General features: G+C 42.9%; 1 protein-coding gene across 1 annotated transcript; it reads left to right on the top strand.

Annotated features, from left to right (window-relative positions):
• The first annotated feature begins 1,621 nt into the window (after positions 1 to 1,621).
• Positions 1,622 to 88,103, top strand: HUNK (hormonally up-regulated Neu-associated kinase). The gene is made up of 10 exons (XM_037905217.2): positions 1,622 to 2,343; positions 33,450 to 33,742; positions 43,417 to 43,472; positions 49,105 to 49,240; positions 54,128 to 54,255; positions 67,760 to 67,895; positions 73,326 to 73,494; positions 75,749 to 75,832; positions 82,711 to 82,891; positions 85,177 to 88,103. Exons 1-10 carry the CDS (start codon positions 2,086 to 2,088, stop codon positions 85,842 to 85,844), a joined length of 2,109 nt encoding a protein of 702 aa, XP_037761145.1. The 5' UTR covers positions 1,622 to 2,085; the 3' UTR covers positions 85,845 to 88,103.
• The last annotated feature ends 33,793 nt before the right edge of the window (positions 88,104 to 121,896 follow it).

Here is a 121,896-nt window from a genome sequence, read left to right as displayed (position 1 = left end):
CACAGAGGGGGAAGGGTTTTCTCAGTATTCATTATTTCACAGTCTCTAATACTATGCTAAATTGGGGCAGTTTCTTGTTTGTACTCTGAGGCAAAGAGCTTACAAATCAGTTTCAGACACATAACACAAGGTAGGGGGCAGCAAACCAGCAGGGTGTAAATGGACTGGAGGAAGCACTGGGGTAACAACTAAAACATTATTCAGTTACTTAGCAAAGGTTAGTGTACATGGTGGAGCAAAACTATTTTGACTTTTTAAGTGTAAATAAAGAGAAACATCTTTGATTTCTTGTGGGTGTCATGGTACAGGGAAGGTTTAGGTAGGAATTTAAATGAGAAGAGGTCAGTGACCTTCTGGGCCAGCTCAGGAAGTCTTTTATGTGTACACAGGAATTCAGTCCCTGAGTGAGGTACTGAATGTCCTCAACTCCCAGGGACTTCAGTGTAAGTTGAGGGGTGCTTAGCTTTAGGATCAGGACCTCAGTGCATTGCTGATCCAATAGGTCTTTTAAATCTCTAGATTCTATTATCCTCCCTTGTATATGTCCCTGATTGCCTCTGTAAATACCTGCACATACTGTGTACAAAAGAGGGGAAGGGAGGAGAATGGAACAGTCTGATTTGTTTTCTCCTTTTGCCTGGAATGAGGAAGATCTGTACAGAAAGGATTGCCCTCTCTCCACGCTCCACTAAGGGGGCGGGGGATCAGAACCCATGCCTCCATGTCTGTCTGCCCTCTTGTTTTACCTAATACTGCAGGCAGGTGTATTATGAAGCACTGTAAAACATTTTAGGATACAGTTTATAGGAAAGAAACTATACCAAATAAAGTTATGTTGTAAAATGCAACTTTGAATTAATTGATAAAAACAAAAGCAGGGTAGAGAACTTAGAAATGTAGAACCCACCTGTAAATAAAGTAATAATTTGAACTGAAGCAAAAGGGTGGTACATCGAAAAGCTGCATAGGAACTACATTGGCACTCTCAGGATTTTTTAACAACGTCGTGGGGGGGGGGGGGGGGTATTCATGCACTCAATAGCAGAGCTGTCACGATCTCAGCTCTGGAGCACATTCCACCAACAAAGGAGTGAAAAACACACACACCCTGAAGTGTTCACAAGTAGAAAGGTGGGGAAAGCGGCGCAGGATACAAATATTCTCAAGCAAGAATAAAGCATAAGGAGAAAATAAAACCACACACATACATGTCCAGAAAAAGAAACCACGTCGAATGTCTGTATCCGGCTGGGAGCTGGGATTTGCAGTCTAATTATACAGAGAGAGGTGCACTGTCATGACTTTCAGGTGGCTTTTCTCTCTGGGAGAGGGGTTTGGGGGTGTTCTGTTTCGAGAGCCCTGCACTAGCAGAGGGGGAAGGAGGGGCGACCAGGGTTTGAAAATGTTCAGGCTGCTGTGCTGAGTTTAGATCACATCTGTTCCCGCCGCGTGCGATCGGATTAAATTACTGCACATTCAAACGGAATTAGGCTTCCCCCCCCTCCCCCATCCGAGAGGGCGCCTCAAGGAAAGAGAAAGCACCTCTCTCGGCACAGAGCGAGGGAGGGAGACACACACAGACAGAGGGGAGGGGTAAAGCGAGACGGACCCAATAGGGAAACCGGCTCGCACGGGGACTGGAGACAATTGATCTGCGGGAGCTGGCTCTCGCTTGCTCTTCAACGTGATGCGCTGTGTGCCAGCCTTGCACGCTCGCCTTCAGTAGTTGCTGGGCTGGCTGCACGTTGCATTGTTGCCGGCGCTCTCCGGAGAGGATCGTGCTGGAGCGGCCGCCCCACCTACCCCCCAATCCAGCCCGCGGCTGGTCGGAGGAACTTTTCTCTTTGCCTCAAGCAGGCGCCTGAGCAGCCCCCGCCCCAGCATCCCGCCAGCCCCACGTGCGCTCGGGAGGCGAGCGCCTGGCCGCAGCCTCTCCGCGGGGCTCGCAGAGCTGGGAGCGGGCGCCCGCCGCCGCCGGCCGCGGGGGGCTCTGCAGGGGCGGGACTGGCCCCGATGCCGAGGGAAGGTGCCCGGCGGCGGCGGCAGTAGCGGCGGGCAGGGCAGAGGCGCAGCCGGGGCGGGAGGATGCCGGCGGCGGCGGGCGACGGGCTGCTGAGCGAGCCGCCGGCGGCGGGGTTCGGCGAGGGCGGGGAGCCGAGGAAGCCGCCGCTGGGCTCGGAGGGAAGTTTCCTGCCCGCCTGGGTCAGCGCAGCCGGGGCGCGGGAGCGGCTCCGCGACTTCCAGCACACCAAGCGCGTCGGCAACTACCTCATCGGCAGGAAGCTGGGAGAGGGGTCCTTCGCCAAAGTGCGCGAGGGGCTGCATGTGGTGACCGGCGAGAAGGTACCGACCCCTCCGCTCCCCCGCCACTTCCCTCCAGCTACGCATCCTTCCCAGCCCCGGCCGCTCCCCCCGCCATGCACCCCGGCCCCCTCCCCGCGGGCAGCTCCCCTCGCCATGCACCCCGAACCCCTCTCCGCGGGGCAGCTCCCCCCGCCATGCACCCCGCTCCCCGGGGCGAGCTCCCCCACTATGCACCCCCGACCCCGCTCCCCCCGCCATGCACCCCGATCCGGGGGGAGCTCCCCCACTATGCACCCCCGACCCCGCTCCCCGGACGGCAGCTCCGTCCATGCACCCCGACCCCGCTCCCCGCGGGGCAGCTTCCCCCCCGTACACCCCCGACCCGCTCCCCGGCGGGCAGCTGCACCCCGACCCCGCTCCCCGGGGGGCAGTTCCCCCCATGCACCCCGACCCCGCTCCCCGGCGGGCAGCTCCCCCCGCCATGCACCCCGATCCCGGGGGGAGCTCCTCCGCTATGCACCCCCGACCCCGCTCCCCGGGGTGCAGCTCCCCCCCCGCCATGAACCCCGATCCCGGGGGGAGCTCCCCCACTATGCACCCACGACCCCGCTCCACGGGGGTAGTCCCCCCCCCCCGCCTTGCACCCCGATCCCGAGGGGAGCTACCCCACACTATGCACCCCCGGTCCCGGAGGCAGCTCCCACTATCCATCCACCACACTCACCCTAACCACTGGGTAGCTCCCCACTGTGCACCACCACCACGGGGCAACTCACCGCTGTACACCCCATCCCAACCACAGGGGCAGCTCCCCACTGTCCCTCCCCAGCCACACCCACCCTGGGCACAGGCACAGCTCCCTTCTGTGCACCCCCACCAACTAGACTCCCGAGGGCAACTCCCCACTCTCGTCTCATTCCAGTGTGCTCAAAGGGCTGGCGCCCCTCCATTCCCCGCAGACTTACTAGAAGGGGCAGCTCCCCCAGTTTACTCTCCCCCTCCCCCCCGGAGGAGATCCCTCTTAAACCAGCCCCTCTTCTGGCAAGGACTATTGCAGTCTCCCTATAGCTATGGCCCCAGAGGCTTCCATTTACAGCTGTGATACCGCAGTGTTACTGTATTTGTGTTTAAATTCTCCTCCCCTCACTCCCCCCTCCACCTCGCCCATGGGCAGCTTCTCTCTACACTTGGAGAGCAGCTCTCCTGCTAGCCGCTCACAAGGAGAATGCACTTTTCCATTTTGAGTTTTGGGTCAACTCCACTTATTTAATGGCGAACTGAGGCAACTTCCCCCTCTCCTTGTTGCTGGCATGTTGTGGACAGCTCTCTTGCAGATTGTATTTGTTCCTGGGATTTGGTTGCGGTATGTGAAATGAATTTGGTATTCCCAGTTCTGCAGGGAGCAGATAAGGGTCTGCCACGCCATTCCCTCCCGACATCCCAATTGGTATAATTGCTGGCAATCTCAGCAGAGAGATGCTCCCACTAGGACTGAAGTTACCTGTGATTGAAAGGACAGCAATTGATTAGATTGTCCTTTTTGCTAGAGGCAGTCCCTCTATCTGGATTGAGGCTCATTGGCTGGGCATTATGCTTGTGCGCTACTATTTAGATAGATGGGTACTTGTGTCTGCAGGAGGGCTATTAATACAGCACCCAGAGGTGCAAAATGAAAAATCATGGGGTCTCTGAGGGTCACTTCCATTGATAGATATCATTTTATGCCTAAGAAAAAATAAATGTGGTTCTATATGACAGTGAAAAGAAAATATCTGAATTTATAGTATACTGAACTTTGTGACTAGTTTGACTCTCTAAACATTCAACACAAAAATAGTATTTTCAGTTTGTCAATAAACGAAGATTTTTGATAATTATAGATTTTGGGTTTTTTTTAATGTCTTAATCACTATAATACAATATAGACTATTCAATTCTCTATCTTCCCCTTTTGCTTTTAGTTATAAATATGCTTTAAACATTGTGGTAAAGAACACAGCCTCTTAAACTGTCGCAGTATTGGCCGCTCTGTGTAATTTCGTGTGTCTGCAAGCAAGACAGATACTATTTGCTTATTGAAATGAGAGCTAGGGTTTTTTGGGTGGACTGTGTTTATGATTAGAAGTTGTTGACATTGTCACACACTGGAAGGTGTAGCAGTTTAGTTTTTAGAGGACATTAGTAAGAGATGAAGTCATCTCATGGAGACTCACTTTTGTTTGTTTATTACTATCTTATACAGAATCTTTTAGCATAAGAATATAAGAATGGCCTTGCTGGGTCTGACCAATCGTCCATGTAGCTCAGTATTCTGTCTTCTGACAGTGGCTGGTGTCATGCTTCAGAGGGAATGAATAGGGCAATTACTGAGCGATCCATTCCTGTCATCCAGTCCCAGCTTTTGGCAGTCCAAGGTTTAGGAATACCCAGAGCACGGCGGTTGGGTCCCTGGCTGTCTTAGCTAATAGCCATTGGTGGATCTATACTCTAGGAACTTATCTAATTATTTTTTGAACCCAGTTATACTTTTGGCCTTCGTAACATTCTCTGGCAATGAGTTCCACAGGTTGACTGTGTGTTGTGTGAAGAAGTACTTCCTTTTGTTTGTTTTTAAAGCTGTTGCCTACTAATTTCATTGCGTGAACGCTGGTTCTTATGTTATGGGAAGGGGTAAACTTCCTTATTCATTTTCTTCACACCATACATGATTTTATTGACCTTTATCATATCCCCCCTTATTCATCTCTTTTTCATGCTGAATGGTCCCAGTCTCTTGAATATTTCCTCATATGGAAGCACTTCCATACACTGAATAATTTTTGTTGCCTTTCTTTGTACTTTTTCCAATTCCAGATCCTACAGCAATCAAACATGAGGTCACTAATATTATTAAGAACGTAACTACTTGGTTTGTCAGTACTAGGAGCATTGGAGGAAAACCAGCTTGTTGACAAAGTGCAATACAATTAGTCTGCCCTTTTCTGAGCCCATAAATCTCTGCCTTTTTCTAGCCAGTTTGTCAATGGAGAACACCCAGACTTGTCTAATGCAGGACACTTTGTGATTACTAAAACCTTATTGGACTTATTGAGCTGAATTTATTCCTGACGTAACTCCATGAAGCCAAAGGAATTATCATCATGGGTGTATTGGGCTATTGCATAAAATGTGTCCTGATAAAATGGATATGGCGGCAAACACCCAAAAAAGGAGCACCTTCCAGCTAATGCAAAACTATTAATTTTGAGATAATCTGGCCTTTCTAGTTATGTGCAACAAGTGATGAAAAAATGACTGTTGGTGTCCCACACCGACCTGAAACGTCTTTCGAAGGAAGGTTTTTACATAAGCCTTTTAAAATCTTTTTAATTTTTACAAGCAGCCTATGGAAATATAGTTAAGTAACAAAAATGGAGGCTTACTTTGGAGACACATTGGTCTAATGCAGTGGTTCTCAACCCGTGGCCCAATCAGCACACAGCTGCGACCCATGTGACATCCTCAGGGCCGTACAGGTATAATATATATTGTGTGGATGTGGCCCCCATAATACACAGAGAGCTGCATATGCGGCCCATACTGGTAAATGGGTTGAGAACTAGTGGCTAAAATACTACATGGGGTTTCAGGAGACTTCGGTTTTAGTCCCAGCATTGCTACTGGGGGTTGTGGGCAAGTCACTTCATCTCAGTAAGCCTCTATTTCACTTCCTAGCCTTCCACTGTCTATTGAGACTGTATACTCTTTTGGGGCAATGGCTGTTTTACTGTGTATGGTGCTTCATGCAATGGGGCCCCAACCTGCATTGGTGCCTCTTAGTGCTACTGTAATGCAAACAAATACAAACAATAATAAAATGGATTAAAAAATCCTAAAAAGAGTTTTCTCTACAGTTGTTCAGAGTGGGTTTGACAGCTTATTTTAACCAGTTAGATCACGGTAAGCAAATGACAAGAGTATAATGTACTCTAATTTTAGTGGCACTGTAAATGCAGCTATCATTAAGATTGTCATAATTTCCATTATAAGTTCCTGTGCTCAAGTTTTTAACTCCAGTTGTAAAAGAAATTTGTTATGGGCTGAAATTTAACATGAGACTTGCCCTGAAACTCACCATGGGATCAATAATAGGGTTAGTGATTATGATATTATAGGAGTGCAAAAAAAATTCCTTCCCTGCTCTCTTCTGTTACCAACCTCATGCTTCTCCTCAGTAACAAATACATCTAATCCTCTGGTTGATAAAAGACACCTACACATGCATGCCCTTCCCGCCTCCCCTTTTCTGGATTGCTATATTTACTTTAGTGTGTTAACAAAAAAAAGAAAAAAAAAAAAAAGAAAAAAAAAAAAAAAGAAAAAAAAAAAAGAGAGAGAGACCCACCATTGGCCCCGCTGTCTCAGTTTCCAGACCCACAGTTTCTTTATTGTCTTGAATAACAGCAATTATAACAAAAGAAACAAACAGTGAAAAGTGTTGGAGAAACAGCTTTTTCAGTTATGTGGGCTAGTGTCCTTATTTGTGGACAGGCAAGTTGCTTTACACCTGTCAGGGCCCCCAACCTTGAGTCCCCAAGTTGTTTTCTGGGATCAGCATCTTTCATACAGTGGAGAACTAGATGTGACTTTCTTCTGAGCCTGTCAGTGTTGCCCTCAGATTGGACAGAAGCATTGACGTTGAGTGTTCAAGACATCCATCTTTCTTTAGAGGCTGAGTATTCCACCTCCCTGGCATTCTAAGCCCTGGCTGGCTTGTGTCAAGTAAGCCTCTAAAGTTATTATCCAAAACTCACGCGAACCTCTTTGCCTGAGTAATCAGAATGTTTTGGTGAGAATTGGAGTACAATTTGGAATACTGGAGTTGGAAGTACAGGGAAAATTCCTGTGATATTTGGCATTTCCACTTTTATTTCTGGCTGAAACTAAGGAAGAGCAGGAGTGTATGGAAATAATAAATAATAATGATAGTTACTTGAACTTCTCTGAACCCCCAAAAGGTTGAACTTTAGCCAGATCAGTTTTCTCATATCTACTGTTTGCCCTGGGAACAAAGAGCTGCAACACTGTTCCCTTTCAGGTGCACGCATGACCCCAGACCTGAACTTCAGCCCCTGTATGGAGCTGATGAACACGCAGCTCTCCTGTTCATACTCCTCTACTGAACTTCTGATGTAGCCTCCAGCCAGCTTACACAGAGCCCAGCCTGCAGCACGAGGTGGGAAAGACAAACATCTGCTTTCCTGGACTCCTTTGCTTGGTGTGTGGGGTTTTGGGGAGGAGATTAGAGCAAGCACCTCCATGAATGAAATTGGAAGAGAGTATCACTTGGGGAGGAGAAATAAAAGTGGGAAGGGAATGACACCAGTGCACAGGAGATGGGTTAGTAAAAAGGGAAGTTTTACTTAAGTAGTTTGTTGCTATGTCAATGTCCTTCCCCACGTGCCTGGTAATATATTAAGAGGCAGATTAATTTATTCATTCATCAAGCCTTAATTTTTTAGGGCTGGAATCTACCAGCCTTATATTGAGTAGTTCCTTGAGAATTCTCAATGACTGCAGTGGGGCAAATTGAGGAGCAATGTACTACTCAACATAAGGGTACCAGAATCTTGCCTTAAACGACTAAGGGTTCAATACTGCACTCCTTACACAGATCAGACAGCCAAAGCCACATTGAAGTTAATAGGAGCTCTATTTTAAGGCACATACGACCAGCCTCTATATGACAGTTACTTTATTGATTTCCCCTTGCCCCTCCAAATTGCATTTCTGATTGCTTAGCAAGAAATGTTCATTAGGTGTGACATCTTACTTGTCTCATTGTACAGTTAAGAGGGAATGTTGAGCTGGGTCTGGAGTCTGGACTAATATCCAGATATTCTACCTGGTAGTGCACAGCCCTCTCACTCGGCCAGAAGACCATTGTGTAAAACCTTTTAGCCCATGTAGATTTAAAAAAGAAATAATTTAGGGCTCAAAGCTGTAAGCTGATCTGTGTGGGCAGACACGTGTGCCTGTAGGTGGAGTCCCACTGACTTCAGAGAGGCTCCTGCTGGAATAAAGGTCTTCTCATGTGGAACAGTTTGCAGGATCAATGGTAGTTGCTGTATTTTTCTAAACTGACATTTTTCAGGCCTATGATTCCATGATGCTGATTAGTGCCCTTAATATATTTTAGAAAAAGGAAAAATAAATTGACAGTCGATGTTGTTTTTTAAAGCAGTTATTGAGCAAGGGCACTGACTTAATTTCAGTAAAAATGCCATAAAAATGTGAAGGCTTAGTGCTAATATTTGGTGGCTGCATTGGCACAACCTGAGCCTATTACAGTTTTTCAAATTCCAAGTAAATTAAGGTACCCAAAGAGGCACGATGCAGGAGACCCAATAGCTCTGGAGGAGTTAATACATATTATTGTTTCATAAATGTATGTACTTAGGCATTACATTTTTGAATTAATGAGGCCCCAACTAGGTTCAGATGCAATTGTGTTATAGCACAAGATCAAGGCAATACAAAGTAAATGCCAAAACTCTGCGGTTACCTCACCCCATCATCGGTAGGTGTTTCAGGGACCTTCAGACAGCCTGTGATATTTTATTACTTTGGGCCAAATCCTGGTTACCCTACTCCCTAGAGTAGTCTTGCTGAAACTAATGGGACTACACTTGTGAGTAAAATAACCTGGATTTGGTCCTGTACTTCTTGCAAATGCCTAGGCATAACCGGGTGAATTAAGGTTAGATTTTACAGCTTTAGCTATGAATGTCTTTACTTTTTGAGGGTTTTAGGTCAAACCTTTTACTGTTCTTTTTGTGGTTTAAGGTTTCCATAATAACAGGCATGTGATTACTTTCTGGTCTTGAAAAAGGACTGGTTATGCTTGATGCAAGTAAATGCATTTAAGCTGAGCACAGGAGAATACTGAACAGATTATTTTTTTCCATTGCTGTTTAGATGAAAATATCACAGCCTACAATCTGAAAATTTTGGGGGAAAGGATTGATTTGTAAGATTCCTCAGTTCCGACAATCTTTCTTGCTACTTCTAAGGAAGCAGTCTCTCTTTTGGTAGCATGCTAATTTAGATTTATTCTTAAATTGTGATGATGAAATCCTTGTTGAGTTAGCTCTATTGTCATTCAATGAATGATAGGAGGCTCACTCATGGTATTTTCTGAGGTAGTCTCAAACTCAGTGTCTTTAGACTCAGAATGGCCAGCCACTGAGCAATGAAAATTTGCCAGAAATAGATTTCACAAGATATTATTCCTTATGGCATTAATGCAGACAGAAAAGGCTATGTCCCTTTGAATATAATTGAGTGAGACTGTTTGTACTTTCAGTAGATTGAGGAGGCTGGATGATCTATTATGTACTCTAATAAAATATATGAAAGCCTCTGTGTCGTATCACAGAATGACAATATATTAGGGCTAGAGAATGTTTTAGTGCTGAAGGTTATATAAAGGAACTTGAGCTGAAATTACATTTAATTTCATTCTGGGATAGGTCTAGGCACTACAGAAGTAGTTGCAGAAATTGAGTTGCTTGATTCCTAACCCACTGAAAAACCTATTTATCGGTTTCTTTAGAGATATTGTTGATCTTAAAAAGGTGCATTTTTAGGTCCTGGTAATCAAGTGTTTTGCATGACAATGCTGACTACCCAGTGGGAAGTAGCTACTAAAAATATAGTTTTCTAGGTTCTGCCATAGAGGTAAAATGACTAATATTAGAGGTGGCCTTTTCACGGGAAGTTCTGTTTTCAGAATACATTTTTGTAGCAAACAAATGCTAACTTGTGTATTTTAGAATCCTAGAAATGCAGGGGTGGGATATGTGGGAAGAACAAGCACTCTGTAGAGAGCTGGAAACTCCTATTAACCCTCAGCAGGTACTCCGTGAATGAAGCAAGTATTTGTAAAAAGCACCTGCATAGCAGGTCCTGTAGAATCTGTCGTCTGTCAATGACAGACTGCTCTGCATACAGATTACAGAATTACATACTACTGTAGCAGGCACATTCTCTTTTGAACTTCATGGCCTGCTTTACCTTTTGAAGTGCTTATGAATGATTGAAATAGGCGTATAGGGAATAGTACGGCTTTAGATTTTCTCAGCAGGTGTTGAGTCATAGAAGTGCTATTTGGCTTCCATAGAGTCTAAATGAGGCTCACTCAGAGAGGCAGTTACAGTGTCTGTTCTAGACCAGCCAAGGCAATCATGTGCCAAGAATTTACTGTGACTGAAAAGACATAGGCTGCTATATTAACATCCATTTACATTTAAGTGTGTGTGGATACTAACACAGCTGCTACTCTGAAACCTAAGGATGTTGGGAGATTCAGTATATAAGAGGGTAAGTCTCTATCTCTCTCGTATGACCTACCTATCCCAACACCACCCTACTGTTCCATATGCAAACACTTGAAGAGGCTGTAGATTGCAGCCAGTCTTTTTCTGGGTGAGACAGACATAAGAATGACCATACTGGGTCTGATCAGTCGTACATCTAACCCAGTATCCTGTTGTCCGACAGTGACCAATGTCAGACGTGTCAGAGGGAATGAACAGGACAGGGCAATTATTGAGTGATCCATCTGCTGTTGTCCACTGCATGCTTCTAGTAGTCAGAGGTTTAGGGACATCCAGAGCATGGAGTTGCATCCCTGACCATCATGCCTAATAGCCATTGATGGACCTATCCTCCAGGAACTTATATTTTTTGAACCCACTTATAGTTTTGGCCTTCACAATATCCCCTGGCAATTATTTCCACAGGTTGACTGCATTGTGTGAAGAATTACTCCCTTATATTTAGTCTGTGCGTGAACAGTTCAGGAGTGGGGGTTCTCACAGCAGAGCAGGGTAAGGCTCGCTCCCAGAGTCAAGGATTGGAGTGACGTAGCAGATCAGCAGTCCAGATAACACCAGGAGAACGTCACAGTGGTGCAGCGAGCAGGGTAGGAACTCTTATCATCAAGGATTTCATGTATTATGCACTGCCTTTCGAAGGTAGTCAGATATTCAGCAATATCGTCCTCCTCACTGTATGCAGGACATAAGTGTTCTGATTTTTGGAGTGATGGCAGTTGTTGCGATTGGGGGGTTCTGGTTCTGCAACTCTAGCATGTCCAGTTGGTGTTTTCGCTCTCTCTCTTTTTTCTTCCCGCTCACTCTCTTTTTCTTCCATGGCCCTTCTGTATGTAGCCTCCTCTCTGGCTGCCTCCGCCTCCATAGTTTCCCTGGCCGCAGCTGCTTCTTTGAGCCTCATTTCTGCCTGCCACATTTGAAACTTGCTATCCTTTTCCTTCTCTGCAGCTTCCAGTCTGGCCAGCTCTAGTTTTGTAGCTGCCTCACTGGTAGTCGTTTTTCTGCTTTCTTGTGCTTATTTCCCTCACCCGAAATAAACAAACAGAAAATAACAAAACTTTGACCTCTTCCTGACTATTCTTAGCCATTGCACTTAAGACTCACTTAAAATCACAAATATCAGTGCTTAAAGTGTGAACTTCACTTGGAGTAACAAGCCACACATACACCCTGCTCACTATGCCACTGTGATGTTCCCCTGGTGTTATCTGGACTGGTGATCTGCTAGGTCACTCTAATCCTTGACTTTGGGAACCAGCCTTACCCTGCTCTTCTGTGAGAACACCTACTCCTGGACTTTTCACGCACAGCCTCTGGCGTGTAAGCTGCTCCTTGGATTGTGCAGCCGAATGACACTAGCCAATATCTCCTGCCTCAGACACAACCCTAGGAACCTCCGTCTTGCAGTGTCCAGCTATGCCCGCTGGACGCTGTAAGTTTATATGAGTTCATCAGTTTAACAAAGAAATCGATATGTACCAGGCTTGTTATCCCAAGGGGAGTCTGACATGCTTCAAACCAAACACAAACACACACATTTATTAACTACAAAAAGATAGATTTTAAGTGATTATAAGTCAAAGCACAACAAGTCGGATTTGGTGAAATGAAATAAAAGCAAAACGCATTCTAAGCTGATTTTAACACTTTCAGTGCCCTTACAAACCTAGATGCTTCTCACCACAGGCTGGCTGGTTACCCGTCAGCCAGGCTCTCCCCTTTGATCAGCGCTTCAGTTGCTTGGTGGTGATGTCTGTAGATGGAGGTGGAAGAGAAAGGAAGAGCATGGCAAACATCTCTCCCTTTTATCGTGTTCTTTCTTCCCTCTTGGCTTTGCCGCCCCGCTTCAGGGTCAGGTGAACATTATCTCATTGTAGTCCTTGACTGACCAAGGAAAGGGGGGTGAATCTCTCGAGAGTCCAACAGATCCTTTGTTGCTGCCTAGGCCAGCGTCCTTTGTTCCTGTAAGGCTGGGCTGGGTTTGTCCCATACATGCCCTGATGAGGCATGAACTGCCCCTCTGCTCTTGGAGAGTTTTTTCCTGGGCTTGTTTTAAGCCATGAGGACACATTTTCAGCCTCAGAACCTATAACATTACTATAACATTACTTCCCACAGCCCCCTTTGGCCTTTAACGGCGAACTGCAGCCAGTGGGAGCTGCGATCAGCTGAACCGGCGGATGCAGCAGGTAAACAAACTGTCCCAGCCTGACAGGGGGTTTACCCTGGTGGGCTGCGTGCCAAACATTGCCGATCCCTGATCTATCCCTTTCCTAATGGTTCCTAATGTTCTGTTAGCTTTTTTGATTGCCGCTGCATATTGAGCTGGTGATTTCAGAGAACAATACATGATGACCCCAAGATCTCTTTCTTGAGCGGTAACAGCTAATTTAGACCAACATTTTGTATCTAGATTTGGGATTATGTTTTCCAATGTGCATTACTTTGTACTTACCAATATTGAATTTTATCTGCATTTTCGTACCCAGTTTTGCGAGATCCCTTTGTAACTCTTGTCAGTCAGCTTTGGACTTAATTATCTTGAGTAATTTTGTATCATCTGCAGATTTTGCCAGTTCACTGTTCATCCCCTTTTTTATTTATGAATATGTTGTGCAGTACAGGTCCTGGTGCAGATCTTTGGGGTACCCTACTGTTTACACCTCTCTGCTCTGAAAACTGACCATTTATTCCTATCTTTGTTTCCTATCTTTTAACCAGTTACTGATCCAAGAGAACCTTCCCTCTTATTCCATGACAGCTTACTTTGCTTAAGGGCCTTTGGTGAGGGACCTTATCAAAAGTTTTCTGAAAGTCCAAGTACACTAACTGAACTGGATCATCCTTGTCCACATATTTGTTGACCTCCTCAAAGAATTCTAAGAGGTTGGTGAGGCATAATTTCCCATTACAAGAACCATGCTGGGTTTTTTCACACCCCTGACCAACATGACTATGCTGACAAAACATTGTAGCATAGACCTGTATTAAATGTCAGATCATCACCAGAGAAACAGATAACAAGAACCAATGGCTGGAAGTTCAAGCCAGAAAAATTCAAATTAGACATTTTAACAGTGAGGGTGATTAACCATTGTAACAAACTACTAAGGGATGTGGTGCATCCTTCATCTCTTGAAGTCTTTAAATCTTCAAGTCTCCACTGGATGCCTTTCTGGAAGAAATGCTTTAATCCAACACAAGTTATTGGGTTCAATACAGGGATAAAAGTGTGAAATTCTGTGCTCTGTGTTATATAGGAGGTCAGATTAAATGATCTAATGGTTCATTCTGGCCTTTAAAATCTTTAAATTGACAACACCCAGGTCTTGCTTAAAATATCAGTTTAAAAAAATCATCTTTGTAATGAGATTCCAAAGAACAGCAAGTTATGCTAAAAAAAAGTATGAACCAATTTTCTTTTTAAATGATCTAGGTAGTGTGCCAGTGGAGCGAATGGGCTTGGCCAAAACATCCTGGACCCCAGCTGTTGCAGGCTGGTGTAAAATTGCACTGGGGACTGATGTCAGAATATGGGAGATGCATGTTGCTGTCCTACGCACAAGAACAGGAAGCAATGGGAAATCTGGCCTGTGGTCTCTAGCTTTCTAAGGAAAGTGTGCACACTTATGTTCTGATACAGTAGTATCTCTGTCTTGGAGAATTTAAGATTATACTCAAAACCATTGCCTCTGTGTTGAAGACCATACATGTCAAAACCTGCAAATACAATGTGTCAGATTCTCTGCTACTGTGAGTTGGCACAACTCCATTGACATCAATGGAGCTGTACCAGTTTACACCAGCGAAAGATTGTGACTCTGTGTCAAATACTACAAATATTATACATTTAGATTGTTAACCTGCTTGTTCTGTACTACAAGTGTCCTTCAGAGATCAATACTTTTGGTTCAGTTTTAAACATGCTGGGTCAGACCCACTGGATGTGATCACTTGCACTGCAGGAGAAATTCAAAGAGGCAGGGGTGGTTGTGGAGTCACTCTTTGACTACTTGCAACGTCTTGGAATTCCGTCCAAAGGAGGGGAGCTTTCATTGATGGCCAAGACTCTAAGAGTATTGCCAGCAGAAGCTGTGCTGAGTCAGTGCATCTCCTAGTTGTACCGTCTCCCCAGTCATTGTTGCCATCTTTTAGAAATTTAGGGCTTGGTTCTTACAGGTGTTGAGTGCTTCAAGCAAGGGGCCGTGCACCCAAATGAGTCATTGCCAACCCCAAGTGTTCAAAAGTAAAGAGTCAGACTCCCCGCCCCCCAAGTCATGAGATTAGCTTAAAAACCATGAGCTTTTTAAAATATGGTTTGGGTTCTTTTTCTTTGCCTTCTGGTTTCTGAGCATTTAGGATGCACTCAGGTCACATTTTCAAGCTTTTCTCCTCAACCATTCAGGCTAGAAACTTACTTTTTAAAAATGAAACTGAGGAACACATATAATCACATGACTCCTGGAGGCAGGGCTTTAAGAAAACCCCCAGATATTGTGTGCCTGAAAATTGTGAGAGTTGGCAAGACTCATTGCTTTTAGTGACTCATGGCATTAGGGCACAGATCCTTAGTTAGAAATTTGGCCTGTTCTTTTGCCTTTTTCCCCACAGTGCTGCGTGCATAATGTTAGTTTTCTAGATGCATTCTGTTTCTCACCATGAACATTCAATTAGTGGCTTTATTTGTCATTGGGTTCTCACATTTTTAAAATTTTATAGATGTAGAAGAGCTTGTTTTTGAAAAATACTTACTGTAAAATTGGTACAGTGACCTTCTTCCAGGAACTCTTTTTTCCATTAAAAGCTACCACTTGTGAGAAATCTTTCCTTTTCGTTCATAAAAGCTTAAGTTAAAGCAGCAAAACTTAATTCCCCCATCTCATAAATGGAAATATACAGTGTTCAGTGTATATAGCCCCATAGGTGTACATGATGTTTTACATAGTAATTAAAGAAATTTCTTTATCCTGAGGACTTTACCATTTAATTAAAGCCTTGATTGTGTAAGAATTCATGTGCTCAACTTTATGTACCTTGTGGTCCCGTTAACTTATCACATGAGTAAAACTAAGCAATTGTGTGTTTGCAGGATCAGAACCTAAGTGGAGTATAACAAAGACAGAAGAAGTACCTAAAATAAGGTGTGGGGCTGCTAAGGTGGAACAGTTCATGACAGGTTAATTCTTTATTGTAGCTAGAGCTGGTAATGCTACCTAATATTACATTTCCCTAATGCTTTCCATTAATGAGATGCTGTTTTCAGTTGTGTAGAACTTTGCCAGACTTTAACCCAGAGGTCCCCAAAGTATGGGGTGCGCCCTCCCCTGGGGGGCATGGAGGAATGTCCAGGGGAGTGAGACCAGGGCCAGCATCTCCCCCCGCCCGGAGCCATGACCCTGCTCCTGGCTCTGGGGAGGGCAGGAGAGGGGCATGGACAGAGGTAAGGGGGAAAATGACCCTCAAAAGTTTGGGGATTGCTATTTTAACCATTCGGGGTGAAATTTTTCCATTCTGGGTGTCTGCCTGAGGATAATATTTTGAGAGGAAATTTCAGCCAAAATGATTCAGATGTTTCTGAGAACAGGGATAGGAAAAAATGTTATTTTCCCCATTGTGACCCTAAAAGCATCCGTGTATCAAGAGGCAACTGCCTCCCTAGTCTCTGGTAGTAAGTATCAGTTGGCCTGACTGGCTTCATGTACCCCAGCTCACCAGCGGGGGAGAACACAGCATGGAGTATACACCAGACAGCATGGCATCCACACTCATACAGGGAAAGGAACTTTATCTGGGGATACATTTCAGAAGAATGTATTTCAAAGGTTTATGGGACTATAAAAAGAGAGGGAGTGACCCTCCCCCTAAGTTATCCTTCACCTGAGGAGACATGGAAAACTAGTGCCTTGGGAATCCCTGTGGGGCTCCTGATCAAAAGCTAATCAGCCATTGCTGGAAAAGGAAGACTGCTGAGGAAACCAGCTTGAATAAAGAATGTAGCTTGTTAAGTTAGCTCTTAGCCATTAGAAAGTGTATTTTACTGTTTTTTTCTAACCCCTTCTATCTTTATCCTGTATATTTAAATTTCCTTAAAACCAATCTCTTTTTAATTAAATAACCTTTTTACTTTTTATCTAGACCAACCCAGTGCTTTGATTGTATGGAAGTGATTGTTAATTCCAGTCAAGGCAACAAGTCATTATTTATGTCTTTAAAGGAGCAGCAAACTTAATCGCTTTTGTTATTGCACCATGGTAAGGGCTGTGCACTGCTGAGAGACATCTCTGAGGAGCTCGGGGGCTGGAGTTCACTAATGGTTATATGCTGGGCAAGGTTTGGGCTGGGAGAGCCCTGAAGAGTTTCTTGGCAAGGCAGACAAGCTGGTGTGTCAGGCAGTTGTCACATAGCTTAGGTGCCACAAAGCTCCCACTTACTGAGGCTGAGCGGGGTAGCACAGAGTCTCACAGCTCTGGGTATTCCCAGCAGCTTGCCAGACCCATGTTAGTAAATTATGGTGACCTTTTCTTTGAAAAGCTCTAGTGCCCCCATTCTTTGGAGCAAGAACTTGGAATTTGGCAGGAGATGGGAAAAATCACATACCTAACATAAATGTTTGTTAAGCACTCAGATACTGCAGTGATGAGCACCACAGAAAAACCCATGAGGAAATTAATAATTCTGTTGTCAGAGCAAGATTTGTGGTGTTGGGCCACGTATACATTAAACTTTGAGGCTAAAACAAAATATTGAAGAGCTGCTCTTTAAGTGAGGACTGGCCATTCTGCGCATGGAATGAAGCAGAGGTCCTGTGGAACAAATTCTAGGTGATCGTATAATTTAAGATCGTATAATAACACAGATGTACAAGGGGGCCAAATTAATGTTCACCAACAATTTTAATTCTGCTTAGCTTTTGAGTGCTTGACTTTGCAGTTGTAATAATGTTCTTTTAATGTAGTTTTCTTGTATGTAATTTTTATTTAAATTATTGAACAAATGCCTATGTAAATGTGAAATACTTTATCAAATAATTTTATTTAGAATATAATTGGAAGGATTTTAAGTCAAGGTTACAGTAACTTCAATAGGAGTTTTGCTTGAATGAGGACTGCAGGATTTGGCACTTTATCAGCACAGTGTGGCGTAGTGCATGTTATGGAGCATTTAAGGATTTTAACATAAGGCAGGATAAACACCAGGCTGCTGATGTTCAATCACCTGTTCGTTATTTCTTATGTAATCAACTGCTTGCAATGGATTCATCTGGAAAATAACTAGTTTCAACAGGAGCCTATTACAAAGCTGAACTCTTCCTTCTAACCCCCTATTGTTCTATGTTTCATGTTTGGAGTAAGTAAAATGGCCTTTAATAGTCAGAGAGGCTGCTCACTATTCCAATCTGTCTTCCAGGAAGCTTGTTTTAATATTTTTCAGCTGTAGCTCTCACATGTTCTGTAATGATCTGAATTGATGCACATGTGGCAGTTGCTTATCCTCTTGAGATAATCTGCTTTCAAGTTTACATTCAGCAGTTTTAAAGGCATCGCTAACAGTGCATGTCAGTAGTGCTTGCTTTTCATATATACCATCATAATTTTAGTTATTGGTGGCAAATGGGGGTAATATCCAGTGTTGAGATTAAATTGACACCAGGTGTAAGTTTTTGTGTGATTCTCACATCTGGGTCCTTGTATTTGCTCTTGAAAGCTTTGTATTTAACATTTTTAATGAAGTGTAAAGCTGTGTGCCTGGTTTTGGTGGCATATGTTAAATATAAATGTCTTGTTAATTAAAATGTGTCCTGCTCTCTTTGTCTCAGAATGGGCCTTATTCATCCCTGATATATGCTCTTGAAGTTATACCAGGATTGCTTTTGCACTGGTGAATAATGGGATGCTACTATTTATCTTCATACATTTCAGAAGACATAAAGCAACTCACTTATATTCCCCCTTCCCTTTGCCATTTGCAAGTTGTGTGGTTATCCCAAACTCAGGAAAATGGAAGGTAATAGTGTATAGCATTTATCTTATTTAGGGGGATGATGTAAATTCCTAAGTCAAGCAGCCACTTAACTGTTGTGACAAACCATCCTGTAACAAGTGAATTGTAATAGACTATCTAAAACTGAGTAGTTACATGTTGTATAAACAGCAATATAAAAAATGAACTGTTAGTTATTATGTTGATTACACCCTTCTCCAAGTTTTTCAAGGGAATATCTACAATTATCTGAAGCGTGTCAGTGCCAAGGTGGAAGAGGAATTATGCAGGATAGTCTGGGGTGTTTCAGTAGGAATAAAGGGATACAACAGAGCAAAGGAAAACTTGCATTGGCCTTCAGAAAATACTTCTTAACAGTGCGATTTATTTGTCTGTCCAACTGTTTCCCATGGGAAGTGGTGGAAGATTCAGTACTAGGGTTATTTAAAGCTGCATTGGACAACCTCTGTCCACCTCCATTGAACACTTTTTGATATTTGAAATCAAATCACAAACAAGATCGAGATGCTGAAATCTAATGTTTTGAGGGTAAACATTTCAAATAGACAGTGTAAATAAATACATTGGCTTTCTTATCCCTCCCATCAGTAGCAACCTCAGGAACAGGCTGAGGGTTGTATGGTCATAAAGGTTAGAGTTGGAACCATCTCCTAACTACTGTAGTGTGTCTCAAACACTTTCCCTAATGCTTTCTGAAACAACATTGTCTGCTGGTGGGCAGTGGGTTACAGCCTATGACTCTTCTAGCTGGCTGGTTCAGGAAGTGCCAATAAAGTGAATGAAAATGCTTATTTTGGTATATTTCCTGGAATCACTGATCTCAGTATGAGCACCAGTAAAAATGTGTGTCCACACTAGGGGTTTGTACTAATTTAATCAGACCTGTTCTAAACTGATATAGCTAAAACAATACAAAAACTGTGTGGACCAGCCCTTAATGAAGGGAACTGAGTCTAGCCCTTCCTTCACTAGAGGGGAGGTTAATGCAGTAAAGATCCCATGAGAGGTTAACAGGGCCTGTGAAGAGGACTACCTGTTAAAAAATAAACAGAAAGCTGAAGTTGCACTTACTAAAGATTCCTCTTTTTATGAATGCTTCACTCCCTTACCCTGTCCTTAGAAATGATTTTTAGTTTTCGATCATGTAATGCTGTTCTTTCTTTTAGTATAGGATCAGAAGTGTTATTGCTTTGGAAAAGGTTTCCAAATGCAGAGACTAGAAAAGAGTAATACATAAATAAAAGTTTCATGGCTATCTGCCCCCCCCCCCCCCCTTTTTTTTTTTTTTTTTTTAATATAAATCTTCCATATTTGGTTTTCTATGTGTGATATCCAGGGAGCTATGAGAAACAGAATATGGAATCATTGTGCTGCCTTGAAACACTTCTCTTGGTTCTCAACATTTGTGACCTTACTGTCACTCAAGTTATAACGCCACACAAATAATGGTGCCGAGACTTAAACCTTCTGTGCATCAAAAGCAGAAGCATTTATTGCTCTGGTAAGTGTAAGTTTTCCTCTAGAAAAACTATAAAGCTACATCAGTATTAAAACCATTTATTATATGAGGGACCCTGACTTTTCTGCATACCTAGTTATGCATTTCATCACTGAAATGTGAAACTGGGACAGTTTAATGTGTAATGTATTACAAGTCCATGAATGTGGATATTAGAAGATTCATAAGCAGGGGCTCTCATGCGAGGGTTGCTGTTAACGCAACATTATTATCTGGTATCAGTTCTCCATTTTTGTTTCCCCACATGTAACTTGAGAGCCTCATCCATCTCACTATGACAGACAAAATTGTCAGCATTAAAAAGGCAAGTTTTACTTTATCAGAAACAGCTGTGTAGGATATGGTTCATTTGTGAGGGAGGCATAAACAATGCTTTGCTGTATTTTAGACATAGCTGTTTTATGTTGTTCTTACAACTTAAAAGGGCCAGGTTTAGCTCAAGAGTACCTCTGTTTTGTAACAGTTGTCACGCTGGCTTCCCCCATGACCAGTCATGTGTAGCAATCAGTTTGGTCAACACAGAATAGGGACCACACTTGCCTTAACAAGTTTTCCATCTGCCACGGTGATCACATATCACTCCTCATTCATTTGTGTAACAGCCCCTGAAAATTCCTTTCCTCTGACTTGATTATACTTTGTGCTCCAACTAGTTTTCTTGCTGAGTGACAGAGTATTATAGCAATGTGAGCTTTACCTTATGTATGGGGAGAAATCTTTCTTTGAAAAATATTCAATATTTGGAGAGTGATATTTGATGAACACTTTAAATTGCCAGGCAAATCATGTTGTTTCAGACATTCAAGTGTGTGTTTTCTCCTTGCTTTGCCTAATCCAGGCCTTAAGGCTGGTTTTGACAGGCTAGTAAGGATTTCCTGTCCAGTCTATACCATCATTATGGAGCCATCATTTATTTTTGTCTCTGGCCTTCTTCCTTCTTGACCTCCATCCATCTCTGCCTAATCCTAGTCTTCTTGTATATAGCCTTAGATACCTAATAGAGGTGAAAATTTGCTGATGTCACTGGGGACACCATTAGGGCCACCCCATTCATTGGTTGACTGGGAGAGACTGAGAAGTCAATGGAATGACCTTCTTTCTGTCTAAGACTGAGTAGATCTCTTCCATGATTCTTGAAATCCTACTTGTCCATGGAGAGTCACATCATCCCTCTCATACCCAGGTTTACAATGTAGCAGTGCGAAATACTGCTTTCCAGTCTACTGGGCCATACACTGGCTATGTGACACCAAAATATTGCAACTCATTGCTCCTGCATCAGATCCACATATTCATAGATATTTGTCAGTCCATCAGAGTGGAGGCAAAACAGACAGTGATTATACTTGTGGACAAGTCTGTTTTTGCAGATTGCTGTTGGCCTGGCTTATCTCTGTTTTCCTTGAAATGAACAGCTAACCTGTAAATAGGGTGAATAAAGAGTTGGTTAATTTTCTGTTGATACTTTTAAGGATTGTCTGCAATGTCCTCAGAAATCATAACTTGAAGGATGCATAAAAACATAAAGCACTAACATTTATTAAAGGAGACTTGTTGCTAGGAAAAATATGATGTTACACAGGATGGTCGAAAAATCCCTTAGAAAATTGTAGTAAAGGGATTCACAAAATATGCCACTTTAAAATTTACAGACACAAATAGTTAATAATGCTGTATGAATTGGGTGCTATAAACCTCAGGGTATTTAAGTACATGCCTGACTTCAAGCACATGAGTATTCTTGTTGATTTCAGTGGGCCTACTCACATGCTTAAAGTTAGGCATGTGTTTAAGTACCTTACTGAATTGGGGCCCTGAGGCAAGAAGTCTTACTATGATACAGCAAAACTCTGAATTCCATCTCTTGAGAACAGAGCAGTCACAGCTGGATGTACACTCTTCACATTTTGGCAGCTTACATGAAAGGATTTTCTTTTTTGTTCAAACAGTGGCAATGTCAGTCAATTTCAGTAATAGATTTGCTTGAAAAAAAAAATCCATGAATCTGCACACCTATCTTTTAAGACCTTGGAACCTGTCATCTGAAAGACAACATTTAGCAACAAGTAACTAAAGACACCACAGAGCCTGAACAGTCTAGTAGAACAAATGGTAAAGACCCAAAACTTAATGAATCTCACATTTTCTAATCCTTCAGTGCTTCTAATTCATTTGTTGAAAGCAGTAGCCATTTTACTGAAGAAAAATCCGAGTAACAGAGACCTACATTTTCAAAAGTGACAACTAGTCAATTTGGGTGCCTCAGTGTTTGGGTGCCCAACCTGAGATACCTTAAAAGGACCTGATTTTCAGAAAGCTCTGAGCATCCTACAGTCTAAAAATCTGGCCCTTTTAACATCTCAAGTTGGACACCCAAAAATCACTAGTCAATCCTGAAAATCTGTCAGATTTTTTTTAGTTAAAGTAGTGTTAAATATAAAGCAAAGCTACAGGTGATGTAAAATATGTAGCCCAAAGAAAATACACAGGGCAAAAAAGGGCATACATCACAAAGACATGCTTTATGTGTATCTTAAAAAATACAAATGGAGATGAACTTACAGAAATGTTTGTAATATAGTCTATGCTTACACGGTGGGCCTCTTTGTTTCCCTCTAAACTGACTCAAACCTCTAAGAAGTCCAGCCACTATAGAGCTGCGTATTTTACCTCAGTCAGTAAAGGTTCGTACTTTCAGATCTAGAGGACCTAGTTCTCTGCTTCTCATAAACCATCCGGGGGTGCCGTGCTACATCTACGTCAGCCCATAACTGCAGTCCACGAAGTTTCTTCTCTCAAGTTATATTTATTACTTAGGGCCAAATCCTACAATGCTTATTTGGCCCTTACTAAGGCATACCTCCTTTTAATTCTGTGGGAGTCCTGCCTCAGTAAAGGACTGCAAGATTTGACTCTTATTTGAACTTATAAGATAAAGTATGTGGGATAAAGGGGAGAGTCATTCAAAATTATCTTTACTTTGTTAGGCCCCTAGCCTGCAAATGCATGTGCGCGCTTTTACTCAAAAAGAAAAGGAGTACTATTTGAGCGTAAATTGGTTAGTCTCTAAGGTGCCACTAGTACTCCTTTTCTTTTTGCGAATAGAGACTAACACAGCTGCTACTCTGAAACCTGCTTTTACTCAAGTGTAAAGTTACACATATGCTTAAGTTTTTACAGGATCAGGGCTTAAGCGTGCCACTGTTTTTCTTTTGGTAGAGGGGAGACTCTTAAGCATCTCACCTCAGACCCTATCCACTACACCCTGACCCCAGCCTCAGGGCCAGTCCCTCCAGGGATTTCGTGTTCTGCAGCTAGTAGAATTTGCTTCCATTGATGTGCATTACACCTTCCTGTCTGACAACCAAACCTGGTTTTTCCATATACTAGTGCAGAGTGTTACTGACTAGCCACTGGAATGTTTTATAAGAGGTTCCACGTACTTATTCAGGTAGAATGAGAGTGTGTCTTAACTGAAGCAAGTCTTTGAGGCTTGTCATGGAAAGTTATGTAGAGGAATTGGCATTTTTAGTGTAAAAACATCTCAGATAAAGCTTTAGCTGCTAAAAATACTAATGCCTTCTAGCAATTTTGTATGTATTTGGAGATCAACTCTGCAGTGAGCTTGTCTTCCTTTGTGTTTTTTTAAAAAAAAAAAAAACAACACAAACTTTTTTTGTTAGCATCCTACTTTGTGATGGGGTCCAACATTTGGTTTCCCACCAGCAGGACATTTCAAAGATGCCATGACTTGAATTACTTATTGAAATAGGACTGAGGTTGAGGCATAAAGAATACAAATTTTTTGGCAGCAAGTTGCTAGCATCATGGGGTGTTTATATAGAACTGGCTTAAAGAAAAATCTGTCTCTAAATAAGACTGAGCCCCTTGTTTAACAGAGCTATATTGCTTTCATGCTAGCATAGAACAGTTAACAAACAGTTAGGAAAATACCTAATTAGCTCTGTGCATTTGTACTGTCCCAGAAAATATTTGTCTTCAAAAACAGAAGCACAACTTTTTGGCTCTCATTTTCCCCCAGTTCACTGTTTGATTCAAAAGGAAGGGAGCAAACAACAGCCAGATATGACAGTGGCTGCCGCACCCAGAAAGTGGGGGAGAGGGAATGGCTTTCTGGCATACATCCATTGAGCACGTGGAAGTTCCTCGTCTCCAGCACTATGTAATAGCTCAACTGTTGGGCTTTGGGTTGGTGTCAAAGGACAGTACCTGATCCAGGCAGCGTGCTTCTCTCACAACCTGGTAGATTCTGTGCTGGGATTTCAATCAGGAAACAGTGAGACTGGCCCAGGATAAGACTCTTTTGTTGGACTCTAGACTGGGCCAAGACAAGATGCTCTGATGTAGGGGCAAGGCATTTTGAGCAGCTGGGCACTGGATGTGGATGTGTGATTAGGTGAGATCAGAGGAAGCCTGACTGCTTTCAAATCTAAATGCAAGACCTATCTGTAGGATAAGACATTCCCCCAGAAGCATTCCACACTTTGGGAGATTGGGTGGGGAGGAAGGAGAAGGCAGGATGGAAAGAAAAGCCTCTCTTCTCCTCCCCAGACACATACACTGGAGACAAAGGAAGCTGTGAGAGCACTTCCATTTCAGGCATACTCAGTGCTATCCTTACAACAACTGTTGTATGGCGTTTAGATATGACCAAAGAGGAGCATTTCTGATGAAGAACTTTTGGGCCAAGTTTGTCCCTGATATAACTCCATTGACTTCAATAGGACCAGTTAAGCTAGGGATTAATTTGGCCCCTTCCTTTCCCACTACATGCCTCCTCAATACACACTCACCACAATATTTTATTGCCACAATCCCGATAAGCAGAATTTACTCATATGATGTGTCACAGCACAGAACAAACTTCAGGAAAGCGAGTGATTCTAACAATATAATTCTGAGAAACTGAAACCCAAATATGGCCTGTTACTCATCTGTGTATCTCAAAACACACAGTAACCCAAACCATTTGTTTATTTACATGGCAAAGATTTAACCAGAAGTAAAGTGTGGGATGTCAAGAACTTCTGTTTCTACCGATTCACTTTAATCTCTTGCTTTATTATTTATTATGATTTCTGCCATGATACACCTTAAGGACTTTGATCAGGGCTCCATTGTTCTAGGCAGTGTGCAAACATAAAGACAGTGTTTCAGAGAGCTCCCAGTCTAAGGTTTGCGAGAGCAAATAAATAAAATTAAATAAAATAAAATGAAATGAAAAGACCTTCCCTGAGTAGATTTTGAAACCTTAAATTTGTTTTGTTATTTAGCTAATATCTGTGGCACATGCCTTTTCCTTTATAGGTGGGTGAGGTTTGCAACACGGCGGGGGAGGGGGGAGGGAGGGAGGGAATGGTGTATAGTGAATATGTAGGGCCATATTCTACTTATCTATACTGTGGTAAATATGGAGTAACCCCATTGTAGTGAATAGGATAATTCCACATTCTCCCTAGTTTAACCGAGAGCAGAGATTGTACCATGTAAAAGAAAATTGAAGGACCAAAATGAGGATGCGGGGGGCGAGAGGAACATGTATGTTCTCTATATAAAATATCAAAACAAAAACAACCTACCTCATGGGAGGGGACCCTTGCTGACCCCTTGCACCAATGGGGTCTTTCATTGAGGAAAGGAAAGAAACACAGGAAGGTGAGCAACACAGGAAAAAAGAATAGAGTAAAAAGGGGCAATAAAAAAAAGGAATGGGCTAGACAGAAATGAGAGACAAAAGAGCTAGAACTTTTATAGGAAAATACCCAGATGCCAGGGTAGGTGTGTATTTTATTCTGTTATTTCTTTTTAAGTGTGTGCAGGCTTATTTAAACACAGAGGTTTCTGAACAGTCCATATGGTCATTTCTTTTTTCCCCCTCCATCAGTTGCTGGCTTCATTTCTGCTGATCACTGCTTGCAGTATCTGCTCAGTGCTCCCCCATTTCTTTCCATCTCTCTCTTCTGGTGGCAGTGATTGAAATGTGTTACTTCAGTGAATGCTGGTTAGACTTTGGCCAGGCCTGCCCTGTTCATGGAAACAGGTGAGAGTGGGAGGCGCTATGTAATCAGGTGTTGCTGATGCAAGATCATGACTGTATAAAATTAAGTCAAATTTTATTTTGGGCCTCTTCCCCAGACCAATGGCAATGGCCTGCACTGGATTCCAGATGTTAGATATGTATCCTCCAATGGCTGTTTGAGCAGTCCCACTCGCTCCCCATTTCAGGGGATCTTTAGGAAATGTTAACACATGTATCTTAAAAGTATCCTTTCAGGTGGTGGGTGCCAGGGTGGAGCTGCTGGGGTCACAGTTACACACATCCACTAGCCCAGTGTTTCTTAAACTTTTGTATTGGTGACCCCTTTCACACAAACCACAAAGGAGTGCACCCCCCCCTTATAAATTAAAAGCACTTTTTAAAAATTTAACACTATTATAAATGCTGGAGGCAAAGCAGGGCTTGGGAGTGGAGGCTGACAGCCCGCGTCCCCCCATGTAAAAACCTTGTGACCCTCTGAGGGGTCATGACCCCCAGTTTGAGAACTCCTGCACTAGCCATACCCCTCCAGGTAGGGGTTGTGTAGGTATTGGGGGCCCCCTGTTTCAGCCCAAGAGTTGTAATAGCTTCTGCAAAAGGGCTGCAGAACCGCTACTGGCAGAGAGAAAGATTCTGTCCCTGCAACCCCTCTTTGCGGCACAAAGCCTGTTCACTCAGATTGTGTGTATTTTACCCTATGGGCCTTCTTTCCTTCTTCACGCAGAGCCATAAATCCTGCCACCTTCTTCCCCCGCAGTCTGTGCCATTTGCATTTTCCATCCTGAGTCTCCTTTTCTCTTGACTCTCTTCCCCACATCTCCTTTTTCCACTTCCTCTACAGAGTGTCTCAGTGCTGGGTGTCTTCTCTTTGACCTCCCTGCTGAAGTAGGTGTATGCCGTGAGCTCAGAAACTGGCCCCTGGGCAGGAAGGCATTCTAGCAGCCTGTGGCTGGGGTGGGGCAGCAGGCTGCAGAGGGTTTGCAGGGGTGTCACTGTTTAGAGTGGACTGGACTTCTGCACTGCAGAGGGGAGGGGAGGGAAAAAACACGTGGGGCTTGCTTGGCCTAATGTTCTTTACAGTGAGCTAGCAGGGACGCCTTATGCCAGGGGCAAACCAAACCAAGGGAGAATAATGGAAGCGTCTAATAGCAAAAGCACCATATATGTAGGTATTTCTCTGGTGCCCTTTGCAGTAACTTGGTGCTAGGAAAGAGGATGCACTCTCTCCCCAGCCAAGAGAGAAAACAGTACTGGTAGTTTCCTCTGGGCTGCGTGACTCAGTCCTCCTTATTCTTAACTTATTCCTTTCTTTTTTTCCTCTCACTTGTGTGGGGGTGTTGCTGAAACAAAGCTGCCAGTGCCTCCCTTGTCTGTTTTACATCAGCCATGGCTGTTAGACTCTTACATTATAGGCCAAATGCAAGGCGGGCAACTAGTGTGGATGGGATGGAGCTGATAGAACTTAAATGTGGGGAAAGGTGGCCCAGAATGAAAGGATGGGCCTAAAACAACCCTACAATTCTGTCTGAATAGGTGGTGTGCAGTCATACCAAGGGTCTGATCCAGCACCTGCTGAAGTCAGTGGCAAAGCTCCTATTGACTTTAATGGTGCAGGATCAGGGTCCAAATTCCTAGATAAAAGTGAAAGAATATGGCCAAGTTGCTGTCTAGGAGTCCCACCTTCACATGGCTTTCCCTGCCTCCCCATAGCAAATATAGTGAATGTGGGAGTTACACATGTGCTCAGCAATGTGCCTTTGTATTCAATGAATTAGGGATGACTTGATAGGAGTGAGAGATGATTCACAATACGCCTCAGACAACAGATTTATGTTCCATGTGGTTAATACTTTGTATCTTTCAATTATGAAAAATACCAGCATCTTTTCTTCTTCTTCAGATGTTGTTTCCTGCTGGTATGATACAAACCAGCACATAATCTTTCTGTTTCAATGAATTTGTTTGTCCTTAGCTGACTAACACTTGTAGTTTGCTGTTTGAATAGTTTACACTAGTTTGTGTTATTGCTCTTATCTCATTAGGTAGAGAACATGCTGATTTCTTGGTGAATCACTGCAGGCTTTTAAAAGTTGTTAAGATCTGATTTCCCTGTTATGTTACCTTACAATGAAATGATTTTTCTTTAATTTGATGTTAATGTGTCAGGAATGTATCTTCCAGACATTTATGGGAGTGTTGCTACAGTCCTAGGCTATATGCTTCACCTGTGCGGCACTTCACTGTATCTTTATACTATAGGCATTCAACTATTTTTTATTTTTTTTTTAAAAAGTCAGCCTCCTACGTGAATAATTTATCCAGATAATTTAAGGTCAGTAGTTATTTCTGATTAAGTCAAACTCTTAGTGCTTAATTCTTCAGTTTCTTATGAACTTGAATTAAATGGGAATTTTGGCTGTGAGAACAGTAGTCAGGTCCTTTTTGGGTCTATTTTTGTTGTAAAACTCCCAGATCATAGCATTCCCCCTCTGCTCCCTCAAAAAAAGTTCATGAATTTAACCTTTTATCTGCTTATTTCATTAATGTGAGGCTAGTTATACCTAGTGATGTGATTTAATCTAATTACAAGCAATTTTCATGTTTCTAATGTAACAATTCAAAGCATTTATTTATCATAGCATAGAATGATAAAGCCAATGTTCTCTAGGTTGGTTAAGAAGTGGGCTTAGAGCGCTTTCTGAATAAGGCAGAAAGCAAATTTCTAGGTCTATTTTTTTCCTTCAAGAAAGAAATAAGCATTTTTTTAATATCCATTATTAATTATTATATGGTGTGAAGGCCACTATGGTTCCCACCACATATGCCCTAGTATGCAGAGAAAAAAAAACCCTTGTAACAATAAAGCATTCCACCCACAATCATTACAAACACCTCACCACCACCCACTCCTAATGTGGAAGTAATGTAGGCTGTGTTATATTTTCTGGAGCTCCAGGCAAGATACCATCTTCACAAGCGAGTGAGAAAGCATTTGTGATACTTCTTGGGGATACCCAGGGTTGTGTGAGGCATATCACTACCACCTGACCTTTGTGTGAGGAAGCTTTGTCTGTGCCTGCTGTGGATCAGTTCCTCAACTTCAGCAGCCACAGTCAACACAAGCACTGGCTTCCAGGCCTCTGTAGGCCCTGCTCTTTCTTCGCAGGTCAACAATAGGCACACTCCAAGCCCTGAATCCTCTGAGCATCTCCCTGGAGTGGCCAGCCTCTGATCTCCAGAACACTCACAATATGTGCAGGTCCTCTGTTCCCAAAGGTACAGTACTCCACAGCTTACCAGTTACATGGTAGAGTCTGGCTCCACTTAACACACAGCACTTAAATTTGATTATAGAGAAAGCCAGGATACATTTATTTAATAAAGAACAGAGATTCAAATGATAAGCAATGACACAGTGTGGCAACTCACCCCTGCGGCACCTCCTGCTGGTCTCTCAGGGAATTAGCTCTTCCAGCCTCTGGAGCACTCCTGCAGGCCGGTGTCCCGCTTGCCACTGGCCCCCCATGTTCCTCCCAGATCCCAGTGCCCCTTTGTCCCAGGGTGCTGCCCCCTGGCAGTACCCCCACAGTCTCTGGGTCTCCCCTCCCCAGGGAACCCCAACCCACTATCCCCACCTCAGTCTTTGGCTAATGCCAGTCACCACTGAGCCCCCGCACACTGGGGTGGACTGCATTGTATAAGCCAATCATCACAGGCAAGGGGAGTTTGGACCTGCTGCCTCTGCCTACCTTTGAGCTGCCCCCTGTAACCCCAGTACCTATCCAGCCTTACACTAGGCCTGCAGGGTTTCCAGGCTGGAGCTCCCCAGCTCCCTTGGCCTTCCCCCAGCCCTTCTCCACCTCAGGTACTCTGGTACACTCCCCAGCAGCCAAGCCCATCTCCCTCCACAGCTAAAGGAGACTCTCTGCTCCTGGCCCACTGCCCTCTTATAAGGGCCAGCTGAGCCCTGATTGGGGCGTGGCCACAGCTGAGCCTGCTTCCCCCAATCAGCCTGGGAACTGCTTGCTCCCAGCCACAGCCCTCTCCCAGGCCTGATTTCAAGCCCTTTAGGGCAGGAGTGGGTGACCACCCTCTACAAGCAGAAATATTAGAAACAAAGAGTTTTTTATAAAATCAAATCATAACATGCTTTCTAGAGCCTGAACTTAACTAACAAGACATTGTCCTGTCATAGAGAGCAAAAGCTCACCCAAAATCCTTCCAGTGTATTACAGGCGGGCTTGGCTGTGATCTTCTGTTCATGAAACAAGCACATTGTCCTCTTGCCTCCTCAAGGGAAAGATCCAGAATATGTCTCTGTCCCTACAGTTATAGTCCAAAAATCCATTGTCATTACTTGCGAACAGGGTTATACCCTGTTGCTTGTGTTTGCCTGTCTAGACTTTCCCCTGGAGACTTTGCAATCACCTGATTAGCATTTTGCTCAGACAGTAAATCGGTGTTCATTGTGAAGCATACAATACTCAATTTACATGTAGACAGATACATAAACACATCTTGCCTGAAAGAAACCTGTTTCTCACCTTTTGGTGACCAGCCCCAAGTCAGAGACCTTAAGAACATAATGTTCAGTATATAGACATAACTCCTTACATATTATCTGTACATACATTTCACAATGATTATGAGGAGCAGTGTGACACAGGCTTTCATTGGAGACCTTACGAGACATTCTATGGTGGACTACTATGTAGATACTAGGGGATCCCTATGACCCCCATGCCCTCTGCCAGTTGGCACCCAGAGGTCCCTGGATCACACACATACTTAAGTAAAACAATACAGAGAAGTCTTTTCCCCTCAAGCAGAACACATAGCGGTTGACTGTGGGAACCAACGGAACCACTGGCTGAAATTATAAGCCATATGCTGATCCAGAGAAAGAAAGTTTTAAGATATCTTAGGCATTTCTCGGTGGTCCATCATCATAGTATCTGACAGCCAAATACAGTAATTAAAATTTGCATACTTGTCCCTAGTGGACTTTAATATTTGTCTCTCTCAGGTATGGTATATATTTCTAGTTTGTGCCATCTTGTTGTTGTAATTCCTTGTCTTTGGTTAGTGCAGAAATGCCCTTGCATATCTTGAAATATACTCTAACAATGGTTAGACCTTGGCTTATCCATACCTCTTCCAGCAGTTGGCTTCACAAATGAACCCCTTTGACTATGTTATTTTCAGCTCTTGAGAGCTTCATTTTGGGCACGGTTAGCTTGTTAGCTGCATCATCTCAGAGGAATGCAGCTGTCTTCGTAGTTTGAGAACAGAAAGGTGACTTCTGTGGAGGGTCCAAGCCTGTTGAGAATATTTGTACTAGGGCTTTGTATTGAAACTGGAAGCAAACCTGGAGCCACTGGAGGATATGTTCTTGGCACTGTTTCCAGGTAGGAAAGTGATCTTATGTGATCTGTATAAGGTACAAAGAAAAGGAGGACTTGTGGCACCTTAGAGACTAATAGATTTATTTGAACATAAGCTTTCGTGAGCTACAGCTCACTTCATCGGATGCATGCAGTGGAAAATACAGTAGGGAGATTTTATATAGACAGAGAACATGTATTTTCCACTGCATGCATCCGATGAAGTGAGCTGTAGCTCACGAAAGCTTATGCTCAGATAAATTGGTTAGTCTCTAAGGTGCCATGAGTCCTCCTTTTCTTTTTGCGGATACAGACTAACACGGCTGCTACTCTGAAACCTGTATAAGGTACAGTTTACTTGTTGCCTTAATCATCAGCCCCAACTACCATGAGTTATAATAGTTTAGTTGGCAGGCAGTTGAAAGTATGAATTACTGTGGCTAGATCATCATCCCGGAGGAGGGATGGACATAGTTGCCTGCTAAGCTGGAGGCAGAAGGAAGGTCATTTTCACTACCATTACTGTCTGGATTAATGACTAGTCCAGTAAAACTCAGATACTTGTCCTGCATTGATTATTTCTGCTCTTAATAGGAATAGACAAGGCAAGGTGGTGCACACAAGATGTGCGTGTGACTCTCATACATGCACACAATAATGCTGTTTGTGGAGCACATGTGTATGCCACTTTGAGGGTACAGATGCCACATTCCACACGCTTGCCTGAATTTGGCCCTATGTAGACAGGAACCTTTCAAATAAACTACGTATAAAATTTGTTGTCATGCAACAACACCAAGCTCTTTTTTCTGAAAAGTTAACAAGTGTCGCAGTAGAAATGGTTAGTGAGCTACTTGATTTCAGTGCATGAGTTAAAAGGACTCCTGTTGTTGCAGAGGAAATGTAGAACATGAGGGAAGGACTGAGCATAGCCTTTTGTTGTTCAGCTGACATATGTTGTTTAATCATTGGCTGGTGCTAATGACCTGGAAGTCTGCAGCCCCATGTCTAAATGGGAAAGCTTAGGAATTAAATAAATATCTAAAAACACGAAGCAACTAAAGGGGTGACTGGGTTTTTACTACAAACTGTTTAATGAACCTGCCAACACAACAAATAGAACCAGTGCCTCTCAATGTGTAAAACAATGGCATCATAGAATGCATCCAAGGCTTTTGTTCATGGAAGACACAAGTGGTTATTGTGTTGTGGAGGTAATAGAGAGAGTGGTTTTAAGTGTATATTTTTAAAGAGATTGTCAAGATTGACCAGGGGCTGGAAGCGGTGCTCTTTTTTATTTTTATTTATTTATATATTTATTTTGGAGTACATAACCAGCTACTTTTCCTTCTTTGGTTAACTTTTAAGAAACTTGTGCTGGAATTGTGACATCTCAAAACGTAAGCCCAATGCCATACGCATGTCTAAATCACTTACAAAGGTCACATTCATGGTTGCATGTAAATCTGATCCTCAAAAACTTCTGAGCAAATAGGCAAGAAGAAGACTAAGTACAGCATGTTCAGACTAAGCTTTCAAGTCTGCTTAACAGAAGTGTTTTCGCCCCTCTGATAGCCATATTTTTGCATCAACTTTTGTCTGTCATCCCATAAAAGGAGCTGGGAAAGCAATTAGGTCTCAGTGGAAAAAAGAACAGCTATTTCTCTGTGCTTGGCTGTTGTGCCCCAAACAGCTTATCAGTTGGTACTTACATCCCTTGATTTATTTTGAGGTTATTTGTACAAGGTCAGAGCTAATAAATCGTTGGTCTGTATGATGTCAACCATGCCTCCTTTGTTTCTTATCAGGTGGCAGTGAAAGTTATTGACAAGAAGAGAGCCAAGAAGGATACCTACGTCACCAAGAATCTGAGACGTGAGGGGCAGATCCAGCAAATGATCCGACATCCCAACATAGCTCAGCTGCTGGATATATTGGAAACTGAAAACAGCTACTACCTTGTCATGGAGCTGTGCCCTGGGGGCAATCTAATGCACAAGATCTATGAGAAAAAAAGACTGGAAGAATACGAAGCACGTAAATATATCAGGCAGCTTATTCTAGCAGTGGAGCATCTTCATCGGGCCGGGGTGGTTCACAGGTAAGGTAGAAATAGCTGCCTGTGAGAATTACCCTGGAGCATTTAAATGATAATTTATATATTTATTATTTTTTTTAAACTTTGATATAAAATTTTCTGTTCAGGTTTGTAGCTAATCTTGATGTTCCTCTTATCCTAGACAATAGTGAGCATCTGCCCACTTGAGCCCCAGCAAAGTTCTTAAGTATGTGTGCAAATTAAGTAAGCACGAGTAGTCTCATTGATTTCACACACTGAAAGTTATGCACATGCTTTGCTGAAGCAGGGCCCTACTTCTATTCTTTATAGCACGAGCTTTGCATCTTCAAAGCACTGTACAAACATAATTTGTCTTCCAGCCATCCCTGGAGGTAGGTAGGTATAGTCTCACTTTAAAGATAGAGATACTGCAACACAGAGAGGTCAACTGACTTGCCCAAAGTCTCACATTGAGCTAGTAGATAAAACTGAATTAGAACACGGTAGTTCCTACTTCTCTACTCACCCCATTAGATTGTGTTGCTTCCCAAAACTTCCACATGATTTAAAAATAAAAAAAACCACAGAATTTGGCACATTTCAGTCCATGTCACAATCTCTTCCGAGGATAAATCCAGAATTGGCATGGCAGGAGCATTGCAAAGAATTGAGCAGAGCGCTGTTAGAGAGGAAGGATGATCTTGTTAAATATACATACGTATGGGTTCAATTCTTGGCTCTGCCTCAGATTTCCTGTGTGACCATGGGCAAGTCACTTAGGCCCAGGTCCTCCAAGGTATATAAGCTTCTAAGAGGATCTGGGCCCTAGTGTTTCTAGGTCTCAGTTATCCACCTGTCAAAAGGGGGATAAATATAATTCCTTTCTCCCACTTGTTGTCTGTCCTGTCTATTTGTGTTGCAGTCTCTTTGGGGCTTACGGTGTGTGTATACAGCATTTGGCACAATGGGGCTGATCTCAGCTGAAGTTTCTAGCATTACTGTAATATAAATAAGTGTGGGAAAAGTTATTTCCTCTACTGGTTCCATTGCAATAATTTAGGGTAAATTGAATGTACTGACTCAAGTTGAAATAGAGCCATAACATGGAGTATTGTCCTTGCCCTTGTGAAAAGTGCCACAATTGGTCTGGGCCTTGATTTTTTAAATTTTTTTCTAAAAGTATAGGCAGGAATGGAGGCAGCACAGTGTCCCTTCACACTACATTGAGGTCCACATTGTGCCCTTCAAGGATAAAAGTCTCAAGTGGGGGCTTTGGGCGAGGAAAACTGCAAGGATTTCCTCACTGAGATTCCTGTGTCATCTTTTTCTGAGGGGGAGGGGTTTGTGTGCCCCTCCTGTCCTCTTGTGTCCCCCTTGTGTCCCTCTCCTGCTCCAAAACCTGGCTGATCTCAAGGATTCATGGGAGGCCAAGGTTATCCATGAAGAGCCTCAGTGGTGGCTCTGGCCTCATCTCCCCTCTCTCAACTCCTCACCAGCACACATCAAAGGGAGTTATGCTGCTATGCACCATCTGGCTGCAGCGCCCCCAAAGAGGGGAGATATGACCTGGGGTATATTAACTTTTCCAGACAGGTTTCATGGGGCTGAAAGGAGGAGGACTCTTCTGCACAGAGAACTCTCCAGAGGGGCTAGGGAAAGTGGGGGAGCTGCCCTGGAACCACCCAAATTCCCATCTACATGGAGGGGCTGAGCTCCATGCATGGATGTGCAATTATTGGAGGGCACGATCTGTCCCATGACATTAGTCTAGTGTTTACTTAGAAGAAAAGGTTCCACCTACTGCCTGACTAGTACCAATATACTGCCCATAGCTTTTCCTTGGAAGTCTCCTATAGTAGTGACCAAGTACTCCAAGTAGTGACCAAGTACACCACTCCCAGTAGTGACCAAGTCCAAACCTGCTTAACTGATACAATTTGGCAGGATCACAGTCAGTATAGTTGTAAGTATTTTCTGTTGAGGCTTAACTATTCAATATCTTGTCTTTCATTAAGAATGTGATATTTGGAGTATCATAAAGAGACAAGAAAGCCCACTGGAAGGATAATTAGAATTTGTTGCATTGGATCTCTGTTTGCATAAGAAAGAGAAATGCTAATAGCTGCCTCTGGAGTTGTCATTCAGCCTGTTGGGCTTTGGGGCTATAGAAGCTTTGAAAATAGACTGCTCAATCAGAAGCATCAAAAAAGCAAGCAAGAAAGAAAGAATCAGTGCAGAAGTCTGATTCATTCTCACCCTGAATGCAATGACAATATTCTCTTGTTGTTGTTGTTATTTTTAAAACTGTTTCAAAAATAGCCACACTCAAATCTATTCTGTGATCTGTGGGTGTTCACATTCCCTGTTTGATAAAGAAAACACAGCCACTGGGATCTAATGTGGGCTGACATTGTTGGTGCCCCTTTCAGAACTGGTTCTTTTGATCATTCATCCTCTTGAATGGAGATGGGTATTTAAAGCAAATAAGTAAATTGTTGAATATTTTGTTCCAAAAATTCACCAAATTTGTCAGCTAAATTATTTACTGAATATATTCACAAATTATTTTCCCGGTTCTGTAAGCTGGGTGAAAAAAATTAGTTAAATAACATATTTGAAATATTATAATGAAACTCAGCTAAGCTATCTGATGGATATTATTTACCCAGCTCCACTGATTATGATAAAGTCTCGGTATGGTGAGAAATCACTCTGATCTCAGGATCAGATATGGGACCCTGAATTCAAAGGAAATGTGTCTTTTAAGAGTATGGTGACATGCAAACAGTTTATAATTCAGAAACTCCAAGCAGCCTCATTTATTTTAGAGATAAGTAAATTGCTTGTGTATATGTATTGTAAGTGATGTGTGTTGCCATAGACACATGCCTTCCTAGACCTTTCTGAGGCCAATACTGACTGTGAAGGATGTAGATGGTAAACTCCTCAGTGCAGGGACTGTCTTTTCCTGAAGGTGTACCCAGCACTGAGAACTCTCTAGCCGCTACAGGAATACAAGATAATATATACCCTAAATATAACTGTGTAAAAAAATTGTGGATCATTGTTATGATGAGAAGAGCTGGTTGGTTGTTAAAATTGTGCAAGTAGCAAGCTCAAATATGACTCAGATAGGAATCTTTATCTTTCCCTCTGACAGAAGAAAACAAACCCAAATGGCAGTATATGGTGAAGCTTTCTCTTTTCAGAGGGTGTTTACACAGGCTTTCATGCTGTCAAAAACCAGGATGAACATTAAGCCCCTTGGGAGCGTAAGGACAACAAAGAAAATGAAGTGAAAGCCTGGGTGCTTGCAACAGCATCCCACAGGAAATTCTCAACAACCTTTTAAAAGTAATTTTAACAAAATTCAATCCTATTCAGTGCAATTACTGTCAGAATGTCAAAGAAAGGAATTTAATAATGTACTGGGAGCAAAGATAGCTTTCTGTATACCCTGTTTTTTCTATCTTTTTTCTTCATGGAAATATATTCAGACCTTCTGTTAGGATTGTGCAATTTAAAAAGATCAGAACTTTGAAGACAAGAGAAACATATATGGATGGGAGTGGAGTATCTATATTTTTTCATCCACTGCCCCCCCCACCCCCAAAAAAAACACATTGAGAAAGAGTAGAGGTAGTGTCCTAGGATTCGGTTGTTTAGGACATTGTAAGAGTCGTGCGTTGACACCCCTTGCTTGATGTGTTAGCTTTGATAACTTTCATCCTATTAATTTTAAGTACAAGTAATCTGGTGGCTGGTGCAATATTTATGACAAATCTTTGCACTAGAAAAGAATGTGTCCTTTTGAAATGCAAAGCTGGTTTGTCTTTCTATTTTGTGATATATTTCAAAGTTGCCATTAGTCATTCTCTGTTGGAGCACAATGTCATTAACAAACTAAGCATTGCTTTAAGGATGTCAGTCCAAATTCCCCTTTCACTTACATTGATACTGCCACATTGACTTCAATGGTCTTGGGCACAATGAATATTATTTGGTAACAAAAATGGTCTCTTTGGAATGTATATAAGCATTATAACCGACACAGATCCATGCAGTCTGCTGCCTATTTCACCTCCAGCTCTTCTTGTGGCTATAAAGTGGTAGGGTGGGTGGATTAGTGTTGGGTTGGTTCTTTTCTTATTTTGTGATGGAGAAGGTAATGCAGGATGCATCCACCATTACTACTGCTTTGCAGCTGCCTGCTGATAACAAAACATTGGCTTCCAGCAAACACATTGACTCCCTTCACCCCACCTCTCATAAAAATAAAGTGCAAAAAAAGCCTGAGTTTTGCTGTGTGACACCTGCAATGGTAGTAAATATTTATAAACTTATTTTAAGCTGCCCAACTAAAGACTTGAACTACTGGCTGGAATAAGGTTATCAGAAGTTGGCCCTAAAGTTATGCAAGAAACAAACAAACAAAAAAACCAAAAGAAGGAAACGTATTTTCAAAAACAGGGAATGATGACAGCATGTTCGTAGTTTCACAGCGCAGGAAAATATAAATATACTCTGTTTCTCGGTATTACAGTAACAGAGCTTGATCTGTGCTGAAGGTCTGACCATTTCTAGACCTTAGTAACTAGCAGTATTGCCAGCACCAAGTGTTGTCTCAGCCCCTGCAAAATCAAGAGATTTCAAAAAAGAATGCTGGGCTCTTTTACTTAAGTCTCCTGGTTTCTGAACCTGGAGGGTGCACCCAGGCCATGTGTTCAAGCTTTTCACTCATGAAGGCTGGAAACTTACTTTTGTGTAAAAACAAACAAACCAAAACATGAAAACTGATATTTTCCCATAATCTTATGCCACCACTCCAGGAACCTGGACTTTAAGGAACACACCAGAAAGCGTGAAACTCGTGCCAAAATTGCAAAAGTCGCAAAAATTGCAACATTGACCTTGATCTTGCAAAGATTTCTGCACGTGCTTAACTTTACACACGCTGGGTAGTCCCATAGATTTCAATCAGGGCCAGATTGGTTTCTGTATCCCTCCGTAAGTTGTATATGCGCTGTGTGTCTTGGCCATTTTAAAAGTACCCTTGGTCAGAGTAGATTAGATGTGTGTTTGTTTTTATTTTTGTTTTTTACTTTCTGTAAATCAGCACAATACGTTTTCCTACTGTCTCTCTCTCTTACAAATACAGCTTTGAGTGTCCTCAGTTCAAATGAATTATTATGAACCTTCTCAGCTGAAGATACAATTTGGACACACACATTCACTCAAAACAAAATTAACAGAGCAGAGCAAAAGAAAACAATACAGAAACTTCAATGCAATAACAGTCAATCCTGTTCCTGGAGGGTGAGCCCAAGCCAGGCATAAAACCAGCTGTGATTAAACAGAGATAAATAGCATGTCAATTCCACCTCTCCCAAGGCACTGACCTATTCATTCACTAATATTCTATTCTGTAAGTGCTCTGTCTGCTAGGAAAGGGCCCCACACTGACTGTGTGGCTCTTTTCCTGAAAAATTTCCCATCATTACTAACACCACTGCAGCTCCATTGAAGCATCAGAGGTCAAATGCCAGAGACTGCCTGGAGCCTTAAGCACCATGTTATCTAAAGCTGCTTAGAGTAGGTCTGTGTGGTATAAATGCTGGCGGGTGCCTTGTCTATGTTAATGCTAACACTCATACAGCATAAGCAATGGTGGGATATCTTCCAGCCAAAAGATATAGTGTAGACAAGGCTCCTCTGGGGTACTCTGCTTCCTTCTGCAGCACCTCAGACATAATTTACTTGATGGGAAAGGCGTGTTTAACTAATTGGAGCCAAAGTTCACTTGTTGGTAGATAATAAGCTGGATGTTTTTAAAAGTCATTTTGTTGTTGATTTTGGGTTCATCCACTGAGGTTAAAAAAAGAAACATGCACTCACTGGGCCTGATCCAGCATCTCCTTTGGTAAAACCCCACTCAGTTCAATCACTTTTTAAAAGTGATATGCTTGTAATAATCTAAAATGGAATATTAATGAAAAAAATCCTTGTTGGGAACTATCCCTCTGAAATATAAACAGACTATAGGGACAAGTAGGGGACCTTACCTCAGTTACTACCACTTTCTATTGACCATATTCCTTTTAAAATATTCTCCAAACGTACCCCTCTCCAGATTTGCTATATTGTTGTCAAAAAGACTGATGCCAAGGGTGTGTATGCATCTCCTCCATGCATATTGAACAGGGTCATTGTACACCGAGTGGGCTTACTCATTCACATGCTCAGAGTCCACATCCCTGAAAGCAAAAATGACTGTGGGGGTCTGGCTTGATTTGGCAGGGAGGTGGGTGTTGCTTTGGTTTCTGATTTTACTGGTTTGGGTTTTTGTTCTTTATTTCAAAGAAGGATTAAAAAAAAATAGAGCAGCTGTCAGGTATAAAAGAAGCAATAATCATTTCCACTGTCATAATGCTGAATTGTTCACCAGGTAAGGGCCGGTCTACACTAGAAAATTAGTTTGACCCAGCTTCGTCACTCAGGAATACGAAAAATCCCCCCCCCTGAGCAATGTAGTTAAGCCAGCCTAAGTCCCCATGTAGGCAGTGGTAGGTCAATGGAAAAATTCTTTCGTCAACCTAGCTATTGCTCTTGGGGAAGTGGATTAACTACAGTGAAGGCAGAATCCCTCCAGTCGCCGTAGGTAGTTTCTACACTTGAAACGCTAGCGTTTAAAGTGTAGGCAAGCCCTAAGTAGAGGTATACTGATCTAGTTCACAGTGCTGCATTTTAAAAAACTTTCAGATTAACAAATTAGTGGTACATGTGGACTACTAGATCAGTTACCACTTACTGGTAAATCTGTTGAGAATGCAGACATATGGGTAAACAGCATGGATTAACCAGGTCTGACTGCACTCTGTGGTACAGCCTGTCTATTTTTAGCTACTTTATTTTTCTCTCTGTCTATGACACTTTTACTTTATCTGTTTTTATTTTTCTTAAACTTTATTTCTTTTACATGTCTTTAGTTGTAAGTATTTTTAGTCTTTCTATTCTTTCACTCATTTATCTCATTATTCTAATTACCTTTGTGGCTTTTTTATTCCTTCTGTGGGCGTTTTGCCTGCTTTTCACTGATTTTCAGCTTTCATTTCATCTAGCAATTTTCTCTCCTTTTTAAAAATCTTACCTCTTTCTCGCTAATACTTTGTCTTAATCCTAAAACTTCCTTTTAACTTCCAAATCATTTCTCTCCCTGTTCAGAGATGTAGTATTGTCTAGTACTGGACAATTCACTTTACTGCATGAAATTCTGTTTGCTTCTGCTGATTTCATACCAGATCAACTTTTTTCCGGGTGCTTTGCCCCTGTTAATTCCCAGTGGTCAGTATCTACCTGGTTGTTAAGCATATGACAGCCTCTCTGAAAGTCTGTGTGTACAGGCTATCAGACAAAGAAGAAATGAGATGTAGATATCTAAGGCCCAAAGGGTAAGGGCTATAATTTTGGAGAGGAGACACTGTATTCTTTATAGGTTTCAGAGTGGTAGCCGTGTTAGTCTGTATCAGCAAAAAGAACGAGGAGTACTTGTGGCACCTTAGAGACGAACAAATTTATTTTAACATAAGCTTTCGTGGGCTAAAGCCCACTTCATCAGATGCATGCAGTGGAAAATACCGTAGGAAGATATATATATACAGAGAACATGAAAAAATGGGGGTTGCCATACCAACACTAATGAGAGTAATCGATTAAGGTGGGCTATTATCAGCAGGAGAAAAAAACTTTTGTAGTGATAATCAGGATGGCCCATTTCAAACAGTTGACAAGAAGTTGTGAGTAACAGTACAGGGAAAGTTAGCATGGAGAAATTGTTTTTAGTTTGTGTAATGACTCATCCACTTCCAGTCTTTATTCAAGCCTAATTTAATGGTGTCCAGTTTGGAAATTAATTCCAGTTCTACAGTTTCTCATTGGAATCTGTTTTCAAAGTTTTTTTGTTGAATAATTGTGACTTTTAGGTCTGTAATTGGGTGTCCAGGGAGGTTGAAGTGTTCTCCAACTGGTTTTTGAATGTTATAATTCTTGACATCTGATTTGTGTCCATTTATTCTTTTGCGTAGAGACTGTCCGGTTTGGCCAATGTACATGGCAGAGGGCCATTGCTGGCACATGATAGGATATATCACATGGTAGATGTGCAGGTGAACAAGCCTCTTATCGTGTGGCTGATATGATTAGGTCCTATGATGGTGTCCCTTGAATAGATATGTGGACAGAGTTTGCAACTGGCTTTGTTGCAAGGATAGGTTCCTGGGTTAGTGTTTTTGTTGTGTGGTGTGTGGTTGCTGGTGAGTATTTGCTTCAGGTTGGGCGCTGTCTGTAAGTGAGGACTGGTCTGTCTCCCAAGATCTGTGAGAGTGAGGGATCGTCCTTCAGGATAGGTTGTAGATCCTTGATGATGCACTGGAGAGGTTTTAGTTGGGGACTGAAGGTGATGGCTAGTGGCGTTCTGTTACTTTCTTTGTTCGGCCTGTCCTGTAGTAGGTGACTTCTGGGTACTCTTCTGGCTCTGTCAATCTGTTTCTTCACTTCAGGTGGGTATTGTAGTTGTAAGAACGCTTGATAGAGATCTTGTAGGTGTTTGTCTCTGTCTGAGGGGTTGGAGCAAATGTGGTTGTATCGTAGAGCTTGGCTGTCGACAATGGATCATGTGGTGTGGTCTGGATGAAAGCTGGAGGCATGTAGGTAGGAATAACGGTCAGTAGGTTTCCGGTATAGGGTGGTGTTTATGCGACCATCGCTTATTAGCACCGTAGTGTCCAGGAAGTGGATCTCTTGGGTGGACTGGTCCAGGCTGAGGTTGATGGTGGGATGGAAATTGTTGAAATCATGGTGAAATTCCTCAAGGGCTTCTTTTCCATGGGTCCAGATGATGAAGATGTCATCAATGTAGCACAAGTAGAGTAGGGGCATTAGGGGACGAGAGTTGAGGAAGCGTTGTTCTAAGTCAGCCATAAAAATGTTGGCATACTGTGGGGCCATGCGGGTACCCATAGCAGTGCCGCTGATTTGAAGGTATACATTGTCCCCAAATGTGAAATAGTTGTGGTTGAGGACAAAATCACAAAGTTCAGCCACGAGGTTTGTCATGACATTATCGGGGATAGTATTCCTGATGACTTGTAGTCCATCTTTGTGTGGAATGTTGGTGTAGAGGGCTTCTACATCCATAGTGGCCAGGATGGTATTTTCAGGAAGATCACGATGGATTGTAGTTTCCTCAGGAAGTCAGTGGTGTCTCGAAGATAGCTGAGCGTGTTGGTAGCGTAGGGCCTGAGGAGGGAGTCTACATAGCCAGACAATCCTGCTGTCAAGGTGCCAATGCCTGAGACGATGGGGCGTCCAGGATTTCCAGGTTTATGGATCTTGGGTAGCAGATAGAATACCCCTGCTAGGAGTTCTAGGGGTGTGTCTGTGCAGATTTGTTCTTGTGCTTTTTCAGGGAGTTTCTTGAGCAGATGGTGTAGTTTCTTTTGGTAACCCTCAGTGGGATCAGAGGGTAATGGCCTCTTTTTATGTAAGAAAATGCTTTAAGTGTCAAACTAAACTCAACTTTAACCATGGAACCATGTCCACTGCTTCCATACTTCATAACATCGATCACTATTTCTGACTCTTGTAAGGAAACAGTTGAGAATGACTAAAAGTTGTTTCATCATTTCAGACGCTCACCCAAAACATTTTATTTCTTTCAGAGACTTGAAGATAGAAAATCTGCTGCTAGATGAAGACAACAATATCAAGCTTATTGGTATGAAACTCTTTTGACCATTCCAATAATTGAAATCTGTGCAATCATATAAAGGGAATTTTTGAGTCCTTACAATCCTCCACGTGACAACACATAATGGTGTTACAGAGAGATGCTGAGAGAGTGCAAATAGCATCCAAGCTGTTGCTGAAAGCACCCCGTGAAAAACGTTCCAGTGAATTCAGATTTATTTATTAAAGGCCTGATCCAGCAGCCTTTACTTAGGCAAAGCTGCTATTGAAATCAGTGGGAGCATTGCCAGAATAAGGATTACTGAAGAGACCCCACAAAAATCATTTGTTTTACCCTGTTAATTTCATATTTATTAAGTGCTGGATTCTGCCCCCAGATGCACATGCTTCTGCTGAAGTCAGCAGGAGCTGTGCACACACACAGCAGCTGGCAACATTTGGTCATCTGTTTATATACAGTAAACTCATTTCCAAAATCAGATGAGAAATTGATTTAGAAGCGTGTTTAAAAAAATAAAATCAACAATGGACTCTTGATTGTGTTAGGGCACTCATTGTATGCAGTGCTTAATTCATTCAAGTCCTGCAGACATTGTAGATTAATCATCTATGAATATATTCTTTTCTCACTGCCTGTGTGTAACTCCCATTTATGTTAATGTGGGCATTGAAAGGAAAATATGCCCCTTATTAAAGAACATCTGTTTATATTTATTTCCATGCCTACACATTTTACAGCAGCAGCATCTTTAGTTGTCTGCTTAGAAGCTAGATTTTTTCTTTCACCCTGTCTTTGAAAGAGAGGTTTCGTCATCTCATACTTGATGAAAAGTGTTGACTAAACTTAGGTCAAAAGGTGCGCCAGGTCATCTAGATGAATGATACACATCTCTGTGCAAACAAGAAGGGATACTTTAAAATATCCAAAATCCACTTAGGAATTCGGTGTTTTGAAAAATGGCCATGACTTGTTAGTCACTACATTTTAGTGAATCAAGTAACTCTGGAAAGATAATAGCAAAACAAAATGTTGCATTGCCTCAATTGCAGGTCAAGAGGATATTGATATGTTACCGTGAATCATTCATCAGTAATGATGGATACCACCCATTATCTCAGTTTAGCAGCTAAGTGAGACCAGATGGTTTGTAACACTGTAATGAGAACATCTGATGGATTTAAAGAATTTCTATAACTTTCTTGTTATTCGGTGTTTGATTACCCAACAGTACATACACTTGACATCCAAATACAGACACAGTCAGATGATTCATATACAATATAAAACTGGTGTGCCAAAACAAAAGAAAAATTTTCCAAACTGTTTCCACAGTCTTACTTGCTTCAGTTGCATAAGTAAGGTGGGTGGTGTGGAAAGGATAGGGAAGGAGATGTTTAGATCTTCCTTAGACTAGCTAGCATTAAAGTCAATTGTCCTCTAGTCCTCACAACTGACAGCATCTTAACAGTAGCAGATTGTGCTCAGTATGTGTTTTTAAAACAAGGCAATTAAATCCCATTGTCCAACTGTATATGTTATAGAACATAAAGAGCTTTTTATTAGACTAATAGTTTATTAGACTAAAAGTAAAAGCAGATTTACAGTCAATCCAAACAGCTCTTGTTTCAGGTTCTCCTATTCTATAAGGAAATCCTTGGATTTAATTTTCTTGAGAAGGCCACCATTTGATGAAGCAGTCCAAAACAGATATGAGTTATCTTTTAAGTTATCCACCAATTTGTTGGCTAATGTGTCTCCTCTGAACAATTCTTTATATGACACCTGTAGTGATTGGTCCTGATACCTTAGTGACACCAGTTCAGGGCAACTGCACTTGTATTCCCCCTCTATCGTCCAGCAAGGATGTCCACTTTCAGGCTTCCGGCTCCCCAACTGTTGACTGTCTTGGGTAGAGTCATGTGTCTTTCTTCCTCTTGACGAGGGTATTTCCAGGCCACACAGCTCCCTGCCTTCACTATAAATTCCCTAGCAAAGTCAGGCGTCTAAGCCAGCCTGCTTTACTTTTCTCTTTAGAAAGAGTACACAGTGTAATTGCCACATTAGTTACCACACAGCTCTTTCTAATCAAGCACATTTACTCTTAAGGTAAAAGCACTACAGAGAAAATGGATTAAAAACAATAAAAGAACCTACATGCATACTAATCAGCTTACCAGAGATCACTCCCTCACTCTAACAAGGCTTCTGGCTGGTGAACAGTCCTTCAAACCTTAACCCCGGGGTTTTCCTGTGGTTACCCGTTCATAACTCCTTTAGCTCAGAACAAGCACTCCCATGAATCTGTGAGTTACTCCTTTATTTCATTTGGGCCTTTTGATCCTGGGAATAGGTGATTTGTAGACACAGGTCCCATCCCCATGGTAAAACTCAAAAGATCAGGTCAGGAGGTAGGCATTTGCATTTCCCTCCTCTCAAGTATTTCCTAGGAAACCTACTCAACTAACAGCTCGTTCTTGTCTTAACCCAAGAGTCCTTTGAAGCTTATAACGCTTCCCAAGGTTTGGATTAGTCCTGTGTTTTAGGCAAATTACATACAATCCCATAACAACACAAACATTTTTAATACAATGAGCTCCTAAGTTACTTAAACTTAATTCAGTAAGTCCTGGATATTGCAGGAAATTGTCATACCTCTTAAAACACGCAGACAAGTATTTCTGAAAATTTTGTTCTGAAACCCTTATGGCAGTGGTTTTTAACCTGTGGTCTGCGGACCCACTATGTCTAAGATTTCCAAAGGGGTCCACACCTCCATTCGAAATTTTTTAGGGGTCCACAAATGAAGAAAGGTTGAGAACCACTGCCTTATGGCCTTGATTCGTCATTCCATTGGAACTACGTTTTGGGTGGAACAGAGAAAAGGGACCACCGGGAACTGGTTGCAGCTCCCTGATTCAGAACCCCTGGCCCTGGTCCAGGTTAGGGCACAGAGGCAGCTCTAACTTACACCAAGTGGAGGATTGAGTGTAGTGGAGATCCCTGTCCTGCCCCGGCCATGCCCTCATATTTCCCTTAAAGGAACTCTTCTGTGTAGGGGAAATTCTCCACCAGCTGTCTTTGGCTGGTTGAAGGCTGACGTGTGTTGCTTGTGCAGCACAAAATGGCCGCAGTGGACAAGAGAATCTGCCCCTCCTGGCTCCCCTGTGCACTCTCTCATTTAGATGATACATGATAATGAAATGTTTTATATCTCCATAACTATGGAAGGTCTCTCAGCAGAGGCTGTCATTGAATGGATGGCTCCCAGCAAGGGCTTCTGAGTGGCAATGAGTCTGATTTGGAGAATTAAGCTCTCCCTTGTATGCATGAATATGCAGAGATAACTTATGTTAAGCTCCTTGGGGCAGGGACTGCAGTCTGATGTGGAATAGGACTCTGGGAATTCAGTTCCCATTGGAATGCATGAGTAAACAGGAACTTTCAAAGTCAGATGAATGTATTAGGTCATTGCTCTTCAATTAACCAAAACATTTTTTTTTTTACTTTGACCAACATAAGAGTCATATTCTGTATTAGGTGCCAGTGTGCTTGGCATTATACAAAACACAGACAAAGACAGTGCCTGCCCCAAGGAACTTAATACAAGTTATCTCAGTAACAGAACGCCTCTGCTTACTCATGCATACAAATGAGAGCTTAATTCCTTGAGTCTGACTCCTGTTCTGCATCACACTGCCAAAATGATGGCTTCTGATTTTGTCAGTTCTTCTTTGCTCCGTATTAAGATGATTTAAAGTAAGTTGTTAGTGATTTGTATTAGGTGCATTGGTTATATTCTGTTATATATATTCCTTTTATTGCATGAAGTGTCGCCCTTGTCAGCTGCTTGCTAAGACTCAGATCTGAGAAGTGGGTTTTTGAGGTCTTGGTGAAATAAATGTGCTTCTCTGTAGCCAGCAGCCCTTGATCACAGGTATCTGATAAAGACACAATCGTAGTGCGTGTTGTGGGGCTTGGGGCATTCTTGGTACCACAGGTTGGCATTCTGTTCAAGAAATAATGGGCCAAAAGCAGCTCTTGTGTAAGTGGATGCAACTCCACTGAAGTTGCTGCAGCTTTGCCAGCTTGCACAAGAGCTGAAATATCCCATAAGTTCTTATATTAAATGTCTGAGAGTACTAATGGCCCTGTTATTTAGTAACATTCTCATCACTGTAACAGTCTAGTTTAATCAGTAGCCCATATGCTGAGCTCAGTATTGTGTTCCTGAAGGTGTTACAGCATAGAAGTGTAATGTGATGGTTCCCTGGTTGAGCATTAACAGGAACAGTGGGGGAGTTTCCCCATGCCATAATATTTACTTTGAGGAACCAATCATGGTCTTTGATCTTAATTCTGCAAACAGCAAAGGTTACAAAAGATATTGGATAAAGACAATACCAGCATTACAATTATCAGTGTTTGTGCCAATTACATTCTTTCATTAAGATCAAAAGTAAATATTTATTTAAAAGCCCACTGCATATACTACCAATATTTTAGCAAAGAGCTTCTTCAAAAATGTAGACCAGAAATAATCTGGTCCAGTCTATGCACAAAATAATAACACCAACAACAAGAATATTCAGAAGTATTTGTATAAACTCGAGGGATAAGTCATCTCTGGCAGGGATGATTAATCAGTATCCAGACAGGTTAGGATTCCATCAGAGGCAAGGAATAGTGGCAACCCTTCTTTCAGTTTTAACAATGTGCTCCTGCAGACTCCCTCCGGCACATTTGGAATGCTCAAATGTAGGGCAGTGTACCTGCATTCTGTGCTTGCCTTCCTCCCAAATAGTCAGTCAAGTGGAAAGTATTCATGTGCATTCACTTAGACACTTCAGCTCACATGGTAATCTTTATACTTTTATTTTTTCCTAGGCATTATTCAGTTTTCCTGTCTACATTGATTTCATTTAAATCACCCTGAGATCCATATGTGTTGTATGCATTCTGGGAATTTGTAAGAAGCATGAATCAAATAAAAACACTCAACTGGAAATGGAGACTTTACATGGATAGATCAGATATCACTAAGGGCTACAAATACATTACTTCAAACAAACAAAAACCTAAACAAAAAAAACCCAATTTTTTTTTCCACCCATATTTTCCCCTATTTGCGATTTTAGAGTCAGAGTGCTGACTCTGCAACCTTGTGTTTATATATTACCACCACAGCCCTAGAAAGCAAAACCTCTTGTTAAGGTTGACAGCTCATTTACACCATTTAGTGGAAAAGTTTGAAGCCGTAACATTTAGACTTTGCCTTTTAGCAACGTCATGCAATAATATAAAATATTGGACAATCTTAAAGTCATCTTCTGCCCCATACACATGAACACACAGGCCAAATTCTGCTCTCAGCTGTGCTCATGCAACACCCATTGAAATCACGCAGTTGCAAGTGTGCATTTGACAACAGAAAGTATCCTAAGTTTTGTTTCTCCAATAAATTAAAAAATTACTTGACAAAAGCTTCTACTCTTTCAATCCATAAAGACAGCAAACTCTTGAAAGTTTCTTTTTCAGGACGATTTCTTCTTATGGCAGTAGACTGCATATGTCTGGAAAAACTGTGCTCTTTTCACTAATGTTTCAGTGCATATGTGTGTGAACGTGTGTGTATGATCTAGTATTTCCTTCATTTTCACAGACTTCGGCTTGAGCAACTGTGCGGGTATCTTGGGTTACTCTGATCCATTCAGCACACAGTGTGGCAGCCCGGCCTATGCAGCCCCAGAACTTCTTGCAAGGAAAAAATATGGTCCCAAAATAGACGTTTGGTCCATGTGAGTTATGTAGCTTGTAACAGCTAATTTTTTATTTTTATTTTTTTACTGTAGCTCATATCAGATATATTAAAGTGTTTGGTTACCGTGATCAACCAAACTCTCTAGGAGTAGCATGACCCACTGCTTTATGGCCCGGGGGACGTCTGGATTAGAAAATGGACTCTATTATATTTTATATTTATTATTTAGATTTGGAGGAGCTGAAAATGTGCTAAGAACTTTCCAAACACAGAGGAAGATATGGTTTCTACACTGAAGGGCATAGAATCTACTGTATGTAGTTCCTTTTACACCAAAGGATCTCCAAATGCTCCCACTAAATCCATATATTGTGTACAGTCAGCTCTGGCATGAAGGCTGGAAGCTATGCGGATCACTGTATAAAGAGCATAATAGTAAAGGGAAAAGACATTTCAGCTGAGGAAACTTGGACAAGCCTTTTCTCATACAAATACAAGAAATGTTGTGAGATTTTTAATGTCCATGCAGTGCAGACAAAAGACTCCATTGCCGGAGGTAGGGGAATGCTAAGGATGTTTTGGAGCCGATGTATGTGTCTGCATTACTGGAAAGGCTTGTACTGTTTGCCCTCCTGTTGGCCCGTATGTGGTGTCAGCTGTATATATAGACACTTGTTTCTTCTCCTGGTTGGAAATAAACACAATTGTAGTCTACGAGCAGGAAGAGGTGGGAAAAAATGGCATAAGATCAAACATTAATGAGGTAGTGCCTTTCTGAGCACTAGAAGTCTGGAGCTCTAGCCTTGCCCTGCTACTGACTGGCTGTGCAGCCTCAGGCAAACCATTTAACCTCTTTGTGACTCAGGTTCCCTGTCAGTAAAATGGGGATCATAAAACTTACATGCCTGAACTGTGAGCATTCATTAATTAACGTTTTATAGCCCTTTGAAAATGTAAAGTATTATCTAGGTATTATTACCGCTAAGAGGGATAAACCATAGATATACATAGCAGTAAGAGAAATAGTCAAATGTATGCTTATGTACAATGGGTAGAATGGGTTAATTTCTTATATAACTCCATTGATGTCAGTGCACCAGGGCTGAATTTGATCCAGTCATATCTTATTACAACTAACCACTTTTTAGGAGCGTTACAAGTTGGAGCCTAATTTGTAGTCCCTGCTCTGAGGAGATCCAGAACTAAACTATCATACAGCTACTTAATCTCTCACGCCTGCACAGGGTCATCCGTCTACATCAGGGATGGTGGGGGTTACCAGCACTGTGGAATGCAGGAACTCTTACTGTGATTGGAATGCAGACAATCAGAAGGCTGCCATTCTTCTAAACCCTTAACCTTTACCCGCAAAAATATCCTGTGCCAATATTTTTTTTAATTTAAAAAATATATATAGTTAGTGCCTAGCCTTCCCTGTATCTAACCACACTAATGCTAGGGAGTGTGACTGACCTTATAATATACTGACTATAATATACTAACATCTGTGAGGGGAGGGCTCCTACCTCATACTGAGAATGAGGGGCGATCAGCAGGTTATCTCAAGTGCCTATATACAAATGCACAAAGCCTTGGAAACAAGCAGGGAGAACTGGAGGTCCTGGTGAAGGCAAGGAATTATGACGTGATTGGAATAACAGAGACTTGGTGGGATAAATCACATGACTGGAGTAATGTCATGGATTGTTATAAACTGTTCAGGAAGGACAGGCAGGGCAGAAAAGGTGGGGGAGTAGCACTGTATGTAAGGGAGCAGTATGACTGCTCAGAGCTCTGGTATGAAACTGCAGAAAAACCTGAGTGTCTCTGGATTAAGTTTAGAAGTGTGAGCAACAAGAGTGACGTAGTGGTGGGAGTCTGCTATAGACCACCGGACCAGGGGGATGAGGTGGATGAGCCTTTCTTCCGGCAACTCGCAGAAGCTACTAGATCGCACGCCCTGGTTCTCATGGGCGACTTTAATCATCCTGATATCTGCTGGGAGAGCACTACAGCGGTGGACAGACAATCCAGGAAATTTTTGGAAAATGTAGGGGACAATTTCCTGGTGCAAGTGCTGGAGGAGCCAACTAGGGGGAGAGCTTTTCTTGACCTGCTGCTCACAAACCGGGAAGAATTAGTAGGGGAAGCAAAAGTGGATGGGAATCTGGGAGGCAGTGACCATGAATTGGTCGAGTTCAGGATCCTGACACAGGGAAGAAAGGAAAGCAGCACAATACGGACCCTGGACTTCAGAAAAGCAGACTCTGACTCCCTACGGGAACTGATGGGTAGGATCCCCTGGGGGAATAACATGAGGGGGAAAGGAGTCCAGGAGAGCTGGCTGTATTTCAAGGAATCCCTATTGAGGTTACAGGGACAAACCATCCGGATGTGTCGAAAGAATAGTAAATATGGCAGGCGACCCGCTTGGCTTAACAGTGAAATACTTGCGGATCTTAAACACAAAAAAGAAGCTTACAAGAAGTGGAAGATTGGACAAATGACCAGGGAAGAGTATAAAAATATTGCTCGGGCATGCAGGAGTGAAATCAGGAAGGCCAAATCGCACCTGAAGCTGTAGCTAGCAAGAGATGTTAAGAGTAACAAGAAGGGTTTCTTCAGGTATGTTGGCAACAAGAAGAAAGCCAAGGAAAATGTGGGCCCCTTACTGAATGAGGGAGGCAACCTAGTGACAGAGGATGTAGAAAAAGCTAATGTACTCAATGCTTTTTTTGCCTCTGTCTTCACTAACAAGGTCAGCTCCCAGACTACTGCACTGGGCAACACAGCATGGGGAGTAGGTGGCCAGCCCTCTGTGGAGAAAGAAGTGGTTAGAGACTATTTAGAAAAGCTGGACGTGCACAAGTCCATGGGGCTGGATGCGTTGCATCCGAGAGTGCTAAAGGAGTTGGCGGCTGTGATTGCAGAGCCATTGGCCATTATCTTTGAAAACTCCTGGTGATCGGGGGAAGTCCCGGACGACTGGAAAAAGGCTAATGTAGTGCCCATCTTTAAAAAAGGGAAGAAGGAGGATCCTGGGAACTACAGGCCAGTCAGCCTCACCTCAGTCCCCGGAAAAATCATGGAGCAGGTCCTCAAGGAATCAATCCTGAAGCACTTACAGAAGAGGAAAGTGATCAGGAACAGTCAGCATGGATTCACCAAGGGAAGGTCATGCCTGACTAATCTAATCGCCTTCTATGATGAGATTACTGGTTCTGTGGATGAAGGGAAAGCAGTGGATGTATTGTTTCTTGACTTTAGCAAAGCTTTTGACACGGTCTCCCACAGTATTCTTGTCAGCAAGTTAAAGAAGTATGGGCTGGATGAATGCACTATAAGGTGGATAGAAAGTTGGCTAGATTGTCAGGCTCAACGGGTAGTGATCAATGGCTCCATGTCTAGTTGGCAGCCGGTATCAAGTGGAGTGCCCCAAGGGTCGGTCCTGGGGCCGGTTTTGTTCAATATCTTCATCAATAATCTGGAGGATGGTGTGGATTGCACTCTCAGCAAATTTGCGGATGATACTAAACTAGGAGGAGTGGTAGATACGATGGCAGGTAGGGATAGGATACAGAGGGACCTAGACAAATTGGAGGATTGGGCCAAAAGAAATCTGATGAGGTTCAACAAGGATAAGTGCAGGGTCCTGCACTTAGGACGGAAGAATCCAATGCACCGCTACAGACTAGGGACCGAATGGTTAGGCAGCAGTTCTGCAGAAAAGGACCTAGGGGTGACAGTGGACGAGAAGCTGGATATGAGTCAACAGTGTGCCCTTGTTGCCAAGAAGGCCAATGGCATTTTGGGATGTATAAGTAGGGGCATAGCCAGCAGATCGAGGGACGTGATCGTTCCCCTCTATTCGACATTGGTGAGGCCTCATCTGGAGTACTGTGTCCAGTTTTGGGCCCCACACTACAAGAAGGATGTGGAAAAATTGGAGAGAGTCCAGCGAAGGGCAACAAAAATGATTAGGGGTCTGGAACACATGACTTATGAGGAGAGGCTGAGGGAACTGGGATTGTTTAGTCTGCAGAAGAGAAGAATGAGGGGGGATTTGATAGCTGCTTTCAACTACCTGAGAGGTGGTTCCAAAGAGGATGGTTCTAGACTATTCTCAGTGGTAGAAGATGACAGAACAAGGAGTAATGGTCTCAAGTTGCAGTGGGGGAGGTTTAGGTTGGGTATTAGGAAAAACTTTTTCACTAGGAGGGTGGTGAAGCACTGGAATGCGTTACCTAGGGAGGTGGTGGAATCTCCTTCCTTAGAAGTTTTTAAGGTCAGGCTTGACAAAGCCCTGGCTGGGATGATTTAATTGGGGATTGGTCCTGCTTTGAGCAGGGGGTTGGACTAGATGACCTCCTGAGGTCCCTTCCAACCCTGATATTCTGTGATTCTATGACTTAATTTCTATGCTGTGCACGAGTTACTGAGATTGCCAGCAAAATGGAAAAAGTAAATTCTCCAAGGGAATTCAGTTTAAAGGCCCTTTTAGGAGTGAGGAGAAATAGAAGGAGCATAACCGAGTTTTCATCAGTGAACTGGCCAGTTTTGGGGAGTTAATACCAAGAATTGTTCAGTCTTGTTATACAGCTGCTTTGTGGGCCTGATCCAAAGTCTACCGAAATCAATGGGAGTCTTTTCACTGGCATTGGCTCTGGATTGGGACCTTTATATGAAACTCCCACTGACATCAGTGACCATTCCACATACAGAGCAGCAGTGAAATCAGGTTCCTATTCCAAGGTTCTAAGGACCCTAGAGAAATGAAAGTTGCACATTAGTTTTACAGCTGTTGACCATTAAAGTGAAAATATTGCAGATAACTACAACATCTATGCTTTTCTACATGCCTTTCCCCACTCCTGATGGCATACTTTTAGTTCCTTAACTGTTTCTTCTCTGCTTCTCTTTTCAGTGGAGTGAATATGTATGCTATGTTGACTGGGACTTTACCTTTCACTGTGGAGCCATTCAGTCTGAGAGCTTTGTATCAGAAAATGGTGGACAAAGAAATGAACCCCTTCCCTGCCCAACTCTCCACAGGTAATCAGCACAGCATCCCCAAATCTATTCATATTCATTCAGGTGGAACCATCGCATTTAACTGTGGATTTCAAGATTTTGCACTAACATAACATGTTAACTGTGAAAGAATGTAGGTATTTTTTTCATTATAGTTAAAGAAAGATCTGCATGTCCCACAATAACATAGTGCTTTGCTTTTTGAACACAAGATAGAGAGGGACAATGTTGCAGTGAATCTGAGGTATGAGCATGCTGCAATATTGTGGAGAGGAATTTGTGGAGTTGCTCTGCTTTTTCTGATGTGTTGGTCTATTTTTCATTTCAAATGATTCAAATGAGTTAGATTACAAAATTATTAGTTGTTATTATTATTAATAATCATAATAAAATATTTGTTCCCACAGTAGATCCTTGCCATTTGCAACAGTATCATTGCTAAACTTCAATACAAATTGTGTCAGCGTGTGTCAAAAACCCTGCTTTTTTCTTAGGTTTTATTTGCCTGGACAGAATTTGGTCTTTCCTCTTATTCTCCAAACACATGTATTTTGAGATAGAATTTTAATTTTTTCAACCTCCTGTGACAATGAGTTCCACATTCAAAATATGCATGGTGGGAAAAAATATTTCATTTGATCAGCTCTGAGTTTGCAGCCTTTTAATTTCATTGAATGTCCCCTTGTTCTTGAGATATCAGAGATGAAGAACAGATGCTCCCAACCTGCTTCTTTGTATCAGTCATCATTTTATATATTTTTATTAGGTACTGCCCACCTTTGCTAGTTGAGGGACAGGTTGGAGGACAGAGGGACTTGCTGAACCTTCACCAGCTCTCAGCATGGGAATGTTGTGGTGGGGATTGGGAGTGTTGAGTTGTAAATTGGAGGATCAGCACTCTGTGTGTGGGAGTTAGGATAGTCAAGACACTAACTAGGGAAAAGTGGGTGATGGTACCAAGGGGCAGTAGTACTAGATCGTTGCTGGGTGACAGGTAGTGGGTAGAGTGTAAGGATATGCAGTTGGAGAATCCTGATTGGGGATCGGTTGCTGATCAGGAAGTGGGTCTGATGCTGCAGCTGGGAGGGGGACTATTGAATCTGTGCAGATCATTGGAGGGACTATGAAGGTAGAAAATGGTGAAGGGGACAGGAAAATGGTGAACAGCGGGGAGGGCTATAAGCAAGGACTGCCTCCCACAGATTAGCAGCATACAAGCTAGGGCAGAGGTGGGCCAACTATGGCCCACGGGCCACATCTGGCCCGCGGGACCATCCTGCCCAGCCCCTGAGCTCCCAGCTGGGGAGCCCCCGGCCCCTCCCCTGCTGTCCCCCTTCCCCCGCAGCCTCCTGCCGGGCAGTGCGGCAGCGTGGCTGGCTCTGGCCGGGCGACACAGCTGCCAGACATGCTGCTCTGAGCGGCATGGTAAGGAGGTGTGTGTGGGGGGGGGGGGGGGGTTTGGATAAGGGGCAGTGGGTCCCCGGGGGCAGTCAGGGGACAGGGAGCAGGGGGCGGTTGGATGGGACAGAGGTTCTGGGGGTGGGGGCAGTCAGGGGATGGGGAACGGGGGGGGGAGGGGGAGGGGGGTTGGATAGGCATGGGAATGCCGGGGGTGGGGGCTGTCAGGGCGGGGGTGTGGATAGAGGTCGGGGAGGACAGGGAGCAGGGGGGTTGCATGGGGCAGAGGTTTGGGAGGGCAGTCAGGGAGCAGGGTGGGTTGGATAGGCGTGGGAGTCTCGGGGAGCCTATAAGGGGGCTGGGGAGTGGATAGGGGTCGGGGCAGTCGGGGGGTTTGGATAAGGGGTGGGGTCCCGGGGGGGCGGTTAGGGGCAGGGGGTCCTGGGAGGGGGCGGTCAGGGGCCAAGGAACGGGGGGTGGGGATTGGATGGGTGCGAGGTTCTGAGGGGGGCAGTCAGGGGCAGGGGCCAGGCTATTTGGGGAGGCACAGCCTTCCCTACCCAGCCCTCCATACAGTTTTGGAACCCCGAAGTGGCCCTCAGGCCAAAAAGTTTGCCCTGATCCAGGGACATGTTGAGTGGGTGCTCCTTTTGCAGTTATCTGTGTAGAGTTGGGGAGAGAAGGCATGTTGGCAGTTGCAGAGGAGGAGCAGCTAGGTCCTACATTCAAGGGTGGATTAGGAATGCAGATAGAGAGCATGTTGGAAGCACAAGTAAGGTGTGGATTTTCCACTGGTTCCCTTCCTCACAGTAGAAGGTGCCCACGATCACTGAGCCATTATTTTAGATGATTTGTTGCATTTAGGAATCGCTGGGTAAAATTCAATGGCCTGTGTTATACAGGGGCCAGACTAGATGATCATAATGTTCCCTTCTTGCCTGGAATCTATGAACGTGTGTAATGTATGAATATGTTTTGCTTTTTCAAATGTAATCGTACTTGTTCCTTCATAACGTGCAGTTGGTTGGAACTTTTCGTGTTCACAATCAGACATGTATAGGTGAAGGTATTTAGGTGAATTTCATTTAGGCCTGGTCTACATTAGGAAATTAGGTCAGTATAACTACATCGTTCGGGTGTGTGAAAAATCCACACCTCTCGAGGCGGTGGACACCTTCACCCTTAGGAGAATCCCTCCATTGGCATAGGTAGGGTCTGCATGGAAGCACTACATTTACAGCATTTACTTCCCATTCACTATAGAAACTCCCTGTAAAAGTGTTTTGCTCCTGTGGAGATTTCTGTGTGCCCAAGAATCCCCCTAGTTATTGCAAGTTTGTAGAAGTGGTAAATACTGTATTATTACCGTTGTTTACTATTAAATCCCTTCCATCCATGCTTTCCAGGCCCTGAATCCCAGCCTCTGCCTTCTGACTGAGGAGAATTAAAGAAGGCTCCCTTTGGAGTCTGTCAGCATTGCTCCTTGTTCATCCCGGACCTGTGTGTGGCCCTCCTCTTCTGCCCAAGATTCATGTACTAGTGTTTTATGAGTGAGCTGGGATGCTGCAAGTCTCAGTATCTATCTGATACAATTAGAGTGTTTGCTATTTCCATTCCAGAGTCTTCCTGGTAGGATTCTGTTGCATTAAATTGACATTTTTATATCCTAGTCCACTTTCTAAAGCTCTACTGAGTACTTGGGTTATGAGTAAGTTTATAATAACTGCTTTATGCTGTACTGGATGAGATCCCAAATCTTGATCCTCTTGAAGTCAATGACAAAAGCTCTTATTGACCTCAGTGGGACCAGGATGTGGAGCTAAAATCATACAAAGCCGGGATTCAGAGAGGCCTCTGCAATGCAGGTCTGTTTCTTACTGGGTATTTTCTGCTGTACTTGGACCAGTGGGCTTTGTGCATTATTCATTTTCATTGTAAGGATCAGAATTCTTCCAAAAATTGCATCTTTGTGTAATTTGTAGCTATCTGACATGAGTCTCTACAGCGAAAGTAACATTTCATTTATCCAGTGGGAGTTACAGTAGTTACTTTGAGCTTTCAGAGATAGAAGATTAATGGAACAGACTTAAATCTGTTAGCCTTTACCCTACTGTACATAAAGGTATGCCTCAGTTCTTGATTTAAGGTAGGGGACCTGCACATTCACTGATTTGGCAAACCGTGATTTAAGATGACATTTTTCTTGCCACTATTAGGCTGTGGGTCAGTAGACAACAGCTGTTCTGCTCCTCTGCTTGGCAAACTGTTGAATTTGTTAACTCTTTAGGGAGACAGCCTTTTTTCTTTAGCCATGTAACGAACGGTTTGAGTATTTTTCTGATGCATGTAGAGGTCTGAGGAGAAATTATTTGCAGAAGATGTCTTTAACTGTGCAGTATATGTTGTGTCAACATATAATTTCATGAATAGAAAGTCAGTTACATCAAACAAGCAGCCACTTTAATCTGCAAAAGATAACGAATCATCTATCTAAAAATTAAAATTTTCAGTGACCATGAGCACCCAAAGCAACTATATGGCAACAATGGGCCAGAATTTGAAGTTGGTGTTCAATCTTCCTTCTAGGAATCCTTTTTTCATTCGGCCTCTTAGACAACAGAGCCATCCTGGTATTGGTTTTAGATGAACAATATTTCCATTGGTAAAGAGCTTGACAGCAACCTCACAGAGACTCTTGGCTTCTCTCTTTACTTCTTCTGTACCTCAGATACTTTCCTTTGGGAATAGAGAGATGAAGTGAGGACTACAGGAATACTTCCAAAAGGGTGTTCATCAACACAGTGCTTTCCAAACTGTGAGCCATACTTCCCTTGGAGAGCCACAAAAGGTTCATGAGGATCCCATGAGTGTTTGGGAGAAAAATGGAATTGCTACACCTATTTTTTGTTTTCTAGTTAAGAGACTATTAAACTTGTCTTAAAAATCACCTGTGGTTTAACTAAGGGTTCTGCTTCTTATGCTGATGCTGCTGTCAGGGCTGGGAGTCTCTCTGTGTATATCTACAATACAGTTGGGAGCAAGCCTTGCAGCCTGGGTAGACAGGCTCGCGGAAACTCAAGCTAGCACATTAAAAATAGCAGTGTAGATGTTGTGGCATTGGTGGCATCTTGGGCTAGCACCCAATCAGGTGATCAGGTGGGCTTGGATTCGGGTGGCAAACCTGAGCAACCGTCCATGCTGCAACATCTGCATCACTATTTTTAGCATGCTATCTGGAGCGAAGTTAGCACAAGTCTGTCTGCCTGGGCTGGGAGACTCTGTCCCAGCTGTAGCATAGACACACCCGCTGTGCCCTTCTTTCCTGTAGGGAGCCTTCTGCAGAGAGACTTCCTGCTGGAGGAGTCAGTCAGCTGGAAGTCTCTCAGCTGAAAGCCTACAGTTGGAGCGGAGGACAAAGAGAGGCCAGCAGCATCAGCCCTAGCACATGGGGTAAGGGGGCTGAGGTAGAGATAGGTGCATCTCGTCTTTATAATGGAATGATTTTTGCCAAATGCTCAGCCTATATTTAACAATCGTTGGGCTGAAGAGGAAGATGATTTTCATAAAGTTAAACAGAAAAGGAAGCAAAGTAGATAATATGACAAGTTACATTATGTTTGGATTTTTATGTCTTGCTATTACTGTGGAAAATCCACAGCCACAGCGTGTCATTTGTTTTCAAGTGTTCGTAACTAAGAGTGCAAGGCCTGGGAAACTAGAGACATTTAGAAACCAAACACCCAGAATATGTAAACAAGAGCTGTGATTTTTTCCTTCAGAAACCAGAAGAATTAAAGTGGCCCAAAAAAAAATGTCTAAAGAATGTCTAAATGTCTAAAGAAGCAACTGTTCCTCAGAAAGCTGTAAAATCATCTTTTGGTGTGGCCACGTGAATTGCGAAATGCAAACAAGCACACACTACTGGCAAGTCCCATTGATTTCCAGCAGCAATAGACACGTGTAGAATTATGATTGGGGAACATGCAGCCATGACACTGCAAACCATTCCTATGCCAAATAATACCATCCGTCGACCCACTGATGCTCTTGCAGAGAATGTCCAGGACCAGTTGATAGAACAAGTTAAAGAAGAGTTAATATTTTGCATTGCAGCTTGATGAATCTGCAGACGTAGCCAAGCTTCAGGCTCAGCTTCAGTGTTATGTGAAGATTTGTCAAAGCAGGTACAGTATTGAAGAAATTCTCTTCCTCAAAGAAATCCCAATCTGAACAACTGGTGAAGAAATGTTCAAAATCCTCAATTAATTCATCATAGATGAAGGTCTCAACTGGTCTGTGTGTGGGGGGCTATGCACTGATGGGGCAGCAGCCATGGCTGGAAAGAACAGTGGGCTTGAAGCATAAGTAAAGAATGTGACACAAGCAGCAATTTGGACACACTGCATGATTCATCACCAAACTTTGGCTCAAAGAAGTTGCAACCTGAAGTACATGAGGCCCTCAATGTTTAAATTGTTAATCTTATAAGCAGGGCCCCACTAAATTCACGGCCATGAAAAACACATCACGGACTGTGAAATCTGGTCTCCTGCCGTAAAATCTGGTCTTTTGTGTGCTTTTACCTTATGCTATACAGATTTCACGGGATGAGACCAGCATTTCTCAAATTGGGGGTCCTGACCCAAAAGGAAGTTGCAGGGGGGGTCATAAGGTTATTTTAGGGCAGTCACAGTATTGCCACCCTTACTTCTGCGCTGCCTTCAGCGCTGGGTTGCTGGAGAGGGCGGCTGTTGGCCGAGTGCCCAGCTCTGAAGGCAGCACCCTGCCAGCAGCAGCACAGAAGTGAGGGTGGCGATACCATACCAGGCCACCCTTACTTCTACGCTGCTGGTGGCGGTGCTGCCTTCAGAGCTGGTCTCCTGACCAGCAGCCACCGCTCTCCAGCTGCCCAGCGCTGAAGGCAGCGCCACCGCCAGCAACAGCGCAGAAGTAAGAGTAGTTGTAGCACAACTCCCCCTACAATAACCTTATGACCACCCCCTCCACAACTCCTTTTTGGGTCAGGACCTCTACAATTACAACGCCATGAAATTTCAGATTTAAATAGCTGAAATCATGAAATTTATGATTTTTTAAATCCTATGGCCATGAAATTGACCAAAATGGACCATGAATTTGGTAGGGCCCTACTTATAAAATCCTGGGCAGTGAACACATTGTTTCAATATTCTGTGTGAAGCAAAGAGCTCTGCCCACACTTAGCTTCGGTTTTACACTGAAGTTAGGTGGTTGTCACATGGGAAAATGTTACAGTGTATCCTTGAATTGTGTGACAAAATCAGAATTTTCCTCCTTAGGAAAACAGACCTTGCAGATTACATGTATAAATATGGACATGACTATGTTAGTTTACCTGGTGGGCATATCTGGCATATTGAATATACTGAATCTAATACTTCAAGGAAGGAATACAAGTATACTAGATATATTTGAGAAAATATACTAGAGAAAATCAGGGGATTCTTGAAGCTTTGTCTTTGGAGATGCCACATTTAAAAGGGAGTTACCAAGATGTTTCCAGTGTTATCAGACTTTTAAAAAGAACAGAGTGAAAGTGATGAAAACCTCTTAGACCAGATATTAAATCGTGTCTGGATTGTATTCCGTTTTTGATTAATATTTTTCTGGAGTTGAACATGAATCTCCAGATACCAACTGGATTCAAACTCCATTCTTGGTAACAGTTGACTCCATTCCAACCTCAAGCTTCTGAGCTCAAGAAAATCTCTTGGAATGGACAACTGATCACACACTGAAGACCACGTTTTCAAATCTAACAGAGCAAAGGATTCTGTTAAAGGAGAGCATGAAAAACTCAGTAGAAGCTATAAAAGTGCTGCTTCCTTTTATCTCTGTGGGTGCGTCTACACTGCAATTAAACACCCTGTCTCATGTCAGCTGACTCAGGCTCACAGGGCTTGGGCTACAGGGCTTTAAAATTGTGGTGTAGACATTTGGACTCAGTCTGGAGCCCAAGTTCTGGGACCCCACAAGGGGGAGGGTCCCAGAGCTTGAACGTCTCACCTCAATTTTACAGTCCCGCAACTCGAGCTGCGCAAGCCCAACTCAGCTGACACAGGCCAGCCGTGGGTGTTTAAATGCAGTGTAAACATACTCGGTGAGTCTGAGCTTTCAGCAATGATTTCTGTGAAAATTAAACACAGAAATAATTTAAATTTGAAAAATGACTTATGTCTGGTGCCATCAGAGAGTCAACCAAACATCATGCAACTGTGCAGTTTGAAACAGACCCAGTCTTCTCACTAAAATCTTGGACTATGTCCAAACACACCCCAAAATCCATATTTTTAATTATAGTTTTAAAAACATGGATTAGATTTGATTTATCATTAAACAAACTGTATGTGGTTGAATAAAGTCCCCAAACTGTCCAGGCTGTAGTGTCTCTCTTGAATCTAGTGTCCTGAGTTGGTTAAAAAACAAAGGTATTTGGTTGTGGGAAGCCACCAAGTTTTAAAATATCTGTAAGTAAACTGCAGTACTAAAAAGTTTGGGAACCATGGCTGCAGAGCATTCAAGTTTAATCTCATTTTCTTTTATTTTCCTCTCTCTCTGCTTATTACAACTTATTTATGTTACAGAATTCTAAGTTTTTCACAGCTGATAGTCCATAAATTCATTGATATTTTACCTTTTAATCACTGCATCCCAACGATTGTTTGTAAAGCCTATCAGACAGTATCTCCAGGGTGTGTAAGCGTACGCGCCATTAAGCAAACTCTGTGAAGCAGAAAATGAGGTGTTAGCATTTATGACGGCTGAGCAACTGACAGTTAAAATTCCATAAATGAGTTGCATCATGTAATGACCTCTATTGCTAATACAGTTTTAAGGGGTTTTAAAAATTGGGTCTAACTTATGGCTCAGTGGTATGAAATTGCCTTAGCTTGTTTCGTGTGGTCAGTAGTACAGACAGCAACTCTATGCATAATTTCACCAAGCAGACATTCACATTCGGCATTCTCTAAAAACAATAGAAACCAAATTGTTTCTGACCACTGCAAGGAATGTGGCTTCTCAGTGTCAACACAGAAGAATGTTTGTATTCCTATTAATAAAACTCGTTTTACAACTTTTTAAAACTGAGCTTGGTCTCAGAATGAAATTTAAAGAGAAACTAAATTTCCAGTGATGTTGGTCTTGAAACTGTAAAGAGAACAAACATCCCAAAATTATACCACAGAAAGAAAATTCTGCCAAGTGTAAGGTGATTGGCTAACCAGATTAGCACCATCCTTGATTTCATAGATGAAGCCCCAGCTTTATGTATATAGACAACTGTTGGCTGGATAATTCAGTTATACCTTTGTTAGCTCAGCGACTTTGTTCAGCATGGACCAAGGGAATGATATAACAGTTTTATTTGCATCTGACTTCATATGTAACATGCTCCACCTCCAAAGATTGATCTGTTGGCTTCATGTTTGCTTTTCCGTACAATTCATGGTGTTAGGTCTTATGCCTAGGGCCCTACCAAATTCACGTTCTATTTTAGATAATTTCACGGTCATAGGATTTTAAAAATCGTAAATTTCATGATTTCAGCTATTTAAATCTCAAATTTCATGGTGTTGTAATTGTAGAGGTCTCGACCCAAAAAGGAGTTAGTGGGTGTGGGGGGGGTGTCACAAGGTTATGTGGAGGGGTTTCATTACTGCTACCCTTACTTCTGCTGGCGGCGGCGCTGCCTTCAGAGCTGGGCAGCTGGAGAGCGGCAGCTGCTGGCTGGGAGCCCAGCTCTGAAGGCAGAGCCGCTGGCACAGCAGCTGCACAGAAGTAAGAATGGCCTGGTAGGGTACTGCCACCTTTGCTTCTGCGCTGCTGCCTGCAGAGCTGGGCCCTCAGTCAGCAGCCGCCGCTCTCTGGCCACCCAGCTCTGAAGGCAGAGGTGCAGAAGTAACGGTGGCAATACTGCAATCCCCCTAAAATAACCGTGTGACCCTCCTGCAACTCCCTTTTGGGTCAGGACCCCCAGTTCGAGAAACGCTGGGCTCCCCCATGAAATCTATATAGTATAGGGTAAAAGCGCACACAAAAATCAGATTTATGCAAAGAGACCAGATTTCACGGTCCATGATGCATTTTACATGGCTGTGAATTTGGTAGGGCCCTACTTATGCCTGTAGGGTTTGGATCCTGGCTCTCTCAATCTGTGCCATCACAACACTTAAGATCAGCTGAGGTACTTTTTCTAGACACTAGATGCAGAGCAATCTCAGTGGAGGGTTCTTGGCTCTGGAATTCATTTCATTCAGCCTGAATCTTTTGATCTTTATAGTATGGCAGAAGTCTCATCCACTTAGTCAGTCATTTGCTGGAGGAAAAGGGAGCTTGTATAGGGAATTGAACTCATTTGGAGACTGAGTTTATTTACATAACACTTTCAATAAGCATTGTGCACTGTTGTTGTAACTGTGTTCAGAATCTGTTGGGAGATGCATTTTATAATTGGGGAAATGGGAAAAATGGAAAGTCATAAGCCAAAACAGAAGAACAATGGATTTGTTGTTCTTGACAATAGAGAATTCTTTATCTAAGAAACGTGACATGGGGCTTGCAGGACGCTCATGGAACAGCCATAACATCAAATTCCAAAAGATTTATGGACAGATTTCCAATCTTTCCCTGCTGTTACTGCAATATTATTGCTGTATGAAAATACGGAAAAGTCAGGAGAGATTTAAGCTAAAATAGCCCATGGTAATTAATGATTTATGAAGATAGAAATAACTCTACAAAAATTTGGTTCATGCTTAGGTGACCTGGTAACTGCATAATCGTAATTCTCTCTGTCTGCCAAATGTAAACTTCTTGACAGTAGGCCTGTCTAAATTGGATAGTCTCTCAGGGCCCTGTCCAGGAGATATTTGGTTTCTGTAGGATGTTGAACACAGAGGCTCCTCAAGTTGGTAGGGCTCAGCACCTACAGAACCTCCTCCTGACTTATATAATACAAATCTCTCCCTTCCTTGTGTCACAAATCTACAGGATTTGTGCTGTGGCCCAGCTTTTAAATATTCCCCCATTCAACGTGCTAGACCACATGGCCTCAATGCCTCTAAGGGCTTGTCTACATTACCCGCAGGATTGACGGGCAGCAATCAATCTGGTAGGGGTCGATTTGTTGTGTCTAGTCTAGACGCGATAAATGGACTGCCGAGTGCTCTCCCATCGACTCCGGTACTCCACCGGAGCAAGAAGCGGAGGCGGAGTCGATGGGGGAGCGTCAGTTGTCGACTCACCGCAGTGAAGACACCGCGGTGAGTAGATCTAAGTACATCGACTTCAGCTACGTTATTTACGTAGCTGAAGTTATGTAACTTAGATCGCTCCCCGCACAGTGTAGACCAGGCCTGAGACTCAACCACTGGGCTCCAGCACTCCTGCTTCTCATTGTGAGCTCTGTCCAGCAAGTCCAACTGGGAAAGATTCCTATTCAGAGAGGGTTGCACCCTCTTCAGAGATCAGTGCACCTCTGCAAGTATTTGCGGTGACACCAGGCAGTCTTTTCAAAACAGACTAGGGTTTATCAGTCAACTGGAATGCAGCACTGGGAAGTCCTTAGCTGGCATAGAGAAGCAAAGGTTAAGACAGTAGCCCACACCCAGGCTCCCTTGAGCCATTCTGCTATAGGAACCATCAGGGTTTCTTTTCTCTGTCTTTGTCCATTCTCAGTCCCAGGCGAGAGCTTCCTGTGTCTGTGTGAGCTCATCTCTTAACGCAGACATGTGACACCTTTTGGTCCATTGTCCTCCTCCTGGGGAGCGTTGCTGAGTTCACATGTTCCATCTGCTGAAGTTTCCCACTGTTAAGTGTCAGTTGTTTAGTAGCTGGGGTTCCTGTTGTCTTTCTGGATCCTTCCTTGATATGGGTTGGTTCTAGTCAGCGCTGAATGAGCCATTCCTATCATCCCAAATGCCTCATGTCTCCTGCAATGGCCCAGGAGCATCTTAACTTCCTGCACCCCCTGGGTAGCAATACTAAGTCAAGAAAGTCACTGCCATGCATAAAAATATGACAGAAAATTCACACTTCAGTCATACATTGTCCACTGATCTGCTTTAGAACATAGGCACACACTTCCTTTTCCTGACCCAACATAGACCAGGCTTCATGGTGACTTCCTGAGCTGAGCATGCTCAGAAAGGACCAGTGATGTACATAAGGGAGGGGACTGGATAACAACATGATTGCAGACAAGAGCCTTTTAAAGGCAAGTACACTTTATCTTTAGTTAACATTTTTGCCCTTTTCAAATGGTTACATCCCCGCCTAGAGAGCAAACATGCTGCTCTCCAAACACAAGGGAGGGTACGGAAATAACGAAGCCTATCATTTGTGTTTCTGGCCCCTGAGATGCCCATTGATTACTGTGTAAATGGCAGTCCATGTAGAGCATTTGAGACAATGGTGAAGAGGATATGCCATTGCTACTCTAGTGCAAAGATGGATTCAGTTGTAAAAGACAAAAATGGCATAAAACAATTGGGTGGTATCCACTGACCCAACATTAATGGTCTATAAACTAGAAGAGAGTACATTTTTTTGGTGTTTGCTATGGAATTCATCCAGAATTCTTTTGCAGCTTGGCTGATTATTTTTTCCTTAGTATGTAGCTCATGTGTGCTAGCCACATTATTATATTTGGTGGCTTCTGTGGTGTGTATGATGTGTCTAATTTCTGCGTATGTGAGGCTGACTGCAAGCATTTGGGTGATCTCGTGTACAAAATCTTAAAAAACCCCGAACTTCTCCAACATTAGGGTTCTGTGTCTGTTCCATGAAGAATTGTAGAGAGCATATTAAATTCCTTAAGATTGCACCAGCAGAAGGCAGGTTTTAGTCATGATGGTTTGGAGATTAAAATATAGGACTAGTCAAAATGGAGATAAGTTTCCAGCTTCCTGTGTGGCCTTGGGCCAGTCATTTTCTCTCTCCTTGTAACTAACAACCTTAAAGGCATGATGTCAATGAATGTTTGTAAAACACTTTGAGATTCTTTTATGGAAAACTTTGAAAGGAATGGAGTCACATAGGCCCACTTCTGCCCTTAGATACTCCTTTGCAACTCTGTTGCAGTCAATGGAAATACAGGGGTTCATATCTGAAAATAGAAATGAGCCCACTAAGTTTACTGCTCTATTTTAATTGGGGTCAGCGTGTCCTATCATTGATTTCAGTATGGATGCACCATTTTAACTGAGAAACTAATTTGGTCCCCTGGGCCTGATGCTGTGTGATACTGAGCACTGGTGCTGATTGGAGGTTAATGGGAGTTGAGGCTGCTCAGCCCCGCTCCAGAGGCATGCAGTTCCTTTTTCAGATTGCACCTTGGGCCTCTAACTTTATACTTCTGCTGAATTTTTGAAGGGATGTATAAGGAAGAAACCCTTATGTTGTTGCCGAGGGAACATTTAAATAATGAAGAAATGATTGTAATGCTAAGGGCCTGATTCAGGAAAGCACTTAAGAATGTGTTTAGGTCCCATTGAAGTAAATAGGACTTAAGTATGTGCTAAAGTGTTTTACTGAACTGGGGCTACGTTCTCTCATCTCTCATGTTTAATATTGGGCCGAACCTCTAGACAGGTAAAATTCCAGATGATTTCTCTTACTGTTTGTCCCACACAATTTGCTATTGAAATATGTTGCACAGGGTAGTCCCTAGATTAGATTTGTATCAAAGATTTTTTCCTTTTTTTAAAATGTAAAATCAGATCTGGTGCATGTTATGATCCTCCTGACTAGAATAGTATTATCTGACCAGAGTCAGGGTCTGGGGATAATTTGGAACAAATGCCTCTCACCGTGCTGGGTTTTTTTCCTGGAAGCATGAAGGTTACCTTCAGAGCACACACAGATAATTTTCCCTCTTCTCATTTATGATTCTATAAAACATTATTTATTTTACATATGGATTAACTCCTTAGCAGATAATTTTCTCAGTGACATTAGAGCATATCATAAAGGAAACCGTTGCTTGATAGTATATTTTTGGTAAGGTTACTTACCATAGTAACTCAGTTGCTAAGTTAAGTTGTAAAGCATATGACACAGCTGTTGTCTTTTCTTAATATCTTCACAGCGGCCATAAACTTTCTACAATCTCTGCTAGAGCCAGATCCTGCAAAGAGACCAAACATCCAGCAAGCTTTAGCAAATCGTTGGCTTAATGAGAATTACCCTGGGAAAGCACCGCATAATGTCACGTATCCAAACAGGTATTGTAATTAATACAATACTTCGCAAATGTGAGAACACATTAAACCATTAGAGGCTTGATCCTGTATACCCTTACTCACATAACAAAGTCCCATTGAACTCACTGGGATTACATACATGAGTACGGACTGCTTATGCTTATTTCAGGACTGGGCCTGAAATAAATGGGAGATGGTATCAGTTTTGAGGGAGTTCTTAGTGCAAAAGTCAAAATTACTTCCTTAAACTAGCAGAGAGATGCCATAGTGCTGCATGGTGACCCAGGATCAAGACCACATACTTAGTTGACTCCTCGATCTTCTCAGAATTGATGGGGGAAGCCCACTGTACATCAGTCTTGGCACCCCTTTGTTTGCCGTTGGAGTGATATTACTATGTCACTGGAAGTTACTGCCTTTCTAAAACTCCAGCTCAGATTCTGTGTGATAAATACAACATTATTATGGTAACTCTTATGGCGAGGATCAGAGTTAGATGAACTTGCTTAGATGAGTATTAATCTTGAACACCTCAACAGACACAGAGACATATGACCAGGGTCAGGTGGATGACAGATCTCATGGCAAAATGCATATGCAGCCAGGAAGAAAAGAGTGCTATTTTTGGTACACTTAGGGCTTGATCCACCAAGGGATTTAGGTGCTTAAATGTCACTTTACGCACCTAAGTCCAAAATTTACAACCTCAAACCCCTGCTGCTTACACTGTTGGCACCTAAATTCCTATGGCACCTAAGTTTCGGCCAGTGGACATGTGCAGTGCCAGCTACGTCCTGACACTGCTGAGTTGCTTGGTGTCTAGCTCTCACCTAATCCATACTGCCTGATGCAGTAGGTGTTTCCAAAGGCTGTCTGTCAGATTGAGCCCCACACAAAGCATTCAATCAGAGGAGGAGTGGGTGGTGTGCGTCCCGCCTCCCTTCCCCTTTGCCTTGTGCCTTATAGCTCAGTGGTTTATGTGTTCACCTAGGGTGTGGGAGGTCTAGATTCACATCCCTGCTCTGCCTGATATGGAATGGGCATTTGAACCCAGGTCTCCCCACTCCCTGGTGGGGCTCTCTCTTGCTTAAGCTGTTCAGTTTTTGTACAATATACTTAAACATTCATTGGGCCAGGCACAGACTGAGAATGACTCTGTAGCTAAGTGGTTAGCTGTGCCCCTTCCCCCTGCCTCCCAGAGCAGTGAGAATCTGGTTCAAGTCTTTGGGCTTGTCTACATTACCTGCAGGATCAATGGGCAGCGATCGATCCAGTGGGGGTCGATTTATCGTGTCTAGTCTAGATGCGATAAATCGACCGCCGAGTGCTCTCCCGTCGACTCCGGTACTCCACCGGAGCGAGAGGCGCAGGCGGAGTCAACGGGGGAGCATGAGCTGTCAACTCAGCGCAGTGAAGACACCATGGTGAGTAGATCTAAGTATGTCGACTTCAGCTATGTTATTCACATAACTGGAGTTGTGTAACTTAGATCGATTCTTCCCCCCCTGCCCAAGTGTAGCTCAGGCCTTCGTTCCAGATCAGGCAGAGGGGAAGATTTGAATCTGGCTCTCTGACATTCTGGGTGAAGGCTATAGGGGGCTCCTCCTTATTTTTGTGGAAAAGAGCAGATCTGGTTTTGGTTTACGTGCCTAATTCCAGGAGAGGGATCATGGGGAGAATCCTGAGTGGAGACAGGCAGATCCCACCAGCCTACAGTTAGGCACCTATCTGATTTTGAGCAGCTTGGCCACACCCTTCTTCTCAGCATTTCCTACTGGCTTGCTTAAGCAGCTCAGCGTGGTGACTTTTGTGAATACCATTCTTAGGTGCCTAACTCTTCGCATGCATTGTACAGGAAGCCTGGGTACTTACCTCAGACCTATGGATTCTTTTATGTGGCAGGGCGTCTAAACGTTAGGTGTTGCAATCACGAGTCTAAATCCCCTTTGTGGATGTAGCCACTAGTCAAAATGCAATAGCTTTTGTGTAAAACGCAATTCAGCACCAGCTGTGGGTTTATTTATGCCCAGGGATTGCAAGCCTAGAGTCACATAGAGAATAGCAGCTTCTAGTTCTCAGAAAATGGGAGGATCAAACTTGAGTGAAACTGAGGGCTTTTATTCTGGAATGGAAGTTCATAAGAGAGATTTGGTGAAACAATGAATCGTTAGGCTGGCATACAGGGGAACATAGAGTTGTGGTGCAGGGAAACGTGATTGGCTACATTCATGGATGGACTATAAAGAAGGAATATAAGAGTGGTTGGTTTACAAGGGATGTGGTAGAGAATGAGATGAGTCATTGTCTCAGCATTCTTGTCCCGATACCAAATCTAATTGAGCTAACACAAAACACACAGAGCAGATTTGAGGAATCTTAGTGCATTGGATTGTACTAAAGTATGGTACATATGAACATTTTGTGTTAAAAAAGGGAAAATAAGTGTAAACTGAATGAGTCATTATGCTAATTAAATCACTGTCATAATGAGTCTAATCAATCTACTAAACATGGCATCTGTTAAGCAAATGTAACTGTAACTGAAGCTGTGTGGGTAACTTAATACTCTCACTCCTAATCTTATCTCCACTAAACACAACACAAGGGCGGCTTGGAATACATTTGATTTCAAACTCTTTTCCATTTGCACATGCAAGATGCACTTTTATATTGATATATATTTTTAAATCCCTGGCATGCACTTGAGTTGCACTTTGTCAGATTGTATTGGAAGTGTCCTTTCTGAGTTTGCTCACAAGTGTAACTGATTGTATGTATAATTATTTAGGTGACTTGTAAAGGAAGCTAGAGTCTAAAATGTTAAAGAAAAGAGCAGTGCAATGTCCTTTATTTCTCAAGTGCCCACTAATCATTCTGTCTTGAAGGCAAAGGAACTAGCTGGGAAGGGAAGTATTGTACATAGTCTAGTTTAAAAGGATATCCCTTTTTTAGAAAAATCACTCTTACAATAAATATTACAGTAAAACCTCAAAGTTACAAACTAACCAGTCAACCACACACCTCATTTGGAACCTGAAGTGCGCAATCAGGCAGCAGCAGAGACCAAAAAAAAAAAAAAAAAAGCAAATACAGAACAGTACTGAGTTAAACGTAAACTGCTTTAAAAAAAAAAAAGGGGAAAGCAGCATTTTAATTCTGCATAGGAAGGTTTCAAAGCTGTATTAAGTCAATGCTCAGTTGAAAACTTTTGAAAGAACAACCATAATGTTTTGTTCAGCATTACAAACATTTCAGAGTTACGAACAACCTCCATTCCCGAGGTGTTTGTAACTCTGAGGTTCTACTGTATGTACAAAATCAGTTTTTGTCATCACTCGCATCTCTGGAAAATCAGAAAATTAGACCCCTGTGTATTTTGACCCACATTTTGTGCTGAAGTCAGTGGAGTTCCATAGGATTAAAGTCATGTAGATTATTGCCTTTCTGTCTTTGGGCTATAGTGCTTTTTTGTTTTTAACTAGCTTAGGTCCCAAACTTCACCTACCTACAAGTTGCTATACAATAGTGTGATAAGAAAAATCCTCTTGATTGTAAATATTTAGGGCCGTATTTTGCTTTCATTTAAATTGGTGTAAATTTGGAGTAACACAATTAAATTCAACGTTGAAAGAGTTCCTCTGGATGTATGCCAGAGTGTGTGAGCAGGAAATATACCGTAGTTCTTATCCACCACTTAATCACCAAGAAATCTCCACTCTCATCCCAACCACTATTTTTATTGAACTAACAAAAAGCAATGTATTGTACTCACGGGTACCCCCTTCTGCCCTTTTATGGGCATCACTAAATGCTCCTTAGATAGGGAGTTGGTAGAAGGAGTGGATGGGGGAGGATGTAAAACTGAGATGCAGGAGATTTCTCATAAAATAATTCTGCCTGGCTTTTTATAAGCTTGCGTTTATTAAAGAAATTCTCTGAAGACAAAAAATACTTTACATTTTACAGACTACTTCCAGCAACAATTGCCTGGGTTCTTTTTGCTATCCGAAGACAGACTTACTTACCATACAGCAGCAGATACGGTTTGCCTTGTAACTTCTTTAAAAAAAACCCTAAAAGCAGTCCCTAAGTACAAAATGAATTTTAATAAGCACGTTGAAAAAAAGTAAACATTTGCTCGTCAAGATTTACCAGACTTGATTTTGAATATTATTTAGAGTCCTGCTATGGCCAACCCCATCTCACGTGCAGTAATGGCTGAATGTAACAGACATTAAAAATACCAGTGCAGGGGATGAGATGGGAAATGATGGGCCTATTAAAAGTAGAGGTCAGATTTTTTTAAAAAGCTCAGCACCCAGCAGTCCTTAGTAAGGCACCTAAATAAGTGGCTAAAATAGCTATTGGAACAAGGAATAGCTTTTTTTAAAAACAATTATTTTTGAAAATAATGGGAGCTACTGGGTGCTGGGCACACCTGGAAGTCTGGCCAATTCATTTAGAAGCCTAAATGAGCTCTTTGGGAAATTTGACCTTCCAATGTACTGTTAAAGGCACTGTTATAACTGCACAAGGCTATTGCCCTCCATTCCTCAACTCAGATAAGTCCATTATTGAGAGCGTGTGCAAACACACACATATTTTATGTATAACTTAGCTTTATATAGTGCCTTCCACCTCAAAGCACTTCTACAGATTTAACAAACTGCTATAGAAATGCTACATATAGCTCACTTCACCTACTGTTGAAATATACCGATCTGTGGGATGAAACACTCTAGCTAGCTACTTAATGCAAGGAGAAACACCCAAGCAACAGTTAACGATTGCAGATGAAGAAGTACCGTATCTAATGGAAAGAACAGAAACATATAGGTAAGCAGAACGTAGCTAGCTGAGTTGGATTTTAGCTCTTCTCCTCCAAAAGGAGTCATGGGATGTTTAATGACTACAGTGGTCAAGACCTTGGGTTTTATGTGTTAATCAGACTGTGGCATCTGCAGCACTGCAGTGCCTCTTAACACCATGCTGGGCCATTGGTTCACGATTGACTCAGAGGGAAGAATGCCATCTATTTAATGATCAATGTCACTTCCTGCAGCGCATACTGTAGCTGTTCCTTGGCAATCTACCATCCAAGTAATAACTAGCCTTGGCCTTTTTTAGTTTGTCAGATCTGAATGAAACACAGTGTACGGTGGTAGGGCTGAAAGCCACATAGAAAACGGTATCCAAAATCCTTGAGTACAGAGCGTATGCTGAGTTAAAGTATCAGAAGGTATTCTTTATCGCTAAAATAATTTTTGGCTGCTTTTTGAACTAGAGCTACCTTCACAAGAACGTAAGGCTAGTCATGTTTACATTACTTAGCTATATAATGGCCTTCAGATCTCTAGTGCATACTCTGTAGGTGTCCTCATTGCTAACAAGCATTTTAATGTCTCATCTGGAGGGTTGTAAGAATAATTTGTTCGGTCTCTCTTTGTGTAGAATTCACCTAGAAGACCTCAGCCAAAGTGTGCTGCTCCATATGACTGAAAAGCTGGGCTACAAGAACAGTGATGTGATCAACACTGTCCTCTCTAATAGGGCAAGCAACACTCTTGCCATCTACTTTCTACTTAATAAGAAACTAGAGCGCTATTTGACAGGCCTGAGAGTAAGTATTGCTTGATATTGATTCTTGAAGATGACAACAACAACAACAATAATAATAATAATAACAATATAATAAATATAAAAAGAGTGCTGTAATATACAAAAATTTTCCCACGCACTGACATTTGATTCTGAGTCTTTAACTTAGTGAAGTGTAGCCCCTTGAGATTCACTGTTCATATAACATTAGTTGTGAAAGGGAGATAATGCTGGTAAATAGATAACATTAATTCAGATCAGAATTCCCATGCATAGGAAGTAATTGCTTGTAGGTTGTATGTACATGGTTTTCAAATGTAGGCATTGGACAAAGAGGGTCCTGGGAAGGCTTTTGGCTTACAGAAACAAAATCCTTGCCATGTAAGGCTTTATTTTTGTCCTAGAGTTGTGTCGGGTTTATGCTCTTTAGATACAATTATTTTGTTATTAAGAAACATTCGTTAATGTAATGTGATTCTTGGCAGGAGAGGTGGGACAGTTGAATAGCCATTAAAATGTGTGTGTTTGTTGTGAAGTGAAAACTTTAAGATAAAAGGGGTACTTAAAAATAATATGTATGTAGAGTTTGTTGATTAGTTTTTGACCCTCTTGGCCCATGGCACAAAGCATTAATACCAAATAGCTCTTGCATATGACCTTGGGTCAAAAATCCTGCTGTCCAATTTGCATTGCAGGTTTCTTGCAGTGAAGGTTGTTATTGCATATTCTGCATTCAGTTTCTTCACAAACCTCCCATTGGCATCAACAGATGTCTACTCTGGGGATGAGAAGAGCAATAAGTGACTTAAGAGACTGACAGTGCAGTTGCAGCCCCAGGGTCTCCCTCACATAGATTATGACTAGGGTTGTGTGAAATTTGGCGGTTTCACTTTGTAAGGGTTCTTGCAAACACTTTTCGTTGTTCTTTGGTGTCAGTCTCCTTAGGTTTCAGAGTGGTAGCCATGTTAGTCTGTATCAGCAAAAACAACGAGGAGTCCTTTTGGCACCTTAGAGACTAACAAATTTATTTGGGCAGAAGCTTTCGTGGGCTAAAACCCACTTCATCAGATGCATGGAGTGGAAAATACAGTAGAGAGGTATAAATACACAGCATATGAAAAGATGGGAGTTGCCTTACCAAGTGGGGGGTCAGTGCTAACGAGCCAATTCAATTAAGGTGGAAGTGGCTATTCTCAACAGTTGACAAGAAGGGAGGAAAAATCACTTTTGTAGTGCTAATGTGGTGGCCCATTTTGATTTTGATTTTGTAGTGCTAATCAAGGTGGCCCATTTCAAACAGTTGACAAGAAGGTGTGGGTATCAGCAGGGGGAAAAATTAGTTTTTGTAGTGACCCATCCACTCCCAGTCTTTATTCAGGCCTAATTTGATGGTGTCCAGTTCGCAAATTAATTCCAGTTCTGCAGTTTCTCCTTAGGGTCACTTCTGCCTCTCCATTGCATTGCCCCCCTTCCCATGTTTGACTTTGAGGTTTGGATTCAAAGCAAAGGGCCATTGAAACCAGCAAATTTCTCCTGTTTTCACATCAAAACAATGCAAAACTCTGTAGTCCACATAGTTGTGATTTGAGCCCATAACAGTGGGGAAGCATGCACTGGAGTAGCCATCCTAACACTTTTCTTTGAACGAGTACAGTCTGTGCACTCTTTTATGCTGGCTAAGGAGGGGGGGAGCCATCATCCTGCCCCCACCTCACCTCAGCTTACCCCTCCCTGCCTGCTTAAGGGAGCCTAGCACTGCCAGTACGGGTAGTTTCGTGCTCTCTAGCGACATAATGGGTGGCCCCTGTACAAGTGTATGGGGCATGCAAGGGGCTGAGGCACCTCGTACTCTGTCCTCCCTTGGCATCTGTGCATAGCGAGGCACGAGCTGGGTCTGAGATGTAAATAGTGAGGAAGCTGTAAGCATCTACAAGGCTGCTTATAAGGGGGCAGGGTTTTATGGGTTTTTCCTTTCAACTTATTAGTTTCTGTTTTATCTCAGAGGGATTCCTTGTCTGATGAATGGCCATGGATTCTTCACTCCTCCTCAGAGCATAGTTATATTAGAAAGACCATTCAGATGTTTTAATAATGATGTCTCGCTGGCCATTTGCAGATGAGCAAGAATGATATTTAAATATAATGGGTCAAATCCATCATTGCCATAAGCCGGTGCAACTCCGTTGAAAGCCACAGTGAATTTGGCCCAGCAGGTTATAGTTTATCAGTTTTGTTGATTCAAATTATCTCACATTATTTTTTCCCCTCTTCAACAGAAGTCAGATGTCCATGACAACGTTTGCTATAGGAACCAGCTATACCAGATAGAAAAATACAAGGTGAACCAAGATGCCTATGAGGTAGAGCCTTTTATAATGATACTTTGATACCGGACTGAATTTAAGAATTTCCCACTGATTGTGAATACAATTGATGGGTTTCTGGCCCTGGGGGGAAAACAGAAATAATTCCAAGCCCAGAGAAATAGGGAAACTTGCTTACAAGAGAGAAAGTTACCAAACGACTCATTTCAAAAGAATTGCCAGGGAAGTTTGGGCATCTTCATTAAAAAAGAAGTGACTGATCTGCTTGCACAGAACAAATGGACAGAAAGGTCAGAATAATACCCCCAACATGTAAGCCTAAATGTGAATCTCAGTGACAGTGAAGAATAGAAGTTAGAGATGCGAATGTTCTAGACAGCAAATTCCATTTGTCCATCTGGGTATTCTGAACCCCACAATTTGACTTTGAGAACACTCCCAACACTGATGAGTTCATAATAACTGCTAATCACTAAAGCTATTGTGTTTCTCCTCAGATATGTTCTGCTGTAATACAGGCTGCATGGGGCTGTGTGAAATTTTCTTAGGGATATAAAAAAACCACCGTAGCTCCTCTACAACGTCTTCTAGCTGATTCTCTCCAAGCACTTCACAAGAATTTATAAATTAAACCTCACAATATTTATGAGGGCTAGTCTCCCACTCCAAGATACAAGTAGCTCCCATTGAAGGCAACTGGTGTTGCATGATTGAAGGCAATCGGTGTTGCATGTATCTTTCTGAGGAAGAATAGAGCTCTCTGGGAGGTAGAAGGGGTATTGTCATCCCCATTGTACAAATAGGAAACCAAAGAACCAAGAACTTAAGTAACTTGCCCACGGTCACAGCCTTCACTGCATTTGAGCAATGTAACTCAAAAATTAGACAATGTTCAGCCCAGGTTCATTGACAGGCTGTGAGCAGAGCTGTTTGAAAAATGGGTATTTTTCCCGATGAAAAATTTTGGTGAAGATTTTTTTTTTCAATTTTTTCGAGACTTGATAGAAAAAACTAGAAAACTTGCCGTTTTAGTCAAGCAAAAGCCAAAAAATGTCATCCCAAGCCCAGAACATATTTGATTTTGCATCAATGTTTATTAACATTGAGGAGAAGTGTTTCAGGCAGGGCTGGCCCGAGGTGTTTTGTGGCCCGGGGTAGAAAACTGTGGTGTTCATCACTTCATTCTGCACACCCACCTCCCCACAAAACAAATGCAAGCAAAAGGAACAAGACAACAAATGGGGATTTGGCACTCCTGGATGTTGGCTGCCCGAATCGCCCGCCTCACAGGTCAGTCCTGGTTTCACAGGAACACTGCTGGCCTGTTATATGCCTAGTCTTACTATCCAAACTTCAGTGAGAGCTCTGTGTAAGAAATGCCTGTCTGGGCCTATCATTGCACACCAGTGGCTTTGATGATTATTTATTGTTTGTATTACTGTAGTGCCTAGAATTCCTAGTCACGTCATTGTACTAGGCACTGTACAAATGTTCTCTGCCCTCAAGAACTGTGCTTCATCCTTGTGTTGGGACCTAGGAGTGTTAAAAAACACTATTGGTAAAAGCCACTCTGGTTTTATTGTGTTCTGCAACTGCTAGTACTGTTCTGTCTGGAGACAGAAGACATGGGTCATGTAAATTAGGACGCTGACTGATGAGGAGTGCCTACACTCAATGGTTCCCTCTCAGTGATCACAAAGATACTGTTCATTCATTAGATAGAAGGTGTTGCCTTTTGTGTTGCCTGTCTCTATCCTTTTTGCCTGGGTTTTAAAGGAATCCACTCCAGATATCGGGGCCCTTTGATTTTAGGATTTCCTTTTCCTTTCCTTTCTTTGCCGAAGGGAGGAATTACAGTGGTGCAAGCATTGTGCAGGTTTCGTCTAACAACCATATGATAAATTACAGTATTCCCAAAAGATCACCTCTTTCTAAGGCTGCTTTTCACAGTTATGATGGTGGTGGTCACTGTATTATTAAAAATGGTTTCCAAGCCCAAAATTACATGGGCACATTTATATTGTGTCTGGTTTTGTTTGTTTTTTTTAAAAAATGCAATTTAATAGACAAGTTGAATTGCAAGCCAGATGGAAGCATCAGGGCAAAGCACGTGCTGCATTTTATTTATATAAAGAGCACATCCTTTATTTAAAACATATCAGCTGTGGCTAGATTGAGCAAATATATTTCAAGATGTGCCTGAGGGCTCTTTAGAGCCAAATTCTTCTCTGTATACACATAGGTTCCCAGTATAATCACTGGGAGCCACTTATGTGTTTCTGAGATGTGAATTTAGCTGTTAGCTTATTGTTTACATGTGTGTATTGTGTATATGTGTATTATAGTAATGTATTGTATAAGAACATACAACTTGTATTTCTACACAAGTGAAAGAAAACTTATTTGGCAAATAGTGCAACGATAGAAACACACAGATTGTTTTGGTGTTATTTTTAAAAAGGAAGTGCATTTGCTTCTGCAGCCCTAAAAGCCAATTGCCACCAGAGAATTGATGTATGACGTCTATACGAAAAATTAAGAACTAATGACAGTGCTACCACAATTGCCTATTTTGGCAGTATACATTCTCATGGCTAAGGAGTCGCTGCTTATTCCCTCTGAAGCCTGGTCTGGAGACAAAGTTTTATGTATATCAGTATCACTATTTTGGTTAGGTGTGTGATTTTTTTTTTTAACTGGAATAGCTATACTGGTACAGCAAGTAGTGTGGATGCAGTTATACTGATATAGCTTCTTCACCTTCCCACACAGGAATAACTATATACACCTTTATAACACTATAGCTGTGTCCACACTAGGTGGGCTCTATCACATTTACAGTACCTTGATAGTTGAAACAGTACAGCTTTTGTTTGTGGGCAAACCCGATGATATTGTTGCAACATGTTTTGAAGGTGGACATGGAAGCCTTCTTCTCTCCCTTCTTAAATTACTGTACCTTATAAATATTAAAATCTGTCTTATAATGAGGGAAAAAGACATATCAAATATATTCTTAGTTGTAACATAAAAATTACTGTCTAAGGGCCTAAGCCTGCAAAAATGTCTGTACGTGTTTACTTTTGAGCACATGAGTAATCCCACAAACTTCAAATCCTGCAGGAGCAGAGCCTTGGTACGTACAAGATGACAGATTATACAAACTGAAGTTAGCTTGTAAAATCTTGGGTAGTCTTTCTATGTGTTTGTATAGTGCCTAGCATACTAGGGCCCAATCCTGACTGGGGCATTTGGGCACTTCAGCAATACAAATAGATAATAATATTCTAAAACAGAAGATGAACTGTTAGCACACTGAAACAGAAAAAGAAATGCTTCAGAAGTAACCTACCTAAAAATAATCACTAGCCTATAACTAAACCTGTTTCTGTAGGGACTCTTTAACAAATGCTTCATGATGGAGACATCCTTTGGGTGTCTTTTCAGATTCTTTGGGAAATTTCCAGGGTCCATCCCCTTATTCTCTCAAGAAGGAAAGGTTTACTTACAAACTAACCTTTATTAGGCTATTTGGGATCTCCCAATTTGACTGTGTTCTTCCACCACTGCTGCAAGTATGAGCATCCCTCTCAGTCTGCCTTTCAGCTCCAAAGAGAAACATGGGAGACTAATCCCTAGATAAATGATGTAGCTGTGTTGCCATGGAGATGCCATGCAGACGTCTCCTAAGGTTCTGCAGCACCTGGCTGAAATTCTTCCACATCACGTTAGCAGCAATGTAAAAAATGCAAATGTAAGTGACTGTGACCATAGTGGTTGTGGCTCGTAGTGCCCCATATTGCTAGTGAGGAAGTATTGTAATAGGGCTGTAGCTTTTAGCATGGCAAGTCCCCTTTCCCATAGGGCTCACTGGAGGGGGAAGTTAGCAGCAAGCTCTGCAGTGGTGTCACTAAGACAGCTGTGAACTGGGGTGCAAAGAGCTCCAAGATACAGGTTCCCTACCCACATAGGGTATTTTAAAGGCTTGTTTCATATTTATATTTAGCAGAGGTGTGTAGGCAAGCAAGAAGGGGTGTTGAGAGGACTCGGGGGATTGGGAACAGTAGTGCTAAAGTAGTGCCCCATGTACGGGATCCCTGGAGGCTGGATTGGGTGTGATGCTCCCCATGCAAAGTAGCTGCCGGAGTCAGATTCAGGTTTGGAGGGAGCTGAAGGAATTCTAGCACAGAGAGCTAGTGCTGTGGTCCTATCATAACAACAGACAAAGACAATATAAACACCAGTTATCTTCCTTTTAAATCTATTGCTGGGATTAGGGTAGATTTTGGGGTTGAGGTCAGGACAGGAAATAGCATAGAATGAGGTAATGCCAAATATTCCCAAGTATAGCTTACTGGTACAGCTCTTTCATTGTGTGAGCTGGATGTATACAGTATGTTGAAGCTGAACATTTATAGCTCCTCTAAAGAAAATCTTCCTTTCCTTTTCAAAATATAATGGCATTTGGCACCTTGGGACTCAGGTTTTTTTTCTTTTTAGAGGAAATAGTCCTAATAAATTTTAAAAATAATTAAAAGACCATTTCCAGCATGTATCCAGGATGAAGTAACTCACTGATAACACAGGATATGTGGATTTCCTTTTCACATGGGTACTTGAGTCTGTACAAGACAGCTGTGCTACTGCTCCATGAAAATGTTACAGCAGCATGAACGTAATATAATGTCAGGGTCACTTGGAACGTGTTTCAGAGTAGGGCAGAGTTCTGGTTTAGTTCTGTCTGTTGTACCACTAGACTAAAAATAATTGCCGTATTGAAATGTTCTCGCTGAGGCTGTATCAACCAAAATGCAAATCCTTCCCTCAAAATACCAAATAGCTGTTGAGAGTCTTGATGGCCTTTTTGTGTTGATATTTCACCATCTGGTCCTCTCATCCCAAGTACCTTTAAAAAAATGCTTCTGAAAGAACCCCAATTTCTGCTGGGCTTGGCATCATAGCTGCAGAGCCTCATGTAACTATTCAAAATGATGTGCAGGGAATTAACTGCACAACTCCCATTGACTTTATTTTTATGATCTATTATTTATATAGTGCCATGTGTGTGCGTGGTATTTTGCAGATATGCAAGAAGGCCAGGTATCTGCTTCAAAGAATTGACAGAATAGACCGAATGAGAGATGTGCAGCTAAAACCACATGCAATGCATTATCCATGTAGGAGTTAATCTGATCGTTTGCACATAATCCACAGCCTGTGTGAAAGAGGTTTTGTTGCTCAGTAGAGATTTTCAGAGATGCTTTAGATTCTAAGAAAGATCTCTTTGCCAGCCCTAAAAATTCCTCCTTTACAGCTTTGTAATAGGTCATAAAGCCTAAAGAGTGCTGTTCTTCTGTGAGTCACTGATGCCCTTCCTCAGGAGTATTTAACCTTCCAAAGTTCAAAGGGCAGCAAGCATGGGGAAAAATCTGAGAGTTCCTTTTCTTGGTCCATGGATGGCAACAATGAAGTACCTGAGCCATGGGAATGATTAAAATGGACTTTGCCCACCTATTTTCCTAATGTGTTGGTCTTAAAGTTGTTAGTTTCAAATCTTCTAGGGGTTATTATAACAAATGTCTGTTTCTTCATCCGAACTGGTTTTCCTCTATTACGTGTGTACTGATTTGTTACTGTAGGGATGGCAATGAAATGAGTGCTCAGCTGGTACCATTGATTTTTTTTTATAATGAAATCTTAAGATGGGCTCCTTTTAGTTAATATTTTATCTATCAAAATGTATACATAAAGACTTAATGGGGGAAAGAGCTCTGAAGCATTTGTTTAAAAAAAGACTTGTAGTTTTACAGACTTTTCAATTGAATATAACAAAAAAGGTGGCTAAATAGAGAGTTTATAACAGCGTGAAGAGCATTGCTTCAAAAACAACACACGACTTTTTTTCAGCCCCTCCCCCCGAAAGAAAGAAAGAACAGATAGGTCCAAAACTGGACCAGGCAAAGTCTTCCTAGGAAAGTGTAAGATTCTTGCCGTCTAGCAACTAAATCTAAATGTGAATTGCAAATCTGGAGCCTGATTTTTCCAAGGTAAAATAGCATCTGAAGCTTCCACTAAAATCAAGGGAGTGGAGGCTCTCCGTGCCTTGCAGAATCAAGCCCCTTGTGTTAGAAAAAATGATAATTCATTTACATTTTAAAACAAAATTTTGAAAATTAGGGTGTTTTTACTTACCTTCTGAGTCCTAAAGCTCAGTATGTGCTTCCCACCCCCCACTGTCAGTTGATATAAAATCGTTTGTTTTAAGATGTATGGCTCTGTCATGTTTAAAGGGCAAAGCCCCAATCATGCAGTGAGTGCTAGTCAGGCACACAGCGTTCATGGCAGGATTGAAGCCTGCGGGCTTAATTCTCGACTCTCGTTCATCTTGTGTGGACACCTTTGCGTAACAGTTTAAAATGTTACCAAATCTAAATGGCAGTATTTTATATCCTGTTGGACTCATTTTTCACAGGTGTATGTGGCTATGCAAGGTGCAAGACTGTGGAGTATCAGGCCCTAAATCTGCAGTATCAGGTCCATATTTTTCAGGTCTGGGCCCAGACAGACTGTAAATGACTTGGGAGTTTAAACTTCTTTAAAGCTTCATAACTCACCTTTTAAAATGTCAGAGGATTGAGTGGCCTCTGAAGAAAGAGCTTTTCTTTTGTTTGAGTTTCTGAAAACAGTTTTCACACTGCATGAGTTTTCAATGTAGATGAGAGCCATGAAATCATGTTTAACAGATCAGAAGAAAATGTTACAAGGAAGATTTAGTTATTTTGGGTAGCCAGATGTATTCCCATTAAATCTTTGAATTCAGCTAGATAAGCAGTGTTTTTAATTCGTTTTGTTCTTAGGGCACATAAACTTTCTAAAATAAACCAAACTATTTTTGTTTGTTTTATAACTTAAAGGACAAAAAGCAAAAAGAACAAGAAAAGAAAGGGGAGCTTCTCCACCGCCCACTCCCAAAGAAAACAGAGAAAAATTCACCTTCTTACAGACAGCCCTCCTCCTGCCTTATTGCACAGATACAGAACCCCAAGGCACTGCTGAAAGAGCGAAAAAGCACCAAGACTGGTGTTCCCGAGAAAGGTTAGTAAAAGAGTTTTGTGTGGGTATGGGGGGGGGGGGGTGCGCACTATCTACCACACGTAGAAGGAAGTTGTAAATAAGAGAGGATTGAACAAAAAAATCATGCTTAAACACAATTTCTGAAAGACACAATGACAATTTTGGATAATCATGAACTCTTGGTTTTGTGTCTCTTCTGATTTGCCTTGTGATAGAGTTGCCATGGCTTTGTTTAAAGTCTTCCTTCCTCTACACACATAAATGCATGCAAAATCACCTTTATTTTATACCAGCACTTTAAAAGCAACAGCACCCTCCCCAGCACCCTGCTGATTTGGTCAGCAGATGAGTGAACCTGACAAAGAGATTTCTTTTTGCTCCCCATGGAATGCAGTAGGAGTGGAGTAGAAGGGAGCAAGGAAAGCAACCACTGAGCCAGAGGAGGAGAGTTCTGGTAACCAAGAGCAGCTGGAGAAAACAGAGGGGAATGATTGGGTGATGAAGGAAGGATAAACAGCCAGCCAACAGGGAAGGGGAGGGAAAACCCAAACCACAATAAACCTTTGAAACAAAAACAAAGGGAGAAAGCAAAATATGTAAGACTAGGGAGAGAGGTAAGAAAAAGTGTTAATCATGCTGGAGGGGAGGCAAGCCGGAGAGAGAATAGGTGGGAGGGAGCACTGCAGGGTGTGACAACACAAAGGAATTGAAGCGAAGAGCATTCAAGAGGGAAAATGGGATAGTGTGTATATGGAGCAAGGACTTTGGGGGAGTGGCAGTGAGAGAAGGGAGTAAATAATGTGTTTGGGAGAGGTTAGACCCAGATGTTTGTGGAGACACACATAAATTTAAACCTGTGTTTATCATACGCTTTCCAGTAATCTGACATTTTATTCATTTGATTATTTAGGTTTCATAACTAAAAAAAAAAAAAAAGTCCAATAAAGGGCATTATCAGGCTGTGGCACTGTCTGCCATAAGGTAACAGTAATCCATTGGGCTGGTCAGAAATGGTACATATTTTCCATGAAAAATTTCAAAAGTAATGGCAAATTTTAATTTTGTTGAAATTTTTAATAGATTTTTTTGCAAATAAAATTATTTTTTCCATTTATATTCTTTCTCTTTCTCCCTTTTCTGAAACTAAAATCTGAAAATCTTTCAGATTTTGACAAGAATGAAAATTTTCTACTCACCAGACAAATATTTTGACAAAACGTTTTGACCAGCTTCAGAAAGCAGACCAATCAGACAAAACCCCATCAATGTATTCCAGATTAAACTCAACACAAGTAATGAACATTCACACCCACCCACAGATCTCAGCCCCCTGCCCAGACTCCTTCCTTCCTAATGTCCCAAAGAAATAGATATAAACTTTGCAGTGTGTCCTGAAGATCAGCAGACCTGAGCTATTTCAGACTAAGGATACTTTAAAGCATGGGATCCTTGTGGAGAGTGCTTTATTGCCAGTCCTCTCTCCTCTAAATCAAGGGGAATCCAGCTAAAGAGTCTCTGTGGATTGATTTTCACAAACACAAGAAAAATTTGTGTTGCCTCACATTGATTCTAGTTACAATCAGTTTGGTGTAGGTAGATGCGAACATTCAGCGAAAACCAAGGAGATCTCATGATTGCACTGTTATTTTATTATTGGGCCAGATCATGAAAACCTTATTCCATTTGAATTCAGTCCTTTCTCAGGCAAAATTCCCTCTGAAGTCAACAAATGAAATTCTGCTTCCAGCTATAACTGTGTAAATCTGGAATGCAGTTATTCTATATGTAGACCTGTGAAACTGAGGACACATTTCGTCCAATGGGAGTAAATACTTCAGGATTAACCTAATTATTATTACATGTATCTCTAGGCATTCGATAGGTAAAGTGTTCCGTTCCTGCTAAGAATCATGCAATGCTCTAATAAGATTTAAAAAAAAAAATAAAAAGGAAATATCATACTTCCTAGACTTTGCTCAGAAGTTCATGATTAATTCAAACGATTAAGACATCATCAGCATGCGGTTGCATATTTCAAGCCCTCTTCTTACTAAGTCAATGCACTTGTCCTGCCACTGAGATCACTGGCAGGTAACAAACCCACAGAACAACCATGTAAGTACAAAATAAAAATCAAAGCATCAGCTCCTTGTCACTGCACTGAGTATACGCTGCAAGGCCATTTGGTTTTTATGCTGCATCCATCCTGCCAACTAAACTTCTGTGGAATGTGAGGTCAACTAGGCCAGAGCAAGTATTAGAGAATGTCATTCACTTTTCTGATTTCTTTTCCTTTTGTTCTGTAGATTCTACTGGTGGTTTAAGCCCTTACCATGAACCCATGGCAACCAAGACCGGCTGCGTCACTTCCTGTTCTCTGGAATATCTGGAAATCCAGCCACCTCTTCCAAGGACACCTAGACTCCTTAAGAGGCAAGATTCTCCTCAGCAAGAGTCTGCAAGCATCAGAAGTCAGACAAAGGATGCTCCTTTGATCCTGAATATTGTGCATTCTTTTGAATCTGTTGATAGAGAGGACCAAATAGATCAGATTTCCCCCTCTCACCAGTATAGAATTTTAAGTTCACCAGTGAATTTTAGTTATAAAAGCTCAAGTGAAAGGACACTATCTCCACTTCTCCAGCCTGGAAGCGCATCTCCTGCCAAAACTCCAGTTCATGGCACTCAAGTCTCTTTCACATATGAAGAAAAGACAAGTCCTTTGAGAGAAGAAGTCGTGTCTCCTACTCAGCCAGCTTCAAATAATCTTTCCAATCCTTTGGGGAGCCCTAACTGTGTTAAAAGCAGAGGCAGATTCCCCATGATGGGGATTGGACAGATGTTACGGAAAAGGAATCAGACAATGCAGTCAACCACTGACAAGTCGCTGGAAGCAAGAATGCCTCAGTTGCAGCAAATGAACCCAGCACAGATTTCATTTAATGCAGCAGATGCTGTGAACGGCCAGTGTTAATCTGACGCTCTTGAAAGCCAGGATTTGCAGTGCTGCTTTCTAGGGCTTCAAATGTTATAGAAGAAGAGAAAACTGCAGGCATGTTGATCTCCCTATATAATATATTATAGCAGCCAGCCTGGCAAATCAAAGGTCTACTTGTAATGTTTTGATGGGTTCTAGTTATTGAAATTGAAAGAAGAGGGCCCAGCTTATGCTGTTAAGAAAATTTAGCAAAGGTGACATTCATTTGGTTTGACTCTACAGTGAAATGCGTCTTAAAAGATCTACTGAAAATCTACATAAGGAGATGCTATAATCTAGTATTACATTAAGATTTTTAGCATCAAAAGAAGAGCAAGCACAACAGCTTGATTCACCAGTGTTACCTGCATTAATAAACTTGCCCTTGGCTTTCTGCTGCCATGACTGCTGGCCCCAGCTAGGAACTGTGATTGAAACTACAGTCGGTCTCGTATCGTACTGACACAGGTATTGTTCATGTGGCTGAAGTAGAGGCAAAACACTAGAGATTGTATTGTTGAGACCAAGAGCTACACTTCTAATTCAAGAACAGGCTCCACCAAGAAGGAAAAGCAGATCAATGAGAACTTGGATAACAGCATGAGTTCTAGACATTCAGAGCAAGTGAAGGCTTTGATTGTCAAAGCAGATTTTACTGTTAATCTTACAAACTAGATAATAGTTGAATTTTTTTTTCTTAAAGAAAATGTTCATTTTATAGGAGGTATTATGGAAAAGAAACATTGTTTTAAAACTAGTTTGGTCAAATTGACATTTTCCTGCTCAACTCATAAGAGAGGTCTGCAAGTGGATGATTAAAACAATAGTCAAAACTGCAACTTGGTCGTTCAAACAATCCAGTCACCTCTGACTTTTGTATTTGTACTAATTCTGTGGAAGACATAATGGGAGAATTACATTAACCTCTGTTTTAGCAAAATAGCATTGACCATACAAGAAGGCTTCTCTGAGAGACTGCAGTAAATTTAAAAGAGTTAAAAGGACACACCAGTGCCATTTCAGACTGCAAGGATGGTAATGCAGTGGTTACCAAAAATTTAGTAGTATTCTGAGATATGAAGATTAACTTTCCTAACAGGCAACATACTCTACACACTGGCATTCTTTTCCTAAGTAAACAATACATCTGAATAAAGGGGGTGACATTTTTGGTTAATTTTTTTGCAAACCATTTGCTATAAACTTAGACGGTTTAACCAAAGACTATTTTGTGGTTTGTCTGTACTGTGCTGGCATATGAGTTGTGTGTACAGGATTGTTTGATAACTTTTATCACTAACCCGGGTCAGTGGCAGGTAACCACCAATTATGTATGTGCTTCTCCTTCCTCCCGCCCCCTCCACATGTAGTCAATGCGTTCTAATGCCTTTTTAAAAGACAAGGCAGAAAAAAGAGCAAAAAAAAAATGGCTCAGGGGATTGGTAATGAAATATGGGGACCTTCATCTCAAGATCATCATTTTGAATCCAACCCATATCTTCCTGGCCATAGTTATTATTTGTGTTACAGTAGCACTAGAGGTCCCAGCTGACACTGGGGCCCCATGGTGTCAGATTCTGTGCAAAAGCATAGTAAGAAACCTTACCCGCTCTGAAGAGCTTTTGGTCTAAATTGAAAAGACAAAGGGCGGGTGGGGAAATAGGAGCACAGAGAGGTGAAGTGACTTGCCCACGGTCACACAGTAGGTCAGCGACAGCCATGAGTAGAAGTCTGATGACCTGACACCCAACCCAGCACCCTGTTCTCTAGGCCACACTGCCTCCTAAATTATTACTCCTGCTTGATGGCCTATGTGACCTGAGGTAATGGTTAGTCCAGCTACTCATGAGATAGATAGCCCTCTCACTCAAATAATCCCCACATTGGGAACCATTGCTGGCACTGCCAACAGAGGATCAGGACTTGAATGGGCATGGAGGAGGAAACACCTTCTTACCCTTGGAGATGAGCCGTTCAGGTCACAGCTAAAGTTATGTGGTAGGTCAGTATAGGGAGCCTTGCTCTGTTTGATGTACAGAGGGTTCAAGTCTCTGGGGCTGTCAGACCAGCACTAGAAAATATATAGATATATAATGTCCCCCAGATAGTTCAAATGGTATTTTTAAATATAACTAAAAACATTTTTACACATTTTTGGGTTTCAAAGTGTCCTATTTTATTTGCATCAAGCACCTGTGCATCTTCTGGGTCCATTTTACCGCTGCCATTTGTGTAAACCATCAGGTATCTTTTTTTAAAAACAACAACAACAACATACTTACACTAAGAACATGAAAATGCTTGCATTCAAGTCCAGTGTAGTGAGAAGAATCCTTTGCATGCTTCAGAGTTGTGTACCTAAATATGTTGCAAATACTAACTTGAACTATAAACTCAGGTTTCTTTGGTACCCAATAGAAGATTGGGGGAGACAGGAAAGAGAAGTGTATTTTTGTGAACTCACAGTAAATATATGTAAGTAACAGAATGAAAACAAAAAATGTTAAATCTTTTATTATTTTATTATATTTATATAGAATATATGAGTATTACATTGGTAAGCATAAATATGTATCCAATTTAGCCAGCAGCTATTTACCATCAGTCTGCAGTAACCACAGAAGAAAGTTACAGAACTATAGTAGTGTAAATTCCAGGAAAAAACAACTGATCCATTTTCTCATTTTTTAGCAAAGAATGTATGTACTATCGTTATTAAATATATGTGCTTTTTAAATGAGATCTCAATGGAATGCTGATTTTGTGTGCCAGGCCACCCAGCAGCATATGTACCTAAATGTTTACATTGCAAATGTCTACACTACACAAAAAATGAAGGGATCTAGATGATTATCACTTACATTAACTTCACCCATCAAAAGCTGTTGCTTTAAATCCTGCAGTTGACTGGTGCGTATAGGCCCTGATTTAACTAAGAAGCGAATTAAGCACATGCTTAACTTGAAGGACATAGGTAGTCTTGTTGATTTAAACTTAGGCATGTGTGCTGATCCACTTTGCTGGATCAGCATCTACTGTGAGCATGGCGTCATTGACAGTAAGTAAGTGGGATTACTCACATACTTAAAGTTAGTGTAAGCTTAACGCTTTGCTGGATTGGTCCATACAGCCTGGCTGTCAAACTTAGTATTTCATTCAGAATATTTCTTTGGTTGTTATTCCCACAACACTTTTTTTTGTCATAGGGCCTGATCCAGAGCCCTTTGAAATCAGTTGAAAACTTTCCATTGACTTCAAAGGGATTTTCATCAAGTCCATAATGAACTTGCACCATAGCTGAAAATATACAGTATGGTGACTTTGTCCAGATTCGCCTAACCTATAACAATAAATGTCAGATTTATTCGGCAAGGCAGAGAAGGCTGTTTAGCATCTGTTTCTAAGGGACTTGGTCTTCACTTTCTCCCAGGAATGAATTGTAAAATACTAGGGAACATGAGTGCTAAAGGAAATGCTGCTGTTAAAGTCAACATTGCCTCCATACTTCCACACTTGATGTTCCAGACTTTATCCTTGACATAACATGGCATAATGCAAATTAAAAGAACGATTTCAATCTGTGGGCCAGAGGTCATGGCCCTTGTGCACCACTAAGGTAATCTTCCTTCAGATTCCCAACACACAGCAGGATCTGCACCTATGGCTGGTAATGGGAGCCTTTTTGTGGAGGAAAAGGGTAAGGCCAGGATAGGGCAGAGCATAGTTCCACAATGTTAGGCCTCCACTTAGCATGGGGGCCATTAAAGACCTAATGTCAATGTCACATCTTATTGCTGCTTCCTCGTATTGGGGCAGGAGCTGTGACTTAGGATCAGGGAGCTGTAACTAGCTCCTTGACACAGACAACTGCATTGCTACACAGCAGCAGTTTATTGCCTTTTGGCAGCAGACAGTGCAGTATGACTGGTAGCCGTCGTCGACGTAGTCCTGGGTGCTCTTTTAACCGGGCGCCTGGGCAAACATGGGAGTGACTCAGCCAGGTCATTTCCCTTGTTTTGTCTCATGGTGATTCAGTCTTACCGGCAGTGCACTGTCTTTTAATCTGCAGCTAGCAGAAGACGATGGTCAGCAGTCATACTGCACCGTCTTCTGCCGAGCACCCAGGTGTTGACGATGGCTAGCAGTCGTACTGCACAGTCTGCTGCCAGCAAGATGTATAAAGATAGATGAAGTGGCTCAAAACAAGAAATAGACCAGATCTGTTTTGTATTCATTTTCTCCGCCCTCCCTCCCTCTGTGAAATCAACAGCCTGTTAAACCCAGTTTTGAGTTCTATCCTTGAGGTTTTGAGTTCTATCCTTGAGGGGGCCATTCAGTTTCTCGCAAAGCCACCCCCTTTGTTGATTTTAATTCCCTGTAAGCCAACCCTGTAAGCCATGTCGTCAGTCGCCCCTCCCTCCGTCAGGGCAACGGCAGACAATCGTTCCGCGCCTTTTTTCTGTGCAGACGCCATACCACGGCAAGCATGGAGCCCGCTCAGATCACTTTGGCAATTAGGAGCACATTAAACACTACACGTATTATCCAGCAGTATATGCAGCACCAGAACCTGGCAAAGTGATACCGGGCGAGTAGGCGACGTCAGCGCGGTGATGTGAGTGATGAGGACATGGACACAGACTTCTGTCAAAGCACGGGCTCTGGCAATGTGGGCATCATGGTGCTAATGGGGCAGGTTCATGCTGTGGAACACCAATTCTGGGCCCGGGAAACAAGCACAGACTGGTAGGACCGCATAGTGTTGCAGGTCTGGGACGATTCCCAGTGGCTGCGAAACTTTCGCATGCGTAAGGGCACTTTCATGGAACTTTGTGACTTGCTTTCCCCTGCCCTGAAGCGCATGAATACCAAGATGAGAGCAGCCCTCACAGTTGAGAAGCGAGTGGCAATAGCCCTGTGGAAGCTTGCAACGCCAGACAGCTACCGGTCAGTCGGGAATCAATTTGGAGTGGGCAAATCTATTGTGGGGGCTGCTGTGATGCAAGTAGCCAACACAATCAAAGATCTGCTGATATCAAGGATAGTGACCCTGGGAAATGTGCAGGTCATAGTGGATGGCTTTGCTGCAATGGGATTCCCTAACTGCGGTGGGGCCATAGACGGAACCCATATCCCTATCTTGGCACCGGAGCACCAAGCCAGCAAGTACATAAACCGCAAGGGGTACTTTTCAATAGTGCTGCAAGCACTGGTGGATCACAAGGGACGTTTCACCAACATCAGCGTGGGATGGCCGGGAAAGGTACATGACGCTCACATCTTCAGGAACTCTGGTCTGTTTCAAAAGCTGCAGGAAGGGACTTTATTCCCAGACCAGAAAATAACCATTGGGGATGTTGAAATGCCTATAGTTATCCTTGGGGACCCAGCCTACCCCTTAATGCCATGGCTCATGAAGCCGTACACAGGCAGCCTGGACAGTAGTCAGGAGCTGTTCAACTACAGGCTGAGCAAGTGCAGAATGGTGGAAGAATGTGCATTTGGATGTTTAAAAGCACTCTGGAGCAGTTTACTGACTCGGTTAGACCTCAGCAAAACCAATATTCTCACTGTTATTTCTACTTGCTGTGCGCTTCACAATATCTGTGAGAGTAAGACGTTTATGGCAGGGTGGGAGGTTGAGGCAAATCGCCTGGCTGGTGGTTATGCACAGCCAGACACCAGGGCGGTTAGAAGAGCACAGGAGAGCGCAGTGTGCATCAGAGAAGCTTTGAAAACCAGTTTCACGACTGGCCAGGCTACGGTGTGAAAGTTCTGTTTGTTTCTCCTTGATGAAACCCCCCTCCCCTTTGTTCGCTCTACTTCCCTGTAAGCTAACCACCCTCCCCTCCTCCCTTCGATCACTGCTTGCAGAGGCAATAAAGTCATTGTTGCTTCACATTCATGCATTCTTTATTAATTCATCACACAAATAGGGGGATAACTACCAAGGTAGCCCAGGAGGGGTGGTGGAGGAGAGAAGCACCGGGAGAAGTGGTGGAGGAGGTAAGGACAAGGCCACACAGCACTTTAAAAGTTTAAAACTTTAAAACTTATTGAATGCCAGCCTTCTGTTGCTTGGGCAATCCTCTGGCGTGGAGTGGCTGGGTGGCCGGAGGCCCCCCCACCGCATTCTTGGGCGTCTGGGTGTGGAGGCTATGGAACTTGGGGAGGAGGGCGGTTGGTTACACAGGAGCTGTAGCGGCAGTCTGTGCTCCTGCTGCCTTTCCTGCAGCTCAACCATATGCTGGAGCATATGAGTTTGATCCTCCAGCAGCCTCAGCATTGAATCCTGCCTCCTCTCATCACGCTGCCGCCACCTTTCAGCTTCAGCCCTCTCTTCAGCCCGCCACCTCTTGTCCCGGTCATTTTGTGCTTTCCTGCACTCTGACATTGTCTGCCTCCACGCATTCGACGGTGCTCTGTCAGTGTGGGAGGACAGCATGAGCTCAGAGAACATTTCATCGCGAGTGTGTTTTTTTCACCTTCTAATCTTCACTAGCCTCTGGGAAGGAGAAGATCCTGTGATCCTTGAAACACATGCAGCTGGTGGAGGGAAAAAAAAGGGACAGTGGTATTTAAAAAGACTCATTTTATAGAACAATGTGTACACTCTTTCACGGTAAACCTTGCTGTTAACATTACATACATAGCACATGTGCTTTCGTTACAAGGTCGCATTTTGCCTCCCCCCAGCGTGTGGCTAGGTCCTCCCCCTCCCCCTCCCGGTGGCTAACAGCGGGGAACATTTTTGTTCAGCCACAGGCAAACATCCCAGCAGGAACGGGCACCTCTGAATGTCCTCTTAAGAAAAGCTCCCTATTTCAACCAGGTGACCATGAATGATATCACTCTCCTGAGGATAACATAGAGAGATAAAGAACGGATGTTGTTTGAACGCCAGCAAACATACACTGCAATGCTTTGTTCTACAATGATTCCTGAGTATGTGCTACTGGCCTGGAGTGGTAAAGTGTCCTACCATGGTGGATGGAATAAGGCTGCCCTCCCCAGAAACCTTTTGCAAAGGCTTTGGGAGTATATCCAGGAGAGCCACGAATGCCAGGGCAAATTAATCATTAAACATGCTTGCTTTTAAACCATGTATAGTATTTTAAAAGGTACACTCACCAGAGGTCCCTTCTCCGCCTGGCGGGTCCGGGAGGCAGCCTTGGGTGGGTTTGGGGGGTACTGGCTCTAGGTCCAGGGTGAGAAACAGTTCCTGACTGTCGGGAAAACCGGTTTCTCCGCTTGCTTGCTGTGAGCTATCTACAGCCTCATCATCATCATCTTCCTCGTCCCTAAAACCTGCTTCGGTGTTGCCTCCATCTCCATTGAAGGAGTCAAACAACACGGCCGGGGTAGTGGTGGCTGAACCCCCTAAAATGGCATGCAGCTCATCATAGAAGCGGCATGTTTGGGGCTCGGACCGGGAGCGGCCATTTGCCTCTCTGGTTTTCTGGTAGACTTGCCTTAGCTCCTTAAGTTTCACATGGCACTGCTTCGGGTCCCTGTTATGGCCTCTGTCTTTCATGTCCTGGGAGATTTTGACAAATGTTTTGGCATTTTGAAAACTGGAATGGAGTTCTGATAGCACGGATTCCTCTCCCCATACAGCGATCAGATCCCATACCTCCCGTTCGGTCCATGCTGGAGCTCTTTTGCGATTCTGGGACTCCATCATGGTCACCTCTGCTGATGAGCTCTGCACGGTCACCTGCAGCTTGCCACGCTGGCCAAACAGGAAATTGAAATTCAAAAGTTCGGGGGCCTTTTCCTGTCTACCTGGCCAGTGCATCTGAGTTGAGAGTGCTGTCCAGAGCGGTCACAATGGAGCACTCTGGGATAGTTCCCGGAGGCCAATACCATGTAATTGCATCCACAGTACCCCAAATTCGACCCAGCAAGGCCGATTTCAGCGCTAATCCCTTTGTCGGGGGTGGAGTAAGGAAATCGATTTTAAGAGCCCTTTAAGTTGAAAAAAAGGGCTTCGTCGTGTGGATGGGTGCAGGGTTAAATTGACTTAACGCTGCTAAATTCGACCTCAACTCCTAGTGTAGACCAGGGCTTAGTTTCCTCATCTGGTCAGTTTTCCTTCCCCCCATCTCAACTCCAGAGCACAATGAAACTACTGAGTACACTGCAGACACGTGTTTTTCCTACTAAACAGTCATCATAGTTCTTTGGAATAAAACATAAATCACTTGGTATGCAGAAATATAACAATGTGTGGCAAAATCATAAAGTACTTGTGACTTCTATGGTCTGTAATTCCCCCCTGCTTATACTATTTGTTTTCCTTCTCTCACACTGAAGACTCAGTAAGGATAATTCAGAGGAATCCTGGGAGCTGGTTCATTTAATATCTCTTTTCAATGAGAAAAACATGCTCCCTCAGCAGTAAATGAGTGTATTATTTGTAGCAGTTTTTCTGCAACAGAGCTTCTTAAGCATTTGATTTGAAAGACAAATGGGTTATCATTTGCACATCTTTCCATGGACATGGTTTCATTACACACAATTGTCTTTCACTATAATGACTTGCAGACTCACGGTGGGCAGGAGATAGGTTAGATGACTTGGAGTCCTTTAAATATTTAGCAGTAAAAGAAACTTTTAATATTATACATTCTATTATTTAGGTACAGACAATTAACACAATTCCAAGGGACAGAAGAATAGAATGCAAAATATGACCAGGAATTAATTTGACTTTCTCTGCTGTGGCTTGCTAATGCTTTGGCAATGGTATGCCCCTGAGAGAAGGAATAAGGAAAGCTGCCTTGATTAAAGGTGAGCTGCAAAGCTTGCTTAAAAAAATAAGGTTAAGATCCTAAGCAGTACCAGAATGATTGTGCAGACTTAGTTCATAAAGAAATATATTTCAAAATTTGTATTTGAATATCAAAATCTGAATGAAGCAGGGGTCCTGTGGAAAAAATAGTATGTGATCATTTAATTAAAGACTGTACCATAATACATACACACAAGGGGACTGAGGTTGTACAGGCAATCTTAATTCTGGCATTTCCTAATTTTTGAGTGCTTGACTTTTCAACCTTAATAGTGTTCTTTTAATACAGGGGGTTGTGTGTGAGTGTGTGCATGTAATATTGTATATGCTGCAGCAATCCCCACATATATGTAAGATAAATAGGGTTGTCAAGCAATTAAAAAAATTAATTGCAATTAATTGCACTGTTAAACAATAATAGAATACAATTTATTTAAATATTTTTGGATGTTTCCTACATTTTCAAATATATTGATTTCAGAATACAAAGTGTACAGTGCTCACTTTATATTTATTTTTGATTATAAGTATTTGCACTGTAAAAACCCAAAAGAAATAGTATTTTTAAATTCACCTAATACAAGTACTGTAGTGCAATCTCTTTATCATGAGAGTTGAGTTACAAATGTAGAATTATGTACAAAATAAACCTGCATTCAAAAATAAAACAATGTAAAATTTTAGAGCCTGCAAATCCACTCAGTCCTACTTCTTGTTCAGCCAATCACTCAGACAAACAAGTTTGTTTACATTTGCAGGAGATAATGCTGCCCGCTTCTTGTTCACGATGTCACCTGAAAGTGAGAACAGGTGTTGTCATGGCACTGTTGTAGCTGGTGTCACAAGATATTTACATGCCAGATGTGCTAAAAATTCATATGTCCCTTTATGCTTCAACCACCATTCCAGGGGAGATGTGTCCATGCTGATGACAGGTTCTGCTCAATAACAATCCAAAGCAGTGCGGACCCACAGTGGATTTTTTTTTTTTGAGTTAATCGCGTGAGTTAACTGTGATTAATTGACAGCCCTAAAGATAAACAATTTCCTCTCTCTTAGTATCTCTGACATGGTAGTGAAAAACAATTAAGTGAAAACTGGGTAAGAGATTTTGCTCATTTGAGAAGTATGACTTTTCAAATGATTAGATCAAATGGGTTTTCAAATCCATTTCTGAGTTGATCTGACTGAGTCTGATCCAATACCAGCTGCAGTCTATGGAAAGACTCCCAAGTAACTTCAATGGGTGTTAGAAAGAGTCTACTGCGAGGTATTTTTTTTCATTTGAAAGATCAATATATTAGTTTGAAGAAAATAGGTGCAGTGTCCCTTTAAAAGCCCAGGAACTAGAAGACTGGAATTCTAGCTGTCCCATGAAGATTATACGGAATAAACTCCAGAGAATATTTTAATGGACATGGGACAGTCATCAACTCTAATGTTTTAATTAGGGCCTTCATCATCACTCTCCCAGCTTCTTTCTCGCACTTGACCAATTACCACATTCCAAAGACCAAGTTAGAAAAGCAATAGTGCAAAACAGTTTCATAGAAGTGAAACACGTACTTTCTCACAGCGTGCTTTCCATAGTGAGAAGTCAGCCACCCCAAAAGTAAATTGCTTAAATAACTTGTCCCAGTAGAAGCCACCAATTTGCTGTGATTTATGGATTAATTAGATTTTACTTGGAACCCCATGGCTACTGCTAAAATCTTCAGGCTTTTTACTTACGGTTTAAGGCTTAACTTCTTAATAACCACACGCATGACATAAGCCTTCTTATTTAGTAACTTAGGCATTCAGCAAAATTACAAGTTACAAAACCAGCTTTTATTTTAAATCCTTTTTGTTAGATGATGTTGATGGGGTTGCAACCGACATTCTAACTTACCCAGCTGTTAGTTTTATCAACTCCATTTGGCAATGAGAGAAGGAAGAAAAAATAGGTGTCTCTTCTATTGTTAGGTGGGGGGGTTAGCTTTCAGTTGACTGTGGGGCTAGTTCTTCATGCAGGCAGGGTTCCTGGACCATCTGAGATCAGGTTGGAGGCTGGATTGGAGGCAAGGTCCAATTGTGACCTGAAGGTTTTGTTCTGTTGGGTGGTGGTCGGTACCAGTGATCTCTAATGCTCTGTGCAGTGACTAAAACTGGCATTGTGGCAAGCAAGTTTTATATATGTATCTCAATAATTTCCATGCGAACTCTGCACTGTTTACATGTACTTCCGTACAGCCAGCCTTGCAAACTCAGCCTGAAATCTGAAAGTCCAACTGAATTCTTTCCTCCTTATGTATTAGCAGCAGTAATAAAGGTCCCTCAGTCCAAGCTCTTACATCTATGCAGCAACCTCCTTGACTTCAATGGGCTGCCCAATTCCAATGGCAAGGCCAATTTTATTGATGATGCAACATAAGGATTAGACTCCAGCTAACTCTCACTCTTAGCAGTTAGCTCTACAAGTTCAATGGGAGTAAACATTTAATTGTCCCTGAAGGCAGCACATATGACTCTGAATACACAAAGGAGCTGATCTGATGAATAAGAAGGTGCCGTTTTTACAGACTCTTTCTAGAGTAGAACCACACTTTAAGCAGATGGCACGGTGTGCATACTTGTCAGTAACTCACCAAGAGTCACCCATCACATTAACAGTATCAGTAGTGCCTAAGGGAGAAATGGAGGCCAGCAGAGAAAAGTTAATGAGTAACACCTCCCAGAGAGGCAGGCGTTCCAGGGGAAAGAAAAAAACCTGTTCATTTATTGTTGAGTGTAAATGATATAAGGATATGACCTCCCGCTCTGCGATCACTGCTAGTTGATGACTTTATTAGCAAAGGGAGAAGTAGCTCTGTCTGGTTTGGGCTTATTTTCTGTGTGCTAAGTGGAAAGGTCTAATTTTAACCCATCCTATGACAGGCTTTGCTGGGCAGGTCCATATATCTTGGTTGTGGCTACGTAAATCAAAGGCACAGCAGGATCCATCTTAAGGCATACAGTAACTCCTCGCTTAACGTTGTAGTTATGTTCCTGAAAAATGCGACTTTAAGCAAAACGATGTTAAGCGAATCCAATTTCCCCATAAGAATTAATGTAAATGGGGGGGTTAGGTTCCAGGGAAATTTTTTTTTTGCCAGACAAAAGGCATTATATACATTTTAAACAATTTTAAAGGAGCAATTTAATACAGGTACTGTACTATCGTTGGGAGGTGCCCTCGCCTTACCCCACACAGGCACCGCCCACTGGCACTGCAGACGATGAGGCAGGCAAGGAGGCTGAAGGTGCCATCAGCTCGGAGAAGCACCTTGCGCAGCAGCTGCGGCAGCTTCCCAAGCAGAGCACTGACTTTGCCGGGCGGGGGTGAGGGAGCTCAACCCTCGGCCCGGCTGCTCCACCCCTTCCCCCAAGCCCCCACCCTTACCCTGCCTCTTCTCCTTCCCCGCTCCACCTCCTCCCCCTTTGCTCCACACGCCCTGTCCTCGCTCTTCCCACCTCCACACTCCTGAACATCACAACCCAGCTGATTGCTGCGGGCAGGGGAGAGAGGGGGGAGGCTGCGCGCTGCATCCTCGCTTCTCCCTCCAGACTCCTGAACGCCGCAAGACAGCTGACTGCTGCGGGCAGGAGGAGGGGGAAGCAGGGGGAAGGCGCTGATCCGCGGGGTCCACCGGAGGGCGGGAGGTGCTGGGGGGGCATAGTGGAGCTGATGGGGGGGCTGCCAGCAGTGGACAAAGCAGGCCAAACGACATTCTCGGGGAGCATTGCACAACTTTAAACGGACATGTTCTGTAAGGGAGCCGGGATGTAAAATCGAAACAACGTTAAGTGAGAGGATGTTAAGTGGGGAGTTACTGTATTATAAACCCAGCAGAAGATGCAAGTTCTGCTTTCCCACTGTTTACTGTACTGGCTATTAATTTGTAGAAAAAGATTGGTGTCATTAACAGAGAAACCCTTCACATCCACAGCAGCAGTCAGAACAACAGATAGAAGAAAGGAAAATAATATTTTATGGGATTTGCCTCCTCCAATTTGAGGTTTTCTTGACAGTTAAGAAGTGGTTTGGGTAAGATCTCTCCGCTTTGCCTTGGGCATTGAACTTTCCCAGCCAGTCATTATCTTCCAGATAATGCTGTCTCACTGGGTCATTATTGCTCATTTTAGTACCAATTGTTCAGCCTTATGGGCAAATCTTGCCCAACCCTGCCTGGGTGCACATGGCCCTAAAGGTAGCAAAACTATGTGGAGCCACTGTGCTGGGGAGGTAGGATGGAGAGACAGCCTGAGCAAAGGGATCCACGTACCTTGTCTGCAATGAAGCAGTGCTTCATTTGATGCTAAAAGTATAGTAGTATGGGATGAGGAGGGGGGTGGATTTAGGGCCAGGTAAAGGTATGGATCAGAAATTATGAAGTTCCACCGACTAAAAATCTTCCATGTGTGAGGTTAGGGAGTATAGGTGCCATTAAAATTACGGGAGTTCTGAGGCTGTAATAGAGGCTGCAGAATGACGTCAACTGGGAATCCTCTCACCCGCAGAGTTCCCCTGTGCAAAATAGGTTCACTTAGGTGAGCTGTGCACAGGGGAAAGGATTTAATGTTTAGACTGTGAAAAAAACCCAGGGCTTAAAGTGAAAGGGGCTGCAGACTCAGAAAAGAAATCAAGCTGGGTTGCTCAAGGACTCACTTTAAGCACTCTCGCACCAAAGTTGCTGCCTCCAGGTTATGATAGGCCCTGCCACCTTTTTCAGACCACTTTAAGCACAGCACAGGAAAAGGATCCCCATTATAAAGACACTGGAAGAAGTTGCACTCTGATTCACAAACTGTTCAGCTCCACTGTAGTCAATGGAAATGCATGGGGTGTAAACCAGCGCAGAATTTAGGCCATATTCCAGTTTAATCATTCTCTTTCTTATAATTCAGATGGGCAACATCATTCTGTTTGCCACCCCAGTACAACCAGAATAAAGAAAGCATAAAGGCCCAGAACATCAAAGGTATTTAGGCACCTGACTTCCATTGATTTAGGCACCTAATACCTTGAGGAGCTAAGCCAAAATAGCCACAAGCCAAATAGAAATGGAAAACATGCATGTTTGCATGTGTCACAATATAGATAACAGAGTGAAAGAAAGTTGATCTCCATCTTCACCTGCAGCCCCGCTGCTATCCTTTTCCTCAGTTTCTCTTAAACCAAGACTGTTGATCATATTATTCCTTTATATTTAGGCTAGTTTGTGGCATAGACTAGGGATTCAAAAATTATTACGTAACTTATTTTTGTTGGTGACCTATCGTAGGACTGAAACCGAGTTTGGGTGAAGGGACTCAGATAAAATCAGAACTGACCCAGGTCTTCAACCCGCTCCAACCCTAACCTCTTCTGAGATTTGAAAATGTTCGGTTGATGATTTAATGTTGTGCCTCTGCATGTGTAGGAAGTGTTCAAATACCATGAAGGGGTGGGGCGTCATATTTCAAACACACAAGATTATAAGAGTCTGGATAAACAGCTACATTTTGGGTGCTCTTCTGAACCATCAAAGCTTTTGAGGTTTGCTGCCTATTGCCGAATAAAGCCAATGGGCCAGTTTCATTAGTAGACTCACATTGAACTTGGTGCAGGACCCAAAAGGATGGGAGGCAAAGGTGGTTTTACACCTCCTTTACATTTACTTTAGTCTGGGATTGCCCAGTGACTGATTCAGCCCCTACACAAGTTAGAGACACCTTGGGGCTGCTCTAACTTGTGCCTGGCTGTATATGCCCCTAGGGGCCTTTACAGCAACCAGAGCGCAGCATAGCCAGACCTCAGCAGTGCTCTGACCATGCCCCTTTACATTCAAAGCTGTTATGTCGATATGGTGGAGTCTCTGCCACACTGGGGGAAATTCTTCTACAGTGGGGAAATTATCCAAGGATTGAATGAGGCCCATGTGCTGAATGAGGCTCAGTGTCTTCAATAGTATAAGGCTAGTTCATTAACAGACTTCAATAGCCCCTTTCATAGTAATCTATGTAAACATTGCATCCCTGAATTTATCTGGACCCTTCTGTATCTTTAAGCTGGTTGGATAAGTATCCCAATTGCTGACAATGCTGCAAGTTCCATATGTTATAGTGATGATGGCTTTAAATCAGAAGCACCTGCTTATGAAATGTTTGACTTACATAGCCATGGGGCCTTTGGATGCATTTATTCATCACCCTTGCCTGTCAGACTGTAGTTTCAGCTGTTCAGAGACTGCTGTAGTGCAGAGGGGATTCATCTGCTTTTCATACACTGTAACGCATATCTAGAGCTCTCCCACTCCTGCGGGTCATATGTCAGATTTACTTATATAGAGGGGGATGGGGAGGTGGAGGACTTCCTAGTGTGTTTAGCATGAAGTTTAAAATTTGTTGGCACAGTAAGTCACTAATCTTGTAAATCCTGTGGATGTTCAGCATTTTCTTTAGCTCAGACATGAGCCTTCTTGTCCAAATGGAAAAGACGACACATTTAGCTTTAGTCTCCAGAAGGACAGTTTAAACTGCTTGGAGCTGATTACTGTTCTGCAGTGTGCACTCATTGGCAACAGGCTGACTTATTGCTCAGGCTGAGTCTGCAGGAAATAAGTCAATTTCAAAGTTAAATTCTAATCTCAGTTCTCTGTAATACAAAAGTATGTTCACATCAAGCTTTGTAGTTTAGATTCCTTTCACGAGAAAACTCATTCTCCTAGCTGTAGGTGGAGAGATAAAAGATGTTCCTGCCCCAGCCCCTGAGTTAAGAGGTAGGCTAGCTGGTGGTCTGAAGTTATAATTTAAATGGGATGGTGCTCACTGTACAGTCATGTGCGTAAAAGACAACCAGGAGACCAACCTTCTCAGTGTTTTTCTAGGGAAAGATTGTATCCTTGCATTTTGGACTTTAAACTAGATCCAGGGAAGTGCTGAATACTTCCAACCCACACTGACTTCTGTACCATTTGAGATCAGGCCTTGAATGAGCAGCTAATGCCTCACAGAAATGATTCTGCCTGTGCACATATTTTCAAGGTGATGGGGAAGGGAAGAGAGAATTTCTCCCTTCATTTGTTATTACTAAGATTACCTGCATGAAAGCAATATTCTTGTTTCCTAAGAGCGCCTCTGGGCGGCGTATTAGCAAGTTGAAGCCCTCGTCCTCTGTTTGTGACATTGCAATAATCTCCATAGCAATTCACTGAAATATCACAAACAGAGGATTATGACTTGGACAGGTCAATAAAAAGTCAGAGTAGAACCCCTAGGATATAAAGATCTGGAGATGGGTATCCCCCTGTCAGAGACAGGACATTCTGTAGTCTTTGTGGAATCACACTGTATTTCATTTTCATTCTTCTTCGATTTGTCCATCTTGAATTTGGTGGAGACTGTCAAAGTATTAAAAAAAAAAAAAGGCTGACGCTGCCATGGAAACTTTCTTCACACCTTGAGGTACTGACGTCTCAGAAGGTGACACTTGAGCCATCTTTCAAGTCTACTGTACCTGTACCAAAAGATTCAGTAATGAAAAGGCTGAGACTGGCAACTCAGGAAGAGACTAGGCTTTCCTAGCAGGTACTGAAGGAGAAGTTTAAACTTCATTCTAGAAAGTAAGGGCTTGAAGCCCACCTAGGTCCACTGGTCAATTAGTGGTTTTGTCTTGCTATGATGAGCACTTCATTAAGATGACTGAAGGACAGTAAATCAATAGACATGAGATCTGTTAGAAAGCAAAGAAGTATCTTAAATCTGTATCTTTGTGGACTATCTGGCAAAGCATAGGGTCTGCTTATTTTGACAGCTGCCTTCCACTACATTTTGATTAAGTATTTCCCATTTCTGCTCAAATTGTGGCTTCTAGGATGTAGCCTGTTAGAAAAGTGTCATTTTTGATAAGTCCAGTTAAGTCCTTATTCAGTTACCTTTGACACTTTTTGTATGAAGAAATCAGATCCTCAGCATACAGCCAGATTATAAAACCAATTAGTTACTTGTGCTTCCCATGTAGAAGTGTGGGTTATACTGTGATTATAGAGGATTATACTGTGGTTCTAGTTAAAGGGACACTGACATCCTTGAAATACTCTTTTAAATGTTTTTACACTAAGCTTTCTTACTAATAAATCCCTGAGAATTTAAACAAAATCGGTTTTCAGATCAAAATTTATCTCTCCAAAACCATACAAGTCTATTGTTGTGATTATATTTTTTGGTGGAAATAAGAACAGACTTGTTGGTGTCTTGATCCTTCCTGATTCCCACGTAGCAACATGCTGGCAGCTCCTATGTTCATATACCTAGCTGGAAGGATAATGTGTGTTTGTGTTCTTTTAAAGACAAAGTAATTGATACATTGGAGCTGCTACCATGGCTTCAATGATGCTAAAGCCCAATTGATTGTCTGGCATTTTTTTGGTACATATTACTGTAACCCACTGGTGAGAGTGTGTTAGAGGTCTCCCTGCATGCTGCAGCTAGGGTTGCCAGTTTTGGTTGGAGGTATTCCTGGAGGTTTCATCACATGATCATAGAATCATAGAATATCAGGGTTGGAAGGGACCTCAGGAGGTCATCTAGTCCAACCCCCTGCTCAAAGCAGGACCAATTCCCAACTAAATCATCCCAGCTAGGGCTTTGTCAAGCTTGACCTTAAAAACCTCAAAGAAAGGAGATTCCACCACCTCCCTAGGTAACGCATTCCAGTGCTTCACCACCCTCCTAGTGAAAAAGCTTTTCCTAATATCCAACCTAAACCTCCCACACTGCAACTTGAGACCATTACTCCTTGTTCTGTCATCAGCTACCACTGAGAACAGTCTAGATCCAGCCTCTTTGGAACCGCCTTTCAGGTAGTTGAAAGCAGCTATCAAATCTGCTCTCAATCTTCTCTTCTGCAGACTAAACAATCCCAATTCCCTCTTCCTCTCCTCATAAGTCATGTGTTCCAGTCCCCTAATCATTTTTGTTGCCCTCCACTGGACGCTTTCCAATTTTTTCACATCCTTCTTGTAGTGTGGGGCCCAAAACTGGACACAGTACTCCAGATGAGGCCCCACCAATGTCAAATAGAGGGGAACGATCATGTCCCTCAATCTGCTGGCAATGCCCCTACTTATACAGCCCAAAATGCTGTTAGCTTTCTTGGCAACAAGGGCACACTGTTGACTCATATCCAGCTTCTCGTCCAGTGTAACCCCTAGTTCCTTTTCTGCAGAACTGCTGCTGCCGAGCCATTCGGTCCCTAATCTGTAGCGGTGCATGGGATTCTTCCATCCTAAGTGCAGGACTCTGCACTTGTCCTTGTTGAACCTCATCAGATCTCTTTTGGCCCAATCCTCCAATTTGTCTAGGTCCTTCTGTATCCTATCCCTACCCTCCAGCGTATCTACCACTCGTCCCAGTTTAGTGTCATCTGCAAACTTGCAGAGGGTGCAATCCACACCATCCTCCAGATCATTAATGAAGATATTGAACAAAACCGGCCCCAGGACTGACCCTTGGGGCACTCCACTTGATACCGGCTGCCAACTAGACATGGAGCCATTGATCACTACCCGTTGAGCCTGACAATCTAACCAATTTTCTACCCACCTTATAGTGCATTCATCCAGCCCATACTTCTTTAACTTGCTGGCAAGAATACTGTGGGAGACCATATCAAAAGCTTTGCTAAAGTCAAGGAATAACACGTCCACCGCTTTCCCCTCATCCACAGAGCCAGTTATCTCGTCATAGAAGGCAATTAGATTAGTCAGGCATGACTTGCCCTTGGTGAATCCATGCTGACTGTTCCTGGTCACTTTCCTCTCCTCTAAGTGCTTCAGAATTGATTCCTTGAGGACCTGCTCCATGACTTTTCCAGGGACAGAGAAAATCGCTATATAATCTTGATATAATCTTTAATTAAAGAGCAATCTTTAACTCCTGGAGACTCCAGCACAATCCTTGAGGGTTGGGAACCCTAGCTGCAGCCCCAACTAGCAAGCTTTAACTCAAGCTATAGCAATTCATGCTTTTGGCTCTGGAGATACTTGCTTCAATCCTTGGTGTGTCACCCAAGATGGCTGATGCCCCATTAACAAGTGCAAGCATGCAGGTTTTCAACTATTTTTATATTGTATTCACATTTAAGCTTCAATCAGTAAACATTTTCAAAATTTCTGGCTCTGTACCTATTCTCCCAGGACTTCCCAAACCCCAGTTCAGAATGATTCCCTTTTCCTGGCAAGTCCAAAGTCCATGCTTCTCCAGATACCCTTCAAATCCCAATTTCCTTTCATCAGCATTTTTCAGTCTGGTACCAATACTCACCCACACACCTCCTTCACCAGGCTCCATGCAGTGGGTCCTGATTTCCACTTCCTCGCACTTTCCATGACCATAGAATATTATATATTAATTTCCATCAACCAAGTGCAAATTCTAGCTCTCATCACCAACCATCAGCATTTCCCAGTCTTCCAACCACTACTCTCAAGTCTCAAAACCACCTCCTTTAACTCCAGGCACCCGAATGAGTCACAATTGTCTTCTCCCTCAGCTTCCCTCAAGCCCCTCAAGACTTCTCTTCCCGTCCCCCAGCAATACTTGATTTCATGTGGATAAATACAACTCAGTGACAACCCTGTTAACACTGAGAAAGGCCTACACTGCATGGGCTGGGTCTATATTGCACCAAGAGAGTTCACTATGGTGCTGACTTTGCATTTGAAGGCCTGGATTCTACTCCAGTTTCACCTTTGCAGGTTTGATTTACTATCTGGAGGGCAAACACCTCTTCTCAACCCCAGAGGTGGTACTACCCCATTGGGGTCCATAAGCAGGAATATCTCCCCACACAACACATACTAAAAAAGTGAATAAGAGGCTCCTTTGAGCTGCTCAGGGCCCTAAGCAATTGCTTAGTCTGCTTAGGCCTAGTGCCGGAACTGTCCCACTTGCAAGAAAGTCCATGGCAAAACTTGCATTGATTCCAATGGAAGGTAGATCATCCCATCTGTCTTCTGTGCAGTCTGTAAGATCCTTGTTAAGAGTTCCTCTTCTGTATTTCTCCCCAATTTATATTAGTGCTCTGTAAGTAAGTCACAGCCCATGAGGAGCTGCTGTGGGGATTTAAGATGCCTTCTGGCCAGTTTTGCAAGGAAAATTAAAGTAATATTTCTTCTGGACACACACAGAAAGCTTAAACTAAGTCTTACTGATGACCCCTAGATTAATCATCATGCCCCTAACTCAAATGAGTGTTCTGATGTTGAGTTGTATACACTGTATATCTTCAGGTTTCAGAATAGCAGCCGTGTTAGTCTGTATTCGCAAAAAGGAAAGGAGTACTTGTGGCACCTTGTGGTTAGTCTCTAAGGTGCCACAAGTACTCCTTTTCTTTTTGTATATCTTCAGTTAGGAGCCCTAGCTTCCATTAAGATGCTTCCTGTAGCAGTGTTGTGGCAAGGGGATTCTGGAAATACGCATGTCTTCTGTTCAATGGAATTCTTTTCCCCTGGCTTGCTCCTGTTATATGTAGAGCACCAACGGCGTTCTAGGTATTGTACTGGCAATGTGAAGACAGAGTCAAAGTCCCAAAGAGTGGCACTCTAGATGGAGAATGTATGAATGGAAGATGATGGGAAGGGATGCAGGAAAGAGCAATGTGAGTAAGCAGTGAAGCTTTGCATGAGTCTTGCTCGTTACACAATTTGGGTTTTTTTCAGCAATATTTCCTATAATCTATCTGGTGATGAGTAAGGGAAAAGGGGTGCTGGGGTTTATAGGTCTTCTGGGAGAAGTCTCCTTTGAGTTGTGACATGGAGAAGTGGATGGAAGCATGACAGACAGGCTCAGGAAAGGGGATTGTCTGAGAAGGAAGGATATAGGGAGGAGAGTGTGTGGGAGGGGTGGGGGTAATTCTCTGGCTTGGGTGGAGCAAAGAACCTGAGGGTGGGGTAATGGTGACAAGGGATAAGAGTGAATACAGACTGGAGCTAAACTGTTGAGGGTTGTAAGGGTGAGGAGTGGGGGATATTACATTTGATGCAGAAGGTGGGGATGAAAGAATGTGATGAGGATCTGGACATTGCCAGAGCACGAAACAAGAGTGTAGCCACTAACCAAGCGTGGCTTCTAACCAAAGATATACAGCACAGCAGTAATATCTTTAAGATTGATGGATGCCATCTAAGAACATAGAAAGGAAATATTGAAAAATGTTGATATAACTATGTAAATAAAACAAAGAGCCTGTTTTCCTGCATGTGACCAGGATAATTAACAAAAGGGAAGAAATTTTTTTCCTGGAAAGGAGAAAACAAAACGTTCTCTATACAGGTTTTTCACAATGGACAGATACATCAGTAGCTCTGTGAGTGTTCCCCACCCCTCCACCCCCCAGAGATCTTTTGTGTGGCAGAAAGGGTGGGTTTGCTTCATGGTATTGTGCCCAAGAAACATTTGCAATGCATGACTGCTCCCTCACTGTCCTTTACGTGGGGGCTGGCTGGACATGTATTGAATGCTGATTTCCAACAATCCCCCCTTTAATGACTATTTAAGGGAGCAGCATGGGTTTTACTGTGCAATAAATGTCCAGTTTATGCATTATTCTCCTGTCAAGTGTCAGCCTCCGCACATCAGCAGAGAAGTTATAGGGACCATTCTGGTTTATTGGCGATGACCTGCCCTTCTCCAGCAGTGAAGCCAAAGCTAGCAAAAGAACCCTTCTCCCAAAGAGTAGAAGAGTCCAAGTCCTTGCTCCCTCCAGCATTTTGGAATAACAAGCAAGAGAGCAGGACTCTCTTTCTTTTAGACTGTACGTACATCCTCCTTAAAATCAGGCTTTTGGGTTTTTGTGTGTGTGTGTCTGATCATTACAAAAAAATTAAAGTAACAAAAACACTGTAGCCAGATCCTCAGCTGGTGTAAACTGGTGTTGCTCTATTGAAGTCAATGGAATGACCCCAGTTTACACTAGTTGAGAATCTGTCCATAAAGAATGACACCCATTATTTCACAAGGCGGCAATTGCTGTTTCAATTGACTTTAATGGAACAATGCTGGTTTACACCTGCTGGGGATCTACCCATAGAAATAGGTCAGGATTTCAACATTTGGATTCAGAATTAGATCAAAATCCAAACTTCTCCAAATTCTGGGCTTGACTGGGATATGAGGTTCTGATTTGTTCCCTCCCCTAAAGAAACAAAACAAGAAACCAACTAGATTAGATACAAGAATAGACAGATAAAAGGTACATTGTTAAAAGAACAGATGCAAGGAATTGCTGACCATGTAAAATAAAGAGTAGTTTTCTCTTTATCCATGTCTTTTGGTTGTCTCCTTTCCTTCCTTCTCTCCCTTGACCTTGGTCTGTTGTCATTATTTGATATTTTATCTGTTTAATTTACATTGTGAGCTCCTGCAGGGTAGGGTCATTGTTCTTGTATATGTCTAAAGCACCATGCTGGCTAATGGAATTGCCAAAATCATAATAATGAGTCATTTGACTATCCTAACACTAGTATGTAAAATAAAGACAAATCTTTTCCCTAGCTTGTAAAAATAATGTCCAGCTGTTTGTCTGGATGTACTGCACATATATGAAGCCAGCGACTCCTACAGATCTGATTGGATTTAGGTGAGTGAGATGTCACCTAAATAGTATATTTTGGCAGCTGTTCCTGTAATCTAAAATAAATACATGCAAAATAAAAAATTCGGACCACAGATTTAGTTGATTAAAAAAAAAGATTGAAGACATTTTTGGCACTTTATCCAACAGGATCAAATGTCAGCTGTTGTGTATGAGACAAGGTGGGCATCTTTTATTGGACCAATTTCAGTTCGTAATCTTGTCTCTCTCACCAACAGAAGTTGGTCCAATAAAAGATATTACCGCACCCACCTTGTGTCTCTTTGTTATCCTAGGACCAATACTGCTACAACTACACTGCGTAAAACTGTTGTGTGTGGTGACTGGCTGAATGACTATTGATGTCACAATCCCACCACCCAACCAAAGGGTTGGGACTTGGGGGTCATGAGCCTCAATGCACAATTGCTTGGGAACAAAGGGAGATAAAGCAGGAAATGGAGGAGGGGAGAAGTGAAGGAGAAAAGGGAAAAGGCAAAGAAAGAACTGCAAGAAGATAACAATGATGCGGGGGGGGGGGGGGGTGGAGTGGGGGAGGACGAAGGGAGTGAAATGGCACCAGCTGTGAATGTCCAGGACAGGGTAGGTTTGGGGTAATATCACCAACAGTCATGAGCTGCAAACTTGCCCCAGCTGAAAAGATTGCTGGAAAGCTGAGATGAGGGCGAGTACTTGGGAGCGTGGAGGAGGGAGAGGAGAGTTACTGTTCTGTTGCTAGGTGATGGATTTCTTACCATGCTAATAACAATAAATGATGATACTGATGCTAACAGAGCACCTTTCATCTGAGAATTACCAAGGTTTCCACAGACATCTATGTATTGTTATTCCCATTTCCCAGAGGCACAGACAGGGCTGAATGGATTTGCCACAGGTCACGCAAAGCAGCAGCATAGATGGATAAAAAATTGTCCCATTGTGTTCTATTAGGTCATACCTCCCTCTTCAAGCAATCCCTCCTCCCTCCCACCCCTCATCAGTCATCCTCAGGCTCCTCTCTCCCAGACCTGTGTCTTGTTTGTTTCTTTTGTCTCATATGGATTTGCATGCTCTTCTGGGCAAGGAGCGTGGCTTTTCTAGGATTGTAAAAGGCTGGCATGGGTAGCAAGTAACTCCTTCATTTGGGGAGGCTGGGTGCACCCAGACTGTGGCCCTGCCCCAAGGCCCGCTCCACTCGGCCTCCTCCTCACCAAAGCCCTCCCCACGCTCGACCTCCAGTTCTGCTCAGCCTCCTCCCCAAAGCCCCCCTCCACCTGCGCCTCTTCGCCCCTTCCTGAGGCCCCCATGCAGGCGGAGCAGGGATGGGAAGAAGTGGAGGGAGGGCAGGGTCTCGGGGAGAAGAGGATGAATGGGAGTGGGGCCTTGGGGTGGAGCATGGGCAGGGCCATGGCTGGGACGCCCACCCTTTCAATGGTGGCATGTTCCAAAGGCAGTGGGCCCACTGTTTGGGGAGGCTTAGCCTCCCCTTGCCTCTTATACCCACTGCCTAAGAAGGCTTGGTAAATGTATAGGCCATATTGTGCTGTTTCTGCTCTGGTCTGAGTGAGGCATAGTGTGGAGCTGTGTCAGCCCCAACCCCCAAGAGGGGCTCTGGAAGGGGTTGGGTCTCAGGGAGTCACAATCCCTCCCTTAGCAGCCTGGTGCGCAGGCTTTCTCTGGATGGTGCAACCTGCTCCTTGCTGTGCACAGGCCCAGTCCATGGGTTGACACGAAGGGGAGACAAGGCTGTGGCCCTGCCACCTCCCCACCCCCACTTTTGGGGTGCTCGAAAGGAGCAGTTCCTGTGCTCCACCACACACGGCGATGCTATTGAGATGGGTGCTTGAATGGGCTGTGCAAGGGGAACAGACTTCTTGTATCTGTCCCCCACCCTGACTTCTTGTCACCCTCAGGCACCTGTGTAAGGGCCTGTGACAAGCTGGCCGTAAATGCTTGCCTAGGGTAATAATAATTGGCTTACCCTCATTTCCTGATCTATGACAATAAATTGTGTTAAGTATCCCATTCCCCACAAATATATTTTAGTATTTGCTGGGAAAGCCTAGGAGACTCTGAATTGCCAAAAGGTATGTGATTTTCAGTGTGAGGGGCCTCTGGCTCATTTTCCTGTGAACTTGAATTAATCAGTTATTCAGCCAATTATATTCATCACACTTGTAAAATGCTCAGAGATTGCATAATGAGGAATGCAAATTACTCCAACTCCCCAGATAACAACTCTCCCTGACACTCTCAGCTACTCCATGGCACTGATCTTTTGAACACCAGGGCTCCTAAAACATGAATAAATAAAATACATGAATCTATTTTTCATCATCATACTCTGTGGATACTATAAGGGGAACATAAGGGAACCTAAATATTAGAGTGTCTTAAAAAATGGAATTCCCATTCCGCGGGAAATTCCAAGATTTCATTTCATGCTGCATCTGGATGAAAAGTAGAGATCTCTCCCTTTATTATTCTTATTTTATTATTATTTTCATAACATCATATTCCAAAATTTTGACCTGATTGAAATGTTTTGGTTTAATTGAGTTAAGATATTTTGTTTTAATATTATAATTTTGACTTATTATATTATATATTTGTTAAGGGTTTTATGGTACACTGTAAATTATAATACAATATAAAATTTAAATGACAAAGTTGAAACAAAATAGTTTGGCCCTATCCAAAAGAAACATTTCAATAATTTCCCATTCAAAATTTCAACCAAATCGATAAGTTTCCACAAGATGTTTTGATTTAATAAAATAGTATTTTTGATGGAAAAATCTTCCATTTGAAAATTTTCAACCAGCTCTATTAAACATTAAGAGACAGTCAGAGTTCTCTTGTAGGCCCACAATAACTATTTGTGCTGAAGCAAACTGAAGGGGAAGACACGTGTAGCTGATGGGAAAGAAAAGCTATGTATCTAACATGCTTTAGAATTTGTTCAAGAACAAGGACAGCAAAGCTGAGGGCCACATACTGAGTAGGTAATGGTCATGCTATTAAAGCTGCCTAAGGCCAGCTATAACGCATGTGAAACACTGTGGCTCCATGTTTGGTATTGCACAAGTCACTTAGGATCTGACCCAGTTGATCCCCCACTGACTTCACTGGGCGTTGGATCAGGTCTTTAGGAGCTGTTTTTCAAAGGTGCTGACCAGCAGTTGACTTAAAGAGAAGTTTTGGGCACACATCAACTCTGAAAATAAAGCCTTTAACCTCTTTCAGTCAGAGCCATTGCTAGGCATGAGCAGACTAGCAACTGCTTAGGGTCCCAAGCAGCTAAAGAGGGTCCCCTATTAATTATTAGTATGTGTTGTTTTGGGGACCCCTCAAAATATTCTTGCTTAGGGCCCCCAATGGGCTAGCATCGGCACTGAGTGTCTCAGCTTTTTCATCTGGAGAATAATGATAATACTCACCTACCTCCTAATGTCATGGCGAAAATTAGTTAATCTTTGTACAATGCCTGGGAGATAGATGTGAAGCGCTACCTATAGAAATGCTAAGTATTTTAATGATTCTTCTTTCTTGTTTATCGTCTATTGCTCAGGTTCATGGTAAATTTCCTGAGATGCTCACATATTTGCAGGTGGGAGATACACCTGTGACACATAGGCCCCTTGGCAAAGGATCCCTTGTTCTTTGCAAACAACTCTCATCTTAGGCCTGACAAACTCATTACCTCAAACACATCTTACAGGATATTTGTCCGTAAAAGGTAACCTGATGGTCTCTATTGAAAGCTGGAAATGTATTGATGTTCATATTCATGGTGTGATGTATATAGCGGTAATATTAAGAAATAAAGGAATTATATTGAAGCTTATGTCCATATGGTTTTAAGGTTAAGAGGAGTCACCAGGAAGTGATAATATTTGGTGATGGCCTACTCATGGAGGAGGGAGTTGCCACCCCTGCCTGGTTAGCTGATGATGTAATGCAAGGCTCAATTGTCTACTGTTGTCCTGTTACATAAGAGTCAAGAGAAAACCATCGAAGACAACAGCAAACAATCAGAACCACTTGGAGGTAAACAAGGACCATTTCAAGAGACAGAGGATTGCCCTGTCTAGGAATAGAGACCAAAGTAGTTTTAGGTAAAACCAGTAAACTGGGGTATAGTGCATCTCTGGGGCCAGAGATCTGGGATTTCTGTCAGGGGTTGGATACCACAGGGGAACGCTTCATAAAGACTCAGGAACTGGGGTGCAGCTATCGTTAACCTGCAAGGCAAAGATAGGGCTGGCATAGCTGGGGGGCAGGGCCAGCCTTAGGGGTGGATGGGCTGGGTGACCACCCAGAGTGCCTTGCTGAGGAGGGCACCTCTGGAGCATGGGTGTCCTGTCACTCTTTCCACCGCTGCTCTGCGGCCATCTGCAGGAGCCGCTGCTCCTGCCCCCTCCCCACCGGCTTGGAGTCGCCCCTGGCCAAGCTGCTCCCGGGAGCTTGCTGTCTGCTGTGCCGATGCTGGTTTATCCCCATCCCCCCACCTGTGTACCACTGAACTGGGGTAAGGGGACAGGAGTCTGTGCTGCTGCCTCTGGGTCACGAGTGGGAGCAGCTGGCAGTGCTGCTGGACTGAACAAGCCTTCAGACTAGTGTTGCCATGCTTAAAGAGAGCACGCTGTCTCTCACACTCCCCCAACACACCCACTCTCTTTCTCTCTGTCTCTCTCACACACACACATACACACACTCGCACTCTGTCTCTCTCACATTCCCCCAACACATACTTTGTCTCTCTCTCTTTCACACACACACAAGCTCTCTGTCTCTCACGCTCCCCCAGCGCACACACTGTGTCTCTCACACGCCCTCATTTCATAATTTTATTTCTCTCTTATGTTTAAATTTAATTCTTGAGTAGTTAGTTCTAACATGCCTAACCTGCCCTGGCTGGAGTAATTATCATTATTACTTTTATTACCATCTTGTGCTTTGTCATTCATTGTTTAAAATGGTACAATCAAATAACAGTATCCTTTTAGAATGTAAATTTAGCTTGTACTTACCTTAGCAGTGCCAGTTTAAAAAAAAATTAGCTAACCACGTAACGTTAGACACTGTGCAGATGAAGGTCGCTTATTTTCAAATTGTATTTTAAGTTATATCTGTAAATTAACTTAAAATTTGTATGAAAATAAATGTGGTTCCAAGTATGATACTAATAGCAATGACAGAGTCAAATGTTAGTGAGTCACGTACATGATTGTGATCGGTAAACATAAATGCCAAAATAATTAGAAAAATAAATTCCTGTTCTTAATAAAAGAGAAAAAATTAAGTAAATACATTTTTAGTGGGGTAAAAAACAATCGACTAAAAGAGAGTAGATAATGACAGTAACACAGAGTGTGTCTGTTAGAAAAAGTAAGCAGTTTTTATTCATTTTTATTTATCACTTGTTACCTATCAGCTCTGTGTTCTTGGGGAACCAGGCTGCAGTACCCAGCCTGTCTGACTCACAAAAGACCTCCCTGGCTCCCTCTGCCCCCAGTCTCTGCTTGAACCAAAGCCGTTCAAAAGAAAGACTTACAAAAAGCAATGAAAAGGCAGTGGGAGACACACCTCAACCCCTCCGAACAAGGGTGACAGGGTTAAGGCAACTCCCCTAGCCTCACTTGCATCAAAGATGGGACAGGGAGGCATCTCCATTAGCATACAGAATGGAGAACAGAGATTCCAAGGCAAGAACTGCACTAAACTCTGGGACCAGAAAAGGAGGGAAGCACTGCTCTCTGCTCCAGATGTTAGCGAACCCACACCGGCAGTAGTTATCAGACCAATTCTAGTAATAAATCCTTTATTGGTATCCAAAATACTGAAGCTGCCTAATTGCACTGTGAGCTCCCGCGAAGGAACACCGCCCATAGCCAGGAATGATCAGCTCCCATTGTCTAGCCTGAACAGAACAACTTTGGTATACTCCCTTGAGCCACCAGTTTACTCATAAACAAATCTAGCGTTAGGGGCATACGAGGGTGGCAGCTTGAAAGTGCTGCTTGACCCAGCCTGCTCAGGTGTACTCTATTCCGGTGCGGTGCCCATGACATATGAGGATGACAGCGTGGAGGTGCTGCTCGACCCAGCCGGCTGAGTCCAGGGACATATAACGGGTCAGCCTGGGAGTGCTGATTAACCCGGTCCTCTCAGACGCGCTCTGTTAATGTGTGTGTGGGTTCGTCTGATTCTGGGGCTGGAGGAACGCAGTCCTGGGGAACCTAGGTCCTGCAGGATAGCTCCACTGGGAGGGAACTTGCAGAAGGGAGAAGTAGAGCTCTGCATGAGAACACAAGTGACACAAGCAGTACGTTGATAGAATTACAGACCTCCCCCCCCCGAGAAGAGTAACCCTAATAAATGAGCGTACTCCAAAGTAACGGGCAAATCTGGTAACACTCTACTAAACATAGTGTACGAAGTATCAAACTTTTATTTCTGATATCTATATTAAAGCTCCAGAAGTGATACCTCAAGGTTTGGGATTGGGAATATCTTGTTACATTATCTCCTGATTGTTTTAAATTTACATATAAACTTAAAATGTGGCTTTAATTGGAGTTTGTATATACTTTTTATTTCTTTATATAGGAATTAGATACAGAGCTACAGTCAGCTAATTCCTAAGTTATTAGCAGAAAAAAACCCTAGAGTTTTCAGGTGCCTAAGTAGCCCCCCTGGAATCACAGTTAAAGTTGCCCCTCACCTCCCCAGAATCTGAAATGGTGTTCCTGGTAAGCCAGGAGTGGCTGGAGGGCCATGGGCTTTGGCAAGATGCACCCCCCCAAGGGACAGTGCAAAGCCTGCCTTGAGCAACAGGATGAGAGCTAGGCACCATGAGCCACATCAGCAGCACAGAAGTAAGAGTGGCAATACCCTCAGAGCTTGGCGCCTAGCCAGCAGCCGTCGCTATCAGGCTGCCCAGCCAGTGCTTAATTTGTGCTGGGGCAGAACTCTGCACAGCTGTCCTTACCCATATGCAAAGCATGCAGCTGTGTAGCGCACCAGGAAATCTGGGGCACCAAATTTCCTGGTGCCCTGCGCAGCTGCCTGCTGCTTCAGCCCCTGCCCCACCTCTTCCCCAGAGCCCCCACCCCTGCTCCGCCCCAGCCCCGTCTCTTCCCTCCCCTTCTCCACCTCTGCGCTGCTCCCACTCCCCTGAGGAGTGCAGCAGGGCTGGGCCTGCACTCACCGGTGGCGGGAAGTGCAGTGGCCCAGCCCCAGCCACGCCGGCGGTGAGTGGTGTGGGGTTGTTCCCCCCGTCCCCCAAGCCAGCCCTGCCCCTCCCCCCGCAGAGGTCTGGAGCCAGTCCTCCCTCCCCCACAGACGCCCCTCCCCCTCCTCCCGCGGGAGGGCTGTGTAAGGCCCCAGAATAGCTATGGACGGCCCTGGAGCTCTGGCACCTCTTTCAGTACAAATTAAGCACCGGGGGAAGCAGCAGGGCCCGGAGGTGATGGGGAGGGAGCCCAGGGAGCCCATGGGGGCCAGGGATGGGGGGGGTTGCCAAAATACAAGTTCACCCAGGGTGCCATTTTCCCTATTGCCCGCCCTGCCTGGGGGGAGAGTGCTTGAACGTTTGCAAGGCTGGTGATGTTAGGGAGCTAACACCCAGTTACCACAAGCAAGACTCCCTCACACTGGAGGCAGGGGGTAGCAGGTGACTCACAATCTTGGGTACCCTGAGAACTGTTGCAACAACCTTTGAGTAATTTGAAGTGAAAGAGCCACATCCCAGCACCATGCTTTTTGTTCAAATTCTGCAAAAAGTGAGGACAGTGTAAAACCTTAGTGCATGTCTGTAATATGTCCCGTGAGAGGTCTAAATCCTCCTAAGCAGCATAATGCTGCCATTTACAAACTAGCTAAGGACCAGATTGATTTTGATCAAGCAAATCACTGTTTTACTTTAATCAGTGAGTCGTCCCATTACACTCATACACTTAAAGTTAAGCATGTACTTAAGTGCTTGGTGGATCAGTATCGTTATGCCCTTCTATGGAAAACACACGAAAGGGGAAAACTTCCATCATTTCAACACTGGAAAAGCGGATATATTATTCCCTCTGCCAGGAGAGGGGTATTAGAGAAGTGGCAGGGCCAAGCTTATCCCTACATAGACACAAAGACCCACAATAAATCTTGTTGACAGCCCCATGGTCTTGGGTCTTCTAGATGCAGCATGTAGCCTGGTGCAATTTCTAGCCTGACAGTATGACTTTCCCAGAAGTCTGATGTGCCTGTGAATGATTACTCCCCGCCAAAAGGTATAGAGGCCATATGTGGCTCAGAGCACTATTAATGTCCACTGTGTTTCTGCTGCAAAAATGAGGGTTCCCTAGGGGAACATTCTGCCTAGAGCAGCTGCAAACAGCTCCTTCCCCTTCTGGGCAGCCACTCGCTCTGAATTCACCCCAAAGCACCAAGTACCCATTGCCCATGTGGAGAGGTTGCTGGCAGCAAGGCATTTGGGAGGGGTATGAACATTCTACCTGGATATGTACTTCCCAACACCACTTCAAATAATTAGTGCACATGTATTCGACAGAGTGGAGCATAGCACCACACATTGCATGAACCTTACTTCTCCAAGCAGTTCAGTTCCACCTCTACCCTGCTCTGTCCCCTGTGATTCTAAGAAAAACATTCTTGTTTTCCTAGATACACTGAGATCCAACATAGGGTTAATTTGCCATGCACAAAGAAAAATTTCCACAGGTTAATTGCCATTTGGGACAACAGGAGGAGATATTAGAAAAAATAATTACTAGCTGCTGACATGCTTTCTTTTGGTTTTCTGTATTTTCAGACAAACAAATAATAGTGTCTCGGTAATATCTTGATTGATGTTATTTCTTGATTAAAACGTATACTATGGATTTAAAGAAAATTATATATATATATACATATATGGCTAGACACATACACAGATATATATATACATGAAATGAAAATGTATACATGTATACATGAAATGAAAATGAAACGAAATGGAATGAAATATAGCACTGATATGACACTATAGCACCAGGTTCTCCCCTGCATTAAGAGAGCTTTGCACAACTCTGTGGGTGCAAAAGTGGATTTAAAGTGGCTTAGCTGGTCACTGGAGGATCAATTTTGCAGAGGGGCTATTCGCCACCCCATTGCCAAGCATGTGGCCAAGGGAAAGGGAGACTAGTTGAAGCATTCTTGTGCTCTGGAAAGCCTCAGGTGCCATAATGGCCCCTTGGGGCCATTGGCAGCAAGTGCAATTTAAAGCAGCCTTCAGGCTACTCTAACCTGTGCCATGGACCTGACCAAGGCAGAACAGCTCAGGACTGGGAGGACACAAAGATGGCTTAAAGCAGTGGTTCTCAAACTGGTGGTCGGGACCCCTCAGGGGGTCGCAAGGTTATTACATGGGGGGTCACGAGCTGTCAGCCTCCACCCCAAACCCTGTTTTGCTTCCAGCATTTATAATGGTGATAAATATATTAAAAAGTGTTTTTAATTTATAAGGGGGGGGTCGCACGCAGGGGCTTGCTATGTCAAAGGGGTCACCAGTACAAAAGTTTGAGAACCACTGGCTTAAAGACACCTTTGTAGTTGTCACTCCTAGCCATGTTGCGTGCTCCTCAACCTCAGCTGAAAATCTACTGTATGGACTGTTCAGGGCCAGGTTACACTGATATGATCCCTGACACAGCTACAGGGCTTGCTGGTCTCTCTGAGTGCACTCCTTCAGGTATTAGGTATTTACCTTTCCTGGGGTGGAATCCTGTGATTGCCCCATTCTTAGCCTGGCCCTGGACTACAGTACACTGTGTATCAACAGTATCCAGCTGTTCCCACGAGGGTCAGCACCTGTAGTTCTTCCCTTTGGAAGTCTCTGACCAGCGGTGAATATAGTGACCAGACAGCCTTCTTAAACTAAAGTATTGTTTATTTTAACAATAGGAACAAAGCACTTAAAAATAAGGATTTTGAAACAACCAGCAATCTAAACACATGCGGCATGCCTATCTTACTTTAAGTGCTCCCATCCTGTGATGGTCACTTAGCTATTATTTATTTGTATTACCATAGTGCCTAGGAGCTCTAGTCATAGAATCATAGAAATATACTAACTTAGAAATATACTAGATAGATATCATAGAAATATACTAACTTGCCTCAGTGCAGGGGACTGGACTAGATGACCTATCAAGGTCCCTTCAAAGACCTCATTGTACTAGGTGCTGCCCTGACAGAACAAGAAGACAGTCCTTGCCCAAAACAGCTTGCAATCTCAGTATAAGACAACAAATGGATACAGACAGACTGACAGCACAATACAAGGAAACAATGAGAGACTTTTGGTCAGCATGAGAGGTGGTGGTTTCTCACATCAGCAGCCTAACATTTATCAAGTGTTTTTGTAGGCATCATAGCAAGGGAGGGTTTTTAGGAGGGATTTGAAGATGGATAACGAGGTAGCTTTGCAGATATTTAAGGGGATTTCTTCCCAAGAGTGAGGATGCAACACAGGGATCCCCTGGCAAAGGGTCTCCTGTTCTTTCAACACTCACCTCACACCAGACAACCTCATCACACCAAATGCATATCTTACAGGGTATTTATCCATAAAGAGTAACATGCGATGTAGCGACAGAAAGCTTGTAATTTGTCAAGAGTCATAATCATTGTGTGAAAAGAAAAGGAGTACTTGTGGCACCTTACAGACTAACAAATTTATCAGAGCATAAGCTTTAGTGAGCTACAGCTCACTTCATCGGATGCACACAGTGGAAAATATAGTGGGGAGATTCTATATGCGCAGAGAACATGAAACAATGGGTGTTACCATACAGACTGTAACAAGAGTGACCGGAAAAGGTGAGCTATTACCAGCAGAGGAGAGGAGAGGGGCGGGGGGGAAGAGGGGAAGGACCTTTTCTAGTGATAATCAAGGTGGGCCATTTCCAGCACTTTACAAGAACAGTACGAGGGGAAATAAACAAGGGGAAATAGTTTTACTTTGTGTAATGACACATTCACTCCCAGTCTTTATTCAAGCCTAAGTTAATTGTATCAAGTTTGCAAATTAATTCCAATTCAGCAGTCTCTCATTGGAGTCTGTTTTTGAAGTTTTTTTGTTGAAGAATTTCCACTTTTAGGTCTGTAATCGAGTGACCAAAGAGATCGAAGTGTTCTCCGACTGGTTTTTGAATGTGACAATTCTTGACGTCTGATTTGTGTCCATTTATTCTTTTACGTAGAGACTGTCCAGTTTGGCTAATGTACATGGCAGAGGGGCATTGCTACCACATGATGGCATATACCATATTGATAGATGCACAGGTGAACGAGCCTCTGATAGTGTGGCTGATGTGATTAGGCCCTATGATGGTGTCCCCTGAATAGATATGTGGACACAGTTGGCAACGGGCTTTGTTGCAAGGATAGGTTCCTGGGTTAGTGTTTTTGTTGTGTGGTGTGTGGTTGCTGGTGAGTATTTGCTTCAGATTGGGGGGTGTCTGTAAGCACGGACTGTCCTGTCTCCCAAGATCTGTGAGAGTGATGGGTCATCCTTCAGGATAGGTTGTAGATCCTTGATGATGCGTTGGAGAGGTTTTAGTTGGGGGCTGAAGGTGATGGCTAGTGGTGTTCTGTTACTTTCTTTGTTGGGCCTGTCCTGTAGTAGGTAACTTCTGACTCAAGGAATATTTCCAACACACCTTCAAACATACTAACCCACAGAGACCTTCCTACCAACACTACAAAAAGAAGGATTCTGGGTGGACTTCTGAAGGTTGAAACTGGACTTCTACATAGAGTGCTTCCACTGATGTGCACGGGCTGAAATTGTGGAAAAGCAACATCACTTGCCCCATAACCTCAGCTGTGAAGAACACAATGCCATCCACAGCCTCAGTAACAACTCTGACATAATCAAAAAGGTTGACAAAGGAGGTGCTGTCGTCATCATGAATAGGTTGGAATATGAACAAGAGGCTGCTAGGCAGCTCTCCAACACCACTTTCTACAAGCCATTACCCTCTGATCCCACTGAGGGTTACCAAAAAAAACTACACCATCTGCTCAAGAAAATCCCTGAAAAAGCACAAGAACAAATCCGCACAGACACACCCCTAGAACCCTGACCTGGGGTGTTCTATCTGCTACCCAAGATCCATAAACCTGGAAATCCTGGACGCCCCATCATCTCAGGCATTGGCACCCTGACAGCAGGATTGTCTGGCTATGTAGACTCCCTCCTCAGGCCCTACGCTACCAGCACTGTCAGCTATCTTCGAGACACCATTGACTTCCTAGGGAAACTACAATCCATCAGTGATCTTCCTGAAAACACCATCCTGGCCACTATGGATGTAGAAGCCCTCTACACCAACATTCCACACAAAGATGGACTACAAGCCGTCAGGAACACTATCCCCAATAATGTCACGGCAAACCTGGTGGCTGAACTTTGTGACTTTGTCCTCATCCATAACTATTTCACATTTGGGGACAATGTATACCTTCAAATCAGCGGCACTGCTATGGGTACCCGCATGGCCCCACCATATGCCAACATTTTTATGGCTGACTTAGAACAACGCTTCCTCAGCTCTCGTCCCCTAATGCCCCTACTCTACTTGTGCTACATTGATGACATCTTCATCATCTGGACCCATGGAAAAGAAGCCCTTGAGGAATTCCACCATGATTTCAACAATTTCCATCCCACCATCAACCTCAGCCTGGACCAGTCCACCCAAGAGATCCACTTCCTGGACACTACGGTGCTAATAAGCGATGGCCACATAAACACCACCTTATATCGGAAACCTACTGACCGCTTTACTTACCTACATGCCTCCAGCTTTCATCCAGACCACACCACATGATCCATTGTTGACAGCCAAGCTCTACGATACAACCGCATTTGCTCCAACCCCTCAGACAGAGACAAACACCTACAAGATCTCTATCAAGCGTGCTTACAACTACAATACCCACCTGCTGAAGTGAAGAAATAGATTGAAAAAGCCAGAAGAGTACCCAGAAGTTACCTACTACAGGACAGGCCCAACAAAGAAAATAACAGAACCCCACTAGTCATCACCTTCAGCCCCCAACTAAAACCTCTCCAACGCATCATCAAGGATCTACAACCTATCCTGAAGGATGACCCATCACTCTCACAGATCTTGGGAGACAGGACAGTCCGTGCTTACAGACTGCCCCCCAACCTGAAGCAAATACTCACCAGCAACCACACACCACACAACAAAAACACTAATCCAGGAACCTATCATTGCAACAAAGCCCGTTGCCAACTGTGTCCACATATCTATTCAGGGGACACCATCATAGGGCCTAATCACATCAGCCACGGTATCAGAGGCTCGTTCACCTGTGCATCTACCAATGTGGTATATGCCATCATGTGGCAGCAATGCCCCTCTGCCATGTACATTAGCCAAACTGGACAGTCTCTACGTAAAAGAATAAATGGACACAAATCAGACGTCAAGAATTGTCACATTCAAAAACCAGTCGGAGAATACTTCGATCTCTTTGGTCACTCGATTACAGACCTAAAAGTGGAAATTCTTCAACAAAAAAACTTCAAAAAC

This window comes from Chelonia mydas, chromosome 1, assembly GCF_015237465.2.
Source record: "Chelonia mydas isolate rCheMyd1 chromosome 1, rCheMyd1.pri.v2, whole genome shotgun sequence".
NCBI lineage: Eukaryota > Metazoa > Chordata > Testudines > Cheloniidae > Chelonia > Chelonia mydas.
Note: the sequence above shows the minus strand (reverse complement) of the source record. Positions and strands in the feature narration are given on the sequence as shown.

What these genes read in the sequence shown, in the direction of transcription:
- HUNK (XM_037905217.2), top strand. Translation starts at nt 2,086, where the DNA reads ATGCCGGCGGCGGCGGGCGACGGGCTGCTGAGCGAGCCGCCGGCGGCG. An exon ending in ATGTGGTGACCGGCGAGAAG is followed by an intron (nt 2,344 to 33,449) that starts GTACCGACCCCT and finishes GTTTCTTATCAG; the next exon opens with GTGGCAGTGAAAGTTATTGA. An exon ending in TGAACCAAGATGCCTATGAG is followed by an intron (nt 75,833 to 82,710) that starts GTAGAGCCTTTT and finishes TATAACTTAAAG; the next exon opens with GACAAAAAGCAAAAAGAACA.